Source organism: Panthera uncia (genome assembly GCF_023721935.1).
Source record: "Panthera uncia isolate 11264 chromosome C1 unlocalized genomic scaffold, Puncia_PCG_1.0 HiC_scaffold_3, whole genome shotgun sequence".
NCBI lineage: Eukaryota > Metazoa > Chordata > Mammalia > Carnivora > Felidae > Panthera > Panthera uncia.
The window spans coordinates 69,984,222-70,128,400 of NW_026057584.1; the positions used below are offsets into that span (position 1 = coordinate 69,984,222).

The 144,179-nt window shown below is 37.1% G+C and overlaps 1 protein-coding gene and 1 pseudogene across 6 annotated transcripts; one reads left to right on the top strand and one right to left on the bottom strand.

The window, feature by feature from the left end:
- Positions 1-2,297: 2,297 nt before the first annotated feature.
- TANK (TRAF family member associated NFKB activator) lies at positions 2,298-96,680 on the bottom strand. 6 transcript variants are annotated; one of them, XM_049615594.1, is made up of 8 exons: positions 96,444-96,680; positions 61,319-61,466; positions 35,840-35,948; positions 34,639-34,757; positions 12,964-13,040; positions 12,406-12,521; positions 6,245-6,825; positions 2,298-2,805 (listed from the first exon to the last, which is right to left on the bottom strand). In XM_049615594.1, exons 2-8 carry the CDS (start codon positions 61,415-61,417, stop codon positions 2,626-2,628), a joined length of 1,281 nt encoding a protein of 426 aa, XP_049471551.1. In that variant the 5' UTR covers positions 61,418-61,466; positions 96,444-96,680; the 3' UTR covers positions 2,298-2,625. The 6 variants fall into 6 exon arrangements, with proteins under 6 accessions (XP_049471551.1, XP_049471550.1, XP_049471549.1 ...); XM_049615593.1 differs by lacking the exon at positions 96,444-96,680 and adding an exon at positions 81,367-81,448; XM_049615592.1 differs by lacking the exon at positions 96,444-96,680 and adding an exon at positions 81,002-81,421.
- LOC125910899 (60S ribosomal protein L37a-like) lies at positions 22,942-23,504 on the top strand (annotated as a pseudogene).
- Positions 96,681-144,179: the final 47,499 nt, after the last annotated feature.

Below are 144,179 nucleotides of genomic sequence, written 5' to 3' on the forward strand. Positions count from 1 at the left end.
GTTCTCCCCGCTCTCCTCTAACAAGCACTGACAGTCTAATTACTGTAGCTACAAGCAGCTGTCGAGGCAGCAGCCCGGGAGAGAAGGCGCCACAGGCGGAGCGCACCAGGCCGGCCCCTGCGCCCGGCCCAACCGCCCAAACCGGCCCGGCTCCGGGGAGGATGCAGGATGGAGAGGACAAGGCCCCGCACCCGAGAGCCCCGCGAGCAGAAGGCGGGCCTGGGAGCCAGCGGACGCGTTTATCCGTTTCATATTTATAAAGTCTTTACCTTGAAGGTTAAAAGATGTGAAAAAAAAGGAGGGGACGTGGGGGAGTGGGAAGAACATCTCCTGAGCTCCCATCCACCCCTTTTCTACCTCCTCGAGCTCTCCCTCCCTCCGTGTTGGTAAAATAACCACGCAACCCGGGCTGAGGGGGCGGGGTGAGCCAGGCTGGAGTGTAAGAAAGCAGATGTCCCCGCTGGCAGCAGCCTCAGCCTCCGGGGAAAGCTGCACCGGGGGGGGGGGGGGGGGGCCCTCCCGAGGACATTCACCTCCCACTTCTCAGGCATCCCGCTCACAACTGCCTCGTCTCGGCGGGGGTGGTTTTTTCAGACTCAGCGTTTCGCGTGTGCAGCTTTTTTACCTGGGAGCTGTTCTTACCCGGCCACGCTTAGCAGATGCCAAGATGCGGCCCCTGCACGACTCCGTAATAAGAGACAGAGGGAGAGACCTGGCGGGTGCCCATTCCACCTTGAAAGCTGCAGTCAGCGCCACCTCTGCGGCGCGGGGCTGGAGCTTGCTCCCCAGGCTGCATTTCCTGTGGCCCAAGAGGGCCTTTGTCCCTCGGAAGTTGGACCCCTGGAACCCAAAAGCAAAGGAGAGTTTCCCGCTCTTACTAACGGTGGTGGAGGTGGGAAAAGGGAGGACTGGGGAAGAGTCTGTGATAACACTTTAATTCGAGTCACTTTGTGGGCTATAATTTCCTTTGGCTGTCAGCAGGCTAGTAGATGTCAACTGTGTGAGAGGGGCTCTTTCTGTTCTAGAAAAGAAGGAAAAAGAAACCCCGTTTACGAGATAGGTACAGTGGTATATTCTGGCTGGTACAGGCTGAGAAGTTTTTATTTTTAATTGTGTGTGTGCGTGTGTGCGTGTGTGCGTGCGCGCGCGTGTGTGTGTGTGAGAGAGAGAGAGAGAGAGACAGGGAGAGAGAGAGAGAGAAGTGAGTGAGAGGGGAGGCTGGGTGGGTGGGAGGTAGGGAGGAGACATGGGTAATTGTCTAGGTATTTCCATTCAGCCCCAGTGGCAGTGGAGGAAAGATGTACACGTCTCAGAAACCTTCACAGTGAATACCTAATAATCGCTATGTCACCTTGGTGAGGAAGATGTCAACCTGACGTGCTTGGCACCCTGAGCAGTCGAGGCACCATTCTCATGCTTCCACCAGTTAAGGCTCCTCACTGCAGCACAGAGGCCTCTCAAATTCCCCCATCCTAAAACCTTCCAATTTTTAAAAACACTTCCTCCAAAGAAGGCTTAAATTTCTGTTTTGAGAGTTGCAAATCAGTGTTCACTTTATAAAACGGAAGCCATGCCTCATTTTAAAAATTGGAGGGCAAAGGGAAACCTAAAAAACAAGCAGCATAGGGAAGAAAAATGAAAGGGAAATCTCATTTTAAACAAAATTTTGCAGCATTCTGATTTGGTAGCCTTTCTCGCAAATGTCTTCCAGTGGCCATCAGTCAGGCTGCTGACAATGAATAACAAATTTCTCAACAACAATGTAAACATTTCTAATACAAATCAATAAATGTGGATAGTTCCTACAGGGTTTTAGATTTGCTCCCAATAAATACAAATACGTTTCTTTAGCAAGTTTACTTTGAAAATAATTTTTAAATTCAAAGTGATCGACTACTTGTAATTAAATGTCACCAGATCTGATATCACCCTTCTATCATTAGAAAACATGAATGTTTTAAACTTCCCCCAAATGTGATTTATTCCTTTTTTTTTTTAACTCAGGAACAGAGAACATATTTAATGATCATGACATAAGTAACTTTAAATATTTAACTCATTTCATCACGTAGCTATACACATAGTAAAATTTAAAACCATGTATATTATTAAAAGAAAAAACAATCTGAAGTGTTTGAATAATCCTACCAGTGATTTTATCACTGGGTAACAAATCTTAGGTTTTGGTATTTATTTAGACATTTATGTTGTCTGCTGTTCTGTATTACAGGTTTATTAAAAAAAAAATCAGCGATAGCATAAATAATCTAATTTTTAAGTGAAACATCCTATAAACATTTGACATCACCAAATTTAATAAATTTAACTAGAAATCCAAGCAATAAGCTTAGACATTTGAAACAAACATAAATTAAGGTAATAAACACTGTAAACATGAATGCAATGAATTACAGTTTTATACAGAATGATCCATAAAAGTTAATAAAAGAAAGTTACAATATAAGTTTAGGAAAAAATTCAAATAGCTGTGACATAGCTATTTTTCAATGAACGATCTTGAACTAAGTTTTCAATCAAGTATTTATAGTATTACAAACCCAAGATCATCACATAGAACCTGATGATCACATAGAATCATTACACGGAGCTGTTTTCAAATGCATCTTAAGTCTCCCCATTAAAGTGTGAATTAAGATGCCGGAGGAAATCCCCCCTGGATGTAATGGATGGTGGGAAAACTGCTTGACAGAATTCACATACTCGAGGTATATGCAGTTCTGAGCCTGTGCCACTTAGTACCGATGATATATCACTGTCTTGATTAGGAAAGGGCTTCCAAACGGGCTATGGGAAACAAACAAAAATATCTTCTGTTATTTGTAGGTAAAATCAACTTAGAATAAATTTCAAATTCAAATTTTTTGAGTGGGTTTTGTGCATAAGTACAAAATTCCTTTATGAAAGCAAATTACCTTTCTACAGAGTTAGCATGAAGACCTAACTCAATTTTCCTTTCATTAAGGGCCCAACTAAACTTTGATTAAGTCACTTAAAATACATACATGCACTTTATCTTCACATATTTAAAATTTTTCCAGTTTTACCACCAGCAAATTTTAATACTCGTTATCATAACAGCAGTAGTTTTGGCACAACAGTCAATCATTAAGACTTTTTAAAAATTGAATTCTATCTTTTCTGTCTTACAACAGAAACCTTAAGTTATAGGGCTGTGATTAATACAAAGTGCACTAGACATGATGTGTGTACACATGCAGTTTGATCAAGAGCAGTTTAAATTTCACTATTTATAAGGAAATATACAATGAATAAAACACATAAGAATAAGTTGCTCTGGTTTTCGAAACGAAATTTTTTAAGTACTAAACAAATTCCACTGATCAGTTGTTTTTTTGAAACCTCAAATATTTAATCATTCAACCAAATCTAACATGGGATGCATTCTTTTGGCTTATTTTGCTCCTGCTATATAGTGCGTAGTTCTGCCTTCTTTCCCCTTTCTTGTGACTGAATAGTGTCAACAGTTGCCCAATTAAATAATTATGGAAAATCACAATTCAACAGAACTACCTTCATTATAAGCAGCACATAAATACGTGAAAATACTGCATTTATTCTTTCTAAAAAAATATCTAACAGGGCAGAAAAAGCATTTAGTTCAATAGTAGGTGCTCAATAAATATTTTTTGATTGGACTATCTTCTTTTCCTGAACTACATACCAAATTATTTTTAAAATTTGCTTTCTGGTATACCTTGACATAGGTAAATTACCTTGACACAGTTAATTTCTGATACTTTGAGGAAAATCACTTAAGTCAATTTAAAGAGACCTTTTTGGGCTCTTATTACTAATATGTTTTTATTAGTCCAACACCTGATACAGTGTTAAGTTTTCATTCCCTTCACCAATCTCTTTCATTCTAGTTAACCAATCATTTACAATAAACAGTGTATTACTAATTGAAGCATTTAAGTTTCACGACGTCACTGTCTTATAAACATTTTACTGGACAGCTGCGTACAGTTGGTGTAAATATACAAAGTCTGTCTAGACTGAGATACGTTCAAATATCAGAACAGAGGGTTTATGATAACATTGACTCAATTGCTTTTTAGAGAAGTGACAATTTTATCACAAAAAATAGTAATATTTAACATGTTTATTTTAAAATCTGGGGTAAGATAATTTTCTTCAGAAAAGGTATGATTCAAGAGCAGTGGTAATAAATGTGAGTATATAAGCCAAAATAAGTTAGAGTCAGCCAGATCTAAATTTTACTGTTTGCAGTTTAAACAAAAAGTACAAGTGATTAATATGCATCTCTTTAATGGGAAACTGATATGGATATAAAGAAAAGATTATTTATAAATAAAGATGATTCTTATTAAGATCTATAAAACAGTAAGAAATAGATTTAGAAGCAATTTAGCTTCTAAATTTGGTGAGCCAATCTTCTACTGCCAGTTTATCTTCAAAGTCCATCCTTATCCTTCTCTATTAGGAGTTATTAGTTCAGATTGGATCTTTTCAGAGAATTCAGTTGGGACCCCACTCACTGACTCAGCAAAACTATGAAGAAAATAAAATCACACAGAGCAAAAATCAGCAGATAGATTTTAATTTGAGGCTTTGTTATGATAGCTGAATGTTGAAAAAGGTGTTAAGTAGCGGTAATCGATACAGCATAAAAATCGGAAACATGAAACCCCAAATTTTCACTTCTCTTTGTCATTACCAACAATTCAAGAATTTTGTATTTATCATACTAGCTTTATTAATACAAATCAAACAGTAAAATGTTTTTAAAAATTAAGAAATATTCTTTCAATCCTAAACTGCAACGTGGCCTTCAAACAAACTAATTTCTTTGCCTTTTCTGCCAAAATATCAATTATCTAACCTTATGCCCCATGTCTTGTGACAGCTCAACACCAATTCTCCTGCATTTTTTAAGCTGAATACTTTTCCATCAAGTTGTAATCACATACCAGCTGTTTCCCTTGCTGTAGCATAGAAAGCAAATGCACAATGCAGGGTGCCATCTACTGAAACATGAATGCACACAGACTAACTAGTAAAAGAACAAGCAGGAGATATAATGGAGAAAAAAGTAACAAGCATTAGAACTGATGCACTTCACAGCTCCACAGGAATTCTACTTGTAATAAATGAAATTGTTTAATTTGCTTCATTTAGTAGTAACTATAACTGAGACTATGATGTGAAATAAGGCACAATGTAGAACATAAGTGAGTTTATAATTAAAGCTGATTGTCAGAGATGCCTAGTTTTCCCCCACTACTAAAATATGCCACAGCTTGACTACTGCCTCCTTTGTATGCTGATGTAAGTCTGTAACCTATACAGCACTTATAAAGCCAAAGGTAACCATCAAGGTGTTGGATTTTTTAAAAATAAGTATCTCAAGGCAAAAAGAAATTAAACAAATGTTTGCAAATTATATAGATATTTACACCAGTCAGTATTTTCACAAGCTTTTGCTTATTGTAACAATGATATATTTTTCATTTGCCTTCAGGCATTAATTTTTTTTTTTTTTTAAATAAAAGCACCATTCTCTGATAGAACCTGAATAAATGGGAGGGTAGTAGTGGACTGGGGGGCTGCAAGCTTTAAAAATATCGAAGTGTTTGATTAAAATCATACATATGCAGAGGCCATTTAAAAAATGTATTAGGCTGCATATTCATTGCCAGATTAGAAACCAAACCCTACAGATCTGCGTACTGTATAACTGAGAATGTAACAGAGTATTAGACGAAAGACAGTTCACTTATTTTCATATATAAAAATATGCAATGCAATTATTTACTTATGAAAAGCATTCTTTTAAAGATGAGTATGATATACACAAACTTTTTAATTTAAAAAATGCCATTTGTTTCCCAGTATGAAATTTAACAAAGAATGCTATTGTAACACTGATGCTGAGTAAAAAGCTTTGAATAAGGGACTAAGAAAGTGACACATACTAGCTATGGATTAGGCTGACATGTATTTTTTTAAAATGTTCCCTAAATTTTAAGGTACTTTATAATAGAGCTGTACTATAGAAGACGAGTATCTTCTATAATTTCATGTCATTTATTATAGGACTTGGATTTTTTTTTAAGTCTTAACTTTAACCAGTCATTAGTTTAAAAGGAATTATCTGATAACCTAAAAGAGATGCATATCTGTGCATGTATAGTAAAATATGTGTTCATGCATAATATATTTTTTAATGCAAAACAGTTACCTGCTGTGGTCCTCGGATAGCTTTTCCCGGGGAATCAAGTGAAGGAAAAGGTGCATCGGATGGTTCCTGAAGTGGTAATGTATTTACATATAATGCATTATGGTTTCCAGGTGGTAAACACGTAGCTCTATCCAGAGTTGTCCTGATACAAGTGTTTACAAGATTGGAGGGTTTTGTTTTGTCAGTTGTTTTAAGGTTTTGTATAGCTGATGCTATGGGGTCAATTCCCTGAATTTCAAATAAAGTTTCTTCTGTTTTAACAAAGTTTCCCGGGTTGTCTCTGAACTCCATATTAAATTTATCCTGGCACACTGCCTCAGATGTGGCAGGACCAAGGATGTTGGGTCTTTCTGGAGTGCTATGTAAGAAAGTAGAGTCATTGTCCATAGGTGGAAACTTGACATTGAATTTAGAAAGTGATTCGAAAGAGGTATCTTCCTCATCTCGGGCCAGTCCTCTCGGTGTGACAGATGTGATGCATGGTGCACCTCTATTTACATCATCTTTAGCCTGAGGCTTAAACAGCTCTTCTTGTTTATCTGTTGTATCCGTACACTGTACAGGAAGAGAGCACTGTGTTTCTGCAGGGAAAAGAACACAAAAGGAAAATGGTTGCATTCCAATCATTCTTAAAAATGGTGAATATTATTTTTACAATTCCTTTTTATAGCAACTGAAGACAACTGGTACTTTTTACCTTTGCTACCACTTTCCATGGAATATTAGCAGTCTCCAGTGGGTGAACTGGAACGTAGCTTATTAGTTGCAGTGAAACTACTTTGTCTTTTCCTAGGTCTTTTGCTGTAAGCTTTGCATCTTGTTCACAGTTACACTGCTCTATGCTTAAAAAACATTTGCTTGTAGTGTATACATTTAAACATTTTGTCAGTAATGGAAGCTACAACTGTGAGCTTGCTTAGACAAATAAGTTGTTAAAAAGAAAATTCCTTACTAGGCATATATAACACTATACAGGTTAAGAATCTACATGAATTTGGCCATTTATTAGCCCTAATATCACTGTGTCACAAAATATATCAGCAATCAGTCTAGCCCTTGGGTATTCCCAATAATTCATGTGAGGGAGTGGTAGTGGTGGGGGTTGGAGAGAAAGAAGACAGTAAAGGCAAAAGAAGGATGAAATTTTGGGATGCATGTTCAGAAAACTGTATATGAATATATAATTCTCCCGTATATATATATATATATATATATATATATATATATATATATATATAACATGTGTATACACACACACACACACACACATATATATATAAAAGGCCTATGAAGATAGCAGGTGGATATCAGGTAGATACCATGGCCTCTGCAGCTCATTTATCTGGAAGCTGCTCATCCAACAAATTCAGCTCCAGAACAAATTCAGCTCTCTAGGACACAGACAAAAGCTAGAAAGTAAGTAAACAGAGCTTCTGAGGAGTCAGAATTAGAGCCAAAAGGCCCACAGATATATGTATTTTGCTCTTACTCTCATTTTAGATTTATTCTAACAAGCTTGATGATATTTCCCTTAGCTCAGAGCTGGTTAGAAGCAGCAAATTAAAAGGTAGGGATAGGAGTTGCTGAAGACAGATATAGATATCAACAAGAGCTGAAAGCATGAGAGGAGACGAGAAAAACAAAATAGCAGATATAAGAACTCACAAAACACTACAGTCTGGTGTAGGGCCAATAAGGGCTACATTTCTCAATGCAAAAACACAATGATCAAAGCATTCTCTATGCTGATAATCCTGAGACATTAGAAAACACTAAATTATGCTCCACAATCTTACCTAAGAAGACAGTAGGTTGGAGATTGGTAATGTGTGATTTTCATTAAGCGGACAGAAGGTAGAGATTAAAAAAAAAATCAGCACTTTAAAAAGGTAGTCATCAGAGAAGTTTTATCTTCACAAAAGGAGACTTGCCCAAGGATGCCGATTTAAGCAGACGGGGTACACAGAACACCTTGTGTAGTGTCTGTCAAAGTTAGTAGGCACTTAACAAACGTCAGTTCCTTTCCTTCTGGTCCTTGCAGTCTCATGACACCTTCCTATCTTTTGCCACAGCACATTCCAACACAAGGTATTTTCTGTTTGGACACAACTGCAGTATATTGCAACCAAATCCTCAAGTTTACAACTTACCTCAAGTTTGCCTCTCTTTAGTACACACCACCTTATCTTGTTGGATTATTACAACAGCCTTTGAACTGCTTCTCTGCCCTTTAAACTTAGCTCATAGCCAATCCATTCTCTACATTGCTCCCTATTTCTTTTCTAAAGCACAAATCTGATCATGTTACCTTCCTCATAGAACCTTTTCATGGCTCTCCAAAGCCTCATCCCTCAGAAAAGTCATATAAAACTGTTCATGACTGGTCCCTGGTCACCTGTCCATACTCTCATCTTTCCCAACTGTTGCACTTCTTATTCCAGCTATAATGGACTTTGCACAGTTCTCCAAAACAGCCAGGCTCTCCTGTCTTTGGGCCTTTGCACAAGCTGTGCAGGCTGCCTGAAATGTCCTCACCAGGTACTCTTTACCAAAGTCTTACTTGTCCTTCATTCCTTAATGTAGACTTAATTTCTCTGGATAGTTCTATCTAGCTCCCCAAGACCGGGTTAGGCATGACTCACAGGTGTCCCGAGGCTTACACATGTTGCACTGTATTTGTTCTTTCTCCCAATGACGTACATTTTTTAAGGTCTTAAACCATGCTTTGTTTCCCACTTAACCCCAGTACCCTGCCCAGTGCCTGACACATAGTATGCCCTCAATAAATGTATTCTGAATGCATTTGTATTCTGTTCACAAGACAGCCCAGTGTAATAATCCACATTCACTAGATAATCTGTCTGTGACTAGAAGTAGTACAGTAACAAAGACCGAGCTCAATTGTCTGGTAGAATTTCTTTGTCCTTGCAGGTTTCTCAAAGTCCTTTAACTCTCAAGTAGTCGTTTTTCCTGATAGTAGACTTAACAGTAGCAGGAATTCTAGGCAACGGTACTTTCTTTGCAGATTACATTTACTAACTGCAGGTAACAAATCAGGAAAATCAATTGCTGAGGTAACTACATTTTATAACACCTGAGGAGGAAATGCTTATCAAAATGATCTTCACAAGGAGAACAGGGAGAATGATGAAGAATCTGCTGCTGCTGCTAATGACAACTATTAACATCAATAGCACTTCTATGTGTCATGCACTACTATAATCATTTTATGTGTCTTAATTCATTTCATACTCAAAATAATCATGTGGTAGGCATTAGATTATCCCCACTTTACATGCGAAGAAACTGAGACATGGAGCAGTTACTTCCAAGGCTACACAGCTAATGAATGAGTGGTACATCTGGCATTGGAACCCAGGCAACCTAATTCTAGATCCTGTGCTCTGAACCATTATGTTAAATTAAACATACTGTATGCTGTACATATACACACATACACATAGAAGACACAGAAGACAAACATACTGTATGTGTGTGTATATGTATGTACACACATGTATACACACACACACACACACACACACACAGAGAAGAGTCCCCGAAATGATTTTCTTTTCCAATAGATGACCTATCTCCCTTGTAAACAAAACCTGGGAAACTCAAAACAGCTATAATAAAGCAAATATTTTCTTTTTTATAGCTAGCAGGCATACCTCAGCCACATTCAAATAATTTTTGGAATTAATCTGTTCAAGCGATGAGTTACTATCAAAAAAAAAAAAAAGATTTGGGGTGCCTGGGTGACTCAATCAATTGAGCGTCCAACTTCAGCCCAGGTCATGATCCTGTGCTTCGTGGGTTTGAACCCTGCATCAGGCTGTGTGCGGACAGCTCAGAGCCTGGAGCCTGCTTCAGATTCTGTGTCTCCCTGTCTCTCTGCCCCTCCCCCAACCCTGTCTGTCTCCCCAAAATAAATAAACATTAAAAAAAAAAAAAGATTTAAATGAGGTGCATAAAAGCACTTGTGATCCTGACACTATACTGAGAAACATGATCAGGTGGAGCAAATTACCTTTCTATTTTGTTTATTTTCAGAACACTTATTTTTGCAAGGACACAAAAAACACAATGAGAAACATTTTTAGGTTTCTAAATTTTAAGTACAGGCTGTCCATTTAGATTACTTCTTAGTCTAATTACCTCGTATATTGACAAAAGAAAAAGATCTGATGGTTGTTTGTAAGTTGCGATCCTATATTCTACTCTCTTCATCTTCCCTGAAATAGGACTTTCCTTTATGGACCAAATAGCACTTTTTATGAAGCCACATTTGCTTAAACATACATTTTATCTTTATCCCTTCTCAAGGCTACTGCCATAAGTGGATGAGAAGAAAAAAGAAAAAGGAAATGTACAATTCTACTAACTCAGCAATTTTTCATGAATTATATGTTTATCTAAAGGTAAAAGTCAAATTTTAACAAAAAAAATAACATGGGGACAATACTGCTAAATACGCTCTTTCCAGATGTATTATACAAACCACATTTAAAATATTTTCCTTATATTTTTATTCAATGTAATGTTCATCCTTAAAAGGCCTGAACAGGCATCTTTTCCCAAAACATTTTTCTTTCTTTCCCTTTTTGATCTACTACTACCAGAATAATATTTAATATTTTGAGTTTTGTCTAGACCCAGCAAAACTTCACTGCAGTCTATGGCACAACAGATCTAAAACATTTCAAGAATATGCTGTACTTATTATTTGTGACACATTTACTATAAAACATAAGAATAACATTAGGAAGCGGTTTTAGTGGGGAAGAAAATGAAGCTAAACACTCAGTGTCCTAGTTGACAGATACATACTCAGATTTAGACCTGCACAATTTAAAAATGGTCAAAGTATTAAGCCACTGATAATGGGGTAGGTTCTCTGTATAACGATGAATATATCACCATTACAATGTTTTGATAAGATGCTGATGTTAAAAAAAAATCATGTTTATGAGTTCTATGTACTACATCTCTTTAGCTAGTAGATTTTAAATAAAAATAATTCTTTTACTTCAGAGGTACTTAGTGTCTTTAGCCTACACAAAAGATCAATTTCTCATGAAAATGACAAAAATTCAGGTGAAAGAATTAGCATTCTTTCTGGGTAGCTGGAGGGGGAAAAGGGGAAGAAATAAATTATGTCTGTCTACAAAGACTGTTTTGTTTCTCCACCATATTGTGTACCTTTTCTGAAGATAAAACAGGAGTAGTATGCAAAAAGTGAATTTACACTATAAAATGATTTTTAAATAGTCTAGATATAAGAGATGGAAGAGATGGAAAGTGATCTTTAATTAAAGGGGCATTAGCACTGCCGCAACATCTTTCAGAGTGAAAACTGTAAATCACATCTCTAGGGAACCATATGCAGAATATCTCAAATCACAAGGGTAAAGGAGAATTTATCATTTTAAATGATCAGTTTACCTTCCTTTTGTTATGGAAGTGCTTGGTAGCCAGATTCAATCTCTGGTGTTTTGCTATTCATATGCAACGGCTGAAGCAAACCCTGGTCTGGGGTTTTAGGAAAGGGTACAGGCTTTAAAAAACACACGGCAACACATGTGTAAAAACAGATGTTCCTTTTAAGTCATATTTTATACTAAATTTGTACTTTGTATCTCCAACAGGCTAGCCTCACGAAATGTGAAATGTTTATTTCTTGAACCAAATTATAAAAATCCATAGTGTCCAATGAACTTTCAAGCAGAAGTTAAAAACAAACCTGATGTTCTAATTTTACTTAGCTTATATATGGTAGTGCAGCTTCAAGGCTGCTTACTAATACATGAGTTAATGTTTAATTAACCCCCCCAAATAGCAACTGAAAACTTTGAGAGATATTTCCTATATTTATTTTGTACCCTTTGCAAGGTGGGACTTCTCATTAAGATGATTAGTAATTACATCACTCAAGTCACTCTACATAGCCCCACACACAATAAAGAGAGAAAAAAGCCAATCATTAGATAATGTAATACAGTACAGAACTTTAACAGCACTTACCCATTATAAGTGGTAGGAGGCGCAAATTGCAGATCCTTAGCACTTAACAAGCATTTAGAAATATTTTTACGATCAAAAAGAAATACATTTAAATCAATCAAGTTAATAGTACTGTGTGTTAAATCAAACCTTACCAGTTGCAGTGGCTGGTACATTAAGTTTGCTTAAGTGGTCTTTTTGTGCTTTTGCTAGCATGCATATTCTGTGAAATTCTTCTTTTAGATCCTGGAAAGTCTTCTCTATATAAGCCCTAGAAATGAATATTTTAAAATATGAAGCTTTATCTTTAAATATTTTCTATTGTCATTAAATTTACATAGCACCATTTTATGTACCACAAAATAATTACTGAAAGGTTAAAGTTAAAAAAAATTATTTTAAAATCCTAGAAAATGTCCCAGAGAACTACTCTAATGTTTGGAGAGCCAGGCACAAAGGCACAAAGTAAGCAGCAAGTTAAAAGTTCTAATACATAGATGTAGCACAGACTAGCATATCTACTTATTTATAAATCACACCTTTGCTGGCTGTCTCATTCTCACATTAGAAATTTCAATACATGGAATTTTGTTCTCAGTAAACATCTTAAATAGAAGAAAATGAAATGTTCCTCATTTCGATAATGTTTACGTTAAGATCTGTCCATATAACATAATATGGCCATAATACTTGGTCGATTGAAATATTAATACCTTTCATGGAATAAAGGAATGCCAAGACTCCTTGGTGAAGTTTCTTTTCTAGGAGAAGAAACCTCTTGTCTTCTTACCTTAAAGATACAAAATAATCACCAATTTAAATTGCTTCTAAACTCAAATGAGAATAGGTTAACAGAAAATACAATGGAAAATTCACCTCCGTCATTGAAACATATATGTACGTAGCTTACAGATACATATCTTTCTTTTCTTTAAATAAGAATCATCAGGGAAAAAGGAAAACTGAGGCAGAAGAATAGGATGGAGACGAGAAGTATTTCAGGTAACTTCTGTAATTACTATTTCCAGTACTGACAATTTAAGAAGCACCTGATATGACCAGAAACAAGGAAAAAAAAAAATCTGTGTATGTGTGTGTATTTACTTCTTTTCCATTATTGGTCTATAGGTTTAAGTTAATGTCTTTGTATTTTCTTATAGATTCTTTGCTGAGGAATGCAGCTGTGTAGAGAGGAAGAAAGAAAACCAGGCTACAGCACCTTAGCATTTAACAAGCATTTTACAGATAGTGCAATGATGTATTTAAGCTACTTTCTGAAGCTAAGTTCTTGCCTTTCACTCCCACCCTGTGGCTTATTCTGGTATTACATTCATTCTGACATTTAAAAGTCAACATTAAAAAACATGTAATACATCCACTGTATGGTTTAGATTTTTTAAAAATATTTAATAATACCTAGAAAACTCTGTGTATGTTCTAAAGTCACAAATTGACAAATACAAAGATTTGAAGAAGTCTTAATATTATACAATCATAAATTATAATTCTACCAAACCTGCATAGGTCTTGTTTAAGTTCAAATGAAACCAGTGGTCATTTATATTTAGTGACTTTTTAAGATTTAAGGTCATTGTAGCCATTATTAAAGTGGATGATTTTACTTCATTGTTTCTTGTCATCTGAGTATAACTCTTTTAATCTTGCTTTTCGAAAAGTTCCTTCAGTTTCTTAGGAGTCTCATTTGTTCTTTAAGAAAAAGACTTGATTCCAGTTTGTTTTTTTAAATTAGTATCTTCTCCAATTTATTTCAGTTTATTGCTCTACTTCTCCAGCTTTTTCTAAATACCAGTGTTGGCTTAACATTTCTAAAATAGAGTATTCCTTTAATTAGTAAAATGAAATCTCAGCAACCCAAACAATTTGTGATTTTATATATTATGTTGTCAGACTGAGGTAACAAAAAGATCATTTGCTGCTGCATACTTTTTGTCTGGCAAGCACTTAGGCCAGGTCTTCTTCTGGATGAAAAGTGTTTTACTGAGCTTACAAAGCAGTCACATCAGAAGACATTTTCACATTCACAGTTTGTTTTTAAAAGCAGTAGACAAGGTTTTTCTTTAGTGTTATGTGCAATTAAAAAACACTCAGTGGATTTTAGTGTGTACTAGGAAGAGAGGCGACATTTTAAAGATAGCCAATCATTCAGGATGCTATAAGTAGGAAAGCAAACTTTTAAAAGATACTATATTAAGGGGTGCCTGGCTGGCTCAGTCAGTAGAGCATGTAGACTCTTGATCGTGGGGATCATGAGTTCAAGCCCCATGTTGGGTGTAGAGTTTACTTAAAAAAATAAAATAAAATAAAGATATTATATTAAATCTGTATCAACAAAATCAGAGAAGAGGTAATATTAAGAGAATAGAAACACTTGGCAATTTAATGTTAAACAAATCATAATATGTGATTAAATAAAATGACTAATCTTTTAAAATTTACTACTAGAAATCCTGAATATGAAACAAAATTATTTTATCACAAGCCAGAAAGAACCAAAAAGAAGCACAGTTGACCCTTGAACTATGGGGTTAGAAGTGCCAACCCCCATGTACAAAACCCATGTATAACTTCTGACTCCTCCAAAACTTAATTACTAATAGCCTACTATTGACCAGAAGCCTTACAATAACATAAATAGTTAACACATATTTTGTATGTTATATATATTACATACTGTATTCTTACAATAAAGTTAGCTAGAGAAAAGAAAATGTTATTACAAGAATCACGAGGAAGAGAAAATTACATTTACAGTAGTGTACTGTATTTATGGGGAAAAATCCACATATAAGTGGACCCAATCAGTTCAAACTTGTGTTGTTCAAGGATTAACTGTACTCTAATTTTAAACCTAAAAATGAAGATATTTACATAAAGTAGTGAAGACTATTCCAGTTCCAAAGTACTGATTTTGGAATCAGTACTTGGAATGATTGCTTCTTATGTTAAAAAGAAACCTTAAAAATTGAGGGGGTGGGGGTGGAGATGAGAAAAAGGTGAAGGAAAAGACAGGAAAAGAATGATAAACTTGTGTATGGTTTGGTAAATAACCTGTGACAACCTACTTGTTTGTTGTTTAGATTTGATAACTGGTGTGGGTGAATTAATTTATCCAGAAAAGACTCCTCAGGTGTATTGGTAGGGGGTAAAGGGAGGACTCTCTTATTAAGAAATTTCCACAAAGCATGTAAACTTAAGGTCTTCAGCTTCTTTGGGATTAGGAATACAGCCCTGCTTACTGTTATCTTTGTTACTATTATTGAAGAAAACTACTACGATTGTACTACGCAATACACTGCATCTTCTATCATTCACACCAAATAAATCTCGATATAGTTCAAATGAAAATTTTAGGTTTCCAGCATCCTAAGAAAAAATTTTAAAAGGGGCCTTTTAACATGTTAGCTCTGCAAACAAACAACAAAATTGGCAAACAGTTCTCCGACACTGTGAAGCAGGGTTTTATCTAGAATGGGTGTAGCATGTCAATGCTATTTTCCATTGTAGCTATCTGACACAACTTTCTGAAAACAATCATTTATACCTCAAAGGATGTAGAATTAGTGTAGTCAATGGCAGCTCCAACATTTCTCCCAGAAACTCAAGACTTGCTTTTCAATGCCAAGTTACTTTACTTAATAAAGACTATGCAGTTTGTTGAACATCCCAGAGAGTAAATAAACATTAAAGGAGGTAACTTGTAGTTTTCTTTCTATTCTCAAATATTATCCAGGCGGACCCTGCACTGCAGGAAGCTGAAGTTACTGTGACTTCAAATAAGAAAGCAAGGGAACTTTGAACATTATATTTTAGGAGATTTTAAACGTTAAATCATTCAACAAATGAGTTTATTTTGAGGTACTAAAACTTAAAATACTTAACATTATAAACTGTTCCAAGTACTAGTTTGGAAATGCCGAAGTTGTGGAATGAATACTGAAATAAGAGCTTTACACGTCGTACTTTTCATTTACACTTCCACTATGGCGCTGGAGAAGTCATTCAACTAAATCATTACGATAAACCCATTTGAAACAGTTGAAAGATGTTGTGAAATGATTCCTTAAATTGCCTCTTATGTGAATTGGGAGAATTTTGTTTTAGTGTAAATCAATTTAAGTTTCTCATAGATGGGTATCATATTAAAAATATATGCTCCAGGGCCAGCTGAATATGCAATGAGACTTAAGAAGGAAAAAGAAAAAGTGGCTAATATTTTTGTTAGTCAAAAACCAGGTTTATTCTTAATGCACAGATAATGGAAAACATTTTTGTGTTGGTCTGGGATCTGGCAGATATCAGCATCTTAAAGAAAGAAATGTACGCTTTCCCCAATTCTTGCCTTTATAAAATATTTAGCACAAAAGTGAAAATATTTTATTCCTTTAATAAACTGATTTGAAAAATAAAGAAGTGACTCACAATAACCAAAATATGGATTTAACCTAAGTGTCTGTAAATGGATGAATGCTAAAGAAAATGTAGTGTGTGTGTATGTGTGTGTGTATACATACATATATATATATAGTACAGTTGAGTCTTGAACCATATCAGTTTGAACTGTGCAGGCCCACTTCTACGCAGATTTTTTCAACAAATACAGGGCAGTACTGTAAATGTATTTTCCTTACGATTTTCTTAATATTTTCTTTTGTCTAGCTTATTTTATTATAAGAATACAGTATATAATACATATGCAAAATATGTGTTAGTCAACTGATAACAGTAAGGCTTCTGGTCAATAGTAGGCTATTAGTAGCTATGATTTGGGGAAGCCAAAAGTTAGATGTGGATTTTCAACCATGTGGGGAGTCAGTGTCCCTAACTATATATCTATCTCTATCTCTATCTCTATCTCTATCTCTATCTCTATCTCTATCTCTATCTATATCCACACACATACATAATGAATAGATCAACCTTAAAAAAGGAAGGAAATCAGGTCATTTGAGAAAACATGGATGAATCTGGAGGACATCACGCTGCATGACATAAGGCAGGCACAGAAAGACAAATTTGCACGATCTCACTTATATACGGAATCTAAAGAAGCCAAAATCATTAAAGTGGGGAGTAGAATGGTGGTTGCCAGGGTTTCAGGGTGGGGGAAATGGGGGGGATGTTGGTCAAAGAGTAGAAAGTTTCAGTTATGCAGGATAAGTTCTGAAGATCTAATATATAGCATGATGATTATAGTTAATACTATTACATTGTACACTTGAAACTTGCTAATAAAATAAATCTTATATGTATTCATCACAATGGAAAAAAAGATAACCATGTAAAATGATGGATATGTTGGCTTGACTATGGTAATCATTTCATAATGTATATATGTATCAAAGCACCATATATACTAAAAACATATACAATGAAAAATTTTTAAATGTTTACTTATTTTTGAGAGAGAGAGAGAGACAGAGAGAGAGATGGAGTGTGAGCGAGGGAGGGGCAGAGAGAGAGGTAGACACAGAATCTGAACCAGGCTCTAGGCTCCAAGCTGTCAGCACAGAGTCCAATGTGGGCTCGGACCCATGAACTGTGAGATCATGACCTGAACTGAAATTGCATGCTTAACTGACTGAGCCACCCAGACGCCCCTATGCAATTTTTATTTGTCAATTATACCTCCATAAAGCTGGGGGGAAAATGCAATAAAATTTAGACTCAAAATCATTTTTTTTTCTTAAAAATTTTAAGCAACTGAAGTCAGCAGAATTAAATTGTTATGAAACTTTTAAAGATAATACTAAATTCATTAATACAATGTATACTTTCTCATACGGAATTTAAACTTTAAAAGGCTAATATTGAATAAAGGTGGTAAGTTTGCAATGATACATATTTGAACTACAGCAATGACTATCATTCTATTCCAGTGTTCCTATCAAAGATGTCCTCTAAAATTTAGTTAAGATGCAGAAGGAATATTTATTTTTAGGTGGCTCAAGCAACTGTATGTAGCCACTATTGGATTTTGTTTCTGGATGAGGCTTAATAGAATTATTCTTTTATTTTACTTTATTTATTTTTTTAACTTAAAAATGTTATATATATATATATATATATATATATATATATATACACACACACACATACACACACACACTTTTTTTTTTTTTTTTTTTTTTTTGAGAGGGAGAGACAGAGTGTGAGCAGGGGGGTAGCAAAGAGAGGGAGACACAAAATTTGAAGCAGGCCCCAAGCTCTCAGCACAGAGCCCCACGCCGGGCTCGAAATCACGAACTGTGAGATCATGACCTGAGCTGAAGTCGGATGCTTAACCTACTCAGCCACCCAGGTGCCCCAATAGAATTATGCTTTTAAAACAGAAAAGAGAACTACGCTCTTACTTGGAACAATATAATTCAAGAAATGAGCCAAGGTGAGATAGGATGGATTAGTAAAGGAAAGATAAACTGTGGAATAGTTATAAATACTAGCTTGATAAAGTTTTCTACAGAAAAAGGAGAAATAAATGAGCAGCGTAAAAAGAAACTGAAAATAATTTACTTATCACTTAGGTTACTGAAAGTAAGAATGAAATGAAAGGAGAAACTAAGGTTGAGTATTTTCTTACCAGTTTTAGATATATTTAGACAAAGATATTATGGTAAAGTCAAGCACTGAATATGGTCTAAATAGGGAGAAAGTGAGAATAGGGCTAAGACAAAAGAGATTAAGGTGGAAACACGAACAAAAAATTACAAAAAAAGAGATCTGATGAGTGTACAAAAGCAGAGTAAAAGGTAAACAAAAAATACAAGAAAATTGTATTTATGAGTATTTGCGGCCGTGTGAAATCTATAGTTCTCTCACCCTCATTAATATTATTGAAAATCTAGCAAAGCAAGAGGAACACAAATCCTATGAGTCTCATCTGCTTGGCATGGCAGAGTATGCCAGGTAAACCCACTGCCAGTGCAGGAACAATTTCAAGGCAAAATGGGATCCATTCCAGAGTTCTGAAGGAAGCAGCAAGAAAATAAACAATATAAGCATGAAGTTAAATACCCCAATTACTTCCAAGATCTTTATAGGATTCTGGTTTAATATAAATACCCCCAAATCACTATCAATTCTACAGTTTTCTTTTAAAAAAGTTAAAATCCTTTACTAGTAGTAACACAACGACTATGGTTTCAATTCTATTATGTTAATTTGAAGCAGAGTGAGATTAATACTTTCCTATCATCTGCCTTTGGAGTCTTCACTGTGTATTAGGTTCCTTCTGCACACATCTTTCTGAATTTCTTGGAGAGCCCAACGCAGGGCTCGATCCCACGAACCGTGAGATCTCGACCTGAGCTGAAATCAAGAGTCAGATGTTTAACTAACTGAGTCACCCAGGCACCCCTGAATTTTTCTTTTTTTTAATTTTTTTAACGTTTTATTTATTTTTGAGACAGGGAGAGACAGAGCATGAACAGGGGAGGGTCAGAGAGAAGGACACACAGAATCCGAAACAGGCTCCAGGCTTTGAGCTGTCAGCACAGAGCCCGACGCGGGGCTCGAACTCACGGACCGCGAGATCATGACCTGAGCCGAAGCCGGCCGCTCAACCGACTGAGCCACCCAGGCGCCCCTGAATTTATTTTCTTAATAGGAAGAAATATTGAATTGTGGGGATGCCTTTTTATGAAAAATAGAAAATGAATACCTTAAATGACCAATTAAAAAAAATAAGATAACCCATTCCCCTCACCCCTTCTCCAAACACTACATTTAAAACAAACTGATTTGGGAAAACCCTCTTCATTAGCCACAAATTTAATGTTACAGCATTGTCATGGTAAACAGAAAATACCTTCATGAAAGTAGCTGTTACTTAAGCAACTTGTATATATTAATTATTTAACTTAATCCACATAATCTTGTAAATTAGGTACTTTAATTTTAAAGTTTGCTGTAGCAAATAAGGCTTTGGAGAGGTAAATGATTTGCCTACAGTTCGGTACGTGGGGTAGCTGTAGTTGGAACCCTTATCACTGTATGATCTTAACTTCTCCAGTTGAGAGAGGACTTGGCTGCCAGAGAAGTTCAGTAGTGGGTATCTAGCATGGTGAGGTAGATATAGAATGGTGACATTTACACACTGTACCAATGCAAACTAATTTTAAGCTTCTAAAACTTGTCATACAACAAATACATTTTTCACTGAGTAGTGATAAGCCAAGTTTTGATGTTTAAATTTTGCCTGGGAAAAAACCTTTGGTATGGCTTGTGTGTGTGTGTGTGTGTGCGCTCAAGAATGTCCAAATAGAAATTTACATTTAAAAATAACCCAGATAGATTTACCCAAGTTCTGTCAAACCAGTTCACTTGCTGACAGAAGTAATCTGGCAATAGTTTTTCTTAACCAAAACTTCACAGTTCCAATATTTCTCAAACTTACTATCAGAAGTTAGCCATTTGACAAAGAATGACAATGAGGTATCTTCTTGTTAATTCTATCCTCTCAAAACCTGAACTCTCTTCCTGACTTTTCATCTCCCAGTAGAGGACTAGGCATAGTTTTAGTAGCTGATTTAAAACCCTTGCCTGATAATTTCACTATCTAGATCTACTCAGAGTTGGTGTGTTCCCCTGAAACTGGGTCACGTTTTACTGACTCTCCACATGTTGAGTAATTTTGGACTGTACCCTGAACACTGAATACGTTGTGGAGACATTATGCTACATGGTGCCAAAAGTGGTGATGATTTTGTTTTTGCAGGCACTTGGTTAGGCTTAGATTCCAAACTGTCACTCCTTTCAAGAAGGGTAGTTCAGATTTCAGATCAGTCCTTTTTAAGCTTTAGCTGCAAACTGCTTTATTTGCCTAGCACATCCATGGGCTCTGGGAACAGCCAGAAACTTGAGCTGAATCTAAACACAGAGCTTACGGTTCTCCTTCCTTCTCTGGCTCTCTCCTCTTTGGGGCTCCTTCCCTCTCCCTGGTGGCTATGCTTCTTCTGAACTCATTCTCTTTCCTGATTCTTCCAGCCTGAAGGATGGTGGGCTTTCTATTGGAATTTCAGTCACTGCAACTATGGCCATTCTCAGGACAAAACTATAGAAAACTGGGAATTCACTCTGAACTGATTACTTGCTCCACATTTTGACTCCTCTCTAAAATATGCAAAGTTCAGTGTCCAGTTTCTCAGGGAGTTGTTCTTGTATATGTTGCTAGAGTTAATACTGTTATTTGTAGAGGGATGGTTAACTACTCATTCTTCTATAACAGAAGCTCCAACTAGCAAACTCAGGGTTTGTTTGTTTTTAATCCCTTCATTCTTCTGAGATTTACCATGGTTTTCCAGAGATGTCTTCATCACTAATCCAATGGCTTCTCTTAAAACTCTCATTTTGTTCACTGCTCATTTGACAGTATTTCACACTACTGACCATATCCTCCTCCTTGAAACATTTTTTGGCTACCAGTATAACATGCTATTTAGGTTTTCTACTTAAAGTTTGATATTTTCATTGGCTTCTCTTCCTAGGCCATAAATGTGGGCATTCTCTAGGGTTCAGACATGGGTACACTGTTCTTCTCTCATTATATACTTTTCTTATCATTCATTCTCATGTCAATTCTATTGAGTATTCATTTCCTACAGTCTGTATTTTCAGGCCTACCCTCTCTCTTGATAACCACTCTCATCTCTTTTGAGCCAATGGATTTTCACTTGTTCTGTTATCTACTGTAGACAGAGTTTTAAAACCTAACCTAATTACCTTTTCCTCAAATATAGTTCCTATTTCTAATCTTCATTTTCCTTTTTTTTTTTTTTTTTTTTAATATAAGGCTGTTCTCCTTAGCATCAAAAATCTTAGGGCAAGATAAAATCTTAAAGAAAGTGAGGTAAGGCTTTCCTGACATAGCAAAATCCAAAACAAAACTGTAGGTCTGACAAAGGGCAATAAAATGCCAAGATCTATTATCTTTCTTATGTCAAAAAAGAATAGACATTTATCAAAAAAGTAGGAAGGAGAGAGTTTTAGATTCAGCTTTTGAAAAAAAGTTATTACCACTTTGTCCTTAGGACAAGAGGCGAAGCAAGAGCTAGGGGTAGGACTTGGGACTCCAAGGCTGCAGCATGGAAAAAGAGGAGGAGAGAATGTTTAAACAGCTACAGCAAGAAGGAAAGCAAGAGTTTGGCCATCCAGCATAAGTTAATTTCAAATGACACTTCTGGGGAATATGGACAAGTCAGTGAGCAACATTATGTGGATGCAATGTGTAGGGAAACACACTGTCCTTAATGTTAAATAGTGAAGAGCAATTAGGGATAGAAAAACTGAGTAAACCCATCCAATATGGCCGTTATGGAATTACTCAGAGGAAAACTGAGTTGGAATACAAAAATCATACCACTGCTGACAAAATGGGAGAGAGAAAATAAAAGACACCCATCTTTGATAGAAAAAAATTTTTTTCAGAGAAAACGCCAGGTTTCATAACATAGCAAGTAAGCAGCAGAGTTCAGAGAGTATAACACATTAGGTACAAATGAAAAATTGGGTGAGCCTTTCCTGCCTCTCCCCCACCAAATTCTAGAAATACCTCAAAGGGGACTACAAATCTGGTAAGAAGTTGTTAAAATACAATATTGGGAAAAATGCTAGCTAGAGATTCTGCGGTTAAATGAAGTGAAGTGGTTTTCTTACTGCTGATTTCAGATCCTATAATGCATTCTTATGTCTTTAAAATTCATCAGGAAGAGTACACAGTATGCAGCACTTTACAGGTCTGGGGTTCTGTGGAACACTTCAGGAAATGTACCAGGTACCACACTATCTTTTAACAGATGAGAGTCAAAATTCAGTTTGCTCCAGACTTAATATATTAGGTATAGCTAAGTAACTGGGAGCAGTTTACAGATATCATGACTTAATGTATAAAGATGTAGCTCTCTGGGCTCAGACCTAGTTTGCAGTGACATAGCTAAACACACCAAGGTCGGAATCACCGGTAAATATGGGACACGTTATGGTGCCTCCCTTGGGAAAATGGTGAATTAGACTGAAATAAACCAGCATGCCAAATACACGTGCTCCTTCTGTGGCAAAACCAAGATGAAAAGATGAGCTGTGGGGATCTGGCACTGTGGTTCTTACATAAAAACGGTAGCTGGTGGTGTTTGGACCAACATCACTTCTGCCATTACAGGAAAGTTAGCCATCAAAAGACTAAGGAGTTGGAAGACCCGTAGAAGCTCCACCATTTGAAACATTGTTAGCCTATAATAAATGGGTACTTTATGTAACAACAACAACAAAATAAAGTATAAAGATGTAAAACAATTAGTTACCTAATAAATGTGAAAATGATGAACAAGCAGTATGACTTCCATACATAAATAAGGGTTCCTGAGGGGATGTTAAGAGTATTCTTAAAGTATGACGTTTTTTCAATAGAAGGAAAAGTAAGTAACTTACTGAGAAAAAGGCAATATTTTTCTAACAGAAAATTATAATCTAGTAAAACAGTGGTTCTCAAAATAAGGTCTAGGATCCCTGGAAGTCCTGAGATTCTTTCAAGGGATCTACCTTTGGGAAAGAAATCTACCTGGGCCCCGAGTGTCCCTACATTTTTGCTGTGTATGCCAAGAATATAAGGCTCTGATTGTTCTTTACCTGGGATATTTCTGAGGACTGTGTTTGCAGAGGGCAAACATGAAAGCTAATGTCTCTCTTGGACAATGAGCATGCTACTTACTGCTTGCTGTAAAATGACCCATCTCCCAAGCTCAGTGTTCCTTACTTTTAATGCAACCCATTACATATGTAGGCATCCATCTGGGTCTTACCACGTTACCCTTCCCTCTTTCCTGGAGGGACCAACACAAATAATAATGCTCTTGCTGCTTATGTGCTGTGTATAACAAAGATTTTTTTCTGATTCAAGAGCCTTGTGTCTTATTACAGCATCTCTGAAGCAGTAACTGGCTAACTTACTAGCTTGTGGGTAGCGTAAAATCAAATCCCTGACCCTGACATATATGGCGTCAACTATTATCACAGTACTATTAGATGTTATTTGTTTTTTTACTCTTTTGATATTTATATTGATGATGCAAAAGCAATGGTGAGTAAAACTGCTAGTGCCTGAACATATCAAGGCCATGACACAAAACTGGAGTTACCGTTCTCTTTAATGCCACATACTCAGTAAAAAAAAAAAAAAAAAAAAAAAAAAAAAAAAAATCCTTGGGGTCCTGAAATGTCTCCTTGATGAGATAGTAAAAATTATTAATTTTATTAAATTTTGATCCCAAGTTAATAGCTTTTAAATACTGTGTGAGACAAAATAGGAAATACACACAAAGGACTTCTATCTCATACCAAACTACAAGGGTTTTCTTGGGGAAAAGCACTGGTTCAACTGTTTGAGAGTTGCAAGCTGAACTAGTCACTTTTTTAATGGAACACCATTTTCACTTGAAAGAATGACTGACATGCATGCTATGGTTATTCAGACATTCTCAAAAGCAAATGAAGTTAGCCTCTCACTTTATAGAAAACTGACAAGATTTGTTGTCCATGAAAAAAAATTTTAGAAAGTGAAAATGAAAATCTTGGGAACTGTGTACCCCTTATAGTAAGCTTGACAATTGCCCAATACTTAAAAAGACTTTTATGATGAGATCAGTGATGATGTTAAATGTGATTTTTAAATATCATAAGTCAACATTTGCAAGATCTGCATAGCACAGTGAACCAGTATTTTTCAAATGACCGATTTATGATGCTACAAAATCATATAGGTAAAAGACAGATCTAAAGATAGACAAGATAGACCTCTGGCTTTTAATGCAGTAGAAAAGTTTGGGGCGCCTGGGTGGCTCAGTCGGTTGAGCGTCCGACTTCGGGTCAGGTCATGATCTCACAGTCCGTGGGTTCGAGCCCCGCGTCGGGCTCTGTGCTGACCGCTCAGAGCCTGGAGCCTGTTTCAGATTCTGTGTCTCCCTCTCTCTCTCTGCCCCTCCCCCACTTGCACTCTCTCTCTGTCTCAAAAATAAATAAACATTTAAAAAAAAAAAAGAAAAGTTCATTGGTTTCAGCTTTTATATTGCAATTGACACTTAAACTACTACTTACTGAATTTTGGTATAGTATCAAAGGAGAACAGCCACAATTTCTAAAAAGGTTATTAAAATATTATTCTCTTTCCTAACTACGTATCTATATGAAGCTAGATTTTCTTCAGATAATTCAACCAAAAAAACCAAAACAATAAAAAAACACAACAAATCACACCAGGTCCAATGCAGAAGCATTTTATAATGTTGAAAAACAAATGTCTTCAAAACGGATTTTGAAATTAGGATGACAGATAATAATATGAGAGAAATTAGATTGTTTTGGGGGGCTAGTCCTAACCTACTGAGGCTGAGAGAATAGACTTTCATGCCTGGGTCAAGAGAAATCAGGGCTGAACAGAATATACTAATTCTTGTTTTGTGGGCTCTGGAGAAGAGTAGAGAAAAGAAAAATGGGAAATGCGAGGAAGAGCCTAATAGGGGGAAATGAGGGGAGAAAAACCATACCAGAAATAATCAAATCTGCTTAGAAGCCTGGGAAGAGAATTTAAGAAGTGATATGCCACTTCTCATTTTTTTCTCCCCTTAAAAATTATTTCCAGTATTATAAAAACAAAAACTCTAAAATGATGTATTGAATTAAAAAAGAGACCCAGAACAGGAAAGGGTTAGGATGGATTAATAACTCAGATTTGGAAACAATCAAAACTGCAACAGAAGTTTCAATATATTGAAATATTCAAAATAGTGAAATGTTTGGGATATTAATATATATTTTTTTTGTTTCTTAAAATCTGTGATATATTTATTATAACACTTTGGGAAAAAACTCTGAACTTTGATGAATGAGCTGACTCAAGAGGATTTTTCTGCCTTCTAATTATTATTCTACCAGATAATCTATAAACAAAAGCCAGTCTCCAAAGAGGAGTAATACAGAAATGTAATACTTTGAAAGAAGGTATATTCAATCCAGTCTCTAGAAACAACTTAGGGGAAATAGGACATTTGCTGTGACTGAGAAGAGGTGCTCACATACATTTCTCCAATACTACATAAGCCTCAGCTTAGGCTGGCATGTGCCATTGTATAGAGGGTACATCCCTATTTTTATCTAATAAAAGATGATAAAAAGAGAAGCTTGAGCATTAAAATATAGTCATTTTTTTAACAAAGTTGAGTAATGAACATTAAGTGAATTTATTTCAAGTTCCTCTCTTAGAAAAGGTAGTGTTTAGACAATGTAACCAAATTTGACTTTTCCCACAGAAATCACTTGATGGTTACATATCTTGACTAATGGTCTAATTTCTAACTTTCATTCAAATGATGAAAAAATATTTATCATATACCTGTATATGACAGTCTATTTTTTCCCAATAAATATGTATATTTTAAATCAGTTTGGTACATGATACAGATTGGTTTTACAGTCTTTAATGGACTAAAATAAACATTTCTAAATATAGTAGTGTCTGCTTATGTAACAGATATCTGTAAAGTAAAATAAGATATTTGAATAGAACTACATCCACATGAACAAATAAGAGAAGAAAAAGCTGAAAAGGTTCCTATATACCTTCTGGATTAAAAAAACACAAATTATTAATGGTTGAAGATAGTAAACTGCTAAAGGAAGGGGGAAACAGTATGCAAGTTCTATTGTAAGAACTCTTTGTGCAAAACAACTGGTTTCATATTATGGTTTTGTTGTTAGAGCAGTATTCAAAATTACAGATGAAAGGCTTTATCAGCTACACTTTCACAAAAACTGCTATATGCATTGACAGAAACGTGTGGCAAGGTATTCATAATACGACAGTCTATTATAAAGCTTTTATAATGCTTATAAAACCAGGTACTTGGACAATATATGGCAAGTTGGCCAACAAACATAGTTGAAAAGACCTGCAATAGAAAAAAGGAGAAGCTGGGGCACCTGGGTGGCTCAGTTGATTAAGCATCTGACTCCTGATCTCAGCTCAGGTCACGATCTCACGGGTTTGTGAGATCAAGCCTTGCATCTCTGCGCTGACAGCATGGAGCCTGCTTGGGATTCTCTCCCTCTTTTGTCCCTCCCCCGCACTTGTGCAAGCTTGTGTGTGCACTCTCTCTCAAAATAAATAAACATTAAAAAAAAAAAGGGAGAAACTATAGGGGGCCTAAACTCAGATATAGATCCCTAAGTGGGAGCTGCATCTGAAATCCATAGTATATGACAAATGAACACTGCAAGGATGGGGATACCATCTAAGACCTAGACTTGTGAGGCCAGTTTTATAAGTTACAAAAGTTCAGAAAGTAAAGCAGCATTAAAGTTCATACACTGTCTGTTGAAACTGTCATGCATAACAACTGGAGGAACACACCAATGCCTCTCAAGGACCATCCACAGAATAAGGTAACAAAATAGTAGGGAGCATTCTGTCTTCTGAAGCCATGATTATGTCATTTTAAAAGGGTTATAGTAGGGGCACCTACTATAGTCAGGTAAGTGTCTGACTCTTGATTTGGGCTCAGGTCATGATCTCACAGTTTGTGAATTCGAGCCCCATGTTGGACTCTGCGCTGACAGCATGGGACCTGCTTGGGATTCTCTGTCTCCCTGTCTCTCTCTGTCCCTCCTCTCTTTGTGTGTGCTCTCTCTCAAAATAAATAAATAAACTTAAAAAAAAAAAAGCTTATAGTAAATGAAATTGATCTTTCAAAATCGTCAGTTTTACCTTTCAGTTATGTATGTATGCATGTATGTATGTATGTAATCCTGCACCCAGTGTGGGGCATGAACTCATGACCCTAAGATCAAAAGTTACACATTTTACTGACTAAGCCACCCAGGCACCCAGGTTCAGTTTACATAATGTTCTCCAAAGTGGTCTTGAATAATCTGAGCTCGTATCTAGAAATTATTCTTTTCCCATTAAAATCTTGCAGAAAATTAGGTTTTCATACCTATGCACACAGTACCAAAACATAGGCACATAAGAATATGTTTTCTTTTCTCTCCTTGAACTAAATGTTGATCCCCTGCTCAAGCCTACCTTTTAGCTCACTGGGAATTTTATTTTTAAATTAAGGTCCTATATGTTTTATCTGTACCATAAAATTATAATTAGCATTTCATTTTATCATATAATTAAGACTTCACATTGACTTACAATGTTTGCTAATTGCTTTGGGGTCCAAATCTTTGTTTCTCCAATCAGACTACATGGCTCCTTAAAGTTAGAGACGGATCGTGTCTCATTCTTTTTTTGTACTCCTGTCAATGACTAGCAAGACTAGGCAAATAGGAGTTCAACAAATACTTCTTGTCTAAGTGATTGACAAGTGAATTTTTAGACATCAGCTTTCTTCAAACATGTCAGAGCCTCTATATTCACTAGAATTACCAGGTACAGCACATCTTATTTCCTTAATGTTAGCACTGATGGCAGCTCCACGGCTACATCACTGTTTTACTCTTCAAAACCCACAAAATCTTTGCTGCTCCTTGATGCTACCGTCTATCTACCGATCTAATCACAAGAATGGCGACATGAGGGATGGGCCAACTGTCTAACTGGCATCTTTCCGTAATAACTGCATTCTTTGTATTTTTACACTTTTGCTTAAAGCATGTAACTCAGATGAAAAAAGACGTATAAAGAACAAATGAGAAATACATACTAAAATCAGAAACAAAGCAGAAAATCAGCTCTTTGGACACATGATCTCTATGTTAAAAAACAGAAGTTCAAATAAACTCGTATTACACTTTGTATCCTGGATCCTAGACTCTGAAATGACCTTACAATATTCAGTAACGTTGATTTTGGTTATTAAATCAAAACTTTAAGCCAGCATCGACAATATTTCTTTGTTCTTCCAGTGGCTGGCAGTGTCAGGTACATAGCAGTTCAGTCACTGGACGAGTGAGCGAAGAAAATTTACCAGTATCACCAAATTCTTCTATGTATTCAATATCATCACTCCCTATACATTTTCTTGCATCCCAACATTCTATCTAGACTCTTGTGTAACTTCCAAAAAAAATACTGTAGGATAGAAAGATGAGGGCAAACAATTTTTGTCAAACCCTGGACACCTAGAACAGTATTCAGTTTGGCAACTGAAGTGCTTCTCAGAAGCAGTATTATAAAAATCTCTTATTTCCAAGATCTTAAAAATGATCCAGGATATTACAATCCTAGTTTTTAAAAAAGTAAATTAAACAATGCCACTTTATATCTACATTAAGAAACACAATTTGTTATTTAAATAACTGCTCTCATGACATATGCTACTGTGTCTGACAATGGTGTTCTATAAACAAGAGATAGTTTTGTCAAGAATAAGTGTGTGCATTTTTGTGTTGATTTTCTACATATAAATATTTTCAATTTTCAAAACTGGTTATAAAAAAAGAAAACGTAACAACAGGCAATAGTTTCTTGGTTCTCTAAAACACTGCTCAGCTGTTCTCTGGAAAGTCTACATTCACGTCAGAATTTTTGAAATTGTTTTTTTTTTTTTAATTTTTTTTAACATTTATTTATTATTGAGAGACAGAGACAGAGCATGAGCATGGGAGGGGCAGAGAGAGGATGAGACACTGAATCTGAAGCAGGCTCCAGGCTCTGAGCTGTCAGCACAGAGCCCGACGTGGGGCTCGAATCCACAAACCACGAGATCATGACCTGAGCCAAAGTCGGACGCTTAACCGACTGAGCCACTCAGGCGCCCCAGAATTTTTCAAATTGTTAAGATGAGAAGCTATGATATTTGTTTCTTCTGAGATTAACACTGATAGGATTCAGGAAGCTGAATTTACTATTAAATTTTGCCAAGGTCCTTGACTTTTCATTAGTATTTATCACATAAATCAAATACTACACACCACAACCTGATCTATGGTACCCTCTCTGTATGTCACAATCTACCATCCCGTGATGCTTTTAAAATACATGTACAAAATCTCTGGTACTCCTCCTTTCAAGAAGAGGAGCGTATTTCCTTGCCTCTGAAGCACTTTGTGACTTATTTCTAATGAGCAGAATAAAGTGGAAGTAAAGGTATGTGATTTTTAGAAACTAGGTCATGTAAAGCACTGTGGCTTTCTTGTTGCTCTCTTCTCTTGGATCTCTTACTCTCTTACTTTGAGGAAATTATTGGCCAGGTTGTGAGAAAAGGCCATGGAGATGTCTCCTGCCAACAGTCATTTGAGTGAGCCATCTTGGATGTGGATCCTCCAACCACGCCAAGCCTTCAGATGACTGAAGCCCTTGCCCACATCCTAACTTCAGTCAAATAAGATCTTGAACCAGAACTACCCAACTAAGTCACTTCCAAATTTCTGACCCACAGAAACTGAAATAATAAATATTTGTTGTTTTAAGTTGTTAAGTTTGGGCATAAAATTCGGGGTACTTTGTTGTATGATAGATAACGCAATGACCCCTTTGCCAAGACCGTATCTCCTCAAGAAAGACTGTGCAAACTATGGTGGTATATGAGAAGTGAAATTCAGGTTTTCCACTAAACTGAGTACTTTTTCTCTAATGTCTCTAAACTAAAGCAGAGTATTAAGGGCCACCCAATTATACAAGTTCTGCTGTCGTGACTTCCTTATGTCCTTTTAGAAGTCAAAGAATTCTTGCATGTTCTTTGTGGAGGAGTACCATGAACAGAGGCCTATCTACAAATTTCATGTTTCTCAAATAAAATTTTCTAAAAGGGTTTTTTCCCCTCAAATACCCTTTTCCTCTGCTTTTTGTTTCATTTTCCAGGGCAGCCTGGCATTATGGCATTATTTCCTCAAAGGAAGAAAGTAAGAGATCCAAGAGAAGAGAGCAACAAGAAAGCCACATCATTTGCCATAATGCCATAATGTCATTTGTTGCTGTCAAATATCCTAACCAAATCCTGAACAAAATAAATAGTCAAAAGAAAACAAATCCTCAAACAACTCACCAAACAGAAGGAGGAAAGGACTGTGAGTGGTTAGCAGTAGCTTCCTTGTGTTATTGGTTCAAAGCATTTCTATTAACTTATTCTTTACAGAGGCTAGGCCAACTGATTGGGAACGTGATTTCTAGAAATTGTTTAGTTTTTAAAAAGACTAATTACATAAAATTATATTGGAAGCAGAAAAAAAGCGAATTGTACCATTCTCTTAGCCATTTGTACATGCTGCCTTTCAGTTTCTACACGTACATGCACACTTTTACAAAGCTGCAACTGACAACCAATATGCAATTTTTCATTTTGGAAAAACCCTGATACATCCAAAATCAAAATTCTTTAGGAAAGGATTTCACTTGTATTAACTAAAACTGAATTGAGTTTCAACTGCTTAATTGGCCAGTATTTTTCTAAATAAGGCCTATTTTTTTTTTACAATATACAGCCAGCTTTCAAATATTCAATAAATCCAATTCCTTCCTTCTTTTGGAATATATTTCTTCCTTTTAATCTGTTGCATATTTAGTGCTCATTTAGCACTTTGACTCTAGATAATGATTAGAAACCGGAAATATAAGAGTTAATTTTATTTTTATTAAATAGTTACAGTATAATAAGACTGAGTTGATGAGCTATTCCAAGTATTAAATATGTGGCTGTCACATAAATGTTTCCCCTATTAGTAAAGATCATTAAGAGAACTCACTAGATTTATATTTCTCACTTTATTTTTTCCTCTATTGTCTGTTTACAAATAAAGTTACAATTGTGCAACATTATTAATTCTTTGGAAATAAGCCATCTCTGACATAATTTCTATTACTTACACTTAATGTAAGCCAGATATCCAGATAGTATATATTTTATAGACAAAAGACATCTTATAAAAATAAAACGAATGTAATTTAAAAAATAATTCAGAGGAAGGTTCCCACTGAACACTTACTGACTGAAAAATAAACCCTAAACCTTTCATAAACAATGACAAATTACCCAAATATAAAATAAATGAAATTACTAACATATCTAAGAGCCTTTTACACCATCCTGTTTGTTCTAACCAAGATTAATATTTTCAAAAATGCCTTCTGTATATTTTGAACTAGAGATATTTTATTATCTTCAAAGAAATGTTATAACTGGAATATATGTAGGAATTTTGATTAAAAATTGATGGTAAATAATCACATTTCAAAGTCTTCAAAACAAGGGGCACCTGGGTGGCTCAGTTGGTTAAGAAACCAACTTCGGCTCAGGTCATGATCTTGTAGTTCCTGAGTTCAAGACCTGCACCAGGCTCTGTGCTGGCAGCTCAGAGCCTGGAGCCTGCTTCAGATGCTGTGTCTCCCTTTCTCTCTGCCCCTTCCCTGCTCACACTGTCTCTCTCTCTCAAAAATAAATACTAAAAAAAAATTTTTTAAGTAAAAAAAAGAAGTCCCCAAAACATGAAAATGGAATGTAAATACTGTTTACTTAAGCACTAAGTTTATGTGCTGCCATTTCACAGTAATTCAATTATTTTATAATGCACTATAATAGACCCAATCATAAAATTGTATTTCAGAAGTCAGAATCACTGTTTCTGAATTTTGTCTTTTGCAAAATAAACTGAAACATATTCCAGTGCCAGAGTTTCTTGTGTTTATCAGCATTTTTAGATAAATGGAAATTGGAGTGAGGGTGAAGAGAGCTGAATGATTCAAATAAAAAAACAAGACTGATTTTTAAAAAATGAAAGGGGAGATACATTAGAGAACTTCTCATTCTATTTTTTATATATATATTTTATATAATTTTATAAATTATATAAATTTTATAAATTTCTATATATACAAAAGTATTTAAACTGGGTTTCTCATATTTCATGTTAAATAAAAACAAATTACAACAGTCTTAGTTATGGGATCGATAAATGAATAACCTTGGCACACAAAGCTAAAATCTTCTACCATATTTAGAAGAAAAGAAATAAATATAGCATTCTTGACTTAATTGGTCTTGTGGATGTTAAGAGTCCTCATTAGTTAGGAAATCTTATTTTATTGAAAAGCTATTTCATCCTTCTAAAACCTAACTCATTAAAAAATTCCTTTTTAAACACACATTTCAAGGATTCATAAAAACATGGAAAATAATACACATCTATGTATCTAGTACCTTGATTTAACAAGTGTTAACATTTCACTTCAGTAGTTTTCTTTCAAAAAAGAAAAGTTATAGATACAACTGATCTTTCATTTTATTCCCTTCCCAGAATCAGAGACTCTTCTCTCCCCAACTATGGAGGTGATCATTTTTCCAAGAAAGTTGTGGAACGTTCTTGTCCATGTTTTTATACTTTTACTACATATTTGTGTTTTTAGAAACAGTGTCATAATATTTTATATCTGAAAAAATTTACATAAGTCATTCCCATTTTATCATTTTGTAATTTCCACTTTTTGTTCAATACTGTTTCTGAAATCTAGGCATACGAATATATAAATGTTTGGTTTTTAGAACAAAATTTTAGAAAAATTTTAATTTTTCTAAAGTGTTTCCTGTAAAGGTGTACTGTTCTGCCACTGATGGATGTTTAATTTGTTTCTAACCAACATCCTTACACATGTCTCCTTGCAGAGATATGGAACGTTCCTTCTTATATTGTTTCAGTGAAGACTTTTGCCGAACTGGTTAGGTAGATTTTTTAAAAAATTAAGCACAGGAAATTGAAGAACAAACTAGAATGTTATTTTCTAATCCAGAATCATCTGTGCCTTACTTCCTACCTTAGTTAAATGTTTTATTTCTTTGTGATATAGAAAAGAGAATACTAGGAAACATGAACCCTAAGCCTTTATTTTACCTGGAAATAGTGCTTCTATTTGAAATATGTAAGTCATTTGTTTGTGTACATCTACAATTTGTTTAGAATTCCAGTGGTGGATCTACCGCAGGAGAACAAAACAAAGAAGCACATGTGTTATGTGTCAGCATTTGAATGTTGCTTTTTGAAGCAATGGTAGGAGTGAAAAAAATCTCCTCCACCTTCTCCCTTGCTCTCGCCCACCCAAATTCGATAGAATACTGACTGAATAATTCAGTAAGTCTGTGGAATCCAATTTCTCATTTCTTATTTTCTTAAAAAAATTTTTTTTTCAATGTTTATTTTTGACAGAGAGAGAGAGAGAGAGACCAAGCACAAGTGGGAGAGGGGCAGAGAGAGAAGGAGACATAAAATCTAATAATGAAAGCAGGCTCCCAGCTCTGAGCTGTCAGCACAGAGCCCGATGCGGGGTCTGAACCCACGAACTGCGAGATCATGACCCGCGCCAAAGTTGGGCGCTCAACAGACTGAGCCACCCAGGCATCCCATCACTTCTTATTTTCTTTAGGGAATAAACCAGCAGTGCAGTCTACCTTTAATTCTTTTTCTCTTGGTATTCCTGATTTTACTTTATCATGTGGCTGATCAAGAGTCAAATTATTCTTTCTTGCTTCACTGTCTTCAAGCAGAGGAACATAGCCAAAACTGTTATCTGCAAGACAAAAACCTCTTGGATATAAGTAGGATATCCCTGTTTTTGGTACCAGCTGAAAAAATAAAAACAAATCAGAAACCCTAATTTTAAAGAAATTTTAAACTATGAGTTTCAGAAATTCTTAAGATAAAAATTACCTTGACAACTTAAATTTGCCCATTTAGATTTTTTTCCATTCCCACAAAACTCCTACACTCCCCAAATCAGTGGTATAAAAACTATGTAGAATTTAGAAAACTAGAAGCTCTTTGAGGCCTACCATCAACAACAGCAGTGAAACTTTTAATAAGCAGTATTTTCAGGTATGAACTTCTTGTTTAAGACAATCATTTGCATAACTACTCCATACTTATTATAGGAAAATTAGAAAATGCAGACATACCAAAAATAAATAAATAAATAAAAGCTGCTCACAACCTTTATGACCTGTGAATTATTCCTGTCAAAATTTTAGTTTATATTTTATCACAGTTTTTCTTTTCCAATACATATAAATTCATACAAGAATCTTTTTTGTTGCACACAAAAAATAACATTATATATATATGTATATATATAAAATCTTGTCTTGTTCTTTCCTATATATAATGAACATGTCTCATGTTAGTAAGTTAACATCTATTATCATCGCTTTTTCTACACAGCTGATGATTATATGAAAGACTATAATTTAACTGTTGAACATTTCATTATATCTAATATTTCATTATTAGAAGTTATACTGTGATAAGCATCCTTACATACGTATCTTTGAGTATTTGAACACACATTTTCTTATGGCATATGGTTAGGACTTGAATTTTTTGTTTAAAAGGCACAGACATTTAAGAAAGCTTTCACTACTTACTGGCAAATTGCCCTCTAAGAAGTTTTATCAACACAGAGTTCTACAAGAATGTTCATTTTCCCACACCCTGGCAAGTACTCATTTCATAAATGAAAACATGTAACTGCACCGCAATCATTAAAATATCAGAACTACTGAGAAACAATGGAGAAATAAAATAGAAACACTTGATTTGCATCTTTCTGTTCTTCAAGAGGTTTAAGAAATACGTAAAAAATAAATATGAAGATACCTTGACTGGAATTCACAAGAAGTAACTGTGATTTCAGCTTGTCAATAATAGTTTGTTGAAGTGACAGCTGTTCCTGTTGCTCACGTATTCTCTGCTCATAGTTCTCAGTCTGTGGACATAAAAACCATTTAGCCTTATATTTACTGACAGATGTGTGTACATACATCTACTGTCCATTAAGAATTACATATAGATATGGTTTGCCCTATTGCCATTTCCCAGGTAGTGAGCATGTTATTTGTGAGCCAAAAACTGGATCCAACGATACAGTAATAATCATTATAAACATCACTGACTTAAAACCCTGTAAAATTTAAAAAGTCACTTTAATTAGAGAAATTTCAGTTAATAGTTCAACTCTTGGTCTTTCAGTTAGGATAAAAATTGTAATTTAGGATTCAGTTCTTAATGGCAGCAACAAAAAAAGCATGAATGACAAAATGGATTCATTCTATCATTCTATGCCACTGTATAAAAATACCTGTAACTTAAAAAATGTTAACATTTCACGTCTCTTAAGTAAAAACACTTTTGAATTTATACTTAGAGTATAAAATCACAAAGAAAGTAGCTCTGACTAAAACCCTATGAAAATTAAAGGAATGAGTACAAATTACAAAATTATACTGACCAAAAACTTATTTTCTCAGATTAAGTTTTAAGAAGCAAGAGAATATGTGCTTAATCCTTACTGGATATCTTAAATATCATAATTTCCCTTATATTTTTAATCCATTCATCTTGTTATTTTATTGCAGTGGCTGTGAAAATTACGCAATGAAAAAAGACAGCAGTTTGCATTAGAGAATATAGATGTTAACAAACCTTCAAGCAAATTTGAAAATGCTACATTACAATTACCAAATTAGTACAAAGTCTTAAAAAATATCACCAACAAATAACAGAGAATTCTTTATCAATTTTTATCACTGGTGCAACAATAAATGACTAAATTGTAAATTCCCTGAATATAAAAGAAGGTCCTAATAATCTTGGAATGTCCTTCAGTACATACTAAGTATTAGATTTTGAATTTTTTTTTAATTCAGAGTTCAAAATTAATGAAATTATTCTTTTCAGAGACCAGTAAGCTTAAAGTTCTTTATAAATTATATAGCGGTTCCTAGATTCCCAAAATATATTAGCTTAGGAAATTAAAGCAAAATACCACATTTTGCCAAACAAAAGGTGAAATTTTATAAGTAATACACTTCAAAGAAGAGTAACTGACAGAGCTGATAAGTAACTTAGGTGGTTCATTTTCTTTGCATGTTGCCTGAGGGTAGTGTTATAGGACTTGATACTCCCATTAAACTTTGCAAAGTAACTTATACATAGGAGATATTTAGTACATGCTTGTTGAAAAAAAAATAATGGAAATAAAGAATCCAAATTAAAAAAAAAAGGAATCCAAACTTTATTACTGCAAATAGAAGAATGTATCTTGTTAATCCATATGGATCACATATCCTACGATTATGAGTCTCAGAACTAAACCTTAAATACCAAAATCCAGTCTAGGGCCATGCCTCTCAGGACAAGACATCTCTTTCCTAGATAAATTTATGCCCAAGTCCCTAGAAAGAGTGAGTTGGCTGACTGAAAGGAGGATTTAAATGTCTATAGCAAATTCTGTAATACCTAAATTTACCTGGGCTGCACAGAGCTACCAGGCTGAGGAATCAGCAAACATGCTGATGTTACTTCCTCACTATCTACTTCTGTGTATTTACGGCTTTTTCCAAAGAACTCAAAGCTCTTCATAAATACTAACCAATAATTGCCCATTCTTTCATCACTATGTTTTGATAGGTAAAAATATTCTATTATCCAGACACTAAGTAACCAGTATAAAAAACTTAGCAAGTTAGAGATAGGCCCAGAATGAGTGTGTAAGTGATTCAAACTTCAGCCTATTCTCTTTCTACTATATATTTTTTTCCCCACCTGCATGGAAAACCAAAGGACTCGTATTTTCTTTTGGAACCAAGTCAGAAGGTTCTGCCAGGTAATATTCATCTTTTATCTCTGGCTTAAAAACATACTTTAGCATACCTGCATATAAAATATTATAATAAACGAATAATGCTGAAAATGTAGTCACTGGATGGGAAAAATCAACAACTCTTTCAAGTTAAAGTTTTGAACTATTTCTTAAACCACTTAATAAAGTACCTTATAAACTCAAGCAAATTCTGTAATAAATTAAAAACTGATATTCTGGAAATACAGCAGGGGAAAAGAAGAGCAATGGCCCTTGTTCTCTTACTGCTTTTTCCACATACTTAAAGCAACTGTAGTATTCTAGTCTCATTATCTATACTTCTGATTTCACTTTAGACTATGACCTCTTCAAGAGCAGAGAATTTTCTTCTGGTATCTCTAGAGTATAGCAGAGTGGCACATTTTGAGATGCTAAGTATTAGCTGAATAAATAGACTTTAAGTTGTTAATTATCAGAGAAATAGACTTCAGAAATAACTTAAGAAGTTACCTGAAAGAATGGAGAAGGCTTTGCTTATACTTTATAAGGGAAACAGGAAAAATAGGAGACAGGTCACTAGGTGAATAAGAGAAAAGGAAATTAAGTTTGAGAAAATGGGTGCAAAAGATAGGCAATGTCTGAAGACCTTTTCTTTCTCTTTTTTTGGGGGGGGGGCGGGGGGAGAAAAAGGGAAGCTTTTACCATCAGAAAAAAAGGTACCATTTCAAGAAAAGAAAATACATACTCAGAAAATAGTATAAAGATTTTGACCACAAGGCTACAAGATGGAGAGTCCACAAGAAGATACTGATTCAAATTCAGAAATAACCAGAATTCAGTTTATTTGTTATATTTGGAAACTGAAACAGGAAGGTTTCTTTCCTTTTTATTAAATGCTTTTTGTTCACTGAACAGATCTGAATAAACTTATAACCTGAAAAGTCCTTTTAAAAGGTCAGATAATTGTTGCACTGTCACAGTATTTTTTAAAAAACAACACAATTACAAACCAAGTACATTCCAGCCCGATCAAAGATCCCACAAAACAGAAAAATCACTAACAACCACATTGAAAATGTACAACAGCAATGTCTTGTCAACACGTCTGTACAGAGCACAGACATGACAGCTAAAACAGACAGAAGAGAAGATGCTTTTGACAGCCAGTGTGTGTGAATGATTCTTTGAGTCAGATGGCAGCAACAAGTTACCAACTAGGAGATCTGCATGACAACTAACCATCCATCTGTATCAAACACCATCTGGCCAAGATGACTCTGGCTTCTGTGTATTTGACACTCCTTCCAATTCCAAAGACTAGCAAAACAAGTGGTCTACCAGTATCTGAAGAGGTAAACAGGTACTTAGGTATTTGTGCCATAATGCACTCTGTATTCTTTCTTAGTGTTCAAAAGCAAAGCTGAAAACAATGCTGATCAAGTATGGTATACATTTTAAATTTATTAAAAATGGTTGTCCATACATGCCTTCCTTGATTATCATAAACAAAGCAAAAAGATTATCTTTAGAACTGTCCCTTTATCCAGGGAAATTTCAATCTACCTTTAAAGCTAAGGCAGCATATTCTCTATAATTTTGGATATACAGCTGCTCAAGTTTTCATGTGTTTTATAAATATTAAAAGAGTTCTATAAATTGTTTTTTTCCCTATTGCTGACACTGAAAATTCTCATTTTTAAAATATTTTTCAAAGCACTTATTTCCTAGATGAGGGAAAAAAGTTCAAGTACCCTTACGTCATTGATGATACTTGCTAAAGGTCAAACATTATCTCTTTTCATCCTTAAAAACTAATCTCAATATTCTGAAAAATACCACTGTTTTCCTCCAGGTATAAGAAGAATAGGAATTTAATAAATTGAATGGATTAAAACAAAAAAGAATCTCAATGTAAAAATCTTTCAGACTGTTCCAAGATTAACAAAGAGAACAAAAGCTTTGTAGAACGCTACCACAAACGTTCTCAATACGGAAGCTCCACAGTTCTTGAAGGAAGACAATTAAATAATAACTGTCTCAATACACAGCACTTTGAACACAAACTGTTTTATCTTGAAACTCTGGGTAAACTAAACATCAACTTCAAGTTAAAAAAAAAAAAAGATTGTATAGGATTAGCAACTCAGAGATCCTGATTTATACAGCCTATTCTTCAACCATTCTCTGCTATATTTTCTTATTATAACTAGGTTATAAACCCTGCCCTCCCCCATCCTCCTGGCATCAAGTCTTACCTAGACCTGCAATTTGACAGACCAAATTATCAATGTGAATATCTACTACTCAGTGCTGCCACCAATTTCTCAGCATGCCAAATGGTAAACTATGACAAGCTATTTTTATTTTGCAATCTTGTGTTTTGGTTCTGATTACTTATTAGCCTTTTTGAGGTTTGGTTTCTCTCTTCCTGAAATGAAAATGGTATTTACTTGAAGGACTGAAGGAAATGACATGTATAAATTATGTGGTACATACTAAGCTCTTTGCAAATGTTAGTTCCTTTCTTTTAATAATGAGCAAGGTATCTACATAATACCTGTTACCATAGCATGTAGCTCTATTACCCCTGAACATGGACAATTTGTCACCAGACTTACCACACAACTTCCCCATGCTCTAAGCCAGTTTTCTCAGTCTTTCTTCTAGTTCATTGTAACCCAGGATTCAGAAGTTTCTTTTTGAGAAAGCAGTATGGTACCTCCATTGAATCAAAAACATTCTGTCAAGCAAAAAAACTAAGAGCCCTGGTTGTTCAAAGTTTACAAAGAGAAAAAATAGTCAAAAATGATTACGGAACCATTAATGGCTGTTAAAAATTACAAAAGTGGCACATTTGTTGAGAAAATGCACAAAACAAAATGTCTACTATCACTACCACCACAAAACCCCACATGTACAAGGTAAAGAGTAAGTCTTTCCCTTTACTATGCCTTTCATTCCTCCTCAGAGGTAACTACTGATGCTTTGGTCTATATCCTTTGGGAACTTCCGTGCACATGTATATGTATTCTACTTCTTAAAAACTGTGAACTGTTCCACAATCAAAATTTTCAACAATACACGATCATCATATGATCATTTCACCGAATACTTACTATGCACCAAAATCAGAGACCTTTATTTCATTTTAGCTGTTAAACTGACTAATCTTCTGAGGCAGTTATTTCCTACATTTTACAGGTGAGAAAACTGAAGCACAAAGAGGTACAAAAAAACCTGGCCAAAGTTTCTTAGTAGGCAGTGGAGCTGGGATTTTAATCCAGGTTTTGCCTGACCACCAAAGCCCAAGACCCTAAATAACCACCATGGCAGATCACGTGAGTATATTTAGCAAGGTATATTCTAGTATATTGTGCTAGTATATTCTAGCAAGGTCCTTTTTTTGCTATATAGGCTCCCCTTAAGCAATATCATCCCAAGTGGCAGGTTATACTCCAGACTCTCAAATATCTCCTTCTAGCCCAGACTTCTCTGGGATTTCTAGATCTCTCTTCTAGATCTATGTCACCAAGTGCTGCCGGGAAAGCATTTTAAATTTTACATATTCAAAATTGACGATCTTTTCCCTCCAACATCTCCTTCTCCCTCCTACCACCCCAGCCCCTGGGAAAATCAGGTCCTTTGCATTCCTTCTTTCAGTACAGGGCACCACTATCCATCTGGAAAGCTATAACCATCCTTGACATCTACTTGCTCTATAGCCAATCCATTACCAAGTGTCAATTTTAATACTGAATATCTCTCAAATTTGTCCACTTTTTTATCTTCAATGTAGCCATCACCATTCAAGCCATCACATCCTTAATAGACTACTGCAATAGCCTTACTGCTCTCCCTAAGTGTAGCAGCCAATCCACTGTCTAAACTGCAGCCATTATGTATTTTGCAAAATGCAAATATAATCATAACACCCACTGGGTTCTCTCACCCTTCCCTCATAAATGTCTTAAATGGTTTCCTACTGTTTTCAAAATAAAGAATCAAAAATCCTCAACATGGCCTCTAAAGAGCCTACATAGTTTTGTCCCTGATTCTTATTGCACTTTTCTCTTATACTTTCAATTCTTCAGGCCAATGAGTCATTGTAACACAGTTTGTTTACTTGGAAAGTACCTCAAACCTGTCCTTTCAAAAATCACTTCATAAATATTATCTTCTCTGATCTCCTAGATTAGGTCAACTCCCTAACAGATGTTCTAACAACAGTTTACTTTTCTTCCTAATACTTACCAGAGTTTGAAATTTCACATTTATTTAAAAATAATTTTTTAAATGTTTAGTTATTTTTGAGAGAGAGAGAGAGAGAGAAGGGGGAGGGCAGAGAGAGAGAGAGGGAGACACAGAATGTGATGCAGGCTCCAGGCTCTGAGCTGTTGGCACAGACCCCGAGGCAGGGCTCGAACCCACAAACCGCAATATCATGACCTGACTGAAGTCGGCTGCTTAGCCAACTGAGCCACCCAGGCACCACGAAAATTCACATTTATGAGATTATTTGACTAGTCTATTCTTTACTAGATGTGCCACCATTCCACGAAGCAGACAGCGTGTGTGCTTATCATGGTGGACCCAGTACTTAGAACAGTTCCTGACACAATATACTGAGTAGGTGCTCACAATATCTTTGAATGGGTATCATAATTTAAACATTCCTAATTATTAACATAACTTCTTGAACTTCTACCTTAGCATGCCTGTCTAAAAGTTTTGACAGAACGTATTTCTGGAAATAAAAACCTGGAACAAAGGATACAAATATTTTAAATTTTGATAGGTAGAAAATGAGTCTATGGCAACGTACTGACAATGTACAATAGAGGAAATAAAACTTCAGTCAGAAACAGCAGAAGCACCTTTATTCTAATACCAGTAGCTTCTGTAGAAAGAAAGAAGAGTAAATTACTCCATTTCCACTGACACTTTACACAGAGATTTTGGGGAACAAAGAAAGGAAAAAAAGAAGGGTGGTAAACAATGAGGCCATTCACATCTTAAGTGAAAATAAAGGATTTTTAAATAAAGTACTACCTATAATAAAGGCACATTATGCTTTAGTAAACATAGTCTACCAGCTTTTACAGGTAACATAAGCCTGACACTTTACATTTCAGATGGGTCAAGACTAGCTCTAGAATAAAGCAATCTGACAACACAGTCCTTAATGGTTTAACATTGTTGTTGGAAAAATGTTTGGCTCTATAATTTATGACAAAAAGTGCACAGTCAAATTTAGTCTTATTTGAGGCCTTCATCATTGACTGACTGGTTAGTGAGTAAGGATCTTTACTTAGCAAACAGGATGGTTTTAAGTATTCTGTATCCTTCACCTTTCTTAGCAGTACAAAGAAAGGAAATTTCGTTTGTAAGCACCTGAACTATCTTATAATTAAGGAGATTTTTACCTTCCCACATAAGACATTGTTGATTTTTCACTTTTAACCAAGAACCGGCAAGAAAAGACAAATACATTTTTTTCCACATTTCTCTTTCAACAAAGGAGATTTATATTTTCTTTTTACATAATGCAAAGATCTTGGGGAAAGCAGGAGACCCGCTCTAGGAAGTTTTCTGAAACTTAATCATTTATGAATACTGTAATCTGATTTTTAAATGGCAATCAGTTTTAAAATTTTCAGATTTTTAAATTACTTATTACTGATACTTCTCTTGGAAAGATGGTCAAATAAGCAATAGAGGGTACTTAAGTCTTTATTAAATATATTTGGTTTCTTCCACAGAACGGTGGCAGAAATGGATCAGAAGCAACTTGGTATAAGTAATACAGTCGATTAAATATTTAAGTCCACATTATAGACTCTTGTGATATTTGAAACCTTAGCCTAGTTAGTCAAAATGTGTGGCAAAGACTGCTAGTTATTCCCTCATATACCTTCTCGGTTTTTCTTTTAGTAATATAGACTTTTACCTGTGCACATGGTCATCCAGCTAGAGAATACATTTACTAGCCATATGACCATATGACTAAGTTCTGGCTAACAGGATGTGAACAGAAGTGACCTGTACAAATTTTGGACCACATTATTAAAAGAAAGCTGTCTGCTTTTCACTGCTTCTTTCTGTTCTCACTGGCAGGGAAATGTTAACAAGTAGAATGGCCGCTGTGATTCCAGAGGGGGAAACCGTATTTTAAGGATGGTAGAGCTGCCCCACTATCCCTGGCTACTCTGGACTGTTGCACGAGAGGACAAACTTTTATCTTATTTAAACACAGTACTTCCTGGTCTCTTGAATTAGTTACCCTGTACAGTAACTGATTCAAGGACCAAGCCAACTCTACCACCGTTCTATTTAATAGTTTCTTCTCTTATTCTGTAAGCATATTAAAAGTTGCCCATGTTAGGGGCTACTATGATTAAAACATCACTCTACTTTGGAAAAAATCAGAAGACCTCTTAGCATGGGTACATATGAATGCTTATACAAGGCAACAAACAGAAGAAGCAGTATCAGATTGTGAACCCTTTAAGTGTATGATCTGTTTTATTTATCTTGTAATCCCTAGCATTTATTATGTACCTGGCACATCATAAATTGTAGAATGAATGAAAGAAATACGAACAGTAAGCCTTATACTCCCCAGCTTCTTTTCATAAGAGATGTATTAAACACAAAGTAAGGATTTATCCAAGAAAATAGGAAGCCAAATTAGATTATTCATAGTAATGGGAAGAACACTTTGAGTACCTGGAATGGGCTGTGATTTGCTAGGTTAGTAAAATAAATGTGGCCTCTGGATTTAGATAAACCTAGTTTCAGTACACATTCTGCCACTTTGCATAAAAAAATTAACTTATTTCTGAGTCTCAATTTCTTCATTTGCAAATGGGCTAACAACGCTTACTTTGCAGAGCTAGGAGGATTTACATACAAAGTTATTTGATACTTGTAAAATTTATGGTCAAATCACAGTTCTACCACCTTTATTACTCATTAGATGTGTGGTTGTGGGCAAGCTACTTCACCTCTCTGCACTTTCTTTTCCTCATCTGAAAAAATGAAATAATACTTCCTCACCAGATTTGTATAATGATTAAATTAGATGACTGTATAAAGCACTCTGGTAAACATAGCTTTGATAAATCTTAGTGATGATGATGGTGAAGATAAAGACATTTTTGAAAAAATTTAACCTTTTACAGATCAGCACCATTCCATTTAAAAAAATATGATTCACATGTTCGGGAAGAATATATATCACATTACTAACAATGCTTACCCTTGGAGAGTAAGGGAAAAGACAATCACTTTACGTTCTGTATATCCTGAATTACTTGCATTTTTTTCAATAAGCATGTGCTGCTTTTGTAATTTCAGCCAGCAATATTTTAAAAATCACTTATTTGCCCTTATTTGTCTTTGTTTCCTTCATTAATTTGTAATAGTTGGATGTCTTTGCTTGACCGAATGCTTTTTTTTTTTTTTGACCGAATGCTCTTAAATGTATGTAGCACACTGACTTCTTAAAGAGGAGTCTTTAAAATTTTATTATTTTTTAATGTAAGAGACAGAGAGGGAGAGAGAGCGCATGTGCATGAGCAGGGGAGAGGGAGAGAGAGAATCTTAAGCAGGGTCCACACTCAGCATGGAGCCTGATGTGGGGTTTGATCCCACGACTTTGCGATCATGATCTGGGCCAAACTCAAGAGTCAGATGCTCAACCAGTGGAGCCACCTAGGCCCCGAGAAGAGCCCTAAAGTGTACTTCTTCACAGAAACACTATGAGAAAAACTGGTTTGGAGTATGGACAACTAAGTGGTGAAAGGCTGGTGAGTTTGTATAGATGAATAGCATAGCAATAAAACGTATCTAGTAAGAGAATCTAGGCCACACCAATTCTTTTCTTTTTTTGCAACAGATTTTTTAAAGTTGTGGTAAAATACATATGTACAATTTGCCATTTTAACTATTTTTCAGTGTACAGTTCTGTGACATTAAGTAACACTCACAATGTGGTGTAATCATCACCACAAACTATTTCCAGAACTTTTTCATCTTCCTCAACTGAAACTCTGTATCTTTTAAACACTAATTCCCCATTCCCTTCCCTCAGCTTCTAGGAATCACCCTACTACTTTCTATCTCTATAATCTGACTAGGTAACTCATGTAAGTAGAATCATACATAAACATGTCCTTTTGTGACTAGCTTATTTCACTTAGCATATCTTCAAGGTTAATTCATGTTATACTATGTGTCAGAATTTCCTTCTTTTTAAAGGCTGTATAAATTCCATTATATGTATATATTGCATTTTGTTTATCCATTCATCCATCCATGGACATCTGGGTTGCTTCCACCTTCTGACTTACAAAGATTGCTATCAACACGGATGTTAGGATGTACAAATATCTCTTTTGAGTCCCTGCTTTCAATTCTTTGGGGTACATAGCCAGAGGTGGAACTACTAGGTCATACGGTAATCCTATGTTAATTTTTTTGAGGAAATACTATACATTTCCCACAGTGGTTACACCATCTTACATTCCCATCAGCAATGTATAAGAATTCTAACTTCTCCACATCTTTGAAGGAAGTTGGGTATGAAGTTGTATCTCATTGTGGTTTTGATTTGCATTTCCCTAACTGCTAATGATGTTGAGGATCACTTCATGTGCTTACAGGTCATTTTATAATTTCTTTGGAGAATGTCTATTCATATCCTTGCTTATTTTTTATTCAGATTATTTTGTTGTTGTTGTTCAGTTGTAGGAGTTCTTTATATATTCTAGATATCAACTCCTTATCAGATATACAATTTGCAAATACTTTATTTTTCTAATGTGTATTCATTTTTTTTTTTTTTTTTTGAGAGAGCGAGCAAGCAAGTGCTAGTGGGGGAGGCACAGAGAGCGAGGGAGACACAGAATCTGAAGCAGGCTCCAGGCTCTGTGCTGTCAGCACAGAGCCTGATGCAGGGCCTGAACCCATGAACTGTGGGATATTGACCAGAGCCAAAGTTGGATGCTTAACTGACTGAGCCATCCAAGCACGCCTGTTCTCTCACCTTCCTTGGGATGCCTTTTCACTCTGTTGATAGTATCCTTTGATACACAAAAGTTTCAATTTTGATGAAGTTCAAGTTACCTAATTTCCTTTTGTTGCCTGATCTTTTGGGGTCATATCCAAGAAATCACTTCCAAATTCAATGTTATGAAGCTTTCCCCTTATGATTTCTTCTAAGAGTTTTATAGTATTAGCTCTTGCATTTAGGTCCTGGTTTGAGATCATTTTTGTATATGGTAAAAGGTAAATCCAATTCATGAGCATGGAATTTTCCACCATATGTTGATGTCTTATTTTTCCCAGTAACGTTTTGTAAAAGTCCGTCACCTACTTGGTTAAGTTTATTCCAAAGTATATTATTTACTTTGATGATATTGCAAATGAAGCTTTCTTAATTTTTTCACACTGTTTAATGTCAATGTATAGAAATGTTATTAATTTTTGTGTGATTTTGTATCCTACAATTTTGCTGAATTCATTAGTTCTAACAGTTTTGGTGAAATCTTTAGAGTTTTCTATATATAAGATTAAGTTGTCTGCAAACAAACAATTTTACTTCTTCCTTTGCAATTTGGATATTGTTTTTCTTGTCTAATAGCTCTGGGTAGTACTGGAAACAGTACTATGTTGAACAAAAGTGGCAAAAGTGGATATCCTTGTCTTATTCCTGATCTTAGAAGCCTTCAGTCTTTTACTATGGATTATTATGTTAGTTGTGGGATTTTCATAAATGGCCTTTATTATGTTGAAATACTTCCTTCTATTCTTGGTTTATTGAGTGTTTTTATCATAAAAGGATGTTGAATTTTGTCAACTGCTTCTTCTGCATCAATTGAAATGATCATGTGGTAACCCCCCTTCATTCTGTTAAAGTGATGTACTACGCTGATTTTGTATGCTGCACCTTTCTTGCATTGCAAGAATAAATCTCACTTGGTCAAGGTGTAAAATCATTTTAATATGCTGTTGAAGTTGGTTTCCTAGTATTTTGTTGAGGATTTTTATATCAATGTTCTTAAGAAAATTTGTCTGCAGTCTTCTTGCAGTGTCTGTGTATATAGCTTTGGTATGAGGGTAATGCTGGCCTCATAGAGTGCATTAGGAAATGTTCCATCCTGTTCAATTTTTGGAAGAATATGAGAAGGACTGGTGTTAATTCCTCTTTGAATGTTTGGCGGAATTCACTATGAAGCTACTGGGTACTAAGCATTCTTGGCAGCTTTTTAATTACTATTAATCACTACTATTTTCTTCTTTCTGCTAGCTTTTGATTTAGTTTGTGCTTTCTTGTCTAGTTTCCTATGGTGTAAAGTTAGGTTATTGATTTGAGATCTCTCTTCTAAGATAAGTATTTACAGTTAAAAATCTTCCTCTTGGCAGAGGTTTCACTGTGTCCCATAAATTTTGGTATGTTGTTTTCATTTTCATTGGTCTCAAGATATTTTCTAATTTCCCTTGTGATTTCTTCTTTGACCCACTAGCTGTTTTAGACTGTGCTATTTAATTTCTACATATTTTTAGTTTCCCAGTTTTCCTTCTGTCGTTGACTTCTAGTTTCATTCTATTGTGATTAGAAAAGATGCTTTGTATGATTCCAATCTTTTAGTATTTATTGAGTCTTTTTTAATGGCCCAACATATGGGCTATCCTGCATACTGTTCCATATGAACTTGAGAAAAAATACGAATTCTACTGTTGTTGAGTAGGGTATTCTGTATATGTTCCAACTGGCCTACAATGCTGTTCAAGACCTCATTTTCCTTATTAATCTTCTAACCTGGTTGTTCTACCCATTACTGAAAGTGTTGAAAATAGAGTACTAAAGTCTCTGATGGCTGCTGTAGAGCTGTAATTTCTTCTTTTAATACTGTCAATGTTTGTATCATATGTTTTAGAGCTCTGATGATTAGTGCATAATTACTGTATCTTCTAGACAAACTAATAACTTTGCCATTATGAAATGCCCCTCTTTATCTTCTATAAAAATCTCTGATGTAAAGTCTGTTTTGTCTGATGTCAATACAGACACCCTTGTTCTATTTTGGTAACTACTTGCATAGAATCTTCTCTCATCCTTTCATTTTCAACTTATTATGTATGTGCTTAAATCTAAAGTGAGTCTTGTAGATAATACACAGTGTTATCTGTGTAGGATAACACAGTGGGATTCCATTTCTTAATCCATTCTGCTAACCCATTTTTAAAAAAATTCATTTATTATTTAATTTACATCCAAGTTAGTTAGCATATGGTGCAACAATGATATTAGGAGTAGATTCCTTAATGCCCCTTACCCATTTAGACCATCCCCCCTCCCACATCCCCTCCAGCAACCCTGTTTGTTCTCTATATTTAAGAATCTTTTATGTTTTGTCCCCCTCCCTGTTTTTCTATTATTTTTGCTTCCCTTCCCTTATGTTCATCTGTTTTGTATCCTAAATTCCTCATATGATAAGGTCATATATTTGTCTAGAACTGACTAATTTCACTTAGCATAATACCCTCCGGTTCCAACCAAGTAGTTGCAAATGGCAAGATTTCATTCTTTTTGACTGCTGCATAATACTCCATTGTGTGTGTGTGTGTGTGTGTGTGTGTGTGTGTACACATATACTGCATCTTCTTTATCCATTCATCCGTCAATGGACATTTGGGCTCTTTCCATACTTTGGTTATTGTTGATAGCACTGCTATAAACATTGGGGTGCATGTGCCCCTTTGAAACAGCATACCTGTGTCTCTTGGATAAATACCTAGTAGTACAATTGCTGGGTCGTAGGGTAGTTCTATTTTTAATTTTTTGAGGAACCTCCATACTGTTTTCCAGAGGGGCTACACCAGTTTGCATTCCCACCAGCAGTGCAAAAGAGATCTTCTTTCTCTGCATCCTTGCCAATATCTGTTGCTGCCTGAGTTGTCAATGTCAGCCATTCTGACAGGTGTGAGGTGGTACCTCCTTATAGTTTTGATTTGTATTTCCCTGATGATGAGTGATGTTGAGCATCTCTTCATGAGTCTGCTTGCCATTTGGATGTCTTCTTTGGAGAAGTGTCTATTCATGTCTTTTTCCCATTTCTTCACTGGATTATTTGTTTTTTGGGGGGGTGCTGAGTTTGGTAAGTTCTTTATAGATTTTGGATACTAACCCTTTATCTATGTCATTTGCAAATATCTTGTCCCATTCTGTTGGTTGCCTTTTAGTTTTGCTGATTGTTTCCTTTGCGGTGCAGAAGCTTTTTACCCTGATGAGGTCTCAATAGTTCATTTTTGCTTTTGTTTCCCTTGCCTCTGGAGAGGTGTTGAGTAAGAAGCTGCTGCAGCTGAGGTCAAAGAGGTTTTTAACTGCTTTCTCCTTGAGGAGTTTGATGGCTTCCTGTCTTACATTTAAGTCCTTCTTCCATTTTGAGGGTTTTTTTTTTTGGTGTATGGTGCAAGAAAGTGGTCCAGGTTCACTCTTCTGCATGTTGCTGTCTGGTTTTCCCAGCACCACTTGCTGAAGAGACTGTCTTTATTCCACTGGATACTCTTTCCTCCTTTGTCAAAGATTAGTTGGCCAGGGGCACCTGGGTGGCTTGGTCGGTTAAGCATCCGACTTTGGCTCAGGTCATGATCTCACGGTCCGTGAGTTCGAGCCCCGCGTCGGGCTCTGTGCTGACAGCTCAGAGCCTGGAGCCTGTTTCAGATTCTGTGTCTCCCTCTCTCTCTCTGCCCCTCCCCTGTTCATGCTCTGTCTCTCTCTGTCTCAAAAATAAATAAATGTTAAAAAAAAAAAAAAAAAAAAGATTAGTTGGCCATACCTTTATGGGTCCATTTATGTTCTCTACTCTGTTCCACTGATCTGAGTGTCTGTTCTTGTGCCAGTACCATACTGTCTTGATGATTACAGCTTTGTAGTATGTCTTGAAGTCCAGGAGTGTGATGCCTCCAGCTTCAGTTTTCTTTTTCACGATGGCTTTAGCTATTCGGGGTCTTTTCTGGTTCCATACAAATTATAGGATTGTTTGTTCTAGTTCTGTGAAGAATGCTGGTGTTATTTTGATAGGGGTTGCATTGAATATGCAGATTGCTTTGGGTAGTATCAACATTTTAACAATGTTTGTTCTTCCAATCCAGGAGCATGGAATATTTTTTCATTTTTGTGCATCTTCTTCAATTTCTTTCATAAGCTTTCTATAGTTTTCAGTGTAGAGATTTTTCACCTCTTTCGTTATGTTTATTCCTAGGTATTTTATGGTTTTTAGAAATCGATGTTTTTTGATTAGGGTGTTTTATTCATTTACACTTAAAGTAATTACCAATAGGGAAGTACTTACTTTTGCCATTTTGTTATTTGTTTTCTGTATATGTTACAGCTTTTTGTTCTTCATTTCCTCCATTACTCTGTGTTTAGCTGGTTTTTTGTAGTGACACATTTTGATGTCTTCTCCTTTCCATTTGTGCATATTCTGTAGATCTTCTTTGTGGTTACCACTGAGACTACATACAACATCCTGAAGTTATGACAGTATCTTAAGTTGATACCAAACTAACTTCAACTGCATACAACAAACCCTCCAACTTTATAGCTCTACCTCCCTACTTTGTTACTGATATCACAAATTACATCTTTATATATTGTTCACCCGTTAATAAAGATTTAAAGTAATTTTTATACATTTGTCTTTTAAATCCTGTAGAAAATAAAAAGGGGAGTTACAATCTAAAATTACAATAATGCTAGTTTTTATATTTGTCTGTACATTTACTTTTACAGAAAACCCATTTTCATATGGCTTCAAGTTACTATGCAGCATCCTTTCATTTCAACTTGAAGGCATTTCAATTCTTCAGCATTTCTTCTAGGTCAGGTTTAGTGGTCAGGTCTTCTAGGTCAGGTAGTTTTACCAGATATACAGAATTCTTGTTAACAGGTTTTCTTCTTACAGCACTTTATTTTTTTTTAATTTTTTTAACGTTTATTTATTATTGAGAGACAGAGAGAGACAGAGCATGAGCAGGTGAAAGGCAGAGACAGGAGGAGACACAGAATCCAAAGCAGGCTCCAGGCTCTAAGCCGTCAGCACAGAGCCCGATGCAGGGCTTGAACTCACAAACCGCGAGATCATGACCTGAGCCGAAGTCAGATGCTTAACTGACTGAGCCACCCAGGCGCCCCTTACAGCACTTTAAATATGTCATCCCATTGCCTTCTAGCCTGTAAGACTTCTGCTGAGAAATCCACTGACAGTCTTATTTGGACTCCCTTGTATATAATGAGTTAGTTCCTTTTCTCTTGCTGCTTTCTAGATTGTTTTTGTTGACAGTTGGTTATAATGGAGTTTGACATGGGGAACTCTGAATTTATCCTACATAGAATTTGTTGAGCTTCTTGGATATGTATATCTATGTTGTTCCCCAAATTTGGGAAGTCATCATTTAATATTTCTTTAAATAACCTATTTTTTTTCTATTTTTAAAAAATAATTTGTCTCTCTTCACCTTCTTCTATAATGTGTATATTGCCCCACTTGATAATGTCCCCTAAGTCTCTTAGGCTCTGCTCACTTTTGTTACTTTTTTCTTTTTGCTCTTCAGACTCCATTATTTCAAATGGCCTGTCTTGGAGTTCACTGATTTTTTTTTTTAAACATTTATTTATTTTTTAGAGACAGAGTGAGACAGAGCACGAGTGGGCGAGGGGCAGAGAGATGGAGAGAGAGAGAATCCCAAGCAGTTTCCAAACTGTCAGCTAAGAGCCTGATGCAGGGCCTGAGCTCACGAACCATGAAATCATGACCTGAGCTGAAGTCAGACATTTAACAACTGAGTCACACAGGCATCCCTCCTTTGTTTATTTTGTATGCTCTCTGAGCATATTTATGACAGTGTTTTAAAGTCCTTGTCTAGTAAGTCTGATGCATGTTTATCAGCAACTGTTTCTGGAAATTTATTTTATTCTTTGAAAGGGCCACATTTCCCTGTTTCTTCATAGACCTTGTAATTTATTGACAACTGGGGCATGTGAATAAACTCTTCCAGTCTCTAAAGCCTGGTGTGGAAGACCTTCACTAATTAGCAGGCCCCTAATGAGAAAGAATGAAATCTGGCCATTTGTAGCAATGTGGATGGAACTGGAGAGTATTATGCTAAGCGAAATAAATCAGGCAGAGAAAGACAGATACCATATGTTTTCATTCATATGTGGATCCTGTGAAACTTAACAGAAGACTGTGGTGGTGGGGAATAAGTTACAGAGAGGGAAGGAGGCAAACCATAAGAGACTCTTAAATACTGAGAACAAACTGAGGGCTGATGGGGGTTGGGGGAGAGGGGACAGTGGGTGATGGGCATTGAGGAGGGCACCTGTTGGGATGAGCACTGGGTGTTGTATGGAAACCAATTTGACAGTAAATTATATTTAGTAATAATAATAAAAAAGAAGTCAGAGGAAAAGAAAAGAAAACAAACAAAAATTAGCAGGCCCCTTAGCCTTGAGATTGGCTCAGGGTAAAGCCTTAAGGTCTTCCTCGGTATTTGCCGAGTGTGTATCCTGTTTGGGCCAGTGGGTGTAGGTTTCTGTTTGTTTCTGATTTTCCCTGGCTAGCTGGAAGTATCTTAGCTTCTCAAAAGGTCTTACCCCAGCTTCTTAGGATCTTAGATGTTCTATTATAGTCTTCTTCCTTCAATCTCTTGCACTCAGCTGTCCATTGCAGTCCCCCTGCAGTTTCCACAGGCTAAATTGCCCACCACTGCCTTCCATGACTTCTAGCCTGAGACCCAAACTTATGCTACCATTCCCAACTCTGAGCTCCAAGTCAGATGAGACAGAACACACTCCCTTGGACAGTCCACAGACAGGTCATGATGTTTCAAACAAGTTTCACTCTTCTCCTTCCTTCCTGAGGGAGGGAACCAGGAATTGGGCTATTTCCTCCCAAATGCACCATACCACACTGGGCAGGTAGTGGGTCAAGGGCAAGTAGAAATGCCATGAAATTTCCTGCAGTTTTGAATATGGCTTTTCCTTGACTAGGCGTTTGCTTGGTTGCTGATGATCACTGATTTCCAGAACTCCTATAAAATTATTTCAATCAATCTGTAGTTGTTTATTTGATGTTTTCATGGAAGAACAAGGCCTAGAACTTCCTAGTTTGCCATCTTGCTGATGTCACTCAGTAGACCAATTCTTCAAGCACAGTGTTAGGAAGGGCAGCTAGGCTCACTGACAGCACATCCCTTGGGGCCCTTCTGACATCAGAATGCCAGGCAACTTCTGCAAGGCTGTCCTCTTGCTTCTCTCTCTCACCCAATTCTTTTCCCCATTTGTAGCTCCTTCTCCTATTGCTCCAAATATCTCTGTGAAGATGATTCCCAAATTTGTGTTTTCAACTGATGCTTTACTTCAAAGATGCACACTTCAATTGCCTGCTGATCATCTTCGCCTAATCTTCTAACACTTGAACTCAAAATATCCAGATCAAATCAAGTAATAATTTCCTTTACCAAAATCAGCATTCAGAACCTTTGCTCTTATCTTCATACTATTAAGTTTGAGAACTTGTACATATCATTTTATTACTAAAGATTCTAAATGAGGAATATTTAGCTGGTTTTACTTCAAAGTTCAATTTCATTTCTGGGAGTAGTTAGATGAGAACAAATTAGTGATTTACACTTGGTATGTTTGAGTCTGTAATTCAAAAAACAATAAATATTCCATAAAATAAAATCCCAAGAAATGTCAAGAGGAAGTATACAGGTCTTCCCACAAAACTATTTTAGAAAATTGTTAACTTAAAAAAGCATAACAAATGAGATCGAAGCATAAAACTTAATGTCAGAACTATTTCGTTATACTATAGAGAAATGTAATGGCTAAAAACAACTGAATTTCAAAAAGACTGGTATCTCACTTAATTATTTATTTTTTTTGAAGTTTATTTATTTATTTATTTATTTATTTTTTTTTTTTGAGCAGAGAGAGACAGAGTGTGAGCAGGGGAGGGGTAGAGAGACAGAGAGGGAGACACAGAATCTGAAGCAGGTTCCAGGCTCTGGGCTGTCAGCACAGGGCTTGACGCAGGGCTCAAACTCATGAACTTGAAAGATCATGACCTGAGTCAAAGTTGGACACTTAACCGACTGAGTAACCTAGGCACACCTCACTTTAAAATGGGAATTATTATGTTGTCTCTGGAGGATACAAATACCTCTGCAGTCCCCTCATATGAAGCTGTCTAATGTCCTATCAAACCACAGGGGTTGGGCAATGAAATAGGAAGTGGGAGAACAAGAAGATAAACACTATCTCGCCTCATCATTGCCACTTTTGAGCCATATTCCTTTAAACTTAAGCAAAAGGCCACCCACAAGGCATGCAATTAATACCAGTCTCTCCTCAAAACTGTTTATCTTACAACATACTAGTCATTCTCTCACATTCAAGAATTTCAGCTCTTTCTCTCACACAGTCTTTCTAAATGCTCCTAATCTTGTCACCACTTTAAGGAGAAGTGCTCTAATCTGAGTTTCTTAAAATTTCTCAATCCCACTCCGGCTATCCACTTTCATGACTCATTATGAAAACAGAAAATCCTAAACATCAATTCAAACTCATTGCGAACAGTCAATCCTTTCACTTCTCACATTCTTTTACTCCTTCTGGATCTGTTCTTTCACTTCATGGAAACTTCAGACATAAACCCTCTTTTTTTGTTTTAGTCTATTAGACTGCTAGATTAACTTCTTCTTGATGTTAGTTTGTATCTCAAAGCACACAATTTCAATTGCTTTTGCACCCACTTTCTGGCCACCACTATCCACATTCTTCTACTCTTAACTCTGCAATCTCCTAATCCTGGATTTGGCCATCTGCTCATTCCACTTCTATACGAAGAAAGCTGCTGAAAAAAATGACCAACAAACATGGATTGATACCACCAAAAATTCATGGTAAATGCTGGATGCAACATATTTCTTCTCCCATTTTTTAACTGAAGCTATTTCAGTTCTTTACTACCACTCTCAGAATATCCTAAAATCACTTCACTCAGATGACCTCACCATGTATTTCACAGAAAAAAATAGACTCTTACATTATAACCCTATTTTTCTTTTATTGAATAAATTTGACATGTAACACTGTGTAAGTTTGAGGTGTACAGTGTGTTTCTTTGATACATTTACATATTGTAATATGACTGCCCCTGTAGCAGTATTTATCACATTATATAATTATAGTATGATATTATTTTCTATATTCATTATACTGTGCATTAGATCTCTTTGGCTTATTCACTAATCATTACCTCATTACAAGTTTAAACCCTTAAACACCATCAATATTATGCCCACCTCCTAATCCCTGGTAACCACCATTTTACTGTTTTCAATAGGTTTGACTTTTTTAGATTCCACATATAAGTGATACATGATAACCCTGCTAACTTCCTGCCACCACCAACTCCTATCTGCAAACTTATCTTTGTGTGAACCTGTTTTTTTTTTTTTTTCTCATCCCTTCCAGTTCTGAGGAATAGGTGTTTCTCCTCTTGTTTCATAGTCAATTCTTTAGTTTTAAATCTCCAATGACCAACTGGTTGGTCTTATTTCCATCCTCTCACCCTCTTACCCTTCAAATACTCCTTTGCTCTATACACTCTAACTTGGAAATGTTATTTTATTCAACGCTATAATAAAATTTGTTATTCTTTAATCTGTAACTATAATCTCTTCTTCACAATTCTACCTAAGCTTCTAAATCCATATTTGTAACCATCCATTATACAATTTCACCTGCATGTCCCACAGGTAACTAAACTCGATAGCTAAAACCTAATTACACATCTTATTTCCCCATCTGTAAATCTGCATCTTCTCTACTGTTCCTTTCAGTCATCAGTACCACCATCAATCCAGTCTTCTATTCCAGATACTTAGTTATCATCTAGAATCTATGTTATCACACTCAGAAGTGGCCTGCATTCAGGTGCCACCTACTTTCCATTCTGTTTTCTAAATAAACATTAGACTGCTTCCCTAATTCATCCCTAATGCTTAAGTCTGCATGTTGACTGCTTAAAATGATTCATTTTTTTCTTTTTTACATTGAAGTATAATATATGTACAGTTGACCCCTGAACAGCACAGGTCCACTTATATGTCAATTTTTACCCCCAATAAATACAGTACAGTACTATATATAAATGTATTTTCTCTTATAATTTTCTTAATAACATTTTTTCTCTAGCTCACTTTATTGAAAGAATACAGTATATAATACATATAACATACAAAATATGTGTTAATCGATTGTTTTATGTTATTGGTAAGGTTTCCAGTCAACAGTAGACTAACGTAGTTATGTTTTTGGAGAATCAAAAGTTACATGCAGATTTCTGACAGCGCGGGGGGGGGTGGCGGGGATGGTAGTCAGCACCCCTAACCCCCTGCGTTATTCAAGGTCAACTGTATATATATAAAACATATGCATATTAATGGATACTTATATATTATCATACCATTTATATATGTATACCTTTACATACACATAATACATGAAACATATATGTATATATATATATTAAAGTTGATAAAGTGCCTTGATGATTACCACTTATTTTTATATTCCTAGCTCTTAGAACACTGTTTATCATCAATATGTTTGTTGAGCTGAATTCTACATTGTCCTCTATCCTATATCCTAATGTCAGGAAGCCTTTTCTGAAGCATGTATATTAATCCTTCAGTACATTTTGATTAAGAATGTAGTATGAACTACTTAGTCCTATTCCTCATGATAGGCCCCTAATCTACCTTCACAGCTTCTTTTCCTGTACTGCTCTATTGTTCTTGTTGGAGCCACAGAATCACCTTATTGTATGTGGAACGTACCATATATTCCCTTCCTTTTGTGTTTTTATTACATACACTGCTCCCCCTGCTTGCAGGACTCTTCTTCCTTAATTTACCCAACTCCTAATCTCAGCCTAAGTGAGGGGTGTGAGAGTTGGCTTATCACCTGATCCTCCCAGACTGATTGAGGTGCCTCTTCTCTGTGCTCCTATGTTATCCTCCACAGATTTCCACTTTAGCACTTAGCATCCTATGATAAGAACTATTACTCTTCCTTTTTAGCTTCTAATTGGAAAGTTCCTTAAAGGTATAAACTATGTTTTGTTTCAGCATCCTCAGAACCTCATCAAGGGCCTAGTATATGGCAGGCATACAATAATATTTTAAAATAGATCAGGATATTTTGAGTTTAGTACATAAGAATATATAGTATACATGTTTTCTTTATTCTTGAGTACTTGACAAATATCAAAAAAAAAAATTCCCTTTACCCTCCTTGAAATAATTGCTGACGTGAACAAAGGCTTCTTCCATGACAGTTAAAAGGTTAAATTACAAGAGTTTCTTACCATTACAAGAGTAAATATAAGAGTTGCTTACCATTGGCTAGTGCAGGCAGAGGAGCAGTTAGAGAAATTTCTGTCTCTGCCTTAACCTAAGAATATGTCAATACTGCTCTTCCGTAATTCTGTGTTTCCTAACTTTCCTAGAACAAGTATAGGATTGTTGAAATTTCTTAATGAACCTAATAGGAAAATAAGAAGAATAAAAGTTGGGAATTTTGTTTTTGTTTTTTGTTTTGTTTTTTAAAAAGTGATTATGCCTTATACCTGAACTAGAAAGGAAAAATCCAAATTCTAAACTTCAATAATTTTAGAAAACTCCCTGTCATTGTTATGCGTCTGTTTCTCCTCTGTGCACCCCAAGGAAGAACTTAGTCCATAAGTCTGCCTATACAAATGGAAGTATTCTTTTATAAACCAACAGGAGAATCACAAATAATAATGATTTCTGAGGAATGCAGGGAAATATGTATAACAGCTAGTTTTATAGATGTTTAAAGTAGGATGAAGAGAATTGTGTAGTTCCTAAATTTATGGAAGAAACTAAGAACTGCATGGCTAGCATATTTCTTAGACTTCAGAATTTCAAAGCTAATATATTTTTTTCTTAAATGAGAGAACCAATGTAAGATCTCCCACTTTCAACTGCCTGTTGAAACTAATGAAGGTTAGCCCTTGGCTGGCATCTGGGAGCCTAACTTTGAGAACATTTCCTAAGTGATAAAGTTGACTGCTGTGACAGCTTACTTAGACTATACCAAGAGACTATGAAATTTATGATGAAGACCTACTTTCCTTCTGAGAGTCTGAAATTTTGGTTGACATAGGGTATCTATGGGACTAGTTCTTTTTTTTTTTTTGAGTCTTTACCTTTATTATTTTTTAAATATGAAATTTATTGTCAAATTGGTTTCCATACAACACCCAGTGCTCATCTCAACAGGTGCCCTCCTTAATGCCCATCACCCACTTTCCCCTCCCTCGCACCCCTCATCAACCCTCAGTTTATTCTCAGTTTTTAAGAGTCTCTTATGTTTTGGCTCCCTCCCTCTCTAACTTTTTTTTGTCCCTTCCCCTCCCCCATGGTCTTCTGTTAAAGTTCTCAGGATCCACATAAGAGTGAAAACATATGGTATCTGTCTTTCTCTGTATGACTTCTTTCACTTAGCATCACACTCTCCAGTTCCATCCACGTTGCTACAAAAGGCCATATTTCATTCTTTCTCATTGCCAAGTAGTATTCCATTGTGTATGTAAACCACAATTTCTTTATCCATTCATCAGTTGGTGGACATTTAGGCTCTTTCCATAATTTGGCTATTGTTGAGAGTGCTGTTATAAACATTGGGGTACAAGTGCCCCTATGCATCAGTACTCCTGTATCCCTTGGGTAAATTCCTAGCAGTGCTATTGCTGGGTCATAGGGTAGATCTATTTTTAATTTTTTGAGGAACCTCCACACTGTTTTCCAGAGTGGCTGCACCAGTTTGCATTCCCACCAACAGTGCAAGAGGGTTCCCGTTTCTCCACATCCTCTCCAGCATCTATAGTCTCCTGATTTGTTCATTTTAGCCACTCTGACTGGCGTGAGGTGATATCTCAGTGTGGTTTTGATTTGTATTTCCCTGATGAGGAGTGACGTTGAGCATCTTTTCATGTGCCTGTTGGCCATCCGGATGTCTTCTTTAGAGAAGTGTCTATTCATGTTTTCTGCCCATTTCTTCACTGGATTATTTGTTTTTCAGGTGTGGAGTTTGGTGAGCTCTTTATAGATTTTGGATACTAGCCCTTTGTCCGATATGTCATTTGCAAATATCTTTTCCCATTCTGTTGGTTGCCTTTTAGTTTTGTTGATTGTTTCCTTTGCAGTGCAGAAGCTTTTCATCTTCATGAGGTCCCAATAGTTCATTTTTGCTTTTAATTACCTTGCCTTTGTAGATGTTCTATGGGACTAGTTCTTAATAAAAACCCTTAACTCTTGCGTCTCAAATGGAGTTCCCTATGTAGAAGCACTGTACATGTGTGACTAAATTTTTGACTGGAGGCAGGGTGCACTCTGTGTGACCCCTCACAGGTGGGAAAGAGCATAGGAGGCCTGCATATGGATCCTTCTAGAATCTGCCTGATGGTTTTTTTATGTTAATGATCTGGCTGTGTATCTTTATCATGACACTGTAATAAATCTTGGCTGTGAGCATTACTGTATGCTAAGTCCTGTGAGTCCCTTTAGAAACACAGAATGTATATATGCTATTGGGGACCCCCAAGACACTACTAAATAGTGATATTAAATAAACAAAAACTCTATCATTATCATCTCACAAATGTGGGGGGCGGATTTTTTTGTTGTTTTTGTTTTTTTGTTTAGATAGAAAATGAGAAGAGAACCCACAAGCAGGGGGGAGTGGCAGAGGGAAAGAGAGAGAATCTTAAGGAGGCTCCATCCTCAGCATGGAGCCCAATGCAGGGCTTGATCTTCTGGGAAGGGATCATGACCTGAGCTGAAGTCAAGAGATGGATGCTCAACCGACTGAACCATCCAGGTGCCCCACAAAAGTGTGTGTTAATACAATTCTGCCCTATACTCTGATAGTGTGGAAACATGGAAACATAATATGAGAATAAAGGACAGAATTTTGAATTGGATAAATTTAGCATTACAAGAAGTTCATTACATTCTTATTTTTCTCATTTTGCTACAGATCAGTGGAGACCTAATTACGGGCCAATAGCAGACATGTGCCGAGGAACTACTAAGGTAAATTTATGCCTAGGAAGTATACCTTTCCTCCAACTTACCCTCTTTTGCAACTGAAAATTAAAAATTATTCATGGAAGATAATACTCTTTGTGAACTCTTCCCTCTGGTCACAATGTTTTTTTTAAAAAAAAAACAATAACAATCTTAAATTCCATCCATTAATATAAATCTCTGTGTTTTAGTTATTTATAGTTCTTCAAGAAAGTTTCAAACAGTACAATATTTTTTAGTTGCAAAAGATTCTCAAATTCCATTTACCAGAAGAAATAACTTTCAAAACCAAAACCATATACCTTTTGCTGTAGCTCTTTTACTGCAGAATCTCTATCCATACATGCCTGTCGAAAGGCTTCATAAGCTTTATTGAGTTGCTCGCCAATATTTTTATCCATTCCTTTCTGTTCTGTAGCATCACTATAAAGGATGGAGTAAATGACAGGTCTGGAAAATAAAACAATTTAGATAGCTATTAAGTTACACAAATCTTATTTTTAAGACACATCTTAAAAACAGTTCCATACAGTTTATCATGAACATTATAGCACCAAGTACTATAAAGGTTTATAAAGGCATATGGGTCTCATCTAAAATCCTGATTAGAAATGTTAAGAAACCTTAACTTCTACAATTTTTAATATTCTTTACTAATGTTCAAGGAGCAAGTGGGGTTCCAACTCACAAAGATGCTACTTTGAAAACAGTAATCTATAAATGCAACCTTAAAATGGAGAAATATAAAAGGCCATTTGTTATTAATACTTTATTATAGAAATGCACAACAGGATTAACAACGTGGGAAGGGATTTCTTTTTACTAAACGGACAGTTATTCCCACTTACAAGGTGAATTCTTGCTACACTGAAATTAGAGCAAAGTTAAATAGATAATAAATGTTTGTGGATGGAGTTCACACTGCTGTTATCGCAGAGCAATTAAAATGTGTGAAAATGCTCTTATTTTAGCACAAAATCTAGGGAGAGTTGCTGTTGGATTGTACATTAAAAAAGAAAAAATCACATCCCTTCAGTCCTACCCACACTCTCTATTAGTTTTCCAAACTCCCTGCTGTTTTTGAACTACAGGTGATCTACTGAGTGGAGGTAATTTGGTTTTATCATCTCAATTTGCATAACATCTCTAACCACATTCCTTGGCTCTGAGCAGAGGACCATATAATGCTTCGGATTCCTCCTGTCCAGCTGTAAAAAACACCACCACAGGACTTTTCTCTTAATCCTCTGAAAGCCAGAGAATAGATAAAATTCTCTATCAGTCCTAGGGGGCTTGAGGGTATTAAATTATTTCACTTCTTTATGATTGGAAATCCTTAATCTTACACTTTAAGCTTTCATAACATCTTTCATTTTATTTTGGGTACACAATGCTTTAAAAATAATTTTTTTTTCAGTATTTTACATTAAAGTACAATCACATAGGGGAGCCTGGGTGGCTCAGTCAGTTAAGATTCCGACTCTTGATTTCGGCTCAGTTCATGATCTCATGGTTTGGGGGATCAAATCTTGTTTCGAGCTTGGTGCTGACAGTGTGGAGCCTGCTTGGTATTCTCTCTCTCTCTTCCTCTCTCTCTGCAACCCCCCCCCCCGCCCCACTCATGCCTGCCTGCTCTTTCTCTCTCAATAAATAAACTTAAAAAAATTAAATTAAAAATACAATTTATATAACATAAAATCCACCACATTAAAGCATACACTTCTGTGGCTTTTTGTTGTACAATCATCACCATTACCTAATTCCAGAACATTTTTTTACAATGTTTATTTTTGAGAGAGAGAGAGAAAGCGTGCAACAGGGAAGGGGCACAGAGAGAGGGGGACAGAGGATCTGAAGCAGGTTCTGTGCTGACAGCAGTGAGCATGATGCAGGGCTCGAACTCACAAACCACAAGATCACGACCAGAGCCAAAGTCAGACACTCAACCACCTGAGCCACTCAGGAGCCCCTAGTTGCAGAATATTTTTATCACTACACAAAGAAGGTAATATTAGCAGTTAATCCCAATTCCCCCCTCCCATCAATCCCCTAGCAATCACTAATCTTCTTTCTGACTCTATGGATTTGCCTATTTTGGACATTTCATATAAATGGAAACATGCAATATATGGCTTTTGTGTCTGGCTTTTTTCACATGGCATACAATTTCTGAGGTTTACCCATGTTGTAGCACGTAATAGTACTTCACTGCTTTTGATGTCTAATATTCCGTTGTATGAATTTACCACATTTGTTAATATGTTCCTCGGTTAATGGACATTTGAGTTCTTTCCATTTCTTGATTATCCTGAAGAAAGTTACTATTTGTGTATGCATACTTGTGTGAATATATGTTTTCAATTCTCTTGGTTACATACCTAGGAGCAGAATTGCTAGGTTAGATGATAATCCTCTTTAACTTTTTAAGGAACTGCCAAAGCTGTTTCCACAGAATGTGTACAAATTTCTATTTCTACTAGTAATATATAAGAGCCCTAATTTCTCTACATCTTCACCAACGCTTATTGTTCATTTTTTAAATGGACACCCATCCTAGTGGGTGTGAAGTGGTACCTCAACAATTTTGATTTGCATTTCCCTGATGATGTTGAACATCTTTCCAGTGCATACTGGTCATTTGTGTATCTTCTTTAGAGAAATGTCTATCAAATCCTTTGTCCACTTTTTAATTCGGTTATTTGTCTTCATATTGTTGAGAGAGTGCAAGTGGGGGGAAGGGGGTGAGGGAGAAGGGAGAGAATCTCCAGCAGGCTCCACACTCAGCACGGAGCCCAACATAGGGCTTGATCCCATGACCCCAGGGCCAAGACCCAAGCCGAAATCAAGAGTCAGATGCTCAAAATGACTGAGTCACCCAGGTGGCCCTTCACATTGCTGAGTTGTAAGAGTTCTTTATATATTCTGGAAACTAGAGATTTATCAGATATATATAATTTACAAATTTTTCTCCCATTCTGTAGATTGTCTTTCTACTCCTTGATTTTAATTTTGATGATGTCTGATTTATCTATTTTTCATTTTGCTGCTTGCTTTTTTTCATGTCATATCTAAAAAACTGTTGCCTAATACAAGGCCATGCAGATTTTCATCTATGTTTCCCTACAAGAATTTTATACTTTTAGCCTTATATTTGGATCTTTGATCCACACAGAGTTTATCTGTATATGGCATGAGGTAGGGGTCCAAACTCTTTCTTTGGCATGTGGCTATCCAGCTGCCCTGGCACTAAAGGCTATTCTTTTCCTAATGAATGGCCTTGGCATTCTTATCAAAATTAGTTGACCATAAATCACAATGCTCTTTTAAATACCTAGGTAATATTTCAATCCTATCAGATGGTCTTTTCATTTTAAGATACTAAATACACTAAGTCATTTTCAGGTTTAATAAAAACAATTTTGAGGGTTTTGTTATGGGAATCAGAATGTTACTGTTTTCTGAAAAAATAAAAGAATGGTAATTTTTTTTGGCATTCCACTCAGGAAGTTTGTTTCTACTGCCACCTCTGATAGATATAAAGGACAAAATACCGTTAGGATAACTAACACTGCCAGGATCTCTGACATGCCATAGACACTACAGAAAAATAAATAATATTAACACACAAAGTATCACTTTGAGTAGTTTGGACACCATATCATTCAAAGAAGGATTTAAGGCAGCTTATAAAAATACAAGCAAGATAAAAATAAGTATACAAGAAGCGAAAGAAAACAAGAATAGGCAGCTATAGAGACTATAATATACTGTAATATGCTAATGCAGAAATTAGAGGTTTTAAGTAACTAAGTGACTAAGTTACCTATCACTGTCTTAAAAACCTGCATATCATAACAAATTGTCAACATACAACACATTTATATTTTAAAATCTGAGACAAACAGGAGCCTTGAATTAGGAATCCATCTAGTTTCTTATTTTGTTCTATCATTGAATAAGTCTGTGACCTGAGTTCAGGGCAACTGAATCTTTTATTTTTTTTTTAGGTTTTATTTATTTTGAGAGAGAGAGAGAGAGAGAGAGAGAGAGAGAGAGAATGCACACAAATGGAGGAGGGGCAGACACAGGGAGAGAGAGAATCTTAAGCAGGTCCTATGCTGTCAGCACATAGCCCTAAAATTTATAGGGCTTGAACTCACAAACTGTGAGCGAGATCATGACCTGAGCTGAAATCAAGAGTTGGTTGCTTAACCGACTGAGCCACCCAGGAGCCCTTAAATCTTTCTGAACCCAAGTTTATTTCTCTCCAATACAAAAAAAGATGTTTGGACTTGATGTCGAAGAAACTTATTTGTTCTACAGTTCTTGAGTCTGTGAGTCTAAAACTGCAGGTCTGCTCCATCAAGAAGGTGCATTCTTGTTTTTAAAAATGTAAATTCAGTACTAAAAATAGCTGCATCATATGCAAGTAAATAGTGTGGAGGCTTTACTTCAGGTCCTTGAATTAGATCACACAAATGTCACTAAGAAGAGTTACTGAGTAAATTCCACATGGATGCATCCTATTTCCTGAAATAAGAATGTGTGGTGGAGAGATACAATTCAGGTCAATACAACTAAATAAATGATACATTTAATTTCTATCTCACAACCAAGAAGAGAATTGGGTGTTAGATCAGTGACACTGACCACAGAAAAAGTCGCTGGGACCCAACTAATTAAATTGGACAGATTTCAAATATTAACACCCTGAACTTTAAAGCCACTTGTTCCTCAATTTTTTTAAAGCATTTGTTAAGTGTAAAATTAATTTCACAATTTAAGAGGCAGTCACATTTCAATTACATTTTGGTATGCCTTCTGCAAAACTTGCCAGGCTCCAGGGAAATGGTTTTATTTATAGTAAACATGCTCAAACGCAAATCTCATCACCTAAACCCAGGAGATCCAAGCTAGAGCAACCTCTGCCTTGGAAACATTCTTACAGTTATGGTTTTTCTCTCTTAAGTGTATTTTTAGGAAAGCCATCCATGGTCTGGTTTGCTGGCTCCCCTCCATTCTATGAGGAAAAGATTAAGTTACTGATGCCCTAGAATGCATCTGGGCAAGGAGAAGGCAAAGCACCCCTACCCACTCAGGGCAATCCCCTGAAGCTAGGATAGTCCCTACCCACCCACATCTGCCCCTCTGGCAGTAGTTCCTTTTTTCCCCTGGGTGGTTCCTGTGAGAAGGAAAATGAAGGACAGCAAGTTCCTGTTCTGCCTCCTGGGTCCAGTGTGTGCCCACTAGGAGGAGGCACCAAGAAAATCCCTGGGCAGCAGGCTGCTTCCTCTTTCATGAATCCCTTGGTTCAATCATGAAACTGTTCAATAATAAAGAGGTAGCCTACGTAAGGGAGATAATTTTATCTTTCCTTGGAAAAGTTTCCAAGCTCCAACAAAAGTTTGCCAACTGCTAGGGTCAAACTTAGATCTTAATAAAATATATCCCATTACTATTCAATTCAATTAAAAAAAAAAGTTTACTTATTAGCAAGGGGCTTCAGAGAGTACCACATTAGAGTTGTGTTCCTTTTACAAAGTTTTTCCACCAATTCTTTATTTCCTATTATTCACATTGCCATTTGACTGATTAAGAGCTCAGAGACATTAAAAGACTTGCCTAGAGCTACAAAGCTGTAAGTGTGCGAACTGGGAATAAAGATTTGAAACTCTTAGTTCAAGAACTGTTTATTAAAGGCAACTGCAAAGTATTCTCCCAGGGTGCCATGGTGGATATGTTCATTTGATGAAACATTGCCAAGGAGGAGCAAAGCCTGTACTGGGCACCACTGACACAGTGAGAACAAAACATACACAAAACCTATCCTCATGACGACATCATTAGCTGTAACTTAAAGTGTATGTGCACACGCACGCACGCGCGCACACACACACACTCCCTGAGGTATCTAAAGGCCACAAAATTTGGAGAGGAAAGTGGTCACATCTATTTTTGAGGTTTAGGAAAGGCTTTGAGAGGTCGGTAACATTTGCACAGGGTTTTGAATTATGGATAGGAATGACCTCACCCATTCCTTTTATTTGATTATCAAACAGCAGTCATCCTTTCTAAAGTGGGTTCCCAAGGGCTATAAAGAGGTTTTTAGTGTTAGGTAATATTTATTCTTCACTAAAAAAGGCTAGGATAACAAGCATTTCTTTGTGCATTGTTCAGCTTGATTTTTCTGATCATACAACTCTGCAAACCTGAGATAATTCTTCAGTGTAACAATGATGGTTACTTACAGAAAGGGTTGATTAGGCTAGTGCTCTTCCCATGATACTTAAAACAAAGTAACAGTGGGAACGAAATAAAAGGCAAGTCTTGTACCTTCACTGGACCTCAATTTTCCTTGCTTTTAAAATGAAGGAGCTAAACGATTTAATCTCCTTCAACTTTATGATTATATAGCATTTCCAAGCAAAAAAAAGAGTACAGAAGCGATTGCTTGGCAAGTACAGTGATATATTTTTCCTCATATGATATAGATTTAAAAGAAGTATTCATTTTGTTTTAATTTTTATTATAAACTAGGCCTTGGTTACAAACCAGCTGATATGGCATTTAATTTTAGGATGGCAAGAAGCATGGAGTTAAGTTACATAGGGTGTCCTGGAAGTAAAGAAATGATATGATACTGTGAAAGTATGTGATATAAAAAATGTGAAATAACACTGTAAAGACTACTTTTATTTACTTAATAACATTTAAGTATGCCCTCCTAACATTGTACCGGATAGAAGGAAGAAAAGTAAAGGTTCTGGATTCAGATCCCAGATCTGCAATTTTCTAGCCATTTACTTAGCTTCTTTGTGTATTAGTTTTCTTATGACACACAGTTTGTAGTGTTATTGTGCAGATTAAATATGAAGTATGTATATTATCTGTTCCTCAACATCTGTTCTCTTCTCTAGTATTCCTGACTTATAGCTGGTATGGTCATGTGACTATGTTATGGTCATTGGCAAGTGCAACTTCCAAAAGGAGCTCTTCTCCTCACTTTTTTTTTTCCCTTCCCCAACTGGATGGGATGTTGTGGTTAGTCACCTAGAACACCATGGTGAGGACAACACTTCATAAGGCTGGAACAACAAGAATGAAGATGTCTATGTCCTTGATACCGTGGAGCTGCCAGATCAGCCCTGGACATCTTATACTTTAAATTGTAGTATGTGGAAGAAATAAAATTTCTGTCTTATTTAAGCCACTGTCTTTGAGGGTCCCTTAAGAGAGGAGGTGAGCTGTATGTTAACTGGTACAACAGTCAACACTAGTTCAGTGCTGAATGCATCGTACATGTTCCTTTTTTCCATGGGAAAGAGACAAAGTCATCGTCTTTGCCTTTTTCTCAATTAGAGCTTGTAATTTAGTAAGGCAGGCATGCATGAAAATGATTAACCACACTAGCAGGCCAATTATAAATGTGTAAAAAGGTATGATCATATCATATCTTGATAGGGGTCTGGGAAGCACAGGTGGAAACATTTGTGGGAATTCACCCAACAGTTCACTGAAGATTTATTGCCTGTAAGTTTTACCTCAAAAGAAGAAAAAAGAACTGCTAAATAAAAGGTGTAAGCAGGATAACAGCTCAAGAGGAAGAACAATTAAAATGAGAGGGATTGTGGAAAGCTTCACACAGGATCTGACACATGAGGATTTCAACTAGTGGAGAATTGAGAGGGAGGAAAGAATATTCACTCTGAAAGAGCAGAGGAATTGAGAAGCCACTAATATAGTGCATTTAGGGACTGTAGGTATTTTATTTATGAAGTCTAGGATGTGTACAGAGAGGAAGGAGAGGTGAGGGTGTTAAGACAGAAGTCAAGGCTACCAGGTATGATTGTGCTGCACTGTAAAAGCCCTAGGGGATTCATGCAGACCATAATTGGAACCCCCTAGAGTTACAGAGTGTGCTAACTGCATTAACTATATGCAGCAGACTCAGTTATGGCCGGATTGCAGTGGACCCTGAATGTTACTATGAGAAATTTAGGTTTTAACCTGCTGACATTAAGAAGTAATGGAGGACTAGGGTGCTTGGGTGGCTCAGCTGGTCGAGTGTCCAACTTTGACTCCGGTCATGATCTCACAGTTCATGAGTTCAAGCCCTGCATTCAGCTCTCTACTGACAGCACGGAACCTGCTGTGGATTCTCTGTCTCCCTCTCTCTCTGCCCTTCCCCTAGTCATGCTCTCTCTCTCAAAAATAAATATACATTAGAAAAAAATTTTATAAAAAAAAGAAGTAATGGAGGATTTTCAAGCAGGAGATGAACACATTTTAGAAAGGTAAACTGGATACACTGTGGAATACAAACCTGGAGACAAAGTGAGGATATCTATAGGAAGCTACTGCTGTATTCTGGGTGAAAGATGGCCTTGAACTAGAGCAGGGGAAATGAAAGATGAATGGATTCAAGAGACATTTCAAAGTCAGAATCAACAGGATTTGTTGGCCAAATGGACGTCCACAATACACACGAATGCAGCATTCAGGTCCCTGCAATTCTAAATCAGCTGGCCTGGGATGGGAATATGCATTTCAATAAGCAAAGCAACCCAGGTGACTTTGTTGAAGATGGTTCACCAGCGATATTTTTCAAAATACCAGGACTTTTGAAAGTCCTCTGATACTGGTAAGTCCTTTGACAGTCAACCAAGCCCAAATCTTTTTACCAAAAACAAACAAACCAACAAACAAAACCCTACATTTTTGTAAAGAAAATAATGGAAAGAGAAAGAAGCAATACCCATTATTGTATCATTTCATGTCACAAAATGTACACTCTTTTCCTTCCAAATATAAAGCAAAAAAGATAGGACCACTTATTATCTAGACAAGGTCATGTCAGAAGGTAAATAAACTAGGGAATGCATAAAATAGTAAGGCATTTTAGCAGAAGTCTGTTATCTTATACAAAGGCAAATAGGTAGGAATGTTATCTAAAGGGTCGGTTAACCCTTACATGCTGCTGAGTAACAGGAAAAATAATTCTGTCTGATTGTGTGATCTTTTTTTAAGTCTCCTCCCTTCTACTCTGCCAAATCTGTGACAATAAAGTAGCATTACTAATGATCTTTCACAAGAGTAGGATGGTTTGTACCTATCTTCTGGTGCTAACCAGAAGAGTCGGGGAAAAAAAATATTTTCAGTAATCTTAAAAAAGTCCCCCTACACAGACCACAATAATATAAGAGATGTCACAGGCTGCACAAGATTCATAAAAGGCAAAGTTGTTTTTGAAAAAGAAGTAGCTAAAATCTCATGAGTTAACAGATTAGGGACCCCTCCAGCATCTCTGAGTCATTTACTGTATCAGAACAAAATAAAACCACTATGAAAGGAAAGAGCTCTTCTATGAAGATAGTGAAACTTCAGGAGACAGGGGACCTTTTCACAAAAAGGCCTGTTTTCTCTTAAATCACAGTTTAAATTGCTGAGCAGTCATTTAGTGTTGAGAATATTACCAATGATAAATGGAAAAAGGCAAAAGCTTACATAATTATAAAGCTGTACTCTGTGCTCTTAACCATGGGCACAGGACTCCTCAGCTCTTCATAACCTTGTTTTTAATTTCCCTGAGGAACACCTAAAGGCTGCTGAGCAAATGTTTGCAAGTCACAACTTGTTTTATTAGAAGTAATTGTGAGAACTCCAATGGGAAAATAAATAAGGTTTCAGAGATTTCCAGATCTCTATTTCCAGTCATTCCCAAGACGTTTAGGGTGTGACTTTAAATGTATAATATGATAAAAGTTTAAAATCAGATACAATACCATGCAACACACTCTCTCACTCCAACTGTTGGATACTCCTGAAGACAAAACCCCCAAAATCCCTGGATATCCTGACAAACCAACTTCTCAAACCGGCATTTGTGCCCAAATTACCCAAGTCTCCACTCTCCTCAAGGCCAGTTTTTCTCAAATGTGAATATTCAGACCAAATAACACTTGCTGTGCTATCCTACTGTGAGGAAACAAGAGCTTATTAAAAATTTTCACTTTTTTCACTTTCACTTCTTTTTGTATCTGGAAAAAAAAAGATGCTATAAGATGCAGATTCCAAAGTTAATTTTTAACTGAGACAACATCTTGTGTAAAATATATTAATTTCTTTATTAAGACAATTTGAACATTATAGATCAAAATCAAAAAGCCTAGTCAACCAAAGATAAAATCAGATTTAGGAGTACAGAGTACAAACTAGTTGACAGGTAAGAGTAAACAAGTCATTTAACCTTTCTGTGGACCTCAGTTCCCTCATCTGCCCCAGTTTAGGATGTTTGGGGTAGAACATACTGTAGGACATGGGTTAACAGAATCATCCAGGGCGGTTGAAAAAAAAACAACAGATCAGTAAACACTGTCTAAGACCTCTTGGATAATTTGGGGGGCGGGGGAAAGGGGGAAAAGCGGATGTAAGACAAATTTAGGATCATTGCCATAGGGGGTCAATTCATAACTGGGAAAGCCCTGTATTCTGTATAACAGTGTACAAATATGCACCATGGCAGGGAAACAGACTTTTGATAAGGTGTCTTTGTGTTCCACAATGATCTGCTTTTTGAACTGTTTCAGAAGAAGCATATAGAATTTGGAAACAAAAATAGCAGTTGCTTAGAAGATGTTCTTTAAAAGAAAGAAAGAAAAAAGGTATTTTGATACTTTGGCAGATGGCCCACAGCAATAGCACTCTAATGTTAATCTTGGTTCTGTGAAAATTCCACAACTCATCAGTTTATATGACAAGTGTTTCCTCTTGGAAACAGTATTAATGGAAGAGACTCCATTGATAGCATTTGCACTGAGGTTCATGTTGAGAGAGAAATCTGAGTGGGACCAAGTCTTCTCCCACCAAGCAGCAATGGCCCTTTCCACTCGATGCTCCCCCTACCAATACCCTAATCATTTCAATTCTATCTAAATTCTCAAACTATCTACAGATAGTTGAGAAAGGACATAGATCTCAATGACATGACTTAATTCCAAAAAGGCACACAGCCATGGACCAAAAAGACAATTTTAGATTTCTGTTTGAATGACAACAATTCCAACAATGAAGGAGGTATTTCCTCACAGAGAACATCAGGGATGGGGGTAAGGATTGATACCTATTGAGGTAATATTACTTGCCTCAGGTGCTTTATATAAAGTACCTTATTTTAATTTTTCTTTTGCAGGATCACAAACTGCCTTCCCTTTCTACATAAGGATACTGAGCTTCAAATTTATGTAAGTTGACTAAGGTCAAAGAATTAGAAAATGGAAGACCCAGATAACTCCAGGTCACTCCAATATGAAAGTCCAATCTCTAGCTCATTTTATTCTAATTTAGTTTTTATTTTTAACCACAGAGATACATATCTATATTTTAATGAGTCAAAGAGCTTCACAAGGCTTAAGAAAAACATTAAGTCCCTTGCTCTCTTCTTTCCCCTCCCCATTTCCTGCTTCACCTTGGCAACAATTTTCAGTTCTTTTGGTTCTTTCTGGTATTTATCTCTGTATCTCCAAACATGCTAATGTTGCTACTATTGATTTTTCAGTTTTACTTTTCTTCCCACTATGCAAAGTAAGGATTCAGCTCTTTTTAACCCCCCACTCCCTGGCCCTGACCTGCAACTTTATACTCTCCCCATTCTCCCAAAATAGTTATATCTTCTAAAAAGAGGATAGTTAGATAAACATTCAGCTTTTACTTTCTTATAACTATGCAATGTTATTCACTGGTAAGCCATACTATGACTCCTTTCCCTTCCCTGAAACACCTTTCCCTGAAAAAACTTTATTTACTTTATTTCCCATCATACTAATACAATCCATTCAGACACTTCAGTTACTCTACCATTTTCATCTTCTTAGAGGAACTCCCCTTGAGCTGTTTGACTTCAGTCTAGATTTGTTGATCTCTATGCCTGAAGGTAAACCTTCATCTCAAGACCTTCTTTCACCTTGATTTTGAGGATTCCCTTTGTTCATCTCTCTCTCTAGTTGAATCCCTCATTTTCAGTATCCCAAATTTTCATCTTTCTTGTTTTACTCATCCCATTTGGTGGACTAAACCCTCCAACAGCTTCCTGAGAAAGTGTTGGCAAAGAAAATTTTTTGAGACCTTGCATCACTGAAAATACCTTTACTCTACCCTCAGATTTAACTGATAGTTTGCCAGGTTAAAAATTCTAGGTTGGAAGCAATTTTTCCACAGAATTTTGAAAGCTTTGCTATGCTCTCTTCTAGCTTCCATTTGTTTTTGTTGAAGTCTAGAGCCATTTTGATTCCTGATCTTATATTTAACTCACCTGGAAGTTCATCCTTCAGTTCTGGGAATTTTCTTCAAATATTTTTTGGCCAATTTCATTCTTTCTGTATTCCTTTGTGGGACTCCTCTATCAGGATGTTGATTCTTCTTGTTACTCTAATTCCTCCTACCCACCTTCTTTTTAAGTGAACTTTTCTTACTTCATAGATAAAATATCTTTTTTTTTTTTTTTGGTATTTATTTATTTATTTATTTATTTATTTATTTATTTATTTATTTATTTTAATATATGAAATTTACTGTCAAATTGGTTTCCATACAACACCCAGTGCTCATCCCAAAAGGTGCCCTCCTCAATACCCATCACCCACCCTGCCCTCCCTCCCACCCCCCATCAACCCTCAGTTTGTTCTCAGTTTTTAACAGTCTCTTATGCCTTGGCTCTCTCCCACTCTAACCTCTTTTTTTTTTTCTTTTCTTTCCTTCCCCTCCCCCATGGGTTTCTGTTATGTTTCTCAGGATCCACATAAGAGTGAAACCATATGGTATCTGTCTTTCTCTGTATGGCTTATTTCACTTAGCATCACACTCTCCAGTTCCATCCATGTTGCTACAAAAGGCCATATTTCATTTTTTCTCATTGCCACGTAGTATTCCATTGTGTATATAAACCACAATTTCTTTATCCATTCATCAGTTGATGGACATTTAGGCTCTTTCCATAATTTGGCTATTGTTGAGAGTGCCGCTATAAACATTGGGGTACAGGTGCCCCTATGCATCAGTACTCCTGTATCCCTTGGATAAATTCCTAGCAGTGCTATTGCTGGGTCATAGGGTAGGTCTATTTTTAATTTTCTGAGGAACCTCCACACTGCTTTCCAGAGCGGCTGCACCAATTTGCATTCCCACCAACAGTGCAAGAGGGTTCCTGTTTCTCCACATCCTCTCCAGCATCTATAGTCTCCTGATTTCTTCATTTTGGCCAAATAGATAAAATATCTTAAGCTTGCTGTCTTTGGTAACCAATATTATTCTCCAAGTGATAGTTAACCAATCCTGAAGAAAATAAAATAGTAATCGAAGTGGTAGCGCTTCCAGAGCTCTACTGAGGCTGGGCATATGTGAACCAAACAACATTCCACCACCAATTGCCCAGCTCAACCAGAATAACTTAGCTTTGATTAGTTATATATTTTGGGATTTCAAGTTTGAAAAGAATCACCGGCTTATAGGTATCAGATTCCCACCACCTCCACCCAGAATGATTTATAATGCTTTAATAAGGTCTATTTTTTGTGGAGTAGTAGAGACAATATGGGTGATTTGGAAGGTGGGAAAGGCCCCTCTGCTGGGTTTCCCCCACTGCTGAGACTATTCTACTTCTATGTAAGTGTTCTGCCAGGGTTCACACTTGTGGTAAGAGGGCACTTCAAATCCAATGCAGTTTCGGGACAGGGGGAGGAAATCACCTTGAGTTACCTCTTCCACTCTGTCCTAGAAAAGAAAGTCGCCTGCTTTTCCAACCCTCTGAGGTACGAATAGTAATAAGATTTCACATTCTATGTCAGAAAAGTTGCCACCTTAGCAAAAGAGATAAATAAATTAGTGAGAGATACACCCTGTCTTTTCTGTATTTTAGTTCTGTATTAGCCTCCTTACCCACAATTAGTATCAGAAACAAAAGTACGAGTCAATAACGGGAGTACATACCCTTAAATAAAAGGACATCCTCTGTCTTACATAGTTAGGGTAAAATTTTAAAGACATGCAAGAGTATGTGTGTTTTCCCTACTTGAAGAAGGGAAATGGATGAGAACTGTCACTCCTAACATTTAGTTATAATCATTTCCCACTTTTAAGATAGTTCCCTAACATAAGCAGCCAATTTCCCAAAATGACAGTTTGCATTTGTAGTCTCACTTTCCAATATACCCATAACACGCTGTACCTCAACTGTTAGTGTGTTACAGTCAGGCAGCTGAAATAATAGAAACTTAAATATCATTGAGTCAGCAGTGTTAGAATTTAGATTTTGTATTTTTTCCATAAGCTGGTGGTTAGCTAAATGCATCACGATAAACAAGGTAAGACAACTCCCTACTCATCAAACCAAAAGCTCCCCAGACCAGGTTTCCATTTTGCTGGATGTTAAAACTTGGTGAAACTTTTTGTGCTATCTTTTAAGAGTTGAAAGATTTCACAGCCAAAGACCACACCCATGTATTTCAGCTTTGCCTTACTTCCTTTTTTCCTCCAGTAGTAGTACTTCTTTCTCTCAGACTGTTTATCAAATTTTTTGAGTTGAAGTGTACAATCAGTGTAACACCAAAAGAAAACCGGACATGACATGTGGTATTCTACCCCGATGTGAACAGAAACATGGCACTGCTCAGTTAGCTTGCTCAGCTTCCTAAGGGGTATCCTCTCCTGCATTAGGGCCATGTTAAAATCTGGAAATGGTGGGTGGGGGTGAGGTTTATGCAGTTTAAAATGACTGTTTAATATTAAAAATCTGTTTTCTTAAGTCATATAAAGCAGTGCTCTGCAGAATATTCTTGGATGGGGGAACTACAAGAGAAAGAAGACTGTGTGGGAAAGAGGAGCAAATATGAAATGTCCTAGGATCTGTGAGATTTAAACGTTAATCAAAAAGGAGATAAGGATTCTAAAAAACCAAGAAACATCAATATCAATGGAAAGACATTTCTAGTTTAGAGACAGCAAATATATGAAATCATGAAATTATATTATAGTAAATGCTACATAACAAATGGCCATGAACAGTAAATGCATTTAAATATCCCACAATAGTTGATTTTATTCAAGCAATTTGAAATATTTTCTTAAACAGATCTGAGTCCCTGATTTCTGTCTTTTTAACAAGTCACTCTCCCTAGCAAATTACCTAGTTGTGTTTGTTCTGCTGTTCCAGAGAATAATGTTTATAACTCATTCTACACAAATGTTTCAAAGATTCTTATAACTTCAACTTCTTGAGTAACAATCAAAATGGAACTTACATTATTTTTCTTAGTCCACTCAATTCCCAGTTAGTGCCTTACTGAAATGACTTGAAAAGATAGACCTTGTGTTCACAACCTACTTTCAACACTTTTTTTTTTTTGCAAAGCAAAACTGTTGGTAGTAAGTGAAAGCAACTTCAGATTACCACTGCTCAGTTTACTCTCATAATTTAGTATTGATAATTACTATCAAAGAGAGTATCCCTGCGTAAAAGGAAGAAAACTCAGGTTACTATCAAGTTACTATACAGGACATCTCCCTTGTGAGATAAATGATTATCATTATTTACTTCCCAGACTCTTTTTCTTAAAAGAGTAAGTCCCTTAAATGTTTTTCTTGGTTGCACAACAATGCAAATGCATTAAACCCTACCAAACTGTACTTAAAAATAGTTATGATGGTAATTTCATGTAATATGTATCTTACCATAAATTAAAAAAATGTTTTTTACGACTGGGGATTGAAAAACTATGACATATGTATTACACAGGTCTCAAAGGCTTGTTTTCAGTTTCAAAGAACCTAGTTCCAGTCCTTCTCAATTTTTTTGAACAGTGTCAAATATTGCACCTAGTTCAAAAGACTGTAAACTAATTAGCCATCCACCCACAAGGCAGTTCATTTTACATTCTCTGCTAGCCTTTTTTGAAGATGACTCAGAATCTTGGTCCCAGACTATAAAGAGATTTTTGTTACCTATTCTAGATAATAGCCTCCTCTTTCCCTCTACCCATGACTGAAAACCACAGCAGCAAGCATAGAAGATGGGGGGGGTGGGGGTGGGGGACAGGAGTAAAAGGGAATGGCAGCCACAACATAAATCCTACAGGAACCAGAAACCCAAACTTGTCTTGATATAATGAAACACAAACTAGGTGAAATTAAACAGTAATACAGATGTTTATAAAGTGTTAGAAAACAAAAAACCAAACAGTAGTTAACAGCTAATCAGTTAATGCATCACATCAGAACAGTTAGAATAGTGAAGTTTTATATCACAGGCTATCTATTTTTATTTACCATTTACTTTTAGATAATGAGCACAATTTTAAAAAGCATGCAAAGTCTTTCGTTGTTATAAGGCACACTCCCAAATCATGTCAATAATTATTTTTTTCTAGATTGATACAAAGTCAGTTAAAATACTCAAATATGCAAGCATTCAGATAATGACTGCATCTCTCTGTAAACAGCACTTATGAGTGTCTTAAAGTCCTCCACAGTTTACAGATGTATACTGTTATATGACATTACCCGCCTAAGGTCATATTCTTGACAGTGATCAGAAAGTGTCTGGAATAATCATTTATAAAAGGTAATAACTCGGGGCGCCTGGTGGCTCAGTTGGTTGAGTGTCAGACTCTTGATCTGAGCTCAGGTCTTAATTATAGGGGCAGGAGTTCAAGCCTCGCGTTGGATTCTGCACTGGGCGTGAAGCCTACTTAAAAAAAAAAAAAAAAGTAATAACTCTACCAAAGAGTACAAAATACACTATTATCCACATATAAACAGTAAACTATTAGTCTAGAAAAAAGGTGGCCTTTGGTGGTTTGTACTTGTTAAAAGCCATCCCTGTTCTATGTGTGTGCACGTGTCACACACGTATCTGGACTGTGTTAATAATTTTCACTTCATATTAAATAAGTATATTTTTTTCATGATGAGCTTGTATATTTTTTTCATGATGAGCTTGTATATTTTTTTCACCAACTCATTTTGAAACCCTCTTATGGGATTTGGCTACAGTAGCATGTAAGCTTGGTTATTACCTCTGAAGAAAGAAATTTCCCAACAAAATTGGGAAGCTAATGACAACAAAGTGAAACTGATGCTTTCCCAGTTGAGTGTCACTCCTGGTTTCCTTCAAGGCATAGAAGAACTTGCCCATGTAGAAGCAACACCCTTTACTTTCTTTATAGTATAACTGGAATAGAGGAAAGGACAGCAATACCTTTTATTATCAGCCTCAGCCTACCTACAGCATTTTCTCTGACCATGAAAAAAAAAAAAAAAGAGGTGGGGGAGAGAAAGGACTAGGATAAACACAGAATTCTTCTTTGTTCTCAACATACGGGTATTTTAGACTCTTTCATTTATTTGGATTTACTCTGAGGAGTTTCTGATTGTTAGCTTTTTTAAGTTCTGAGCCTTTTTCTGTGGATGTTGCTATTTTAAGAACAATAGTACTTTCAGGCCAAGATGGTTTCATGAGTTAATTCTTTCAGATCTTCAAAGAATAGAGAGCTCTTATGCTCTTTAAACTACTTCAGAGCAGAGAAAGAAGGAACTCTTCTCAGTTCTTTTTAGGAAACCATCATAACCCTGATATCAAACTCTAGCAAAGATAATACAGAAGAAGAGGACTACAGATGACACCCAATTACTGATTTTAAGTAAAAATTTTACCAAAAAGGAACCTATATGCTTAAATATTACACTATGATCAACTGTAAGGTTGGTTCACAAACTGGAAATCAACTAAAATAACCTATCATCCTAATAGGTCAAAGAAAAGCACACAATAGGTCACAACAGATGCCTAAAAGCCATATGACAAAACTCAACTTTCACTCTTGATAAAAATGTTTAGTTAAGTAGTAATGAGAAGGCATCATCTTAACAACAAGAAATATACAGACCAAATGAACACTCAACATCTATTATTCAAAATTGCTCGCAATATGCTAGCCAATGTAAACACACACACACACACACACACACACACACACACACACACACCTTGGTCCAAAATCCACTCTTTCGAAAAATCCTAGTAAGCTAGAAATATTAAAGACACTTCCTTGATAAACAGAACTTATTGGAAATTAATAGTAAATGCCATATTTAATGATCACATGGTAAAAGTATCCAAAAACTAAGAAATAAGAAAAGGATGGCCAGAATCACTGTTATTACATATCACTAGGCTGGATTACATATCACTAGGCTGGAGAAACTAGCAATTCATTAAACCAAAGAAAGAAAAAAAGTATAAAGAAAGATAAGACTATGTTTAAATGATTGTTTTCCTAGAAAATTCAAGGGGGACAATTTATTAAAACTAATAAATTTAGAAAATCGGCCAGATGTATAATCACTCATCTACATACCAACCACAAAGTATTAGTGAATATAATAGCTAAAACAGACCAAAGGATTATTTTAATGAAACATAAACAGTTTACTTTAAATTTTATGTCAAAATGAGTGCAATAATATTCAAGAAAATTTGAAAAAGATAAATGAAGAAGGACTTGCTGTAGGAATTACTTTAAAAATGCCAGAATCAGAGATTGGTATTTGTATAGGGAGAGACAAATAGAACAAAGCGACAGAATAATAATAATAATAATAATAATAATAAAAGACCCATGTGAATTTATTATACTAAGGTAGTATTTCTAGTCAGGAAGAATTGATTTTAACAAATGAGTTCAGAAAAAAATGGCTAAATCCCTATCTTATATAATGTACAAAAATAATTTTCAGATGTTTTAAAGAGTAGAGCATAAAAAACTATAAAATAATTAACAGGCAATATAGGAAAATATTTTAATAATTTTTGAGTAGGAACTGCCTTAAGTGATAAAAAACAAAAACAAAACCTGGGCATTTTAAACCAAAAGACTGACAGTTCTTGAAAATATCTGCCATATATTTCATTAAGGATTAATATATCTGTACTCTAATCAAGTACAGATAAATAATTTTGAATAATAATGGGCAAAATATAGGGACAAGCCACATTAAGAGATGGTTAACTATGTTATGGTACATGCTGATAGAGGAATACCATGCTGACATTAAGATAAAATAGAGCTATACATGGCAAGACTTGCACCATATATTTTTTGGTCTGAAAACTCAGAAAACAGAATAGTATGTTTATACAATCTCACTTTCACAAGAGAACGAAATAACATGTTTTGTGCATGTAAGAGAGATGTAGACGGTCTTGGAGTACCTACGACTGGAGAAAGGCCTGAGAACGTTTCATTTTCTTTATAAATTGTTGGCTTTATACACGGTTGTATCATTTTGGGGTTTTCCATCCCTTCCAAATGATGAGAATATAATTTTTCAACAGAATACAGTACTTGCTTCTCTGCTACATTTGAAATGTGTATTCCAACCATAGTAAGCAGGAAGATCATTTTATTTTCCTACATTTTCATATCACTTCACTTCTGTTACTACCCTTTTTCCCTTAGGATAACTTGTCAAAAGCATCGGTGAGATAAATGACACCTTACATAGCAAGGCTGCTCTACTTTTGCTTGTTACAGTATAACAAGGGACACACCCACTCCTTGGTTTGAGTATCTTCCCCCTACGTTCTTCGCTTGACAAGCACAGCTTTTTACACCTGTAACTCGTTGTTTCTGTTCACACGAGAGTGCAGACCCTAAGTAACGCCTGGTTCCCACTGCGGGTAGGGTATGCTTTTGCTTTTTCCGCCTCGCCCACCCATTCTCTCCGTCACCCTCGGGGAAGTTACCCCACTTCTCATTGACACGGCTATGATGACACCCCACAGGAAAGCAGAGAGCGGAATTATGCAACAACCTTGGGAAGAACAGAAAGACCTATTTAAAAGTTTTCGAAAGAATAACCACGATAATACTGCTTCCGGAAGACAACCCTTGCCCCGAAGGGAGTCTGGGACACTCGTGCCGGGACCCACTGCTCACCCAGACATCGCAAGCCCCGCCTCCCCTGTCTCCCGGCGAATAGGTCAAGTCGGCGCGAGCGCTGGACGCGGAGTTGGGCAGGATCCCTCCCCACGGAGCGTCACGGCGGGGACAGCGTTGCAGCGCTGACGTCGCAGGCCCGGAAAACCCCTCCCGGGTCCGCTCTGGGACGTACACCCGGGTGGTTTCTCTCGCACAACGTCCCTCTCCACTCTTGAGAGGTGGTTGTCTCCGCAGCTCTTCGGCTTCTTTCACTGCGGCACCAGTACTACCAGCGCACCGCCCTCGCTCACACACACAAGTTCCCCGCCATTGTGTTCGACGGGTTCCGAAAGACGAACTCGCTCGCGAAGTTTCTTACTCACAGTTCAGGGATTCCGCGCCCGGGATCCGCGGCGCCCGGCCGAGTGAATCGACCGGAAGTTGCTTTCCGTTCCTGTTCAGAGGGCAGCGCCTGCGCGCGGAGCTTTTAACCCTTCACCCTCCACCCGGCCAGGCCAAACCAGACCCCTCTCGCCCCACCCACACTCGCCCCGCCCGTCCAAGCCCCGCCCGTCCAAGCCCCGCCCCGTCCCGTCTCACCCGGGAAAGGAAAAAGGACGGCAGCCAAAAACCATCAATGTCAAGGTTAAAGGTCACCTGCCGGCCTTGGTTAGAATTTTTCCTAAAGAGAAAATAACCAGGTTTAACATCACCCTGTAAGTGGGTTAGCATACACAAGAATCATCTGACAGACTTGTTAAAGACGTAGATTTATCAATTCGCCCCTAGAGATCTTAGAGTTCAGAGCAAACTGGGTTGTGGGCGGAAGCCTGGAACCTGCATTTTTGTCGAATCCTCATGTGAATGTGATTAAGGTGGTTAAGGTCCACACTGAGAAGCACTACACACACACACACACACACACACACACACACACCCATTTGGCTTTTTCCCAACTGTAACACCTTTCACTAAATACACTTGCTAAAGTTGGATAGTTGGTAAATACAAGCAGAACTTCATAGAAAATTCTCATGAATTAAGACTTCCCCATTATTCCATTTCCTCGGCATGCCTGAATAATCTCCAAGATAGAAATTTTAGACATTACATCTAGAAATGTTGGAACTCCCAGTTTTAGCTCTGATACCTACTGGTTCAGGCAAGTTGCTTAACCTAATGAACCTGAATTTCTTATCTGACAAATGGAGACAGTGATAACTTACTTCACTGGATGAATGGTCAATCCAATAATGTAAGCAAAAGCACATGGTAAATTTTAGAATGTTCTGCAAATTAAAGATACTGTCCTGCCAGCTTCATGTCAGGCTGGCTTCTTGCCACCATCAAGGTTTTCCCTGGGATTCTTTGCATGAAACTACTGCATATGTGGAAGCTTCCTGACAGCATTGAAGTCTAGGACTTTCCACATTGACTGGAGCATAATTGCATCTGACTGAATGCATATAGCACTCTCAGAAGCTTCTATATTAATTACCTATTTATTTATTTAATTTAAAAAATATTTTTATTATATAAATATTTATTTTTGAGACAGAGAGATAGACAGAGACAAAGCATGAGCCGGGGAGGGGCAGAGAGAGAGGGAGACAACAGAATCTGAAGCAGGCTCCAGGCTCCTATCAGTACACAGCCCGACACAGGGCTCGAACCCACGAACTGAAAGATCATGACCTGAGCCAAAGTTGGGTGCTTAATCCACTGAGCCATCCAGGTGTCCCTAAAAATATTTTTAGAACTCTCACTGCTTTTGTACATATCTTACATGGGTTGATGCTGTTTGAAAAAGACCTCATCACCAAGCACAAGCATACTAAGGACATTGAAATAACAGTTTGATAGACAGGATTAAAATGAGCAGGAGTGGCTCGGTGGGATGAGCATCTTACTCTAGATTTCAGCTCAGGTCATGATCCCAGGGTCGTGGGATAGGGCCCTGCATTGGGCTCTGTGCTGACAATGTAAAGCCTGCTTGAGATTCTCTCTCTCTCTCTCTCTCTCTCTCTACCCCCCCTCCCTGCTCACACTCTTTCTCTCTCTCTCAAAATAAATAAATAAAAATTAAAAACAAATAAATAAATAAATAAAATGACTGTGAATACTATAGGCTGTTATCAGGTACAGCCTGCTCTAGAACATATGTTCTCTATCCATAGACTTGGCAAAATCTTCTGCAATTGAGAACTTTCTTGTCCTAGGGATCTTGGCCAAGCCATGCCTGAACAGGTCTTCAGTCAGTGATTCTTTCTTCATTCTGAAGATTCAAGCCCAGCCCTGGAATTCTTGAGCTCCCTTTTTTCTGGTCACATGGTCCCATATAACTTAGAAGGTGGTATCTTCTCATGGGAACTCAGCATCTTGCTCCCTGGGATTGTAGTTTTTCTTTGTTAGAGCAGGAGGATCAGGTTCTGGTTGCCTCACTTTCTTCTTACACTTCTGAGCCATGGTTATTTGCATTACTTTCCTTAAGCCTGCAAGTCCAAGGGTTTAAAAGCCTGCCAAGTTGCAGTGCATTTTTAAATATTGAGCTTACTTTTAAAAGTCAAAGCCAAAATATATTGCAAAAAACATTTAAACAAACAGAAACATCTTGTATATAACATTGTGATCAGTTGAAAAGTTTCTGTAGTAAGTAGTAATTGAGTTAAACATGACAGTAAAACACTGTTTTTTTAAAGAATTTATTTTTTATGGCAGTTTTGGGTTTATAGCAAAATTGAGTGGAAAGTACAATATATGCATAAGCCTCTTCCATTATCAACATCTCCCACCAAGTGGTACATTTGTCACAACTGATGAGTCTACATCAACGTAATATTATCATCCAAAGTCCATAGTTTATTTTAGGGGTCAGTCTTCATGTTGTACATTCTATGAGTTTGGACAGATAGATAATGGCATGTATCCATCATTATAGTATCATACTATAGTAGAGTAGTTTCACTGCCCTAAAAATCCTCTGTGCTCCACCTATTCATCCATTCCACCCCCAGTCCCAGGCAACCACTAATCTTTTTACTGTCTCCATAGTTTTGCCTTTTCTATAATGTCATATGGTTGGAATAAAAAAGTCCATCCTTTTCAGATGGACTCCTTTCACTTAGTAATAAACATTTCAGTTTCTTCCATGTCTTTTCATGGCTTGGCAGTTTATTTCTTTTTAGCACTGAATAGTATTACATTGCTTGGGCGTGCCAGTTTATTTATCCAATAACCTACTGAAGGACATCTTGGTTGCTTTCAATTTTTGGTGATTACAAATAAAGCTGCTGTAACATAAGTGTGCAGGTTTTTGTGTGGACATAAGTTTTCAACGCCTTTAGGTAAATACAAAGGAGTGGAATTGCTGGATCATATATATTTTTAGTATGTTTTTTAAAAAATGTTTACTTACTTATGGGGGGGGGGCAGAGAGAGAGGGAGAGAGAGAGTCCCAAGCAGATTCCATGCTGTCAGCACAGAGCCCAACCAGTGGCTTGGTCTCAAGAGCCATGAGATCATGACCTCAGCTGAAACCAAGAGTAGGACGCTTGACCAACTGAGCCGCCCAGGCACCCTTAGTATGTTTAGTTTTGTTGGAAGCTATCAAACTATGTTCCAAAGTGACTGGACCACCAGCAATGTATGCCCGCCAGCAATGAATGAGAGTTCCTGTTGCTCCACATCCCTGTCAGCATTTCGTGTTGTCAGTGTTCTGGATTTCAGCCATTCTAACAAGCATGTAGTATATCTCACTGTGTTTTAATTTTCACTTCCTTGATGACATATGATGTGGAGCATCTTTTCAAATGCTTATTTGCCATCCATACATACATCTTCTCTGGTGAGATATCTGTTAGGGTCTTTGACCCATTTAAAATTTGGGTTTTTATAAGCCATACAGAGAAAGACAGATACCATATGTTTTCACTCTTATGTGGATCCTGAGAAACTTAACAGAAACCCATGGGGGAGGGGAAGGAAAAAAAAAAAGAGGTTAGAGTGGGAGAGAGCCAAAGCATAAGAGACTGTTAAAAACTGAGAACAAACTGAGGGTTGATGGGGGGTGGGAGGGAGGGGAGGGTGGGTGATGGGTATTGAGGAGGGCACCTTTTGGGATGAGCACTGGGTGTTGTATGGAAACCAATTTGACAATAAATTTCATATATTGAAAAAATAAAAGTAAAATAAAATAAAATAAAATTTGGGTTTTTAGTTTTCTTGTTGTTGAACTTAAAGAGTTCTTTGTGTATTTTGTCTAACAGTCCTTTATCAGCTGTATCTTTTGCAAACATTTTCTCCTAGTCTGTGGCTTGTGTTTTTATTCTCTTCACATTATCTTTTGCAGAGCAGAAATTTTTAATTTTAATGAAGTCCAACTCATCCAACTTTTTAGTAAATTGAAAGAGCTGCTTGGTGACTTCTAATTGAAATGGTGGAATGTAATAATACACCTAGAATGCATAAGCATTTTGAACGTGGAGATGCTAAAAAATTTGAATAAGGAAGAAAAAATTAAACATACACATTTCTTAAATATACTTTTTCCTCTCTTTTCAATTCCATGATATTGTAGTCATAAAGAGAAATGGCTACATATTTCTCCAGTGTGTGAAACATGCATGCATGTTGGGATAGATAGAGGAATTTCATGCTAAAACAGTTTCAAACATTTTCCTTTTTCTATAATGATGATTAATTTTTTAGAATTGACATACAGTATGTTTTACTGAGGTTAAGACTTGAGTTGAGACATTTATTTGAGGATTAATCCTTTAAAAGGTTGACATAATTTCCCTACAATTTTCCTTTATTCATATTATATTTATATACCTTAGGTTAGCAAGCAGGACTTTGAGGTGGAGTGGGATGAAAATGAGAACTGAAAAAAAGGGGGGCACGTGGGTGGCTCAGCAGGGTAAGGACCTGACTCTTGATATCAGCTCAGGTCATGATGTCATGGTTCATGAGTTTGAGTCCCACTCTCTGCCCTCTGTCTCCCTCTCTCTCTGCCCCTCTCCTGCTCTCTCTCTCTCTCTCTCTCTCTCTCTCAAAAATAAGTAAATAAAATTAAAAAAAAAGAAAATGAGAACTGCATACTCATTGAATATATTTTAGGTTCTATTTTCAAACTGCTTAATATTTTATTGAGAGTTCTGAACATAAATCTAGGGAAAAGGAAAGCTGCCAGTATAAACACCTACTACAACTTGGAATGCCAGGTATGCATCAATGATCTCAGCCAAATCTTTGATGTGAAATATCACTATTAATAGAATCTGGTTGACTTCTGATTTAGGATGACATCTGGACTAGCTGTTTGTGCCTTAGACTCTAAATTAAATTACTAAAGAAAAATTAGAGAAATATGAAAACTCATAATAGTTTTGAAAGGAAGAACTGGTGGCCAGATCCAGCATGTATGGATGGCTGAGCAGGCTCTCCCCTGTACAGAGCACCCAGCTGACAGAGGTGGTCACTTGCCAAACCTTGCCCCCTTGGGCTTGAGTATACCCCAAAGGGGTGCCTTTTTCTAAGTCAGAAAAAGATGTCAAAAGAGAAACTGTAACCCTGTTGACAAGCATCCTAGTAACAAAATGTGACAGGATTTCCAATCATTTGCAAGACCCATGGGATTGAAATGGACATAACCTTTGTTGCTTGAAGATAAAGAATAGTAATGGTTATAATTGGCCTGAAGAATATTAATAAAACTATCTGCCTCATGGCACCTACTAGTCAATTAAGCAATAACCCCACTACTATGTGGGACCTGCACATAGTATTTGACAATTCTTTGCCCAAATATCACCCAATAATACTTCTCTCTGTTGTCCATTTTGGAGCTGTGGTTTGGAGTATACCAACATGATCCCAATGAGAGTGGACAAATGTTCCATATTTAAGGGTATGTGAAGCCAATAATGAAAAGGGATGAGCAGACAGAGCTGTGTGTTGGGCTCTCTCTGAGACTTCGATTTTTTAAAAAATTTTTTTTTTTAACATTTATTTATTTTTGAGACAGAGAGAGACAGAGCATGAACGGGTGAGGGGCAGAGAGAGAAGGAGACACAGAATCGGAAGCAGGCTCCAGGCTCTGAGCCATCAGCCCAGAGCCCGACGCGGGGCTCGAACTCACGGACCGTGAGATCGTGACCTGAGCTGAAGTCGGACGCTTAACCGACTGAGCCACCCAGGCGCCCCGAGACTTCGATTTTTAATCTATGGTTCCTATCAAGGAAAAGACCAGTGATTGCTGCTGATTAACCAGGAATTCTCCTCTTCATAGTGAAATAACTAGGCAATAAGGGTAAGGGATTTTGGCTCAGGTAAATACCTATAGTGACAAAATTGATAAATGTCAGCTTCAGGCAAAAGTGTAGCTGTGACCTGTGCATGTCTACTTGTCTCTCAGCTCTATATCTGTGCTGAGGAACTAATAGAAATCGAGCAGATAATGAGAAGAACCAAGGAAAATCCATACATCTGGTTAGTAAGGGCTATAGAATGCTGGGAATGAGAAAATACAAGACAAAGCATCCATTTTGAAAGATTATGCTGTATAAAGGAAGAAAATAGAGTTCTCAAAATGCAAAGAAAACACTTTGGAAAATGGTTTACCAGAAGCATAAGTAAATGGAAAAAATCTGCTTTGCATTTTCTATGAAAAAAGAGATGTCATATTAGACAGGATATTAGATGAAGAAAAGGAAGGACCTAGCTAAGAGGCAGGGAGAAATAACAACAAAGTTGGATAAGTTAAGGTTATAGAAACATGCAATGGCAAAATTCAGATATTATTTGAACATAATCAAGGATGGAATCAATACTACAGAATATTAATCAATGATTAGAGTAAAAGCTTGAAAAACTCTCTCAAATGTCAATGGAAAGGTCAAACAGAAGAAAACCATGAGATGGAATAGTGGAAAGATAGTTCTCTACCTTCTTCCTGGAGAAAAGATCAGAGTAAATGGAACAGAAATACCAACTATAGATACATCAGAAGATGTATCCAAAGCAATTGGAGATGAAAAGGACTCTAAGTTTTGAAACATAATTAATGGAATGAGACCAAACACTTGGACATATCCTGATAAAATTTTGATATTAAATGATCTATCAATTTATTTATTTATTCAGCAAATATTTTGTGAGTGCTCGCTATGTGCTAAAAGTTGGGGCTACAAAGATGACTAAGACACAGTCCTACTTTAAAAGAACTTCCTGTCTGTTGTGGGTAACACACATAGAAGAAGCAGGCAATTGCTCCACAATGTGGTATTACAATATTACATTACGGGTTAAGTATAGGGTACTTTGAAAACACACTGGAGAGGCTTGAGTTCAGGCTTGAGAGATGAGGGAAGTTTTCTTATATCTAAAGTATGGCAAAAATTCACCAAGAATACAGGAAGAAAAAAAATAAATTACTTGCAAAGAAAGAAAAATAGAAAAAAATAGACTATCTTCAACATTAAGCTTCAGAAGCTGAACAGAATAACATCTATAATTGCATGGGAAAGGTTTAACTTTCAAAGTCTATACCCACCCAAGTTGTCATTCACATAGGAAATGAAAACAAAGATATTCTTTGATACTTCAAGGCTCACAAATATACCACCCATTTCCTGAAATAGTTGGAGATACACTTGTGTTGGTCAAGAAGGGAATCAAACTTTTCAAAAGAAGGAAAGGTAAAATTCTGAGATAAAAGAAATATTTCTAAATATTGGAAATAATTATTGGATTGAGTAAAAATCTGTAGCAAATATAATGAGGCTATTAAAAGTAACTTTGAAGACATAAGGTGCAAGTATAAATAAATAGCTTAATAAGAATGTATTCTAAAATTCTTGTTTATAGAAACAAAAACTCAAGTGGGTGGAAGAGAAGTGGCAGGAAGTAAAATGTTCTAATTTATTAATTTTCTTATCTTCTACATGTAGGAATAAGAAATAATAAATAGGATGTCCTTTTAACAATAATAATTGAACATATATTGTTTTAGGTTCTTTTTTAATGTGAAGGTAAGTAGCTATAAGTAGAATTCAAATTTTTATGGTTATTTTTTCACATTAAGAGAGGAAGAATGAAAAGCAAACATTGCCCATATAACAAAGATATAAAACTCTTACTTCCTGACATTCAATCAGTCCCCCAATAAGGTAACTCATATGAGTACTCCTCTGCAACATTTCTTGCATGCATATACTTTCTGTCCTCATTGTTAAACACTGTCTTCATAGCCATTTTCTGTCTCTATTGCCACTCTTTGTTCAAGACACCATCAATTCTAATGTATCATACTAGCCTCCTAATGGTTCGCCTCCCTTTCTCTCTTGTCAAACTCTGAATGTTATACTCAGTGAACTCCAGAAGGATAAACTCAAAGAGATCTATACCAAAGCATATTATAAGCAAACCATTGAGAGCCACAGATGAAAGAATCTTGAAAATAGTAAGACAGAAGTGACTCATTATGCACAAGGGAGCCTCAGTAAGATTAACAGCCAATTTCACTTTGAAATCATGGAATTCAGAAGGCAGTGGGATGACATATTTAAAGTGCTAAAAAAAAATAGATGTCAACCAAGAATTCTCTATCTAGAAAAACTATTCTTCAAAAATGAAGGAAAATTTAAGATGTTCTGAGATAATCAAAAGCTGAAGGAGTTCAGTGCTAGTAGATAAAGGGAGTCTTGAAGGCTCAGATAAAAGGCTACTAGACAATAATTCAAAGCATTACAAAAAATAAACTTTGACAGAGGCAATTACATTGGTGAATATGAAAGCCAGCATGATTATAACTCCTCTTTTTATTTCCTACATGATTTAAAAAAGACGAATGCTTTTAAAAATCATAAATCTATATTAATGTGTACATAGTGTATAAAGATAAAAATCTGTTATTACAACAACATAAGAGAGAAGCTAAGCTGTATAGGAGTAAAGCTTTTGTATATTATTGAAGTTAAGTTGGTATTAATTCAAATTGGATAGTTACAAATTAAGTTGCTAATTGTAATCCTTATGGTAAGCACTAAGACAACATTGAAAAAAATACATAAAATAAAATGAGAAGGAATAAGGTGGTACAAAGCCAAGAACCGATTAAACACAAAAGAAGACATTAACGTAAGAAGTGAGGAACAGAAAAATGGTATAAAGCATACAGAAATCAAATAGCAAAATGGCAGAAATAAGTTCTTCCTTATCAGTGATTTCTTTACATATGAATAAATTAACCTTTCTAATCCAAAGCAAAACTTAGCAGAATGGATAATGTAACATGATCAAATGATATGGTTCCTACCAGAGACTTACTTTAGATCCAAAGACATAAGTTGAAAGTAAAATGATGGAAAAAAGATTTTCCATGCAAACAGTAACCAAAAGAAAGATGGGGGTGGTTATATTAACATCAGACAAAATGGCTTTCAAATCAAAAACTGTTACAAGAGACAAAGAAGGACATTATACACTGACAAAAGGGCCATTAATCAAAAAGATACAGCAATTATGCACATATACACACCAAACAATAGATCCCCCAAATGTATGAAGCAAATATTGATAGAATTGAAGGGAGAAACAGACAGTACTACAATAACAGTTGGAGACTTTACTACTTACCGCTTTTTTTTTTATTTTACCACTTTTAATGACGGGTAGAAAACAGAAGATGAAAAAAGAGAGAACTTGAATAATAGTATTAATCAACTAGACTTAACAGACATATATAGATCACTCCACCCGACAACAGCAAAAGACACATTACTCTCGATGGAAACTTCTTCAGGATAAATCAAATGGTAGGCCACACACACACACACAAAAGCCTCAATATATTTAAAAAGATTAAGCCATATAAAGTATCTTTTCTAACCAGAACGAAATGAAGCTAGATGCCAATTAACAGAAGGAAAACTGGAAAATTCAAATATGTGCAAAGTAAGCAGCACATTCTTAAACAACCAATCAAAAGAGGAAATCACAAAGGAAATGAGATTTACTTAGAGATTAATGAAAACAAAATTGTACTATACCAAAACTTATGGAATGAGTGAAAGCAGTGCTCAGAGAGAAATTAATAGTAGTAAACATCTACAATAGAAGAGAAGACAGATCTGTAATCAATAACCTAACTTCACACTTCAAGGAACTAGAAAAAGAAGCAAACTGAACCCAAAGCTAGCAGAAGGGAAGAAAGAATAAAGATTAGAGCAGAGATAAATGAAATAGAGAATAGAAAAACAAAAGAATCAATGAAGGCTAAGTCAGTTCTTTGAAAAGACCGCAAAATTGACAAAACTTTTTCAGAGAATAATAAGTAACTAAAATCAGATATGGAAGTGGAGACGTTGTTACCAACCAAATAGAAATAACAAGGATTATAAGACAATACTATAAACAACTATCTGTTAACAAATAAGATGATCTAGCTGAAATGTAGAAATTCCTAGAAACACACAAACAATGAAAACTAAATCTACAAGAAACAGAAAACCTGAACAGACCTATAACAAAGAGATTGAATCAGTAATCAAAAACCTCCCAACAAAAAAAAAGTCCAGAACCAGATGGCTTTACTGGAGAAGTCTATCAAACACTTTAAAAAGAATTAGCATCTATCTTTCTTAAATGCTTTAAAAAAATATAAGAGGAGGGAATGCTTCCCAACTCATTTTATGAAGCCAGCATTACTGTGATATCAAAGTCAGACAAAAACACCAGAAAAAGAGAAAACTAAAAACCAACATGATTTATGAATAAAGATTTAAGATTCCACAAAATGCTAGTAAACTGAATTTAATAGCATATTAAATAGATTATGCATCATGACAAAATGTGATTTTTCCCTGGAATGCAAAGACGGTTAAAGAAAAAAAAATCAATGAAATACACTACATTATCGAATAAAGGAAAAACACCCACATGATGCTCTCTACTGATGCAGAAAAGGCATTTAACAAAACTAACATCCTTTCATGAATAAAAAAAAAAAAAACTTAGAAAACTAGGAATAGAAGGGAACTTCTACAACACAAAAAAGAGAATTTATGAAAACCCATAGCTAACATCATACTCAATGATGAAAGACCAGAAGTTTTCCCCCTGAGATCAGGAAAAGACAAGGATGTTTTCTTTCACCACTACTATTCAACATTGTCCTGAAAGTTTCAGCTAGAGGGATTAAACGAGAAAAAGAAATAAAAGGCACGTAAATTAGAAAGAAGTAAAAATATTTATATTTACAGATGGCATTATTTTATATACAGAAAATATCCTGAGGAATCCACAAGAAAGCTACTAGAGCTAATAAGTGAGTTTGGTTGCTCCTTAAAAAGTTAAAGAGAGTTACCATATGACCGCACAATTTCACTGCTTGGTATATACCCAGGAAGAATTGAAAACAGGTACTCAAACATATACATGTAAATGCATGGTCATAGCAGCACTATTTACAATAGCCATAAAGTGAAAGTAGCCCTACTATCCTACTCAACAATACACGAATGGATAAACAAATTGAGGTATATACATGTGATAGAATATTGCTTGGCCATAAAAGGAATGAAGTACTGACACATGCTACAGCATGGATGAATCTTGAAAACATGTTAAATGAAAGAAGCCAGTCAGAAAAAGTCACATGTTACATGATTTCACTCACACGAAATATCCAGAACAGGTCCATCCATAGAGACAGAACATGGGTTGCCAGAGGTTGAGAGGAGCAAGAAAAGCAGAGCACTGCTTAATGGACAACAGAGTTTTCTTTTGGGGTAATAAAAATGTTTTAACACTGGATAGAAGTGGTTGGTTGCACAACCTCGTGAATGTAGTCAATGCCACTGAATTTTTCACTTTGTAAAAAATTTAATTTTATGTTATGTGGCTTTTACCTCAATTTTTTTAAAAGGGAGAAAATAAGAAAATCTGAATAAACTATGCATTGAGTTAAGAAAAATGTAAGACTACTGGTTCCTTAATGTACCATACTAATGTAAGATGTTAATAATAGGGGACACCGGGTGATGGGGCAGTGTATGGAAACTGCTGTGTTTGCTCAACATTTCTCTAAATCAAAAACTGTTCTAAACAAACAAAATCTATTAACTGAAAAAAGACTTCGTTGTCCTAAATAATTCTTGGATCAAAGAGGAAACAAAACTGCAAACTTATTTTGAAAACTTAAAATAACGAGGGGCCTGGGTGGCTCAGTCATTTAAGCATCTGACTTCAGCTTAAGTAATGATCTCACAGTTTATGAGTTTGAGCCATGCATCAGGCTCTCTGCTGTCAGCTCGGAGCCTGCTTTGGATCCTCTGTCTCCCTCTCTGTCCCTCTCCCGCTCATGCCCATGTATTCTCTCTCTTAAATAAACATTAAAAAAAAAACCTTTGAAATCATAAATAAACAAAATTGGTAATGAAAAAGGGTTATCTACATGATTATGGAGATTATAAAAAAGTACGAGAATACTGTGTAGGGTAATACCTTTGAAAAATTTGATGACAAGGATCATTTATAAGCAACCTAAACTGCGTGAAAAAAACAGCATAAAATCCAACAATATCAATAACAATAGAAAATATCAGAAAGCTTTTAAAGAACTACATCCAAAAGTGGGTGCCAAAGATAAACAGTGTGAAGATTTGCTCTTTAAATATTTCAAGGAACAGAAAACTCTCATTAAACCTTTTTAGAACATAGAAAACTTTGGTATTTTTATCAGAAAATAAAAATACAGATTCATTTCACTTGTGAAAATGAAAGCAAAAGTTCTCAGTAAATTACAGATATTTCTTTTTTTTTAATTTCTATTAAAAAAATTTTTTTATGCTTACTTTTTAAGAGAGAGAAACAGAGCACGAGTTGGGGAAGGGCAGAGAGAGGGAGACACAGAATTCAAAGCAGTCTCCAAGCTCTGAGCTGTTAACATAGAGCCCTATGTGGGGCTCGAGCCCATGAACCACGAGATCATGACCTAAGCCAAAGCAGACACTTAACCAACTGAGCCACCCAGGCGCCCCCAGATAATTCTCTTTTGGCATACATTTTCTTAATATAAATTGGCATAAAATTAATTTGATTTTTTTAACATTTATTTATTTTGAGAAACAGAGACAGAGCATGAGTGGGGGAGAAACAGAGAGAGAGGGAGACACAGAATCCAAAGCAGTCATAAAATTAATTAATTTGGACACATACTTTGCACACCACTGTTGGTTATAACAGAGTTGTGGCTTACAACTAGCACAGTCATAATAAGGAGAAAGCTTTTTTGCACAAAGCTGTAGGAACAGCTGCTTTGTTTGAGTATCTGGTTACTCTGCCTGGATAGGGTTCCTTGGCTATGCTACATTGTTTTCATTCTTTTCTGTTAATTTGAGCTGCGAACTAAATTGTGAAGCCAAAATAATAGAGGAGAGGCATCTAAGCATGTGGATAAAGAGAAAATGAGAAAATGTGTAGGTTTGGTTTGGTTCATTTTGATCAACTAATTTATTATTTTAACTAAAGCAATAACTAAATATGCTTTATATTATAAATCTACCTTTATGATGGAGGCATGATTTTTTATAACATATTTTTTTAAGTTTATTTATTCATTTTGAGAGACAGAGTGCAAGCAGGGGAGGGGCAGGGAGAGAGGGAGAGAGAGAGAGAGAATCTCAAGCAGGGATTCACACTGTCAGCACAGAGCCTGATGTGGGGCTTGAACTCACGAACCATGAGATCACAACCTGAGCTGAAATCAAGAATCAGAAGCTTGACTGACTGCGCCACCCAGGTGCCCTGATAACATAGAAATTTTAAATAATGCAATTACCGTATTGTGTAACAGCAGAGCACTATATACTTTAAAGTAGACAAACCATAGAGTTGTCTATAATAATACCAAAATTACGTTGAATTTGTTTAACATGAAGTACTGATACACCTTTACTAAAATAGAATGAGAAGTAGATTTGGTAGTTACTTGGTTTTCATGATAAATGTATTTATCTCAAACCAACAGCCATCGTCATTCTTAATGTTAACCACTAGGGAAATTCCCACTGAGATCAGAACAAGACATGGTTAGCTGTTATCTCCTCTGTTATTAAACACTGTTCTAGAAGTTTTGGAGAGAAGTAAAAAAAAAAAAAGAGGAGAAAAAATTATATTTTTCCTAAACAGGCATCACCTATGAATTACCTAACTAATTTAGAACAAATAGAAGAACAATATAATAGCTGGATACAAGATAAAAATACGAAATAAAGAACTCTCCTAAATGATAGCAATAATTAGTTAGAAAATACAGCAGAAAGAACATCCCTCTCCAATAACGTCCCTAACTCTACACACAAAAAAGACAAAATATATTGGAATACATTTGATAATAAACAAAGAACCTATATGTTTCCCAAGGCCTTAATATACGGAAAGAAAAATAATGTGTGCAGACAGGAAGGTTCTGTATTGTAAGGATGATCTTTTCCTTCAATTAGTGCCTAAGTTCCATGAAATTCCAGCTAGAACTGTCTTTTCTTGGCAGAATTTAACGAATGTATTTAAAAATTTCCACTTGGCCATGTCTTTCGCTGTCACAAGTGTTTAAGGAAATAACTGAATGTTGGCCGTAGGGCCCTACTAGCTGCTTGCAGGAACCTCAGTCAGATTCAGCCCTGAACCTCAGGGCTCAGGTTTGAGCCCTGGGTCTGCCACTTACTAGCTGGAAGATCCTGTAACTTTTTCTCTAGCAGACATTCAATAAATGGCAGCTATTGATGCTAATAATGATTTCTGATGTTTAATCTGTCCAAACTATCAACTTTTCCTAGGACTATCCTTAAGAAAAAACTTAAAGAAATAGTACACAATCCTTAAATATTCATTTTTGATAACGAATATAACAGCCAATTGGTAATCAAATAACCCTGGATTACCGTAATGGTGAACTCTTAAATGTTTTAAGATAGGAAATGCAAAGTTGTCTATAAGGTTAATATTTTACTGTAAAAAAATATTCATTAGCATATGTTTCTTAGGAGATGAAAAAATACTAAACTTGAGTTAATTTTTGAATGGACACACTGGATCAGGCCAGAAGTGATCTTTAAGAATTTAGCTCCCAGAAGTACAAATATATACAGTATTATTTTACTTTTAAATCTAGTAAGCTAATTATACCTTAACATATGCCAAATACATATCTTTCAAGTCTTACATTATGTTATAAAAACCACTCATTGGAGAAGGTCTATATTCCAGATATAAACTTAAAAAAAATTATTTCAAGTAGAGACATACATTTGCTCTTAAAAGTTGAGAGGAATGTAAAAAGAGCACAGTATTTTCAAAAATTTTCTTTGGTCTCGGCTTGGGGCCCTATTTTTTAAAGGCCAAATTTCCAGTTATGACAATGAATACAAGGCATTATCGAATCATGTCATAAATTACTCACTTTGCAGAAGCAAGAGCGGAACAAATCTGCAACGCTTCAGTCTAAGACATCCAGTCCACCTTGCTAGTTGAGAATTGGTAGGAACAACCCAAGTTTGGCTTATCTCTTTTCCAAGTTAGAAGTCTTCCTTCACAGAGTAGTGCTCTTGAAAGACGTAGGCAGTTACAGAGTCTGGAAACTTTATCTGCAGACTCTAGCAATGCCGCCCAAACTGTCCTGAGCTCTCCCTTGTGTTGAACTGGGAACTTCCACTGAGAAATCCCCTAAATTGAAGACTTCCTTATTTGTAGCTCTCAACAGCCAATCGTGGCAAGATATTGAAATGAAGTAAAGACTACCAGAAAATGTTCTGTAAACCACCCATGACTATAGCCCTGACTTCCTTCTGAATCAAAGATACTTTTTCTTGAATAGTTAGGGCATTTTAACAAAAATCCGGAAATTGTAAACACAAAAATATTTTTGTATGAAACACATTTTCATGCAAGAGAATTTTAAAGTTCATTTGATAAATGGCGCTTTTTTTTTTTTTTTGGCTTTTAAGAAGGCATTTTTCAACCTAAGTGGCATATTTATAAACAGCAGGTAATGACTAGACTTGAAGGTGGTTGTCTTTGCTTCAAGGCCTTCAGAGGTCACATGGATGAAGCCTGGTAATAATAAAGTTTATGCTGGATGCCAGAGCATCATCTCAGGGACTAATGAAAAAGGTGAAGCAAAAAAGGCTCTTAAGACAGCTTTCTCCTTGGGAGCTGAGGTGCCCTGTTCATATGGATGAGTGCATGTTCTAGCACACTGGGGAAATGCTCCACAAATGCATGTATTCTTCTCAGGCCACTTGGAGCAAAACATCGAGTTTTACATGCAAATGGAAGGCAGCATAGGCACCACAGACATTTTTCTTTGTTATAAAATTTTAGAGCTGGAAATGTCCTGAGACACCATATGTTCCATTTCCTTTTTATTACAGATGAGGAAACAGGAGAGGGTAAATCCTCAAAGTCACAAAGAAAGTTAGAGGCATCTGAGGCTTTGAATCCAAGTGCACTTTTTTTTTTTTTTTTTTTTTTTTTTTTTACTGTACTATGCTCTCAGCACAGCAAGTTATTGAGCAGGAAAATGACCGTAATCACAACAACAACAAAAGGTGGAGAGTCTCTGTTCAATTTCTGCATTTTGCAGATGAGGAATTTGAGACTTTACCAGAAGTTCCACGGTCAGAAGAATGACTAGAATTTAGAACTTCTGATTGTCAGTCTAGTTTCTTTTCTTCTCTCTCTTTTTTTTTAAAGACTTTTATTTTTTTAATTATTTTATTTTATTTACTTTTTGAGAGACAAGGTGCGAGTGTGCGAGGGGCAGAGAGAGAGGGAGAGAGAGAATCCTATGAGGAGAGAGAGGAGAGAGAAAGAGAGAGAGAGAGAATCCCACGCAGGCTCTGCACTGTCAACGTGAAGTCCCAAGTGGGGCTCGAACTCACAAACTGTGAGATTATGACCTGAACCAAAGTCGGATGTTTAACTGATTGAGCCACCCAGGCGCCCCTAGTTTCTTTTCTACTTTAAAACATTGCCTTCTCTTAAATTAGATGTTAAATAAGTCTGAGATATTTCTACCCATGATGACATTATTCTATGAAAAGGAAATACTTAAAAATTTTTAAAAATGTTTATTTATTTTTGAGAGAGAGAGATACAGAGAGTGTGAGTGGGGGAGGGGCAGAGAGAGAGGGAGGCACAGAATCTGAAACAGGCTACAGGCTCCGAGCTGTCAGCACAGAGCCTGATGGCTCCGACCCAGTGCTCAAACCCACCAACTGGGAGACAGGACCTGAGCTGAAGTTGGACACTTAACTGACTGAGCCATCCAGGTGCCCCTGAAAAGGAAATACTTTTTAAAATGTCTAAAATGATGAGTTAGCTTGTAATGAAAACCATTCCGTTTACTCATCTAACATGCAGTGAAATATTAATTTCTTTCAGCACTTTGTGTTTTACAAATTATCTTACTGATATCAAACATTAAACTCTCTTGCATACAACGGAAAAATAATCTAATACTGTAAGTACCACAAAATAAAACAGTGGAAGGAGAATTTTCTTCTCAAAATTTATATTTTCCCATGAGAAGAATTTTAAAAATACACCTTAAAAAAAAAGTGGTGCTGATGTCTTAACTGGGAAATGCCCTTTTGATCTCTCTATTCTGTGCCCTTTCCATTTTCTATTTACTTTGGCATGTGAGCTTGGCTGATGTCCAAGCGCCTGCAGAGCAGGCTAGTCCTGAGTACTTGGCCTCAACCTGGAGGGGCACTGGCTGCAAGAGGGTCTTGAGGCAAGACAGAGAAGCTGTAGTTAGAGATTTTTGAAAATCTTTTTGAGTGCATGGTATTTAAAACCTGTGCCACCAACTGGTTCTGGCTCTAGGCAGAACATGTGAGGCAGATGTAAGTTCTTAACTCTGTTGTCTTTAGCAGTTCCTTTTCCTATTCCCTCCCCCTCCTTTTTTCCTCTCAGAGCCATAAACCCCGTGACCAGGCTGATAGAAATGTGGAGATTACTGCAGGGGAGGAAGGAGCAAAATGGCACCAAGCCAATATGGCAAAGGTTAGGGTACGATGACCGGGGCAGGGGGAGATGGGAGGCTGCTCCAAGCCCAAATTAGAGAACGAGAGGCAAAAGTCAGGTTCCCATTCAGGCAGAGGAGAGTGGCCAAGGAGTTTCTAATCAAATAGTGAACATATAATGAACAAATAATGCCACCTTGGGGTGGCAGGGTTCTCAGGGCAGATCTGGGTGAAAGGTCTTCCTAAGAAGAATTCTAGGAAAGCAAGAGTCTTCCCTGGGAAAAGTGGAAGGCAGGAAGTCCAGTGCCCTTCACTGCTGACTGGGATTCAGGGATAGGTTCTCTCCTCTATGAGGGGACGCCAAGTACCTGCAACTCTGGCCAAGAAGCTAGTTAAACAGCTGGGCTGCATGGGATAGGTATCTGATTGAGCAACTTGGTTTAGATGATGGATCACATGGGAAACTTCAGGGTGGATCTTTGTTCCAGGCATGGTATTTGTAGAAGCGGTAGAATTTTCTAGCCTCCACTTGCTGGCAGGCTGATGTCCATTATAGGGCACATTATTTAATACAGATCTTCTCATTCACTGATACTATGGAATTTTAGAGGAGGTGAAAAGAAGTTCAGATGTTTTCCCTACCAATTTTTATTTCTTCTTATGCCTAATTTTGAAAGCTGCCAGACTGACAAGAAGTTAATGAACAGAGAGTATATCACCTCCAATCCCTGCGATATGCACTAGTTTGGCTTTAGGATGGGCATGTAAGAATGGTGTAATCAGAGACAACAAGAAGATGGGAAAGGAAAAGGAGGGTGATGCAGAAGGGGGTTTTTGCTGAGAGTGGAAGAGTGAATTAGACTTCATGCCTTTTCTAAAATATCAATTTAGGAAAATAGGGCAGACTGGGAGCAGATTCAATGTCATTAGTTAAGGAAAATGACAGTGCACCTTTTGATTGTGAAGATTTAATTATCCTTCAATTTTTTCCTTTCTAATCTGTTATGTATAATTTAGTAAGTCACACACAAAAGCAAAACCCATGGTACTTTCTTCAGGGTACAACGTGAACTATCTAACTTTCCATTAAAAATCTTATAAGTTAACAAAATTTCAGCAAGGAATAAATGCACCTCACTATAGAAATGTCTGCGTCTGATGTTATGCATCCTACTTTCTCTTTTAGTGGCCAGGGTAGTGATACATTTAGTTTATTGCCAAATAGCCTTTTTATTTTGATCTATATACTGGGATTTCTCCTGTCCAAGGTTAATGAGAACCACCGACCAAAAGAATGAGTCTCACAGGCATTTTCTTTCTAAACTGAGAAACCCTGAAAAATGGTTTAGATATTGGAACAAAGAAAATAAAAATTACTTGGCTCCTTCACAGAGATCCAGAATTTATAAATGGTAGAAAACAAATTTGCATTACTGGAAACATACTTCTTTTGGATTTATGAATTCATGAAATTGAAATTCCTGCGAGATGCTTAAAGTCATTAAGGTCGTCAATAATTTTCTATGCAAACACATACAGTACGGTAATTTAGTCCTGATATAGTTTCTAATATTAGCAGGATTAATAGTTCATACTTGTAATTTTCTATAAATGAGGAGATTTAAAAAAACCCATGTTAACCAATCTGTAACCTCTAAGACGCAATGACAATGAGATAGAAATTAGAGAGAAGAGAAAAGAGGGAGAGACAAAAAGGATAATCCATAAACTCTGGGTTTTTTTATGGCTTTAATAAAATAAGTCAAACTTTCAAAGACATCTGCCCTTTGGAAACTGTTTAGCTTGATTCCGGGGGGGTGGGGGGGGGACACTGGAAGGCTTAACTAGTTGAAGCTCACAGAAAGATTTCAAGACTCTTTGTGTGTTATTTGTTCTTTGGTTTACCAGTTGCCTTTGAATTTGTTCATATTTGGAGAGATGCCAGAGCCATGATGAAAGAGTCAATAAACACGGTTCTAAGTAAAATCACAAGCTATTGTTTGAGGAGGAAAGATTGAAGTAGTGCTGGAAGTGTAAGAGTAATTGTGTATGTGTGCATGCGTGTGTGTGTGTGTGTGTGTGTGTGTGTGTGCATGTTGTTTTTCATATAACCTGGTTGAATCCCTTCACTTCAAAGAAGGAGAAACAGACTCCAAGAGGTTGATTTTGTCAATATCAAGCAGCTGATTGATGGTGTTGACAGATTTCCACTGGCATTAGACAACCTAGTTCCAAAGTACTTGATCATCTCTGACTTTATAATTTGAGGATGCTGTAAAGGTTTGAAAGCTGAGTGGGATGTGATTAGAGAACTTTTTCTAATTACCCTATTGGTGTTGTGTTGTCATTGGGTTTCAAGTTTTAAAATATTGTTTGGATGGGGAAAAAATCCTAGAAGCACTGCTTTTCCATGCCATTCATTTATTCATTAGTCCTTCATTCACCAGTTGCTCTATGCTGATCGCCTCTGGGGAGAGGGTACCACAGAACCGAGCTTTTTGTTTAACACATCAGAGGAATTGAAAATCACCTCTTTGTTAAGAGGCATTGTAGCAGAAGCATTAAGCGCATAGATACCTGAGCCATATTGCCTATATTCCAGATCCTGATTCCATTCTTGAATAGCTTCTTGTCTAAATCTTATGGTACTTTTGAGGATCAAATTGGTGAGTATATGCAAAACATTTAAAACACTGAGCACATGGTAAGACTATATAAAAGGTTTTTTGTTATGTTCTTTATTCCTTGTCATATTTTTATTTACTGTTTCTGTAAAAATCATAATGTGAATATGTACAAGGACTGCAGGAACACCTGACAGAGGAAATTAAATTATTTAGCAAGATATTTTGGTTCATCTATGCAGCATCCATATTGACTTTTCTTATTCCCCCTTATAGCCTATGTACTGTTTGGGAAGCTAATTCCATTCCTGATACATGGGTAAGCAATGATCTTGGTGAATCCCAGTACTCTTGTTTGGAATACAGAGGTCACTTTCTCACTGAGAGTAAACAAGGATGCACAAAGCTTGTTATGTCTGACAGCCAGCCTAACTGTACAAAAAGCTTCAGCCTTAGGATAAGCCACCACTGGGTGTCCAGAAAGAGCGATAGACAAAAATGAATCTTTAATGGTATCTCTGAGTCTCTGAATCAATCAACTTTGAAGTTCCTGGCTTTGTTATTATGTAATCCCCAAAGTTTTTTTTTTATTGTTTAAGGTAGTTTGAGTTGGATTTTCTGTTACTCATAATTGAAATCTTGACATAATACTCATATAGTAAAAAAGAAGTCATGAATAACAGCAATAACCACACACACACACACAAATAGCCTTTTGGAGAATTTGCTACTTGGCAAGCACTGTCCTAGGTACTGATCTTTACAACAACTCCCTGAGACACGTATTCTCTTTCTCTGTCTCTCAAAGTTTGGAACTCTGAATACCATGTGCAAAATATTATGACTGCAGTTCTTATATTTCCAACATGACCTGTTTGTGGCCTATTTTGTGCTAATATTTTTGCAGAAACAGATGTATAAAGTCCAATTAAATCACAAAACTCCCAGAAGAAAACATAGGTGGCAAGTTCCTTGATATAGGTCTTGATGATTTTTTAGATTTGACACCAAAAGCAAAGGCAACAAAAGCAAAAATAAACAAGTGGAACTACATTATACTAAAAAGCTTCTGCACAGCAAAGGAAACCATCAATAAAATGAAAAGACAACTTGCTGAATAGAAGAAATATTTGTACATTATATATCTGGGAAGAGGTTAATATCCAAAATATATAAAACACTCATAAAATTCAGTGACAAAAACAAAACAAAACAAAAAACAAAAAACTCTGATTAAAGAAGTGGGCAGAGTATCTGAATAGTCATTTTTCCAAAGAAAACATACAGATGGCCAATAGACACATGCAAAGAGGCTCAACATTACTAATGATCAGGGAAATGCAAATAAAAATCACTTCATACCTGTTAGAAAAGCTATTATCAAAAGACAATAAATAACAAGTGTTGGTGAAGATGTGGGGAAAAGGGAACCCTTGTGTAACTAGTGGGGATTTAAATTGGTGAAAAAATTTCCCCCCAAAAGTTAAAAGTTAAACTACCATGTGATCAGCAATTCAATTTTTGGGTGTTTACAGATAAAAGAGAAAGCACTAACTCAAAAAGATACCTGCACCTCCATATTCATTGCAGCATTATTTACAATAGCCAAGATATAGAAATGATCTAAGTAGTCATCAATAGATAAATGGGTAAAGAAGATGTGGTATATATATACAACGGAATATAGTTGAGCCATCAAAAAGGATGAAATTTTGCCATTTGCAACAACATGGATTGATTGACCTCAAGGGCATTACCCTAAGTAAAATAAGCCAGACAGAAAAAAGCAAATACTGTATGATCTCACTTATATGTGGAACCTAAAAACAAACAAACAAAGAAACAAACAAAAACTGAGCTTATTGATATAGAGAACAGATTGGTGGCTGCCAGAAGTGGGGGGTCAAGGGTGGGTGAAATGGGTGAATAGAGTCAAAAAGTAAAAACTTCTAGTTATAAAATCAATCAGTCATGGAGAGGTAATGTACAACATGGTGACTATAGTTAATACTGTATTGCATACTTGAAAGTTGCTAAGAGAGTAGCTCCTAAAAATTCTCATCATTGAAAAAAACTGTAACTATATATGGTGATGGATATTAACTAAACTTATTGTGGTGGTCATTTTGCAATATATACAAATCTTGAATCATTATGTTGTACACCTGAATCTAGTATAATGTTATATGTTAATTATACCTCAATTTAGAAACCTAATTGGCCAGGGTCCCTCTTCCCTATTCCCATAGATAAATTTTTAAAAATGTTTGTTTGTTTATTTATTTATTTATTTTGAGAGAGAGTGCAGGTGAGCAGAGGTGGGGCAGATAGAGAGGGAGAGAGAGAGAGAATCCCAAACACCAGTAGTGCAGTACTGGTACAGAGCCTGACAAAGGGCTTGAAACCCCCAAACCATGAGATCATGATCTGAGCTGAAAACAAGAGTCAGATGTTCTGTTGACTGAGCCATCCAGGTGCCCCTTAGACAAATTCTTTGAACCTTTATTTTTTTAGGGACAAACATCTCTTATCCTCCCTCTTATATCAATCAAGGTCCAATCAGGAAACAGAAAACATACAGTAGTTTGAATAGGAAAAGTTTAATATAAAGAATTATTAACTATAGCAGCTGATGATCTATAAAGAGGTAAAGACAACTAAAAACAAAACAAAACCCTAGGACGCAGAGTACCTAAGGAAGGAACAACGTGGAAAAGAGCCTTCCTCTCCAAGGCTGAAATTCTGGCCACATTGGAAAGGATGTGGCTTCACATCACTGGATTACAGAGAATGTTGCTTGGTTGCCCGGCCAGAACTGATCCACAGATGCTGAGGAAAGAGGTTGAAACACTCCTCCTAAATGTAGGTGGGCCAAGACTGGGATGCTGACTTCTGACACAAATGAGACTCACTGGGAAACTGTCAATAGAGATGTTACTGAAACTTGATGGGAAGCCATCCATATGTTTGCCACTGAAACTCAGTGGGGGCGTGTGCCACTGGGTGAACCCCAAACGTAAAGCTGGAAGCAGTGAGATAGGAACCAGAAGAAGCAAATAGGAAACACCAGACTCAGAAAGTGAAGCCCTATTTCTCTCATAATGTCTCTCCAGATCCCTGTACTGACAAAGGTTACCATCATCTTCACTGAAAAGGAGAATTGTTTCAATATTTTAGCTCCATTTTTTCAGAGTAGACAATAAAGTGTGGCTTTGGAACTGGGAGACAAAATATTTTTAGCTGGCACACTTTTGAATGTAAGGGATTTGTTTTCATTATATTCTGTTATGTCAATATTTAACAGTAGCTTTTACTAAGCATATTATCTATATTACTTGAAGGTAGGTAAAACAGTGTTAACTACAAAATGTCTTTTCAGGCGTGGTCCCCACCAAAATCTTGGGGCTCACCAAATCGTCCTTGAGTGATGTCTGAAATAGGTTTGACCTTTATTTACAATACAAGACTTTGAACCCAATTAAATCTATCCATTAAGGAGAACCATTATATTGTTGCGGGCCATTAAACCTCAAGGTGGCTGAGACTCTAATGCTAACTATTGATAAGGACAATGAGAAATATTTGAGAAACTAGGTTGGAGGTGGTCACTGAAGAGGAACATGGCGAAGAATGAGGAGTCTATGAGTACAAAAGACAGTTTTACCCATTTCTCGATTTTGTCTAAACTGATTACGTGGAAATGAGGTAGAGGATATGATTTTTAAGAATAAGGGAAATTTGGCAGAAATACAGTTACTGGGAACTTTGTATATGATAGGGTGGCCTGTATCCTCTTAAGTGAAAGAATAAATGACTGAATGATACCAGAAGATGGAAAGTCCTTGGCTGCATACAGTGAATGAAGGGAAGAGTAACTCTCCAGTGCCTCAAATGTCAATCAACTCTAACATACCAATACTTCCTGATTCTAACCCCTGGCAGGATTGAGTTTCTTACACAGAGCTTGTTTATTAGGGGATAGGACACAGGAGATAATAGAGAAGAAAAGCAGGTAGAGTGAGGGTGAGGGCGTGAGAAGGAAGAATGTGAAGAAGGATGGCTGTGTTCAGGATGGCTGCACAGAGAGGGTTCCTTGCATTCTTGCAGTATGCAAGGAGGAGGTAGGGTTTTTAAGAAGAAAAAAATGAAGCTATCCAGAAACAAATACAATGTATTTAGTGTTTGATAGCATATTCATTTGGGACGTTCTATTTAATTGAATTAGCTGTCCTTTTTGCCCCAAGGTGAAACTTTCCCCTACAATTAGAAAACTTTCCTTTCTCTTCTGAACTTTTCTAGCACTGAGACTCTGAGGCATATAGGTTAGCTTATTTTATACATTCCTTCATTATTATAACTGTCCTATGTATTTTGAGAGCAGAGGCCATGACTTGTGTGTATTTTGTACCCTCACAAACAGCTAGAAGTGCTATGCCTTTGCTAGGCACTTGATAGTCCATGATATATCTGGGGCATAAAGAAATATAAGACTGGCTTTGCAACCTGACATTCTTTATTACTGCTGAATGGGTGGTCACACAGAATGAGTTTATATTACTGAAGGAAGAATTTCCTCTTTGGCATTATACATTAAGAAAAACTTTTTATGGTAGCAAGACTCTCATTCAAAGAAATAAGAAGTTAACGGATTTCATTTACTCCTCTCTTGAGTTGATTTCTACCCAGAAACTTGAGGAAACTACCCAATCGAATACCTTGGCCCAACCCACTTATAAGAATTATAGTACAAGACATTAAACAAAGAAATTTATGACAATACTTAGTATAAGGTGAAGTCATTGCTGGCAGGACTCCAGGCTTTCTTCCAAGATCCTCAATGTAATTTAAGGTATATGATGAGAGAGCCAAAAATAAATTAATAAAGAATATAAATAAACATATTTATTAAGTACTTCATTATGCCAGCTACCACATTGGTGGCAATATACAAATACATTACCTTACTGAGTCATCTCAACCACACCATGAAGTAAATTTTATTCTCATTCTGCAGATGAGAAAACAGAGGTACAAAAGTCATATAGCTACTAATCTGGAATCAGGATTAGAATCAAGTCTGGTCCAACTCTGGAACCTATGCTGTTACCACCACATGACGCGGTGTCTCTTAAGAAGAGAATCTATAATAATCAGAATCAGTAGAAAATGGACACATGTTAGGCCCATGACATGGGTATCCTCTAAAAGCAGGTAACAGGGGTGCCTGGGTGGCTCAGTTGGTTGAATGTCGGACTCTTGATTTTGGCTCAGGTCATGATCTCATGGTTCGTGAGTTTGAGCCCTGCATCAAGCTCTGCACTGACAGTACAGAGCCTGCTTGGGATTCTCTTTCTCTCCCTCTATTTCTGCTCCTCCCCTACTCTCTCTCTCTCTCAAAATAAATAAATAGGCATTTTTTTAAAATTTAAATTTTATTTTTTTAATTTACATCCAAATTAGTTAGCATATAGTGCAACAATGATTTCAGGAGTAGATTCTTTAATGCCCCCTACCATTTAGCCCATCCCCCCTCCCACAACCCTTCCAGTAACCCTCAGTTTGTTCTTCATATTTAAGAGTCTCTTATGTTTTGTCCCCCTCCCTGTTTTTCTATTATTTTTGCTTCCCTTCTCTTGTGTTCATCTGTTCTGTGTCTTAAAGTCCTTGTATGAGTGAAGTCATATGATATTTGTCTTTCTCTGACTAACAAATTTCACTTAGCATAATACCCTCTAGTTCCATCCACATAGTTGCAAATGGCAAGATTTCATTCTTTTTAATTGTGGAGTAATACTCCACACACACGCATACACACACACACACACACACACACACACACACACACACACAGGAATATACCACATCTTCTTTATCCATTCATCCATCGATGGACATTTGGGCTCTTTCCATACTTTGGCTATTGTTGATAGTGCTGCTATAAACATGGGGGGTGCATGTGCCCCTTTGAAACAGCATACCTGTATCCCTTGGATAAATACCCAGTAGTGCAATTGCTAGGTCGTAGGGTAGTTCTATTTTTAATGTTTTGAGGAAACTTCATACTGTTTTCCAGAGTGGCTGCACCAGTTTGCATTCCCACCAGCAGTGCAAAAGAGATCCTCTTTCTCCGTATCCTCGCCAACATCTGTTGTTGCCTGAGTTGTTAATGTCAGCCATTCTGATAGGTGTGAGGTGGTATCACATTGTGGTTTTGATTTCCCTGATGATGTTGAGCATTTTTTCATGTGTCGGTTGGCCATCTGTATGTCTTCTTTGGAGAAGTGTCTATTCATGTCTTTTGCCCATTTTTTTCACTGGATTATTTGTTTTTTGGGTGTTGAGTTTGATAAGTTCTTTATAGATTTTGGATATTAACCCTTTATCTGATATGCCATTTGCAAATATCTTCTCCCATTCCATTGGTTGCCTTTTAGTTTTGTTGATTGTTTCCTTCACTGTGAAGAAGCTTTTTATTTTGATGAGGTTCCAGTAGTTCATTTTTGTTTTTGTTTCCCTTGTCTCTGGAGACGTGTTGAGTAAGAAGTTGCTGCCACCAAGATCAAAGAGGTTTTTGCTTGCTTTCTTCGAGGATTTTGAAGGCTTCCTGTCTTGCATTGAGGTCTTTCATCCATTTTGAGTTTATTTTTGTATATGGTGTAAGAAAGTGGTCCAGGTTCATTCTTCTGCATGTCGCTGTCCAGTTTTCCCAGCACCATTTGCTGAAGAGACTGTCTTTATTCCATTGGATATTCTTTCCTGCTTTTTCAAAGATTAGTTGACCATACGTTTGTGGGTCCATTTCTGGGTTCTCTATTCTGTTCCATTGATCTGAGTGTCTGTTCTTGTGCCAGTACTATACTGTCTTGATGATTACAGCTTTGTAGTACAGCTTGAAGTCTGGGATTGTGATGCCTCCTGCTTTGGTTTTCTTTTTCAAGATGGCTTTGACTATTTGGGGTCTTTTCTAGTTCCATACAAATTTTAGGATTATTTATTCTAGCTCTGTGAAGAATGCTGGTGTTATTTTGATACATATTGCATTGAATATGTAGATTGCTTTGGGTAGTATCATCATTTTAACAATATTTGTTCTTCCTATTCAGGTGCATGGAATATTTTTCCATTTTTTTGTGTCTTCTTCAATTTCTTTCATAAGCTTTCTATAGTTTTTGGTGTATAGATTTTTCACCTCTTTGGTTAGATTTATTCATAGGTATTTTATGGTTTTTGGTGCAATTGTAAATTGCAATTCCTTGGGATCAATTCCTTGATTTCTCTTTCTGTTTCTTCATTGTTGGTATATAGGAATGCAACCGATTTCTGTGCCTTGATTTTATATCCTGAAACTTTGCTGAATTCATGAATCAGTTCTAGCAGTTTTTTGGTGGAATCTTTTGGGTTTTCCATATAGAATATCATGTCATCTGCGAAGAGTGAAAGTTTGACCTCCTCCTGGCCGATTTGGATGCCTTTTATATCTTTGTCTGATTGTAGAGGCTAAGACTTCTAATACTATGTTGGAAAACAGTGGCAAGAGTGGACATCCCTGTCTTGCTCCTGACCTTAGGGGGAAAGCTCCCAGTTTTTCCCCATTGAGGATGACATTAGTGTTGGGTCTTTCACATATGGCTTTTATGATCTTAAGGTGTGATCCTTCTATCCCTACTTTCTTGAGGGTTTTTATCAAGAAAGGATGCTGTATTTTGTCAAATGCTTTCTCTGCATCTACCGAGAGGATCATATGGTTCTTGTCCTTTCTTTTATTGATGTGGTGAATCACATTGATTGTTTTGCAGATATTGAACCAGCCCTGCATCCCAGGTATAAATCCCATTTGGTTGTGGTGGATAATTTTTTTAATGTATTGTTGGATCCAGTTGGCTAATATCTTGTTGAGGATTTTTGCATCCATGTTCATCAAGGAAATTGGTCTATAGTTCTCCTTTTTAGTGGGGTTTCTGTCTGGTTTTGGAATCAAGGTAATGCTGGCTTCATAGAAAGAGTTTGGAAATTTTCCTTCCACTTCTATTTTTTGGAACAGCTCAAGAGAATAGGTGTTAACCCTTCTTTAAATGTTTGGTAGAATTCCCCTGGAAAGCCATCTGGCCCTGGACTCTTGTTTTTTGGCAGATTTTTGATTGCTAATTCAATTTCTTTACTGGTTATGGGTCTGTTCAAATTTTCTATTTCTTCCTATTTCAGTTTCGGTAGTGTATATATTTCTAGGAACTGTCAATTTCTTCCAGATTGTCCATTTTATTGGCATATAGTTGCTCATAATATTATTTTATTATTGTTGTTATTTCTGCTGTGTTGGTTGTGATCTCTATTCTTTCATTCTTGATTTTATTTACTTGGGTCCTTTCCTTTTTCTTTTTGATCAAACTGGCTAGTGGTTTATCAATTTTGTTAATTCTTTTTTTTAATGTTTTATTTATTTTTGAGACAGAGAGAGAAAGAGCATGAACGGGGGAGGGTCAGAGAGAGAGGGAGACACAGAATCTGAAGCAGGCTCCAGGCTCTGAGCTGTCAGCACAGAGCCCGACGTGGGGCTTGAACTCACAGACTGTGAGATCATGACCTGAGCTGAAGTCAGACACTTAACCGACTGAGCCACCCAGGTGCTCCTCGATTTTGTTAATTCTCTCAAAGAACCAGCTTCTGGTTTCATTGATCTGTTCTACTGGGTTTTTTTTTGTTTTGTTTTGATAGCATTAATTTCTCCTCTAATCTTTATAATTTCCTGTCTTCTGCTGGGTTTGGGTTTTATTTGCTGTTCTTTTTCCAGCTCTTTAAGGTGTAAGGTTAGGTTGTATATCTGAGATCTTTCTTCCTTCTTTAGCAAGGCCTGGATTGCTATATAGTTTCCTCTTATGACTGCCTTTGCTGTGTCCCAGAGGTTTTGGGTTGTGGTGTTATCATTTTCATTGGCTTCCATGAACTTTTTAATTTCCTCTTTAACTTCTTGGTTAGCCCATTCATTTTTTAGTAAGATGTTCTTTAGTCTCCAAGTATTTGTTACCTTTCCAAATTTTTTCTTGTGGTTGATTTCGAGTTTCATAGCGTTGTGGTCCGAAAATATGCACAGTATGATCTCAATCTTTTTGTACTTGTTGAGGGCTGATTTGTGTCCCAGTATGTGGTCTATTGTGGAGAATGTTCCATGTGCACTGGAGAATGCATATTCCGCTGCTTTAGGATGAAATGTTCTGAATATATCTGTTTAGTCCATGTGGTCCAGTGTGTCATTCATAGTCATTGTTTCCTTGTTGATTTTTTGATTAGATGATCTGTCCACTGCTCTAAGTGGGGTGTTGGAGTTCCCTACTATCATGGTGTTATTATCAATGAGTTTCTTTATGTTTGTGATTAATTGATTTATATATTTGTGTGCTTCTAAATTTGGCACATGAATGTTTACAATTGTTAGGTCTTGGTGGATAGACTCCTTGATTATGATATAATGCCCTTCTTCATCTCTTGATACAGTCTTTATTTTAAACTCTAGATTGTCTGATATATGTATGGCTACTCTGGCTTTCTTTTGTTGACCATAAGCATGATAGATGGTTCTCTGTCCCCTTACTTTCAATCTGAAGGTGTCTTTAGGTCTAAAGTGGGTCTCTTGTAAATAGCATATAGATGGATTGTGTTTTCTTATCCATTCTGTTACCCTATGTCTTTTGATTGGAGCATTTAGTTCATTGATGTTTAGAGTGAGTACTGAAAGATAGGAATTTATTGCCATTATGTTGCTTGTAGAGTTGAAGTTTCTGGTGGTGTTCTATGGTCCTTTCTAGTCTTTGTTGCTTTTGGTCTTTATTTATTTGTTGTTGTTGTTGTTGTTGTTGTTGTTGTTGTTTTTATCTTTTCTCCTCTCAGAGAGTCCCTCTTAAAATTTCTTGCAGGTCTGGTTTAATGGTCACAAACTCCCTTAATTTTTGTTTGGGAAAATTTTTATCTCTCTTTCTGTTTTGAATGACAGCCTTGCTGGATAAAGAATTCTTGGCTGCATATTTTTCTGATTCAGCACATTGAATATATCCTGCCACTCCTTTCTGGCCTGCCAAGTTTCTGTGGATAGGTGTGCTGCAAACCTGATCTGTCTTCCCATGTAGGTTACGAACTTTTTTTCCCTTGCTGCTTTCTTTCCTTGCCTGAGTATTTTATGAATTTGACTATGGTATGCCTTGTCGATGGTCAATTTTTGTTGAATCTCGTGGGAGTCCTCTGAGCTTCCTGGATCTGTGTCTGTGTCTGTGTCTGTGTCTGTCCCCAGGTTAGGAAAGTTTTCCACTATGATTTGCTCACATAATCTTTTTCCCCCTGTTTCTCTCTCTTTCTCTTCTGGGACCCCTATGATTCTGATGTTGTTCCTTTTTAATGAGTCACTGATTTCTCAAATTCTTAAATTGTGCTCTTTTGCCTTAATCTCCCTCTTTTTTTTCTGCTTCATTATTCTCCATAAGTTTGTCCTCTATATCACTGATTCTCTGTTCTGCCTCATCCATCCTTGCTGCCCTGGCACCCATTCGAGATTGCAGCTCAGTTATAGCATTTTTTTATTTCATTCTGGCTAGTTTTTACTTCTTTTATCTTCACAGCAAGGGATCCTAATCTATTTTCGACTCCAGCTAGTATTCTTGTTATCATGATTCTAAATTCTGGCTCAGACATCTTGCTTGTATCTGTGTTGGTTAAGTTCCTGCCAGTCGTTTCTTCCTGCTCTTTCTTTTGGGGTAAATTCCTTCATTTCATCATTTTGAAGGGAGAAAAGGAATTAATGAGGTAAAAACCTTAAAATTAAAAAAATATTACAATTAAAAAATTAAAAACAAACACACACACAAAATTGAATAAATGATGCTAGATCCTAGATGTGTGTTGGCTTGGGTGTTGAAAGGGGCTTGATAGATTAGAGAAAAAAGGGGAAAGAGAGGAAAAAAAGGAAATCATTTGAAAATTTGAAAAAGTGAATACACTGAAGTAGATTAAAATCAAATGATGGAAGTAAAATAGACTTTGAAAAAAAATTACACAAAAGTAAAAAATATGGTAGAAAAAAAATTAAAGAAAATATTTTTAATAAAAGTTGAAAATAAAAATGAATTTTTTCTTTCTGTATTCAAGAAAAGGAAAAGAAACAAAAAAGAGAAAAAAGAAAAAAATAAAGAAAATTGAATAGATGGACTGGTGAACAGACTGAAATATGACTGAAATTACTTCGTTTTCCCCTAGAAGTCAAACTATGAAGCTCTTTATAGTCCATCAACTAAGCAAGCGGAGAGACTTGTGTTCCTGAAGAGCAAGGTTGGCCCAGTTGTGCAGGGCCTAGTGTAATGGCTCCATTCTCCACTAGATGGCGCTGCTTAGCTTACTGGGGTGGATTGTTCTGGCGCTTGTAGATGTGTGCACATGCGCAGGAGTGATGAAAATGGAGTTACCCATCTATCCAGTCTCTAGTATCAGGACTCTGATCTGCCCCATCAGCAACCTCGAACCTGTCCTTTGTATTCAGCTTCCGTCCACTCCCTGCTTTTACACTGTCTGTGACCAAGCCCCAGGCAGAACCTCCCTCCTGGGCTTTATCTCAGATGCAGCTGTTTTTCCTGACCTCCTATTTCTGAGGTACTGTGGCTTTGACCCGTTTAGCCCCTTTGCGGAAGGGTCTCACGGAGCAATGGCTGGGTGCTGGCCTCACCCAGTAATGTGTGTGGAACCATGCTGGTGCCGACTCCCAGAGACTGCGGCCGGGTGCCAGCCCGCTCCAGAAAAAGTTCACGCGATCGAGTAGCAGCAGCGTTTCAGGAATTATGGAAAATCGCAACTCACATCTGGCACCAGGCTTCACCCCCAGCGACCTTGTTCCAGCACCAGCAAAAGTGATTGTTCTCCTGGGTCCACTAGGGTCTTGCCTTTGGGGGACCCACACAGCCTCTACCAGGTGTCCTCCCAGCAGGGGAACCAGCTCTCCCCGCGTGGTCCAAAGACCTCCGGATTTCACTCTGCTCCTGGGGATTCGCCCTTCTCACCAGAGCACTGCCAGGTATGGAGCCGCGGAGTTTCAGACTCTGCACTCTCCCTGTTTATAGAGTCTTAATGGAATTTAAACCCTCTCCTTTCTCCTTTCTCCTTTCTAGCTCAGCCCCTGCAGCTTGTCCACTTTCTCTCCAGCTGCTTTTGGGGGGGTGCTTTTCGGGTATTCTTCCCCCTACCCCTGTCTCCGTTCTCTCTCTGCATATGCAAAAATGGTTCCCTGCCCTCCGTGGCTTCTCCCTCCCCCAGTTCACTTCTCTGCCCCGCCTACCTGCTGAATTCTGTGGTTCAGGTTGTGCAGATTGTTGCGTTAATCCTCAGGTCAGTTTTCTAGGTGTGCAGGATGGTTAGTGTCGGTCTGGCTGTATTTCATGGACTTGAGACACAAAAAAACTTTCATGCTGTTCCTCCATCTTGGCTCCTCCCTCAATAAATAGGCATTAAAAAAAAAATAAAAGCAGGTAACATTTCCGTGGGGATTGGGTTTGTAGCTTTGAATGAGATTGGCTGGAGTAGCGTGGGAGCTTGTCAAGGAAACTGCCTAGGTAAGAGCCACAGTCTTAGTCCAGTTGGTGGCCCAGCAGGTTTTGGGGGCAGTGAGCTGGTAAAGACTTTCTCCAGTGGGGCGCTCCTTGCCAGAGGGAGGGGGTGTGGTTTGGAAACAGGTAGTGTCACAGCTCGTCTAGCTCTGGAGCTTCGTAAATTTTTGAAGATAAAAGTAACTTAAATATTTATTTCTTGGAATTTCCCATTATATTTTTATATTTGTCAACTAGAGAAGGCACCTTGTGTAGACAATGCTATTTCTGAGGCTTTAGCGCGAATGGTTTGTTAATAGCTGAAAGCTCTAATTGAATAGAGCAAATCATGTTGTACTACTATGTGAGATACAGAGAGGAATAACATAATTGAATCTAGTGGAGAGGAGACAGATTAGAGGCAAGATCAGTTAGGAATAATTAGCTGACTGTAAAATTGGCAGAGTATGGGGACTGACTAAATGTGGGAAACCAGGGAAAGGGAGTTGTTGATAAGGCTACTGGATTTCCAGCAGGGTGATTGGGAAGTTGGTAATGCCCGTGACTGTGAGTGTAGCTGCTGTCCAAGCGCCATTTTAGCTGCCACACACAAATATGTCATTTTGCAGAATCTTCCCAACCATGCTAGAACCCAGATGAAAAGATGTAGAGAGAACAGGATCATGGTGGCAGAGAAGAGATGTTCAGTTTTATAGGCATGGCTATTCAGCAGTGAGTAGAGCATTTGTGTGGAGATATCCAGTAAGTAGTAGGGCATGAGATCTATCAGGATTTCCATCCACCCACTGAGTATTAACGAGGTAAGTCCTACCAAGAGGCTGAGGAGGAGACTTTAACTGAAGCTCTGTATCTTTAATCACCATTCTCTTTTGCAACTTTTCTACAAATGGTATGAGACTGAGCTTTCAATAGTCTCTCTTCTTCTCTATCTTCAGAAACACAATTAAAGCCTCAAAAGTAGTACTCCTTTCTAAACATGCACTTAAGTTAATGAGAAAAGTTCACTTATTTTATGTGGGGGTAAGTGTTTATTTTTCTGACACATGATAAGAAGCAGTATGAGGCTGCAATATTTCAGATATTATGGAATGTGAAGAGTTGAAGATAGAGAATTTTATTTCCTTTTTCTAGCAAGATGGTAAAATTTCTTAAAAAGATAGGGAACTGAATTTTAACTTGATTTTTTAGGTTAATTTTAAATTTGATTAAAGGTGTGGTTCAGAAGTTTTGTGTGGCTACAAGACCTACAGCATTTAAGTTAGTAAGCAGAAGAACTTTTTCCCTCCGCCAGCTGGTATTTTAGAGATGTTAATCTACTAGGACTGCCAAAACAAAATACCAGAGGCTAGGTGGCTTAAATCATAAAGTTATTTTCTCATAGTTCTGGAGAAAACCTGAAAGATGGAGATCTAGATGCTGGCAGAGATGGTTTCCTCTGAGGGCCATAAGGGAGAAAACTGTTCTAGATTTCTCTTCTTGGCTTGTAGATGGCTGCCCTCTTGCTTCCTCTTCCCACAGTGGTCTCTCTATGCAGACATGCCCCTGACTTGTGTCCAAATGTCCTCTTTTTATAAAAATACCCATCAGGTTGACTTAGGGTTTTCCCAAACAGCCTCATATTAACTTAGTCGCCTCTTTAAAGTCCCTCTCTCCAAATACAGTTACGTTTTGAGGTACCGGGGATGAGGGCTTCAACATATGAATTTGATGGGACATAATATAGCTAATAACATTATATGAGCTGAACTTAATTTCTTTTCCCACCACTGCTTTTTATCTGTACTTATTTCAATTTTTCCCTGACCCTTGATGAAGTCTGGGTAAGTCCTAACATGTATCCAGTCCCCTTGCCGTATTTAATGCAAAGTCTTCTTTTAGGTTTTAAAAGTTCTTTTTCTAGGGGGTGCCTGGATGGCTCAGTTGGTTGAGCATCTGACTCTTGATTTCAGCTTATATCATGATCCCAGGGTTATGGGATCAAGTCCTGCATCCGGCTCCATGCTGAGCATGGAGCCTGCTCGAGATTCTCTCACCCTTTGGCCTTCTCCCTAACTTGTGCTCTCTCTCAAAAATAAAAATAAAAATAAATAAATAAATAAATAAATAGTATTATTCTATATAAACAACAACAACAAAAAACTTTTCTCCCAGCTTTACTTCAGGACCTGCAGTAAGAAAAGGGGCAAAAGAGGACATGTAGACCTCTTCATTATTTTCTTGTCTTGCTCTTTCATTTCCCAGTCTCCTGTCTATGTTACCTCTGCATCTTCCAGACATGGGTGCAGGGTTGTGAGGAGGGAGGAGAGGTATGGGACAGAAGATGTACTACTGGTTGGCTGGAGTGATCATTTGACTCTGGGTGCCTCTTGTAAGACAGATACCCGGTTGTCTTGAGACATTTGTCATGTCCCAGGTGTGAAAAATACAATCTCTATCTGCCTTGTTACTATGACTCCTCAGTCCCTGCTTCAACAGTACATCCTACAGAGACTCTGTTTTGGGACCTTGACTTAACCTCATTACCTCCCACAGTGTCCACTTGGACCTTCATTGCTCTGCTCAACTCTAGGATCCACAATGATCCTCTCTCCTTGCTCTGTTTTCAAGGCCAGGTCCAGGTTGGACTCTTGCTTCTAAACTTTTCCAGGTAAGAGTCTCTGTACCCCATTAACTTTGGTGGACACAAGCCAGGCCCCTGACAGATTCTCTGGAAGCTCTCCTCCTTATCTGGCTTGAAGGGTTGTGTGTTTGTGAATACTTTTCTGAATTCTACCATGAGATGGGTAGAGAGAATGCACTACGTGCTGACTACTCTCTCTGAACAACTCTCCGCTATTCATCACTTTGCCTCCTTTTATTTTTGGGATTGAGTTTCTAGATCAACTTTTTTTGGGTGACCCCAAAGCAAAATTATAGGTAATGTGGCTGTTCATAGTGTTCTCTGCTCTGGGGCTTTAGAGGAGAATCAGAGGCAACAGGAACATGCCTACTTATACTGCTATATAGGTCAGTAATTTTACTATTGAGATCATTTAAACACAAAGTTTAGACGTAGTGTATATCTAAAACAGAACAAGATGGCTTAATTTCCAGACCTGTCTTCTCAGAGTATTGCTTCCGTCAATATGGTTGGACCAGTTTAGGGTGTGGATTAGTCTCAGATCCTTTCATCATTCTTTCGGGGTGGTTCCCTCCATACAGGCAAATGGATAGACTGAGCACATTGGAGTTATTTTGCAGGCTACAGTTCACAAGGAGACCATTTCCAGAAGCCCTGTTTAAGGTCTCTTAGGCATCTTTCCTAGAAAGCTGGAATGAAGAGGCTTCACTTAGCATCCATTGATGTCTGATCTTTTGAGTTCCTTATCCTCAACTAATGGCCTAATTCTGATCTACTGTATTCTGAGTTTTGGCATGACCACCAGACTCAAACAACCTGCGTTCCTGTGCTATTTCTGCTTTACTCTTGATAAAAACCTGGGCCTGATTTCTGCTTCTCCTTTGCTTGGGATCTGGTGTCTGGGGCCTTGAATTTGCTTCACTATGATTCATCCTGTTGTCACGACACAGAAGGAAAGATCCTGCCAGTGCTTTCACAGTTTGCTAACTAATCAAGATTTCAAAGGTTAATATATCTAATTCCAAAAGTCTTTTCTTTGATTTCATCTTTATTATTACTGAAGTCATTTTTAAAACATGGGAGAAGACATAGTTTTGCCTTCTCTTCAAAGACAATGCAAGTTTTGAAAAATGATGAGAAAATTAAATCCTGACAGAGACTCAGAATGTTGTCCCTCTTCTAGGTACTTATACTGTGTGAGCTGCTCATAAGTGCAGCCCAAAAGTGTAAAACAGTCTGCAGCAACTTAATGGAAATCAGAGATTCTACTCCTGGAAAAACTGAAAAAAGGAAAAAGCTCTTTTTGTCCATAACCTGGCATTTCCTCGATAGTTAGAAGATTGCCATGGCTTGGACATGATAGAACTTATCAATATGGACAAACAGATGGGAGAAGGAAGTGGAGTTGGGAAAAACATAGAAAGTGGACCTCCAGGACCAGCTTGGTGTTGACCACACAGAGCACAAAAAGCATGATATGCACATGAGTGGTTTGGGCAGGTATTTATTTTCAAACCTGGTTCAGAAAGAGCCTACTCATGCCTTGAGCAAAGACCCTAGTCTGTGTCATTGATGAGAAAAACATTACCTGATGTCAAAAGTTCCAGTCACTTAGGACTATAGTACCCAAAGGACAGTTGTCTATAATAAAGTTTTGACCAGGCCATATGAAATGAGAAGGATAATGTAGTGATTTTTCTTTAAACCTAAATTCATTTATTTTAAGGAACTGCTTTTTATTCTGAGATTTGTTCTCTCTTAGTTTATTTTTTTGGTATCAATATGTGTTTTTTTAAAAATAAAACAACAGTGTTAGTGAATAGTAGTTCTTTGTTTTTATATCTTTGCTTAGTAAATGAAAGATTAACAACCTTATATTGGTCCCCAAAATGTTTTTGAAAATATTACTAGTTTATAAAATTGAAACATTCTGGAAGTTTTGAGATAAGCCACAACACTATTTAGTGAAATACCCTTGACAAAGAAACAGGAAACCTAATCAGGAAGAGACCATGTTCTTTGGATGGTGGCAAAAAGAGTGTGGGACAAAAATGGCATCAAATTTCAGACCCAATTCCCTAAGCCAGCAGCAGGTACTGAGCCTGTCATAAATATCACCTATGGGTTTCCTATCAATGCTATTTCTGAATACCATTTGAAAATGTTGTTTTCTTATTATTAACAGTAAATCAGGAAGACAACAATCAAAGATTTTATAAGAAGTATTGATAAAGTACAAATTATAATTTTATAGTTACAGATAAAATGAATAGTTAATGTTATCGTAAGTGTGTGAGCACTTAAAAACACTAGTTTATCATCACTGATTGGTTAGTGTCACAAAGAAAGAGATGCTATTGAATTATCTGGCAAGGCTGAACAAAATCAGCTCCCTTTAGGAAATGCCCCTACTTGGAGCCCATGGTTTCCTCCTCTGAACTCCCATTATGTTATATCCCTATCAGGGATGCCAATATTGGATATTGGGTAGGTCACTGCTCTGGAACAATTCTAAGGCTAAACATGGGCTCAAAGAAATAGAATGATATGAATGGTCATTGATATCTGCCAAGGAATCTGAAAGAGAAGTAGTGGACATATTTGTGGTGACGATGTATTTGGTATATTTGCCATGTCAGGTCAATGCTCCATAGCATATACTGCTCCAGATTGTACTTACCTGTGTATTTATACAGAAAACTGTTTCTCATCATAATGCCTCCTGTGAATCGAAGATAAAAGTGGGTTTTTGTAAAATGGATTGTGCTTTTCCATTTGAGCCATGCTTTAATCAACAAAGAATGTCTCGCAAAAGAAAAATGGTCTTGGAACAATAGAATTGTGCTCCGCCCTAGAATTTAGAGATGAAAAAAGCGTTGATGTCTTTGCTAAGTAAGTGTGGTTGGCTGATCAGCAGCAGCAGCGCCATTAGACTAGTCAAACTACAGAATTTCAGGGCCCTGCCTCTCCATTTCTCAACCAGAACCTGCAATTTGACAATATCCCCAGGCGATTCTCGTTCTGTTGAGGAAACCAGGACCCGAGAACTAGCAGATGGAACCTTGTCTATTGTGGCAAGATGCGGGCATTCTTAGCACAAGGTTAGGAGAGGAGCCGAGTGTGGCTGGGACGCGGGGCAGGCCAATTTGTCAAGAGGGTTGAAAGGAACAGCTGCATCATAGGAAATGCTGCCAGGCTGTGCCTTGGAAAGTCATTGCAAACTCACAGGGCTCCTTCCTGGAAGGAGATGAGACTCCCGTAAGTTCCCAACCAGCTTTTGGCTGGAGTTGGGACTCAAAGATTAATCAGTGGGGAGCAGGGCTCTGAGGTCTCATAAACAAAAGGGGAGAGAAGTAGTTTTGCCCCTCCATTCCACTTCCCTCAGGCTGCTCATTAAAGTCGTCTGGGGAGCCTCAGAAACCCTCCAGTGCCTGGGTACCATCCCCAGAGATTCTGATTTAATTGGTTTGAGGTCTGTCCCAAGTCGATTGTTGATGGTTATGTGCAAACAGCATGGTGAAGTCTGTAATATTTTACTTCTTCAAGGATTTTTAAAATAAAGACCTGCAGGGGAAAAACTAATAAGTATTTATACTCCACAGAAAAAGCAGCTCTACCACAGCATAAGTATATGCTATATAAATTAATACGAAAATAGTGTAAACATTTAATTAGAAATATCTTTTTTAAGGGTGCCTGGTTTGGTCAGTCGTCGGTTAAGCGTCTGACTCATGGTTTCAACTCAGGTCATGATCTCATGGTTCCTGAGTTCAAGCCCCACATCAGACTCTATGGAGCCTGCTTAGGATTCTCTCTCTCACCCTCTCTCTCTACCCTGCCCCACTCGTGTGCTCTCTCTCTCTCTCAAAATAAATAAACAAACTTAAAAAATAAGTAAAAAATTAGAAAAAAAAAAAAAAAGAATTGCGAGGCTTGGATGTGCCCTATGACCTTGTGCCAGTGATTAACCTGATCATGCATGGATGAAGGTGAAGAATGGGTGTTAATTAGACCATCTTAAAGTGGATCATCTCCACAAAAGTCTAATCTTGGAAATGTGGAAATTCTTTTAATTAACACCTAGTTTGTAAATTCCTGGAAAGAAAAGGAGCAAAAGACTAACTTTTATTGGGTACGCATTCTGTGCTGGGCAAGACTTTCTCACTTTGTTTTCATAACAACCTTGTGAATTAGGTATTTTTCTGAGGATAAAGGAGGCTCAGAGAGACTAAGTAACTTGGACATAGATAATAAACACCAGATCAGGGTTTGAAGTCAGGTATATCTTTCTCCAGGGCCTATGGTCTTTCTATGGCATACATGCTATGTTCCCCACAGGGCCGAAGGACCTGTGAGATCATTTTCCTTTATGTCTGTAATGATGTTTCTTAAACATGATATATGGCTGACAATTGTTTCTTTAAGAATCAACAACTGGGGCGCCTGGGTGGCTCAGTTAAGCATATGACTTCGGCTCAGGTAGTGATCTTACGGCTCATGAGTTGGAGCCCTGCATAGGGCTCTGTGCTGGCAGCTCAGAGCCTGAAGCCTGCTTCGAATTCTGTGTCTCCCTCTCTCTCTGCTGCTCCTCACCTGCTTGCACTCTGTCTCTGTCTCTCTCAAAAATAAACATTAAAAAAAATTAAAAAAAGAATCAACAACTAAATTTCATGTGAAACACAGGTAGATGTGTACAGCTGTGATCAGACTCCCCTCACTTCACATCACCATCTGTCATTCTCTTTCTGGTAAACTTTTGATTCCCATCCTATGATGGGAAGGGATTCCCATCCTTCTCTCCCTGCGGAGCTGAAGAGTCAAATGCTGGCTTAACTCCCAGACTCTCTATCAATCCTATAACTGCTGATTCTGGCCTGGCAGTCTTTGCAAGTTTAGGTGGAGGGTCGTATTGTCCTAAGCCTGAAGACGTTCAAGAGAATTCAGTGAGCTACATGGTGTTTGAACATTGATTTGAGTTAGACCCAGGTGGAATTGGAATAGAATTGTAGCCTGAAACACTCTCAGAAATTAGTTCAGATTTAACACTCAATGTAAATGTTATGAGTTTCTGAGAAACTTGTATATCTCTAAAAACTGGTGGGACTAACTCTTCTTAAAAGTTCATTTTGGGGTTGTTTCTTCACTATAATTTAATATTTCAAGACTGCTTGCTTAAATCACTAAGGCTGAGCTCATGAGAACATTCTTTTGATGAATTTCACAAAATGGAAAGGGGAGCCTGGGTGGCTTAGTTGGTTAAGCATTTGACTTCAGCTCATAATCTCATAGTTTGTGAGTTCAAACCCCACATCAGGCTGGCTGTTGTCAGCACAGAACCTGCTTCCGATCCTCTCTGTCCCTCCCCTGCTAGTGCATGCACGTTCTCTCTCAAAAGTAAATAAATATTAAAAAAACAAAAACAAAAATGGACACTAAATATTGAATAACTGAAATCAACGCTGTGGTTTTTATTGGATTTGAACTAGAGGAAGTTTTAAAAATGAGTGATTCTATAAAAAATACCAATGATTACAAAATCAATAATACTTGTAAGATGGGTTTGACTATAGAAGCAGTCTTTTATTTATTTATTTATTTTTATTTATTTTTATTTTATTTTATTTTTTATTAAAAAAAATTTTTTAAACGTTTATTTATTATTGAGAGACAGAGAGACACAGAATGTGAGCAGGGGAGGGGTAGAGAGAGGGGGAGACATAGAATCTGCAGTATGCTTCAGGCTCTGAGCTGTCAGCACAGATCCCGACACGGGGCTCGAACTCACAAACTGCAAGATCATGACCTGAGCCGAAGTCAGTTGCTTAACCAACTTAGCCACCCAGGTGCCCCATTTTTATTTTTTTTTAATATGAAATTTATTGTCAAATTGGTTTCCATACAACACCCAGTGCTCATCCCAACAGGTGCCCTCCTCAATGCCCATCACCCTCCCTCCCCTCCCTCCCCCCCCCCATCAACCCACAGTTTATTCTCAGTTTTTAAGGGTGTCTTACGGTTTGGCTCCCTCCTTCTCTAACTTTTTTTCCCCCTTCCCCTCCCCCATGGTCTTCTGTTAAGTTTCTCAGGATCCATATAAGAGTGAAAACATATGGTATCTGCCTTACTCTGTATGACTTATCTCACTTCTCCAGTTCCATCCACGTTGCTACAAAAGGCCATATTTCATTCTTTCTCATTGCCAAGTAGTATTCCATTGTGTATATAAACCACAATTTCTTTATCCACACTGAGATACCACCTCACGCCAGTCAGAGTGGCTAAAATGAACAAATCAGGAGACTATAGATGCTGGAGAGGATGTGGAGAAACGGGAACCCTCTTGCACTGTTGGTGGGAGTGCAAACTGGTGCAGCCACTCAGAAGCAGTCTTATGGTGGTTTGGGACAGCTGTATGGGCACATGATTGTCACAAGTTATGGTTTCAATACTAAGTCTGGTGTGAACATTCACTAATCTGGATAAGGGTTAGCCAAGTGGAAAATACAGTTTTGTAGCTAGTCTGAAGCTTACCCAGGGCATTACTTTGGGATATCCCCACCTCCAATTTAATGTTTGACTAATTTCCTCTTTATTTAGAATGTAGTTGAGAGATACAATCCTGATGATAATAATATGTACAATTCTTTAGGTAGATGACTGTCCTCGGTAGTGTGTGTTAGGCACATGTATATATATTACAGTTTATGAATTTAAAAGTTCGTAAATATACTTATTATAAGTATTATTATAATTATATAAGTATACATTACTTATTATAAGTATCATAGCACTTATAGTGCTAGCTTACATCCTATACTCTGTATCCAGAAGGAGCTATGCCATTTTCAGGGACACCAGCATCATTATACTGAGTTTCTCTGGAATTGTGCTTGGTTAGGACAGATACTGGAATTGAGGATTATTTCCCTTAAGTCCCAGGAATCCAAGTCTTACTCTGTTCCAGAGTCTGTGTGCCCTGAAGAAGCTGAGCACCAGGAGTAGCCTTGGCAGGGTTTGATCCAGCTCTTTTGTTTCCCAGTACAGTTAGAGGAGCAGGGAGTGGGGGGTGGGGGGGGAACTCTGAGAAAGGGAACAATTCTGTATTCACAGGTAGTCTGTTATATTAAAGCTCTTCCTGGGCAGGCATTTTTGATGGAGTGAAAATCATGCAATCAAGGAGCTTTAAAAATAGACAAACATATAGCAGATTTCTTCTCTCAACAGAGAATGTACACTCCCTTCCAGGTGTTACCTCAACAAAAGAACAGAGCTGATGCTCAGAGTTCTGGCTGGATGTTGGCTGCCATTCAACCTCTTGCCTGAGCTCTTTTGTACTGCAACTCGTGAACAAACCTTTGTGTCGTCCTGGTATAAGATTTCTTTTTATTTATATTGTTTTACTGCGTATAAAATAAGGGGCTGGTTTAAGAAGAGTATTTCATCCTGAGATTCTCAATATCATATGTTTCAACTTAAAAGTAGAGGGAAAAAAATTCTCCCTTCTTAGGTTGAAATTTTAAGAACTACAAAAAACCCCCAAAACGTCCAATTTTGATGGGTCAATCAGTCACTTCTACACTGCAGAGCAAAATTCTTGTGAATTCTAAGTTCGGACAGATGACCTGTAGATTTCTAGAGAGCAGAAATGCAAGTATTTTCTGGAGGGTGCATCTTTATGCTATTCTTTGAGTAACAGTGAACAGATACAGATACTGGAGGCCATTGGCGGAGGGGGAGAAGAGGGAGAGAATTTCTATTTCTAGTTTGAGAAGAAGTCTTGATGGTATATGGTTTGATATTAGTGAGAAGATGATGGGCAATAAAAAGATTTTAATATGTTAGAGTGAAACCTGACTCCATCAGAAATCAAGGTGAGCAGAATTAGTCACTGTCACCTAGTCCCTTATTTCATAATGCCTGCCAAATAGTGTTGTTAATCTACTTGGTAGAATTGTCAGAAGATTTAAATCGCAATTTGGATTCCCAAGTTCTATCACAATCTATTTCTTTAGCTTAAATTCTAGGAAAGTTGTAACATTAAATGTATTTTTGAAAACAAATAGGACAAGTCACATATAATTTTTATAACTCTGACCTTTCCTAGTTTTTTCCCTAATACCTACATATATTTAGTTATAGTAATTATGTGCATGCAGTTTGTGCTCCACATTTTTGTTTATTTTCTTAGAGATATTTTTTATATATGGTTTTCATAATGATTACTTCTAACAACTGCAAAATATTCCATTAAGTGAATGCACTACACTGTAGTTAACTGTTTTCCTATTGTTGGATATTTAATCTTGTAGACTCTTCCTTTTAATAAAAGTAATCAGGCTATTATTCATGCAGATACATTATTAAAATACATTTGGTCTTTAGAAATCATTCTATTTAATTAAAAATATTTTTGCCTTGGAGTGCCTGGGTGGCTCAGTCAGTTGGGCATCCAACTCTGGGTTTCAACTCAGTTCATGATTTTGCATTTCGTGAGTTCAAGCCCTGCATCGGGCTCCATGCTGACGATGCAGAGCCTGCTTGGGATTCTCTCTCTCTCTCTCTCTCTCTCTCTTCTTCTCTCTCTTTCCCTCTCTCTCAAAATAAATAAATAAACCTTAAAAATATTTTTGCCTCTTGTATTTTTTTTTTTTTTTGCCTTTCAGTGAATGGCTCATGTTTCTGTCTTTTATTCTACAATTTAGAAGAAAAGTATAATTATTGAAGTTACTGGTGATTGTTTTAAAGGAGTTCTCAAACTTCAGTGGCTGTCGGAATCACCTGTGATGCTTGTTAAAATGCACACTTCTGGCTCTATTTTCAGATGCTCTGATTAACTAGATCAGGGATGTGGGCCTAAGCATTTTTGTGCAGGGGTTATAGAGCACATGGATAAACACTGACTTCAGGGAAAGGTAGGACATCTTTTAAGACATGTGGTATTAGAATTGGCCAGAGAGTGTTGGATATTCTATATCTGAATTTAGGTAAACTTCTAAAGATAATATGTGCAGTCTAATGATTCTTGTATCTCTAAGTGTAAAATCTAGTTTTGACTTTTATGTGAAAACTAGGTAGGCAGCAGAAAGGAAGTTAAGACTAGGAGAATGAAGAGGAGATCAGCTACCCCCCAACTGGAAGACAGACAAGGAGGCAGTCCTGTCAGCTGTGTGTGTGGATGATGAAGAGTGTGGGGAAGACAGTATAAGGTGGACTCAGGGATCACAGGTCAGTTGTCGTTTCCAGCTACAAAGTCATGTGTACAGAGATAGCAAATGTATTTGATTTTTTTTCCCAGAAATCTGAACAGTGATTTCTATTGGAACAGAGCATTTAAACATATCTGGTCAGCTTTGCAGTTTGATAATATTAATGGCTTACACACACATTCAGCATAAAAAAAAAATCAGTATTTCTACCTTATCAGAATGAAATATCTTTATGTTTATCACATTTCCTCCAAGGACATCAGAAAATAAAGTGTGATTAGAAACCAGTATGTTCTTTATATGATGTTTTTCTATTTTAGAGTGTCCATGATGAAACTCAAAGCATTGTCAGACTGTTCCTTTTCCTTTATTTCTCAAAATAAGGAGTGAGTGGGCAGATATCGCTCCTATTTTATAATCACAGAAAGAGAAACACTGAAAAGTGAAGTTCTTTGCTTATAGTCCCATACCAACTAATTGATCTCTTTTACTGGATTCTTTGAAGGTTGATGTCATGCTTCTTTAGCCTTTATAAGTGCTACAGCAAGTGACTTAATGCTGCCAGGAGATAATTTTCCATGTGTCTGTCATATTTCTGCATGTCTTGGGAACAGAGACATGGACTGGCCTTTGCTCTAGAATGTCTTTTCAAGGAGGTTTATACAGCAGGCAGCCTTTGAAGACAGAGATAGTGTTTTCCCTAGAGCAAAAGGCAGGCATGCTTGGGGCACCTGGGTGGCTCAGTCAGATGACTTCAGCTCAGGTCACGATCTCATGGTTCATGAGTTTGAGCCTTGTGCTCGACTTGGTGCTGTCAGTGTAGAACCCGCTTTGGATCCTCTGTCCCCCTGTCTTGCTGCCCCTCCCCCGCTTATGTTTTCTCTCTCAAAAATGAATATATATATATATATAATATGTAAAATATATAAAAAATATATTTAAAAAATATATATAATCAGTTATGCTTGCTGTCCAGTATGAAAGATTCAAGTTCCCTAAGTTCAAGTTTTCTTTCCTGAAATGCAACTCATGCCATGTGCAAGCACCCATCTAGACCCATCTGTGTAGCCACTGTGGGACTTGAAGACAAGGAAGAATGATAAAATATGCTACTTGTGCTGCCTGCTGTGCTATGAGTAATAAAATCCTTTGTCTCTGACCCAAGAGTCTCATGTCATCAGCCAACAATCATGAAACTGTGGCAGGCTAACTTGTTATTTAATCAATAGAGTAGTATCTCACAACCTGCACGGTTCTTGGTAACCACAAAACAGTGTTCAATTAAAGTTTGTGGAATAGAATCAACAGCCAAATAATAGACTCTAGGTCTTCTGACCACAAATTTATGGCACTTGGAGAAGTCAGCATTGCTCTACCAGCTATAGCCAAGGAAGAAATAACAGCAGCCACACATACCCTGGGAGAAAAAGACACCTAAGTAGAATTCTCTCTCTCTCTCTCTCTCTCTCTTTCTCATCTATCTATCTATCTATCTATCTATCTATCTATCTATCTTTAGAGAGAGAGTGGGTGTGTGTGTGTGAGTGGGGGAGATCAGCAAAGGGGGGGGGAGAGGGGGAAGGAGGGAGGGAGAGAGAGGGAGAGAGAGAGAGAGAGAGAGAGAGAGAGAGAGAGAGAATCTTAAGCAGACTCCACACTCAGTGTGGAGTTGGACACGAGGCTTGATCCCACGATCCTGGGATCATGACCTGAACCGAAATCAAGAGTCAGACACTCAACCAACTGAGCCACACAGGCACCCCTAAGTAGAATTAACTGCTAACAAATGTGGTTAGTTTATTTTGTTTTTATTTGAAATTACTGAATTTGGAATAACAAACTTGTGTGACCAACAAGTGTCATATTACTTTATTCTCTATAAGTTGCTGAGCAAATAGGAAACCAAATCTTTGTCATTATTGTGCTCCTTTTTCTTCCCCCCGGAGGTTTAAATTTTGCCCAGAAAATGGGGCAAAGCCAGTATCATCCATTATGGTCACCACTGAAATGCCTTTTGTTTAAGCCAGTGAGGTCCCCTTGAAGCAGCTTACCCTTCTGCTTCTGTGACACCTGGCATGGACATCCCTGCTGAAGCTCTATCTAGGGAAGAAGGTGCAGGTTTTAGGCTCCTCACTTTCTGGATGTGGGGAAACCTTTTCTCTCTGTCAGGCCAACTTTTTTTTCTCATCATCCTCATAACTTAATACCTTCAAGGAATTCACAATTTTTCAAAAACAAAGCCAAGAAGAAAACATGTGGACTCCTGGAGCAAAGGAGTCCAAAGGGCATGGCTCTTTTTCTCAAAAGGGGCTGAGGGGGGAAAAGTAATTTTAGAATAAAGCCTGTTTTAATATCTGAATGAATTATCCTGCCACAATGTATTTTATATCTTTTCTTTTTTTATATTCTCCTTGGATCCTTTCCCCTGATAAAAGTGGATGACCATTTTTACCTTAGGGCATGGACTACTTGAGGGTATGAGCTCCAGGATGGTAGCCCGGGGGTAGAAGTGGGATTTAAGAAAGGAGATGGGATATACAAAGAGCAAGCAAAATGAATGGGAAACCTGCAGATTGGTGCCTTTGGCTCCTGCTCTCTTTGTTCTCTTCATCTAGTAACTTTTCCTCCCTCTATCAGGCTCTCAAGGTAAAACCAACCAGCGAAATGCCTGCTTAACCAACACTTTTGCATTTGAAGACTATGTAAATGACAATAAAACACTGGCAGTATGTGCAGATTCTCTTGCATACTAGATTCAGAAAGGAAAATATGGTCTGTCTTGACTCTCACTGCTGTCAAGTGTTTAAATTGTCCTTCCAGCATATATTTAAAACACATTGTCATTGCAATGTTACCAAACAGTGAGTAAGTCAATGTATCTGAGACCACACAATGATTGACATTTTATAAGTCAAACAGAGAGACATGGAACCTCATACTGTGACTGCTGTTTCCAGCTCTGAGGTCTGCTGATGCAGTTTCTGACAGTGTGGAGAGATGTGTAATGCCGGTTTGCAACCACAAGCTGTAGAGTCAGAAGGTGGCCTTAACTCCTGGGTGGTGTGGCACATGTTGCCTTCTTGAGTGAGAGAGAACCGAGACAAGGGGCAGTGATGCTGCTAACTTGCTTTCAAGCAGTTGTTCTTTTTGTGTGAAAGTTGGGGGTGAGGATGGTTTCTCATTTTACTGTTTTGGGTCTTATTTTGCTCTTTTACTTTATTCGGGTTTGGAAATGGTGAGCATATCTGGGTTGGGTGCTCATGTAGGATCACTTACACACCCACAAAGCAAGCCGAGGGGGAACGTGGGCCTTCTAGGTCGCATGGTCACATCTGAGCAAGGTCCTTGCCCTCAGTTCAAATCATGTGCTGGGTTTCTCACAAATCATCAGAAGAATTCAACTAAGATTCAAGTTTTAAGAAGGCAATTTGCACCTGAAATGAAAGGTCGGACTAACCTTCACAAATAGAATGAAGTTATATCTAAGTGACCGCCCCAACCACCAGCTCGGCTGAAGGGGAGAAGTGCTTTTTCGACCTCAGATTGTGAGCCATTGCAGGAGGCAGAAAACGCATTTTTCATCTTTGTGGTATCTAAACGTGTATCTCAGTGTCTGGCACAAAATACATATTTGATAAATTTCTGCCAAATGAGTGAAGGAATGAATGCCAACAATTAACTAACGGTGCAAATGAAAAAAGAGCCTTTGAGGTTTCCTGGGTGTTGTTTCCCGAGGTTACTCTTTCTATGCCATTTTTTTTTTTTAGCTTTCATGACTACATCTCATTTTATTACATCTTTTATTTTTTCTAATTAAGCTTACCATGGTTCACAAACCCTGAGAAAATAGCAAGGTTATCCACTAAAGAGTGTTTCTTGACCCTCATTCCCTTAATAGGCATCCCTGGCAATGTTTTTGACTTCCCAAAAGAGTTGTTACATAGATTGTATATTATTTAGATGGAGAAAGAAGAGAACAACGTGATCAATGGAATTAAGGCTTTTGCATAATTAGGGAAAAAACACCCTTTGCCTGGCACAATTTCAATCTTCTTTTTCACCAGCTGCTAAGTCGTTTTCATATCCCTCGCTGCTTCCTCCAAGCGCAAACACACCTGTTCTCCCAGCTCAGTACCCATTTTCTGCTGGCTCCTTGTGAGCAGAAGATGTGAGTGTTTTGACTTGTATCAGAGAACTGAATAATCATCTCTTTATTCTGGGATAACAACAGGCCTCTTTGGCAGAGGTAGGCAGCTGAGTATGGGTCATCCTCAGGAATATTCTCCTGAGACCATGAGCAGGATAAGCTCACTTAAGTAAACCAATTTAGGTGTAACTACAAGCTTGAATTTCTTTGTCTGGGCAACTTGTTGCTCTATCAATCTGTGAAAGCCTCTCTGGCCCGGTTGTACTTATGCAATGGCCAGGGCTTGGTGTCTGGTGGTCAGTCCAGAAACAACCAGTCTTGTATTTTCACGTCTGCTGCCGCTAAAGTCACCAACGCTTTGGGGAATGGGCAGCCAGTATGGCACCTCTTACTCTGGCACGCAAGGAAGGAACTTTAACGTGTGAAGGCTGCACAGCTTATGTGTAAATGGGAGCAAAGCAACAGCCAGTGTCAGAGATGAAATTAAGGAGGTCAAAGGTAGAGCAATCGGTGTGCTGACTGGCAGTGATATCTGGCAAAAGTAGGGGCTATTCCCACCTCTGCTATTCCTATTATATTCCCATCAGGTACAGATGAATTACACGAGATTCAGGAGTTTTAGTCCTCAGCATCCTTAATGTTTGTTACCCCAGACTATTCAAGAGTGACTGACTCGTTTTTTTTTGTTTTTTTTTTTTAATCTGGAATTGCTTATAGGTTCCCAACCCCTTCTGATTTATAATATTTTCCAAAATAATGGTGTCATTCTGAGGATTTCTTTCCATTGTTCCCTTCTGTATTTCTCCTATCTGGCTAGCATACCACTCATCTCGATTAGTGAAATGCCATCCCGTCTGGTTCTGCTTTGCCAGCAAGTCGTTCAGTTCTCAAACCACTTCTTCACCTCCATCATATAGTTTAGTATTTTGCAGCAGGAAAACTGTAACATAGCACATTCTTCTCCTATCAGGGAAAAGTGAAATCCGTTACAGCAATGCTAATTAAGCGGAGTATAACATTAGCTTTAATGTAAAACATCCCTCCTGAGACGTCCTATCGCATACCCAGAGTGTCATGCAATATGAAGCCACGCTCCCTCTCAATTAGCATCCATTGATTTGGGAACAACACCAAACAGCAATAAACAGGCACAACCTGCTCCTTTCTCTCAATTCAGCAGCCTGTTCGGCTGGAGACTTCCTTCCCCCAGCCGCAGCAACTTTTAAGTGACTGGGTTAAACGAAATGGGGGCCAAATAGTGTCTTCGTTGGGCATCATCTCCCTCTGAAATCTTGGATGTGTGTTTTTCAGTTTAAAGTGGCATCATGGCAGTGAGTTAACTGTTGAAATAACTTGTATTAAAATGAAGACTAAATCGTACTCAAAATGGAATTGGTTTAGTCAGAAGTGGCTTTAAGCAGAAAGCAAGGTGGTGGGGAAGGCTACCGGACATGAGATTTGTCTGTCAGGCCCATGAATCAGGCTGCTTTTTAAACCTTTAGTATCTGTGCTGTTATACCTCCACCTGCCAGATGTAATCCTTTGCCCCTCTTCTCTTATCTCCTAGTGAGTGGCCAGTGCACCCATTAATAAGTCTTCCTGATTCCCTCCTTGGGGAACTGTAAAAGCCCAGTATGTCTCTGGTTAATAGTTCATGCTACTTTATCAGTTTAGTCAAAAGGGTTCGCATTAGACCTCCCAGATAGGTGTTTTGAGTATAGGTAGGGCTTAAATTTTTTTTCTTTTTTTCTTATCTCATAAACATCAAACACCAAAAAAGAATGTTTTAAAAGAAATGAAAGTAACTCATAATCCATCCACTCGACTGCCTTAAATCCTAGTAGCTCTGTAGCTGCTCAATCCAGTTCTGTCAGTTGTTCTGCTGTTAAGACCCCAGTGCACTTACAGATGCATAGCCCTGATAGATTTGTACCTGGGTAGGGTGATCTTCACAAATTCAGTCCAAACACAGAAGCCTTCTGTGTTTTTTTTTTTTTTTCTGGTTATGTAGATCAGAGCTAGAATTTTAATAAATAATAAATAGGAGAGGTGGGAAAAAGAAAAAATCCAAGGGAAATATCAATATCAAACGTTGTCTAGGCCCCATCTGTTGCACAGTCCATTAGCTGAGAAATTGCAGAAAGCCCTAATAATAGTACGTGGGATTGAAATAGCACCTTTCAAACAAAGAGCTTTGCCATCACTAATCTCATCCATCTTTACAACATCCTTATAGGGGGAGCGCCTGGGACAGGTATTATCTTCTATGTTCTGTAAATGGGAAACACCACAGCACAGGGTTTAGTGATTTAAGCAAGGTCATACTGTTAGTGGGGGCAGATATAGGACATGTACCAAGTGCTATAACTATGGTGTACCTTTGCAGGAGCTACACCATGCAGGCCTATGTAGACCCTGGCCCAGATGTCATATGATGACATGAGTGGTACTGTTTGCAAACTAATTGTGGGCAAAGATCAGATTCTCTGCCTAGGGAATGCTGATTGCATACATGGTGCTATATGTTCTTTGTGATAAATAACAAGTGTCCTTACCTGGGTGAAAGCACTTAAAGTCCTTTAGCACCCGTCTGTTCTTTTTTTTTTCTTTTTTCTTTTTTCTTTTTTTTTTTTTTAACCTTTTTAAAAATGTTTATTTATTTGTGTGAGAGAGAGGGAGAGTCTGAGTGAGGGAGGGGCAGAGAGAGGGAGACCGCACAAAGCCCAATGTGGGGTTCAAACTCACGGACCATGAGATCATGACCTGAGCCGAAGGTGGATGCTTAACCAACTGAGCCACCCAGGCGCCCCTGTTATTTTGATAGAAATTTATGTTTAGCATAGCCTGTGTTCAGGTCTTTCTCTCTCTCTCTCTCTCTCTCTCTCTGTATGTGTGTGTGGTGCGTGTGTGTACGTGTTTAGGTGTGGAGCTTTTTGATATGCTGGTCAAATCTGAGCTACCGTTATTAGAACAAATTAGGCAAAAAGCAGCAAGTGGTAAATCTGGTCAGAGATAAATATATAACAAAAGTTCTGTTAGTCTCAGAGGCACTCCAGCAGGTTTCCTAGCGATATGCCGTTGGGTGCCATCTTCCACTAACAGAAAATATTTCTGGTTGGAGGTCTGAGTAGACTTGGCTATAGGCAAGACCACAGTGCTTCACAAGAAAAACTATAAGGAAGACAGCAGCTCCTTTAATATTTTAAGAAGCATTTGCTAATTCAGAAAAGAAGAGCAAATATCACATTTAAAAATGTTCTTTGGATTTCTCAGTTTTTCCTCATTTGAAAAAAAGTTTATTTAGAGAGAGAGAGAGATTAAAAAAACACAAGTGGGGGAGGGGCAGAGAGAGAGAGGGAGAGAGAATCCCAAGCAGGCTCTGCACTGCCAGCACAGAGCCCCATGCAGGGCTGGAACCCACAAACCATGAGATCATGACCTGAGCCAAAACCAAGTCAGATGCTTAACCAACTGAGCCACCCAGGCGCCCCAGTTTTTCCTCATTTCATAGCTCTGGAAGTGAGTATTTAATAGATTTAGTCAGTTCATTCAGTCAGTCAACAAATATTATTTAAACTCCTACTGTGTCAGATCTTTACTCAGATATTGGAACAGAGGATTGAACAAGACATCCAGGGTCTGCATGGGACTGATATTCAAAGGGAGAGATAGATAAATAAGCAAGAAAAGAGTGGGAACTACAGAAAATAAACACGTAGAAAACCAAAGAAAGAAATAAGATAATTAGACATTTTGAAAAAGTGCTCTAAAGGAAATAGGGTAAAGACACCACACATACAGAAAGAGAGAGAACGAGAGAGAGACAGAGAGGGAGACAGAGACCAGGGAAGGCTTCTTTGGACAGGGTGATCAGGGAAGACTTTTCTAAGAGGCTGACATTAAAGTTGAGACCTAAAGCCACTGTTAATGTGGCATCTGCACTATTTGTGTGTTCCTTAATCTCTACTGGATCCTCCATTCTATAAAAGTAGAACGATATTTCATTATTGATTCCTTTGGAATAAAGCTGGCTACCTAACATTCACCTTGCTTCTCACAGACCAGTGGTTCTCAGGCTCCCTTTACACTCTTAACAATTGTTGAGGATCCCAAAGAATTTTGGTTAATGTGGGTTATGTTAATATTTTTCATAATTAGAAAAATTTAAGCATATTTATTAATTTAAAGTAATGTGATAGGTTTATGCTGTTAACATAAGTAACAATTTGTATTATAATACATTCATATATAAATATAGTTATTTATTAAAATTTTTTTTTAATGTTTATTTATTTTTGAGAGAGAGAGAGAGACAGAGCACGAGCAGGGGAGGGGCAGAGAGAGAGGGAGACACAGAATCTGAAGCAGGCTCCAGACTCTGAGCTGTCAGCACAGAGTCCGATGTGGGGCTCGAACCCACAAGTTGTGAGATCATGACCTGAGCTGAAGTCAGATGCTTAACCGACTGAGCCACCCAGGCGCTCCTAAATATAGTTTTTTTAAAAAAAATTAGTGAGGAGAGTGGCTTTGTTACAGTTTTGCAAATCTCCATCTTTTTTTGGCTTAATAGAAGACAGCTGGATTCGCATGTCTGCTCCTGCATTCAATCTGTTGTGAAATGTTGTTTTGGTTGAAGTGTATATTTAAAAAAATCCAGTCTCAGACAGCTTTGTAGTTGGAAAGGGGAGGACCTCATGCACCCTTTGAGAATCCACTGTCATAGAGTAGCTTTTAGCTCAGCTATCTATACCACAATTCCAGGAAAAGTGAAAAATATTCATAGGAAGTAGATACCAGGTGATCTTAACTACCCTCGCATTTATTACTTTCAAATGGTTTACATCCCTCATTGTTATGGGCATGCATTGGGTTAAAGTCAGCAATACAACTCAAATCCGACTTCCAGCAGCTTATTCCTTTTTGAGCAATTTACAAAGTGACTTTTAAGTCTCTGAACATAGAAGATGTAGTAGGTGGTGGAAATTTATACACTAGGATGCATATTTTCACTTTATTTTCTACGACTGATTTTATTGTACTCTGGACACCTCACTCCCACTGATGGCAGAGTGCACTGGCTCTGCCTATAGCATATACTTTCATCTTTGCGGATTCAAAACAGTCTCTTTTTGACAATTACTCAGTTTTTCAGGGTTTCTTCCCGGAAGTGAATTTAAAGGAAGCTTATGCTTCAGGGCCCCTCACTTGTCTGTGATCCCCCTTCCCCCAGCCCCGCCCCGCCTTGAAATTCTTGGGAATGGCCCTAGCAATCCTCCATTTACAAATTTGTATTCTTTTTCTGAAAGATGAGTCCTTAAATTGTATAAGCCTCGGGCGCTGCAAAACCTGGATTTGCTCCTCCTTTCTCCTCTCAAGTTTCTTCTCTTTTTGTCTTCTCAAGAAGACATCTAGGCGAGAGGAGATTCTAATTATCCTTTAGGCAATGGGAGGGGTGGGGTGTCTACCCTGTGCTGCACTCTGTGTTCTTGATGATGAGCTGCTGAAGTGCCCTTGGCCCCAGTAACTATCATGTAACATAGTTGTTTGCTGACTTGGCCTTCACCTTATTTACAGTGAGACAAAACCTCTGGCTTCTGGCTGTGATCCCTGGCTTAGTATTGGCTCTGCTAGAGTCTCTTCACCCATAATCTTTGTGAACTTCTCACAGGCGTGACAACCAACACCCTGAACAATCTTCTGTGACCACTGCAGCCACGTGCAGGCCCTGGGGAACAAAGTACTCTCCTAGGCCCATCTGGTCAGGCACCTCGTTCAGTAACTTCTCTATTGTTCAGGTACCGTGTCGGTCGAGGCTCCATGTGACTTTGGGGCTTCTCCTATCTGCTATCTATTGCACAACCCATCCAAAGTTTACCCCTGAGGAGGTGGGGGGGGGGGTGGGGGAAGTGGGTGCATTTGCTCTGATCTCTTGTTCTCTTCTTCATCTCCCCCTTCTCCTCCTCCTCCTTCTTCCTCTTTTTTTTTTTTTTTTTTTTTTACCATCTTGATCATTTTTAAGTGTATAGTTCAGTAGTGTTAACACATCTCCAGAACTGTTTTTTTTCACAAATCTGAAACTCTGTATCCACGAACAACTTTCCTTTCCCCCAAATCCCTCTCAACCACCATTCTATTTTCTGTGTCTATGAATTTGACTACTCCAGGTACCTCATATAAATGGAAGTATACAGTATATATCTTTCTATGACTGACTGATTTCACTTAGTGTAATGTTCTCAAGGTTCATCCGTGTTGTAACATGAGGCAGGATTTCCTTACTTTTTAGAGCTGAACAATATTCCACTGTATGTCTAGACCACATTTTGTTTATTCATTCATCCATTGTTGGACATTTGGGTCGCGTTCACATTTTGGCTGCTCACTATTGTGAATAGTACTGCTATATGTCTTTGAGACCTTGCTTTCAGTTCTTTTGGATATATACCCAGAAGTGAGATTGCTGGATTATATGGTAGTTCTATTTTTAATTTTTCTTTTTAAAAATTTTTCTTTTTATTTATTATTTTTTTGAGATCCTCAGGAATTTTATTTGTGTTTGATTAAACAGCACCACAGAGCCCGATGCAGGGCTCAAACCCAAGAACTGTGAGCTCATGATCTGAGCCAAAGTTGGATGCTTAACCGACTGAGCCACCCAGGTGCCCTTATTTTTAATTTTTCAAGAAACCTCTATACTGTCTTCCATAGCAGTTTGCACCATTTTACAATCCCACCAAGAGTGCACTAGTCTTCCAATTTCTCCATATTATTGCCAACACTTGTTATTTTTTGTTTTTGTATTGTTTTGTTTTTGATAGTGGCCATCTTAATGGGTGTGAGGTGATACCTCATTGTAGTCTTGGTTTGCATTTCTCTGATGATTAGTGATGTTGCACGTTTTTCATGTGCACGTTGGCTATTTGTATATCTTCTTTGGAGAAATGTCTAGTTAAGTCCTTTGTCCATATTTCTTTTTCCTGACATCTCCTTCTACCTTGTAGAAGAAGTCTCTTTTCTTGGGTAAGGAAATTCCCATAGTTAATAGTCTTATCTCCTCTAAAGTATGGTTGTAAAAAATGTTTAATAGGGTACCTTAATGGCACACATTTCCTGCTCTACTCTACCCCCGCTTAACTTCCATCTTGGACTCTGGTTCAAGCCCTGATCATGTTTTCTGTGAGCTCTGCAGTAGTCTTCTATGTGGTTTCCCTATCTCTGGTCGTAATCCTTTCAAGCTACCCTGTTCCCCATTACTGGAGTGTTGCTATTTACAAAACATTATTTTAACAATTACTCACTGTTTAAAACTTTTCCATGGTTCTCCTTGCCCATCATAAAAAGTCTAGATTCCTTAGGGGGGAATATAAGGTTATTTATCACCTGAGTTTTGATTACTGGTTTGTGTTTCTCTACTATATCCTGAATACATTTTTTTCTCATAGCCTTGAATGCTTCTCCTCTTATAGTAAACCTTTCAAGGGCAGGGGGTCTTGTATTCCTCATCTTTGCATCCTTATGTCTTATGTAGTATTTGACAGGATAGGTACTTAGTAAATATGTATTGAATTAATGTAGGCAAATAATCATTAATAATTATCCATTTAATAATTTTGAATTTTATTGCTTGCATTGGCCTTTCCTTAAGCTGGAGCTAGAATATATTCCATATGTAATTATATATAATTATTAATATATTATTATATATTCCATATATAATTATTAATTTTATATCAAATATATTAATTATATATATAATATATATATATATAAATTATATATGTTGATTTTTTCCTAAAACATATATATCCCATTTAGGAGTATTCATATAAGGATACGTAACATTTTGAGTTAATTCCTCCATCCTAAAAATCAACACTGAAAATTAACAAAATTTGGAGGGTAGAAAGAAATGACACCATACCCATAAGAAATTTTCAATCTACTAATAATTTTATAGCAGTGTTCTCAATAAAATATCCTAAATAACAAGGAAGTAGATAGGAAGAGGGAATCATTCCATACCTCATTTCATCCCTTCAACATTTTAATAGAGGGCACTGCTGTTTTCACTGTCAATTTCCTCTTGTCTCAGATGAATGATCCAAGGCTTTAATCGTTTAGGGCATTAAGATCTTGATTTTTAAGAGACATTCTTCCTCATTTTCCCATGACTTAACTTTGTTTGCTCAATCAGATATGACAGAATCAAGTAATGCATTATGTCCTGTGTTTTCAAACTATCTGTCTTGAATCTCCGTTCCACCCCTACCTCCGTTGGGCACCAGGAAGCACTGTCATGGCTGAGGCTCAAAAAGCCCTTCCAGCTGCACTTTGCATCTTCTTTCCCAAAATGTCCTGTGCCTCAACATTCCTCAGCCAGTGTTCACCTGGCAGGGAAATGTGTCTCACTTCTTCCATGTCACTGTATAAAGTGCTGTACAACCATAAGGTGGTGTCATTCTTCTCTTCTCTGCCCTGAGTCTGTGCCCTTGACCACTGGCTCCTAAAGGGCCTGGGGACTGGCTGCAGATGTTTACATCACCAGTAGTTCCTTAGGGCTTGGTTTTAAAACTGACATGTCTCCTTGGCAGCCAGGGATAGAGGTTGTTTTACAATTCCTTTTTTTTTTTTTTTTTACTGCATTTCTTCCTATTTGGTCACATGTTTTTCCGAATTATGGTTAGGTTTAGGTTAGTTAACAATTTTGCCATTTTTTTAAGCTTCTTTTTATAATGTAAAATCTGCAGGCCCTCAGAACTTGAGCACGGCCTTACATTTAGGAAATCTGGGAATTGTGCAGGCTCTGATTCTAACTGACTAAACTTAGGTAAGTCATTTCACCGGAGTCTCTGTTTGTTTATCAATAGCATGGGTTTATCATCACCTGACAAAAGGATTTTTTTAAAGTTTCATAGAGATTCTCTGTAAGCAAGTGCTCTGAAAGGTATAAAGTATTATACAGTATATTTCTACTTGGTATTAGGATGATGTCTTTTTGGACCTTCTGTTATCAAATTTCTGCTAACAATCATATGGATGAATCTTTGTTACATTATAATAATCAGCCATTTCAGTTAATTCACCTGAACATCTGGTCAAATCCATTGTAATGTTGTTTTGGTCGACTTGGTGAATAGGCCTGTGTAGAGAAAGTCCAAAATAGCCTGGAAATTTAACTTTGCGATTTAATAAAGAAGCTTCCTGTTTGTCTTGTTAATGGCACCTGTATGACTCACTTCTCAGCCAGATGTTGTACTTCATCATTTCATAACGTGTCATTTCTGTGCACTGACTTTCTTTTCATAGTTTCTGAAGCAAAATCTATTTCATCCCATCACCAGGATATCATCGATGACAGCTGCAACACCTGAATAGGTAACTTTAGCTTTCACATGGACACAGAGATGGAAAATTTTCTCAGAATGGAGCCAGCGGGGAATGAAACATATGGCAGGAAGTGGAAGAAGTAAAGACTAGCTTCTATAACAAACCCCTGCAAGTTTTGACAAGGCTCTCTGATATACTGTCAAGCCACTCCAGGGCTGAGGCAGGTAACTTCTCTATCTCTAGTCTGAACACTAAGATTTGCCCGAGGAGAGAATTTTCTTAAGTTCTTCTCCAAAAACCTGTTGGGAAGCAGTGAGTTCTTTATTACTAAATATAATCAAGAAATGGTTTGTAACCCTAGCTGTTCATCAGATTCACCTGCACTGATGGTCAGGAACCTCCCCCTGCCCCCCAGTTCCATCCTTGGATATTTTAATTCAATATATCAGGGAGGGGGCTCAGGCATCTATATTTGTTAGAGGTTCTGGTGTTTCTGACATGCAAAAAAACTAGGCAGAAATGTGTTAGAGAATCCAATAATCTAATGGATGATTGTTTCAGCCTAAATCCCCTGCCGATGCTGAGTTTATGTGAGTGTATGAGGATAAATCTTCATTTGCAAGGGTCAAAATCTGAGATGTATACAGGGACTAATAGGTAAGGTGAATGTATGAAGTGACTCTGAAATATAATAAGCAGTGGTGGGGATTGTGGCAAATTGGAGAGTGAAACTCGACTGAAAGTCACTCTGGTTAACTAAACACATCTGTGGACATATGTGAACCTTGAGCCTGCAGTTTTAACTGAGTATAAATCTTGGGGATTGAGGGAGTTGGGGAGATTCTTCTCATGCCTGGGGTTTTCTCCAGCTTTTCCAGTGTGGAGTACTCAGTACTATTGTCTTTTGAAGTTTTAAAAACAATGTTAAAATATTAAATGTAAGAGGCATATGTTACAGATTGCCTTTTACAAAGATGGAGGAGAGGGATATGATTAAAATGGATCCATCTTCTGCTTCCATTTCATCGCCCAGTCGATCCCATTTGACTACATATTGGAGCAAGTTTGAATTAGATGTGGATAAGCAGAGTATGGGAATTTGACATCCAGTTTATCTTGATTTCTTCTGCTCCTGGGTCCACTCCTAATCCTGTAGGACAGTGGTAAGAAAATGTCAATAAAATAAGAGCAATATAAAACGGTAGGAAGTACTTCAAGAAGATTTAAAAAACTATTTTGAAGTTAGAAGTATTTTAAGGGCATCTGCTGAAAATGTTGCCTAACTGTGGTATCTGTTTTTTCACTTTGGGGCAATGAAATTTTATGAGTCACTAAATACATATTTTGACATCTGGCTTCACTGCTTTTTTTTTTTTTCTTGAATGCTGTAAATTCTTATCATTAGAATTTCCTTCTTGTCAGTCTTCTGATACTACACTTTGAGTCATTTTCTGGGTGATTTACAGATGGTTGTACTTAATTGCCTTAAGCTCTTGGTTTCTTATGAATTCTGGGCTACGATAAGGTGTGAGGGCAAGGAAGAGAAATGTCAAAATGTATGTGAGGATGGGCTAAGTCTTGGACCTCTTTAGCTGTGTAATTTTTATCCTTGTGCCTACATAATATAATGTAAATTTTTATATCTAGCATTATTCAGTCATGATTCTTACAGACTTGAAGACTCTCTTGCCTTAAAATTTCATTCTGACACCTAGTCATAATTATAGCTACCAATTTTGGAACTCCAATCCATGTGAGACTCTGAGATGTTTTAATTTTGAATTTGTCTGGTGATTTTGTTTTGTGGAGAAATTAATTTTACATTGACATAAGATAATGAAGGATCTTTTTATGAATAAATTTAAAAAATTCTAAACTGAATATTTATGACCAAAAAATATTTTTAAAAAAATTATTAATTTTGAGAGAGAGAGAGAGAGAGAGAGCACTAGGGAGAGGCAGAGAGAGAGAATCCCAAGCAGGCTCTGCACTGTGAACACAGAGCCCAATGCGCAGCTTGAACTCATGAACTGAGAGATCATGACCTGAGGTGAAATCAAGAGTCGGGCTCTTAACCGACTGAGCCACCCAGGTGCTCCCCCAAAAACGGTTTTAATTTCTATAGCCAAGGAAATATGTCTATGTTGTTTGGTACATGGGGACCTGTGAAGAGGTAACCCATAATCCTCTCGATTAGACAACCCTGTGGGGAGGTACATAGGGAAGGGTGAGTTTGTAATTATATGTGGTGAGAAATTTAGGACAAGGTGAAGTCTAAGAACCACCTTGATTAGTGAAGCTGAGAAAATGTGATGGGATCCCTGCATATTATATGTATACTACTTTTAAGAAATTAACTCAGGATCCCTCCAGAAAATCTTAACACCTGATATGTCAACATGGAGCCCTGGCTGGTCACATTAATTCCTTAACTGATAATTGCCTGATCTTAGAAACTGCCGCCAGAGTGTGAAAGAATGTGCTTTGGGTGACTTACTTGTTGATTTTGCCAGCAATACTCCTTGGGGTGCCTAGAGGCAGAGTTAACTGCTGAAGCAAACTGCAAGAACTCTTGACGACTGTCATGTTCTTTGGCCTGCAGTAAGAAGCTTGGAATGGGAGATCACCCAGTAAGTCCTATTTCTAGTTGAGAACAGCTAGGTATTTATTTTAGAATCTGGGGAATGGCCTTCACCTTTTGTTTTCTTTGGTTTGCTTTCACTTCTGACTTTGGAATTGGTGTGGAAGATTTTACAGCCATGGACAGGATCCCAACAGCCTATGTTAGTTAGGTCTTCAACCTGTGCCTGAGGTCAAATGACCAGTTTTGTTTTCCTGTCTTTCTTTTTTTTTTTTTTTTTTAATGTTTATTCATTTTTGAGAGACAGAGAGAGACAGAGCATGAGCTGGGAAGGGGCAGAGAGAGGGAGACGCAGAATCGGAAGCAGGCTCCAGGCTCTGACCTGTCAGCTCAGAGCCCGATGCGGGGCTCGAACTCACGAACGTGAGATCATGACCTGAGCCGAAGTCGGGCACTCAACCGACTGAGCCACCCAGGCGCCCCTGTTTTCCTGTCTTTCTTAAAGAGAACTGCTTTTTCATGTAGCGTGGCTTTGGCCAGGGCCAGTTGATAAAACTGAGGTTCATCTTTGATGGGTAATGCTTGAGTTACTTGAAGTAAGTTACATTTTTTGTTTGTTTGTTTCATAGGTGGCTTCCACACCACTCACTGATTTGTACTCTTGCTAACATCACATACATTAATTTCATAAAATTTAATTAAAATATTAGAATATGCATTTATTTTACTGCCACTTGCATCTGATCAGAGCTTACCCAGACAGCCACATCACGATAAGCACATTATTGATTATTTATGAAGACACCCTAGGCATTGTAAGTACTAGTTTTTCTTCAAATCAAAGAGGCCTAGTCATAGAACTGAAGAGATTAATATGAGCAGGGGCAGCAAGTGAAAAAAACCGAGAAGACCAATGTTAAATCTGATTAAAATGTCTAGTATACTGAAATTGAGGAGAAGATGTAAAATTAAGAAAGTTACAAGCAGGAAATGGCAAACACCAGCTGAGGCGATAGGGAATGCCATATGTTATATGTTCTTCGTGCTTTTTTTCCCCTCTTGCTTTTTTCAAAAAAGACTATATATAAAATACACACATTATATATATACATGCATACATTACCCTGGCACATGTATCATTAAGGATCTCCTTGGAAAGGCAAGTTGATATATTTATTTTTTGGAATAAAAAATCCCAAGTTATTTTCTGCAGCATCAGGTTTGCATTTATACCCATGACTCTATTCATTGTTAAAGATTTAAAATTCTAGTCAGTTTCCTTTTGGTTTTCCTGTTGGATTTTATCTGTCCAAGTTCTGAGCTCTGCTGTCTCTCTGTGTTTCTGTTGATGAGAATCCAAGGAATAGTTTTGGAGCCTGTTCCCATTTATTCTTCCCACAATATTTGTTTAACACGGGATAAACAACTGATCACAAAGGATAAACACTGATAGAATATTCTTAATCCTTTTATTAGGGCCATAAAAATCTGGGCAGCATTTACTACGTGGAGGCAAATGTGCATTTTATTTTATTTTATAATGTGGAATTAGTTTTGGATGTCAAAATGAATGATCCCATGTATGTTCCCTGTTCAGATTTATTTTAAAAATTCGACATCTTCCTCCCGCAAGTCCTTTTTAGAACCCGTCCACGTATTTATATTCTTTCATTGTATGCTGCTATAAACAACAATCAATAAAGCATCCAACAGCAAGCCTAGAATTGCTAGTTGTTAAGAAAATCAACAGCTTTTGCAAAAGGAGCAGCCATTCATTCTATCAGTTTATCCTCATTTCTCCAGGCCTGGGATGTCTTTGACCTCCCTAGTGTGCCTTCCAGATAGCGACAGCAACCAGATTTTCTCTACAGGTCCTATATTCATGATATCATAGAGCATATCTTTCAAAAACAAGCAAAAAAAAAAAAAAAATCCCTTAGTCCTGACTAACAATGCATTACCAGTTCACAGATTTTCAAACTTTACATTAAGAATGCTCTTCATCCTTATTACAAAACAAATAACAACGATGCCTTCTATTTTAGAAAGGAGCCTTCAGCTTCAATGACTTAGCCTTATTCTATATCTTG

Excerpts from the sequence above, each read along its gene's own strand:
- TANK (XM_049615592.1), bottom strand. Across the intron at positions 6,826-12,405 it reads TGTACCAGCCACTGCAACTG|AAACACAGTGCTCTCTTCCT; the intron begins GTAAGGTTTGAT and ends TTTTCCCTGCAG. Across the intron at positions 2,806-6,244 it reads CTATCCGAGGACCACAGCAG|CCCGTTTGGAAGCCCTTTCC; the intron begins GTAACTGTTTTG and ends TGTTTCCCATAG.